Source organism: Cnephaeus nilssonii (assembly GCF_951640355.1).
Source record: "Cnephaeus nilssonii genome assembly, chromosome: 1".
Taxonomy (NCBI): Eukaryota; Metazoa; Chordata; class Mammalia; order Chiroptera; family Vespertilionidae; genus Cnephaeus; species Cnephaeus nilssonii.
In genome coordinates, this window is record NC_137072.1 from 84,750,732 (window position 1) to 84,860,220 (window position 109,489).

The 109,489-nt window shown below is 38.3% G+C and overlaps 2 protein-coding genes across 4 annotated transcripts; both read right to left on the reverse strand.

Annotated features, from left to right (window-relative positions):
* Positions 1-13,548: 13,548 nt before the first annotated feature.
* Positions 13,549-66,592, reverse strand: EXOC1 (exocyst complex component 1). 3 transcript variants are annotated; one of them, XM_079769358.1, is made up of 19 exons: positions 66,452-66,592; positions 61,669-61,802; positions 58,850-58,980; positions 55,156-55,315; positions 50,143-50,330; positions 47,974-48,201; positions 46,494-46,626; positions 45,709-45,818; positions 40,166-40,315; positions 33,300-33,405; positions 29,155-29,199; positions 27,478-27,641; positions 26,582-26,686; positions 25,350-25,426; positions 24,599-24,827; positions 21,390-21,573; positions 19,403-19,602; positions 16,074-16,268; positions 13,549-14,220 (listed from the first exon to the last, which is right to left on the reverse strand). In XM_079769358.1, exons 2-19 carry the CDS (start codon positions 61,790-61,792, stop codon positions 14,068-14,070), a joined length of 2,682 nt encoding a protein of 893 aa, XP_079625484.1. In that variant the 5' UTR covers positions 61,793-61,802; positions 66,452-66,592; the 3' UTR covers positions 13,549-14,067. The 3 variants fall into 3 exon arrangements, with proteins under 3 accessions (XP_079625484.1, XP_079625483.1, XP_079625485.1); XM_079769357.1 differs by having other exon boundaries at positions 13,550-14,220; positions 26,579-26,686; XM_079769359.1 differs by lacking the exon at positions 29,155-29,199 and having other exon boundaries at positions 13,550-14,220; positions 26,579-26,686.
* A 12,502-nt stretch (positions 66,593-79,094) lies between these two features.
* On the reverse strand, positions 79,095-94,874 carry EXOC1L (exocyst complex component 1 like). Its single transcript, XM_079772871.1, has 3 exons — positions 94,171-94,874; positions 84,452-84,582; positions 79,095-79,438 (listed from the first exon to the last, which is right to left on the reverse strand). Exons 1-3 carry the CDS (start codon positions 94,289-94,291, stop codon positions 79,172-79,174), a joined length of 519 nt encoding a protein of 172 aa, XP_079628997.1. The 5' UTR covers positions 94,292-94,874; the 3' UTR covers positions 79,095-79,171.
* Positions 94,875-109,489: the final 14,615 nt, after the last annotated feature.

Genomic DNA, 109,489 nt, shown 5'->3' on the forward strand with positions numbered 1-109,489 from the left:
ATCAATGATTCACTCTCATCATTCATGTTTCTATCTCTATCTCCCTCTCTGAAATCAATAAAAACGTATTTTAAAAAAGAATCTGAGAGTTTATATATGAAAAGGACAGCTCTTTCCCTTCTCCTCCTGAGAAAGTGAGAGAAATGAGGGTACACTCACTTTCTCAGGGAAGAGGAGGGACAGGTCCCGAGTTCCTACCTTTTGGAATGTAAGCTGGAGGACAAGAGAAGCCTGTCCTGGTTTGTAGCTCCTGGGATGTCACCTGGGTTCCAGGTTTGGCCCCGATTTTGAAATGTAAACACAATCCGAGGAGGTAAACCTCTCCACAGTTCTCTCACTGTCTATGCAGTCATAGTCAAAATTTAACTTCCAAGGCTTGTTCTTTAACCCAGATTCCAATAAAATTTGCTCAGAATGTCCTAACTGCAGAAACAGGGAAATACTCACTGTTGACTTGGGCTCGATCCAAATCTTTTCCAAAGGCCCAATCTCTCAATCTCTCTCTCTCTATCTCTATCTCAACAGGTTCTAGGGACTCAGCCTGAGTATCTGTCAGTATCAGAATGCCTGAGTAACAATTGGTTAAGTAATAAAAGCATTTTGTGGTCTCACTTGACAAAACAGCTGGTATGAGCAGGCCCTCGTTTGGTTTGCAGTTCAATGGCACCACCAAGGATCTGACCACTTTTCATCCTTTCACACTCTCCTCAGTGAGAGGCTTTTATCTTAGAACTTTAAAAAAAAATAAATTGTTTAAAGGTCTTTTTATTTTTTTAAAAAAAATTTTTAGAGAGAGAGGAAGGGAGAAGGAGAGAGAGCGAAACATTGATCAGCTGCCTCCTGCATGGCCCCTACCTGGGATTGAGTCCACAACCCAGGAATCTAACCAGCAACCCCTCAGTGCCTGCCTGGAGCAATGCCTAACCAACTGAGCCACATGGGCCTTTTGCTCCAGGGTGTCAGAATGGCTGTCACAACTCTAAGAAACATGTATGTAGTAGCACCCAAAACAAGAAGTGAGGGCAGGAGACAGGAATTTCGTGACAAGAAAAAAAAAATGGCTGTGCTTCATAGGCTTCCTTTTCATCCGGGAGAAAAATGTCTCCCAGAATTCATTAGTAGAGTTCCCTTTAGTGGCCAGAACTGGGTTCTGTGCTCACCGCTAGAGCAGTCACTGGCAAAGAAGGCTTGAATCAGGTAAGATTTATTTCCAGACCAAATTAGAGTTCCACAAGTGTAAAATTTTAAATTGATCCAGGCATATTTGGAGAGCTTCTCTCTTCACGTAACATCATGAAAAGACCACTTAATATGTTCCCTTTGAGTGAAGGAGAAAGTCCTGAGTTAATGCCATCTCAGAGTTTGTTGCCTCTTTTCCACAGCCAGGTATGAACTTCATGTGAGGGAAGATTATGGTTCCTGTACCAGATTCTGTGGGTTGGGTCTCCAGGCTCCTGTGTGCTTTCCTGTATGTGAAGCTGGAGAGCTAAGCTGAACTCATGTGTTCCCTTGAGCTGAAGTTCTGCTCTCGTTGGCACTCACAGGAGACTTGCGGTAGGAACTGGATGAAGGAGGGAGAGCGGCTGGGGTGGGGAGTGGCAGAGGTAGGCAGCATCAAGAGCTTCCTGCTGACCACAAAGGAGCGGAGACCCTGGGCGTGGGAGCTGTTTTTAACAGCGTTGCCTAGAGCCTGTTCTTCCAGCCCTTCTAAACAACTTGAAAGCCTCCTACAGCCCAGTTCAGGGTTTTCTGGGGTCTGCAACTAACACCTAACAGAAATGGGGCCTAGTTAGGAAGGCCTCCCGGGAAGATGGGATCTTCTGGAGAGAAGCTGGACACGGTGCCAGGTGCAGGGTGGAGGAAGTGGTAAGAGATCCCTGGAAATAGAAACTCATTTACTCTTGGCAAGTGAGTTGCTGGTGATAGACCCTCAGGGAAGGGAGGGAGGGGGGTCCCCACAGCACCCACAACAAAGAAGAGTCAGGTTTCAGCATCTAGCAGGGCCTGAGAGCAGAAGCTGGTTCACTGCAATGCTGTTCAACCAAGAACTTTCCTGCCCCCTCCCCTCCGCTCCCTCCATTGGTAACTTGGGTCGAGGAGGAATTGCAGTTGGGAACCGGGAGAGAGGAAAGCGGTGACCACTTCTCCTTTCCTCTTTGCTGCAGCAGGCCCGAGCTAGGGGAGGGTGAGAGCATGGACCATTAAGCCACATTTAAAGTTTTGGTGATGACAGTGAACTAGACATTTTAATTACTGGCCAAGGCCTTATTCTACTTCAGAAAGACCCCGAAAGGCATGGGTTCTGCCTAGTTATCATCCAGGGCAAGGAGAAGAACTGGGTGTAAGGAAATAAAATTTGTTTTGAGCCATTCTAAACCAACCATGCCATCTAATCCTGGAACATAAATATACCTTGGCCTTTTTGCCCCTGAAAGCGGGGGAGGGGACCATGTGAAGAGGAAGATTTTGATAAACAGGCAGGATCTGCCTCATCTCACTCTTCCTAACTCACCCACATCGGATGACAGCAAACAGAACTTTTAGGAATATCCTCTACAGAGACTTCAACCCTCCAAAAGATGGGGCAGATGTATAAAAATGTTCAAGAAGAGTTGCACAAATCAATGGATGCCAAACATGTCATGGGATATTATGAGAAACTGGTGATATTTCAATGAGTACCCTTAATTTTCCGGTTGACAAAATGAAAAGTCAAAATCAAACGTGCTCCCTCACGTCACCCCTCTGCAAATGTACGCAGGTTTCACTGGAAGACCAGATAGATGCTGGGCTGGATGCTCCATGGGTCTGATCCAATACAGCAATTACTTTTGCCGTGTAGAGCTCCCATAGCACCCTAGGCTTCTTTTCATAGCATTTAATGCTCTGTATTGTAATTGATTTTTACATTTATTTAGCAGGATCCTGAATTTAACTCACACCACATCTCCGAAGTATGGAGAAATCGTCGTCCCTTTGTTAACTCATCCAGCCTTCTTCCTCAGTGCCCACCTACTGGTAAGGAGGAAGAATGATTATTTAAATCCTTCCTTGTTTAAATTTAATCCGATCCAATAATTTCAACAGCCCCTTTAGGTGATGTTAGTCTTCTAAGAAAACAAAAGCTCTGTCTGTCAGATTTCTTACCCCTTCAGCTTCAAGGTGCTAATTGCGTGTATGCCTATGGGAAGGTGTGGGGTTGCTGACCGTGTGACCAATGGGAAGACTGCGGTCTTCGGGAACTTCTTCTACCCTTGTCCACTTGGTTGCTCTGTGTGTTGCTGGCATTGCCGCTGAAGCCTGTGGCTGGTGTGATACATGAATCTCTCTCTCTGTCTGTCTCTCTCTCTCTAATGGCCCTCTCTGACTCACTCTGCCTCCCCTGTGCTCCTTCAGTATTACATATTCCTTTGACTTCTGGCTGTGATTTCCATTTCATCCTGCCCGAACTTGTAATCCCTCACCCACCTCACCAGCACTGTGGATCCCCAGCCAGATTCTCACACATTCTCAGTCACAGGGGCCCCATGTGGTAAATACAGGTGACTCTAAAGTTAAACCTCACGACCTCCCATCACCTAGGCATGCTGTTCCCTCTAGGGTTGATAGGAGGCAGCCTGCAATGAGGCCTCTTCTCAGGGGAGTCAGGAGAAGAACCCTCTTCTGTCTCCCCCACTCACCTGATACACAGTCAGAGCATATCTGCTCTGCTCCTTTTTTGCTCTCTCCCGCCCACAATCCTGGAGCTGAAGAAGAATGGCTTCCTTCCCTGCTTCCGTGGTAACACACCTTCCTTATACAGTAGTGTAGTTAGACCCCCCTCTACGGTGTTTGTTCTCTACCCCAGGAGAGAACTCTCATCTAGGCTTGGTTTCTTTTTCTTTTTTAAAAAAAAATATATTTTTATTGATTTCAGAGAGAAAGGGAGAGGGAGAGATAGAAACATCAATAATGAGAGAGAATCATTGATTGGCTACATGTCCCACACTGGGCATCGAGCCCACAACCCAGGCATGTGGCCTGATGGGGAATCAAACTGTGACCTCCTGGTTCATAGGTGGATGCTCAACCACTGAGCCATGCCAGTTGGGCCAGGCTTGGTTTCTAATGGATGGGGGGGGGGGGGGGGGGGCGCTGGGGGGGTGAAAGTGAATGAAAAAATTTAGAAAATCTTCTCTCAATTCAATAACCTGGATTTTGAGAGTATTGTTTGGCTGCAATCTTATTTTGAAGGTCAGAAGCTGAATACTAATCCTCTCTCTCTCTGCATTACAAGTAAATATCTTAGAACAGTGCCTGGCAACCCAGTAAACAATCAGTGTTCTCTTTCTGTATCAAATCTCTTATTCTCCCTCTGAAACTGGTTGGTGTCTTGGGCCAGTTAGGAAAAATGTGTGCTAGGAAAAGCAAAAGAGAAAAATTATGTTAATAATTTCTAAGACATTAACTTTATTAACATTTACATTCTACCATACTTCAAAATTATCAACAAGTATATGCTTGTAGAGGAATTCAAACAATATAGTTATCATGATTACCAAGTGAATAAAGATTTACATAAAAAAAGGTTACTAAGTGAAAGTCCTCATTTAACTTCTAATATTTTCCCTGTGCTCGTCCCCCAATCTACTGTTCTCCCTAAAGATAATGACCGTAAGCACTTTGGTTGGGTCTCTTTACTTATTCATTTCCCCAAATACACCAGGAGCTCTCTGAGCTGGTCTCTGTAATCCCAGAGGGCATCAATAAATATTTGATGAACAAATAAATGATTGAATGATGAATAATCAAATAATACAGAGTAAATGAAATAGCTTTAAGAAAAAAAATTTATTGTTACATAAACTTGTTAAGACCTTACTTAGTTTTGAGTTTTCTTGATAGGATCACTTCAAATTAAAGTAGAATAGATTCAATTATGAGGCCTCATTTTTCTAGGCTCTGGAGATAAAGAAGTGGTTCAGGGGCAAGATGCCTGCTCTCAAAGAGCTTACCTTCTAGTGGGGAGTGTGGGTGGGAGATATAAAATAAATGAGTAAAAAGAAAAGAGAATAACTTGAGAGTATGCTAGGTGATGTGAAGAAATGAGATGGGGTAATGTGAGAAATAATGATGGGAGGAGGAAAACTGCTTTAGGTTGGGTGGTCAGGAGAGGCTTCTCTGAGGAGTGGCACCTGAGCTAAGATTTGAATAACAAGAAAGCAGACGTATAAAGACCTGGGGTCAGAGTATTTCATGGAAAAGAAATGAATTTAATTTAGCAGGTTCCTAGGATAAAAAAAAGGCAAGTGTGCCCTAGCTGGTTTGGCTCAGTGGATAGAGCGTTGGCCTGCGGACTGAAGGGTCCCGGGTTCAGTTCCTGTCAAGGTCACATGCTGGGGTTGCGGGCTTGGTCCCCAGGAGGGGCCATGCAGGAGGCAGCCAATCAATGATTCTCTCTCATCATTGATGTTTCGATCTCTCTCTCCCTCTTCCTCGCTAAAATCAATAAAATATATATATATTTTTAAAAAAGGCAAGTGTTACTGGAGTACAGCAAATGAAGGTGAGAGGTAGGAGGTGAGTTCAGAGAGGTAGGTGATGATATCCAGGCTACACAGGGCCGTATGGGCCATGATAAGGAGTTTGAATTTTTCTAAGAGCAACAAGGAGCCATTGAAAGATGTGGCAGATGGAATTTTCTAAAGATAGGTGCACCAATATGGATCCCATCCATGCTCTTCTTACAAAGTGACTGAAACTCTACCATTGAGAATGGGGTCTATGGTCCCTCAGTTTGAGTCTAGGCATGGGGCTGGTAAATTCTCTGACAAATAGAGTATGCAGAAGGGAAGCGATGTGACTTGTAGGCAGATCATCACAAGAATACAGCTTTCTCTTGTTTCTCTCTCTCAACACTTCTCAACGGAACCTAGATACCATGTTGTGACAAAGCCCAAAGTAGTCTTCACAGAGAGATGACCTGAGGGTCCCTTGTGGAGAGGTCCTGAAACTCCCAGCCAGCATCAACCACCAGTCACATGAGAGAATGAGTCTGGAGATCTTTATAGAATAAATTTATGGACAGTGGCTCATGGTATGACCATCAGAATAATTTAAGTCCAATGTCTTCGTCCCACCCAGTGCCACTCTGCTCGATTCAGATTTCTGGCAGAGGCAGAGAGTCTAATGGGTCCAGCTAGTACAGTCAGCTGCCTAATCCTAGAGAGCACAGGGACTGTGGTGGATAGTCCAGGATCTAGAATAAATCTACTGTGATATAGAATGAACAATAGTTCAATTACTTTCTGGAGTATTTTGATAAGTTTTATACCCACTGATGAACCATGTAATTTTTCAGACAGAAAAAAAAAAAAGAAACTATGGTCCAAAGAAAAGGCTAAGAGGCAGGAAATTATTTAAAAGACAAGGGACCCTGACAATCAACATAGCAATCACAATTCTTAGGAGGAAGCACATCACTTCGGGCTTCGTTAGTAAAAGTCAAAGTATTCGATCTATTACACTCTCAGTAAATGTCTCTACTCTTTCTTCCATTTAGAGAATTGTTCACTGTGATGATACATTTTATGGTTTGATCAGTCCTACAGCAGATTACACTTCTTGAATAAACAAATATGGAAATGAATTTTTATGACTACCAGTTAGAAGTAGTACATTATAGCTATAGATAAGGTAGTTTTGTAAATCCCACGTAAAGTTATAATAAGTAAATTTTAATACAAACCTAGTTCAAGGTTTTTTCCCCCCTCAAATTTTAGGGCCTACAAGTTTTCTTATGAAAGCATGTGGTCTTTTGGGTTAAATGTTGTATTCCACTACTCAGAAATCCTTTTAGGAAGTTCTCTTTCTCTAAGTGCTATAATATTGACTGGTCAATGCTGAGCTCAAAGTAGTTGCAGAGAATCATTATTGGCTTAGTTACAGCTTGGCAAAGCCAAGAGAGTAAACCAATAAGAGTTATTGGACCAGAAAAACCATCCAAAGATAAAAAGCTCTTTTTTAAAGTATAGAGATGCATGATATGTTAAATTCTAATAAAACAATATAAAATTTATTCCAAATAACCCTCAAACCTTTCTGCACATCTTATTTAAATCATCTACAAAAAAAAAAAAAAGATCATGATTGTGCTCCTCAAGACTCCAAAATGTTAAATCACATATTTAAAGTTACCCAGTAAATTTGTGTAAAAGTTTGGACAAATTTTTTTCCATCATATATTTAATCTACTATGCAATGAAAGTTAAATGTAAACCTCTAATGATTCATAGAAACATATAGATAACCATTAAAGAAATTAAACCCAAACCCCTAAAATTTTAAATAATTGCACCTACTGTTTACATGTTATTTTTTACATATTTGCTATTAACACACACTTATAACTCTATGATCTACATTTTTCTTTGATTCCTCAGCATAATCCTCCTACCTTTTGCCTCATATTGGACAAAAGGAAACCAATCTAATCCCTCTCACTTGAGAATGCTCACCAGGGCATACATATTTTAATACAATAAGATTTTTTAGTTCATTTTTCCTTCCTAAACAAGGTAATATCTTCTATTTTCAACTTAATCCTAAAGTACTAATGGGCACATGACTTTAAAACTAATTTGCTAGTTCATTAGCTAGTTGAAAATAATAACTTGATACTTCTCTTGAGTAGTAAAATGAACTTTATAAAACCATTGACAAGACAATATATTAATCTTCTAATCCATAATAGAGTGGCTGCTACTACACATAGCATATCTGAGGTCTGCAGGAGACATTGTTCCATGAATTTAATTAATCAAGAATTTGTTGAATTTATTAATAAAGAACATTATAACCTGATGAACAAAAATATAGATACAGAGGAAGTAAAGCACCAAACAGACTGTCAAATTACAATGGGAAGTCTGGGGAGTGTTGGGGAGGGGAGAAAAGAGATCAATCAAAGGATTTGTATGCATTCGTATAAGCACAACCAATGGACACAAGACACTGTGGGGGTGGGATGAGGGCATGCGACAGGGGGTAGAGGAGCCTGGGGGAAGGTCAATGGGGGAAAAAAAAAGGAGATATATGTACTACTATATGTATTACTTTAAACAATAAAAAAATAAATACTTCAAAAAAAAGAATTTATACTACTTAAATGTGCAAGATTTGCTATCTACACTAATAAAAGAGAAACATGCAAATTGACCGCACCTCCATTACGCCCACAAGCCACTCCCACCAGCCAATCAGGAGCAAGTATGCAAATTAACCCAACCAAGATGGCGGCCGGCCATGGAGCTGGAGCAAGCAGGAGGCTTGGGTTGCCTCCAGCGATGGAGGGAGCCAAGTTTTCCGCCCGCCCTGGCCGGCCCTGGCCTCCGCTCAAGGCTACAAAGTTTCAATTATAGAAGATAAATAAATCCCAACAAAATGGCGGCAGCAGGGATCAGGCCTAAACAAGCAGTTGGACATCCCTCGAGGGGTCCCAGATTGGAGAGGGTGCAGGCTGGGCTAAGGGACACACACTTCCGTGCACGAATTTTGTGCACCGGGCCTCTAGTATGTGTATAGCGTTAAAACTGGGAGCAGAGCACAATTTTCCTTTAGCTTATGGGTAATTTCCTTATAACAATCCCTCCATTCAGCACCTGGAGTATTAGTCCTTTAACATCTTAAAAGCAAGGTACTGGGCTTAGGCAGTGAGCAAAGCAGGCAGTGACCTCTGTCCTAGTGGAAGTTATGTTTAAGAGTATGGTCGTGCTCTCCCAATTCTCACCTTCCCCACTACCTTTTGAAAGCTTCCCCATCCTCTTGAAAATATGAATCACTCCTAAATGCACTTAGTACTATACTCACTCAGGAGTTTAGGTAAGTGAGCATTATATCACAGTGCCATGGAAGGGAATTGTAATGAAATATGAGTGACAGTTTTCTTCTCCCATTAATTAACAACTCAGGTTATATCTGTTCACTTTTTACTTTTTAAGTTCAATATTTATTAAGTACTTACCTGTGCTGGCTAGATCCTGGTAAACAGAATGGTCTTGATCCTAATCAGAAGCAGGAGAGGCAAGAATCATGGTAAGTGCCATGAAGAAAAAGAACAGGCTCTTATGAGAGAACTTGAGATTTGTGCACTGGGCGGGGGCATCCCTCAGCCCGGCCTGCGCCCTCTTGCAGTCCTGGACCTCTCGGGGATGTCCTCCTGCAGCAGTCAGACATCCCTCTCCCAGTCCAGGGCTCTTGCAGCCTGGGACCCCTTGCTTCTTACTGCCTGCCTGCAGCGTAGGCAGGAGAGGCTTCCGCCACCGCCACTGTGCTCGCCAGCTGTGAGCCCGGCTTCTGGCTGAGCGGCGCTCCCCCGTGGCAGTGCATTGACCACTAGGGGGCAGCTCCTGCATTGGGCGTCTGTCCCCTGGTGGTCAGTTTGCTTCATAGCGACCGGTTCTTCCACTGTTTGGTCAATTTGCATATTAGGCTTTTATTATATAGGATTACAGGGAAATGTACTGTAAATTAAAAATCAGGAAAGGCTGTTTAAAATTAAATGGAGGCAAGTATAAAATTCATATTAGAGCGCATCCTTTCAATTTCCTAATCTCTACTTTTAGTGCCCTCTCCTCTAGCCAACGAGGCAAAATATTTAACTTCTAGAAAGACCCATCATCTTGCATAGGTGATTGAAATGGCTTGAGATGCTGATCTCAGGGAAGCTGCTTTCTCAAGATTGTTGGGCAAGCAGTTTGCTTGTATTGCTCCAGATTGATGTTACTTCGTCTTGCTATATTCTCCATTGCTTCTTAGCACCTGCTTTCCCCACCTTTTTAATATATTTCTCTCCCAATTCTCACCTTCCCCACTACCTTTTGAAAGCTTCCCCATCCTCTTGAAAATATGAATCACTCCTAAATGCACTTAGTACTATACTCACTCAGGAGTTTAGGTAAGTGAGCATTATATCACAGTGCCACCAAATTTAACAACCTGACAACTTTTTAAACCACAAGCATTAATGTCACAATGTCCTAAGGCAGTGGTCGGCAAACCGCAGCTCGCGAGCCACATGCGGCTCTTTGGCCCCTTGAGTGTGGCTCTTCCACAAAATACCACGTGCGGGCGCTCACGTACAGTGCGATTGAAACTTCGTGGCCCATGCGCAGAAGTCGGTTTTTGGCTCTCAAAAGAAATTTCAATCGTTGCACTGTTGATATTTGGCTCTGTTGACTAATGAGTTTGCCGACCACTGTCCTAAGGGATTAAAAAACAAACAATCCTGATTTGTTTGGGGGTATGAGTGATATAACTCTACATTATAAAGCTTTGTATTTCAAACTATGGGCTATAGACATATACACTGAGTGGCCAGATTATTATGATCTCTGAACGCATAATAATCTGGCCACTTAGTGTATATCCTATATAATAAAAGGCTAATATGCAAATTGTCCCCTCGACCAGGAGTTTGACCAGCAGGCAGGCTGGCCAACCGTCTATGTCCCCTCCCCCTGGCCAGGCTGGCCAGACCCCACCCATGCATGAATTCATGCACTGGGCCTCTAATATATAAACTGAGTGGCCAGATTATTATGCGTTCAGAGATCATAATAATCTGGCCACTCAGTGTAGATGGCAGCATTGCTATTAGTTGGGATCTTGTTAGAAATGTAGTATCTTGGACCACACCAAAACCTGCTGAGTCAGAATTTGCATTTCAAAAAAAAAAACCCAAAAAACAAAATCCCTGATTATTTCATATATACACTAAGGTTTGAGAAGCATAGATGTAGAGGATCCCAAAGCAGACAGGAGAATTAGTAACCTTCTCTGACACCACTCTGATACTGCATGTTAAACTTTACTGACATAGCCATTTCTACTTTCCCAGCACTTTTTTATCTACAGTTATTCTCTAAATTATTATGTTTAATAGTTTGTTCTGTGTTCCTGTTTGCCTATCCCTTCTAGCAAACAATATCATAGATCTTTAAGGTTTAGAAAACTATAGCTGATGAAAGTCAGCCACTACCTTTTTGTTACTAAATAAGAGCTACACTTGCTCTTCAATCGGTGTTGTTTTGCCTTTAAGTATGTCTTGGAATTCTTTCTTGGTAGTCGGACATGATGCTGGGTAAAATGAACTGCTGTAAATAGGCCTTTAGTAATACAGTAATACAATGTAAATTGTGGCGAGAAGGGCAGTGTTCTACAGTCCTGTAAATAGGTCTGCCTTTTAGTGAGCCTGTACCTCTGGACTGTGAATGTCACCTGTGCTTTTCAGTTCCTTTTCCTCTTTTAGGGATGACTTGAGTGGGCTGAAGTTGGGTATTTCCCATCCTCCATGTATAAGTCCTCAGCCAGCTGGAGTTGGGTATTTCCTTTCTCCCAGTTAGGCTCTGGAATAGTTTCTTCTGAGGGCAGAATTTGTTAAAACTAGAATGCTCTGGCATATTTCAAAATGTTTTCTCTCCCCCTCCCCCTGCCAGAAGCACAGTTGTTTTTTTATTTTGATATTCACTGTGAGACCTGGTAGAACTACAGAAGGTAAAACTAAAGAAAGGGGTGGGTGGGGGTGGGGGGGGCTCCCAATGACTGGGTACCCGGGATTTTTTATTTTTCACACTTATCCACACACAGCCTCCAGCAATTAGTCAGTTTTACCTTCCTCAACACTGTTTCCTGTGGGTGTTTCAGCTTGTGTGTTTCTGCTCCATTAAGTTTTCTCTGTATTCTCCTGTCAGTCTCTCCAGTTGTGGCAGTGGTTTGCCTTGTGACCTCACTTCTCTTACAGATCTAAGAAGAGTTGATTTTTCAGTTTAGCTTTTTACTTGTTAGGATAGAGAGGTGACTCCAAGCTTAGGTGCTGGACTAAAATCTGGAAATTTGTACTGACTCTTTAAATTTGGCCTTCTTTAATATCTTTCAATAGTTTTATAATTTTCTCCATGAAGATCTTATACATCTTTTTTAGTCAGCTCAGGCTTCCATAACAAAATACCACGGACTGGGTGGCTTAAAAACCAGGAATTTATTTTCTCCATTTTGGAGGTTGGAAGTCTGAGACTATGGTGCCAGCATCCTGGGCTCTGGTAGGAACTCTCTTCCTGGCGTGCAGATGGCTGCTTCCTTGCTATCTCCTCAAATGTCAGAGATTCTGGTGTCTCTTCTCCTAAGGGCATCTCTTCTATTGGATCAGGGCTCTACTCTATGACCCCATTTAACCTTAGTCACCTCCTTAAAGGCTCTCTAATACAGTCACATGGGGGGAATTCCATATATGAATCTCAGGGAGGGACACAATTTAGTCCACAGCATGTTTTGTTAGCTTTAGTCCTAAATACTAAATATTTTTATGCTATTATAAATGATTTTATTTTTCTTATTATACTTTCAAGTGTTTTATAGTAAACTAGTGGCCTGGTGCACGGATTTGTGCATATTGAAAGTAAATTAATCAGAAGAAATATTTTAATATTGCTATTCACCCTTTCTCAATAATAGAAGTGTCAGAGATTAAAGAAAATTAGTAAAATTTATATGAAAATAATATACAAATTAATAAACAATAACATAACAGACATAAAATAAAAAAACATGATATAAAAACAAAAAGCATGACATAAAAACATTGATAAAAACAGACTGACAAATTGATTAAACTTATTTTAATATCTCCCTGTATACCACATTAAGAGTAAAAACACCTTCAGAGTGCTTGACTAATTTCCCTTGTAATGAAGTATTTACAACCTTAACTTTAATGTCACATGCTCTTCGAATTCAAGAGAAAGCAACATATAACTGACCATGTCTGAAAACGGGTTCAGGTAGGAATATTCCTACTCTGTCTAGAGTTTGTCCTTGTGATTTATTAATAGTCATTGCAAATGCTGGCATCACAGGAAACTGTCTTCGAATTAATTTAAATGGGAGGCCAGTGTCAGATGGGGACAAATCACTTCTTGGAATCAGAACCACCTCTCCTTCCGCAGATCCTGTGAATACTTTAGCTTCGATTATGTTAGGTCGCAATCTTTTGATAATAAATCTAGTACCATTACAAAGACACCATTTACTATTAAGATTTTCAGTAGCATGATGATTGTACCTACTTTCAATTTTAATTTATGACACGGCATTCCTGAAGGAGTAATACTATTAAGAAATTCGATGGGAAAATTTTCCTTTTTGGCATTATCTGTTGAATCGATGGAATCATCACTCAGATAGGTGTGAAAATCTCCATCAAGTATATCCAAAATTTCTTCATTTAATTTATGAAAGTGCTCATTTTAAGGACTAAGAAATCCATGATCAAGAATGACGGATTAAAACACACACGTGCTATTGGCATCAGTGAGAGCTTTACATGTATCGTGCATGCGCGAGTCAACTTTTTTTAAATTGCCAGTGCTCAGCATATGTACTGGCCAGTCCGTTAGTTGGATGGTTGGATGGACGTATAGTCGGTCACTTAGCTTTTTATATATATATAGATGGACATGTAAGAACTTTTTTGAGTAATGATCTCTTAAGCATGTAACAGATCTAATAATAGCAAACTTCAATTTTTTTGAAAATTTCTTTATTTCAGAGTCATTGCCACATGGTCACATAATTTTCAAAATCTGAGTTTATGATTGATCATTACAAGATCCCTTATCATATACATATTAGAAAGAGGGAAAAGTTCTGTACAATGTTTAGTAGTTACATGATTTATAAGCAATAGTGAATTAGTGGAAGCTGAAATATTCCCAATGCATTACTCAAAGGATAATCACTCACAAATACAAGAAGCTAGGCAATAAAGGAAAATTGTTGTCATAGAAAAAATGCTAAAGGCATTTTAAAAGATAAATGCTTTAAGTTAGTACACATCCTATTGATTAAATAAAACTGTTATATAAGTTGGTACTTTTTGCTCTTGAATATGTGTAGTATGGTTTTATCCATTTATTTGACATTTAAATACATAAAGTTTCAAGGCTGGGTTCTCAAAACAGTTGCTGATATTTTTGATAGTGTCTAGTATACTCAGAGTGCTTTCTTCATTTATCTTTTCTTCTTTCATAAAGTTTAGTGAGACTGTGCAATGCTGGAGCAATAATCCAGAATGTCCTGAATAGTGAATTCCATTGTAACACCAGATCCAGGATAACAGCGAGCTATCAAACCTTCAAAGTGCTTGTACTGGCGTATAAATTCATCCTGCATGGAGTGCCACACCACCTATTATAAAAACGAAAATAAAAGTCATACTCTGAGTGGAAAGAATACACAATCAAGCATGTAGAAATAATGTCAAGACATAGTCTAAAAATTAAGCAGAGTGTAATAGTGAAAAAACATGCATCCTAGCGTCTTCTACTTACAAGATATGTGTGTTACACCATCACTCTGTGCCCTAAGTTCTTCATCTGTAAACCGGGATAATAATAATGATAATAATAATAATAATAATAATAATAATAATAATACCTTTCTCCTAAGTTTCTTATGAAGATTAAATACTGAGTGAATGTAGTAAAGTGCTTACAACAGTGACACAGTAAGCACACATTACATTTTAGCTATTATTATATCTAAATATCCAACACAGATGTGGAGATGCACAATTATGTATGGAACTAAGACTAATGACTAAATGAAATGCAATAGTTAATGCTTCAATTTCATTTCAAGGGAAACTTTAAAATTCCTTTATCTAAAATTGATTATATAAAACACTGCTTGATAACATAGTGGACACACCAAGATGAGACAGAAGGATTATCTGCAATCCAAAGAATATATAATCTATAGACAATTATTGAGATAGAATCTGACATACACATTGACATATTAGTTAATACTAGGTTACATTTATTGATGCTTACTCTATCAGTACAGTATAAAGTACTTTATGTATATATATGTTAGCCTATTTAAGTCTCATGACAACCTGGTGGAGGAAGGTCTATGATCATCATCCCTGACAGTTGAGGGACTGTATACTTCCAGGAATTTTCCTCATAAACCCTAAATCTTGTAAATCCCAAATTCCTGCCAATTTAAGACTATTTACTAAACAGTATTACGCTTTTTGCTTTTCATCTTTTAGCTCACAGCATTTCTGTCACCTGAAGTACCACTCCTCCCACTTTATCTGTTAAATTACTATCTTACTTTCAGAGGCTAACACAAATGTAATACCCTACACCAGTGATGGGCAACCTTTTGAGCTTGGTGTGTCAAACTTCGTCAAAAAACAGCATAACTCGGGTAGTGTGTCACTTTGAGGAAAAAACATTATTTCGCAAACGTTTCATCCTCAGGAGCAGCAAATGTTTCATCCTCGGCATGCGGCCGCCTCAGCGGCCACGTGTCATCAGAAATGGCTACGCGTGTCAGTGCTGACATGCGTGTCATAGGTTCGCCATCACTGCCCTACACAAAGCCTTTGATGATGTTGAAATCACAATTAGTCATATCTCTGGGACTTTCAGTATGGTTTATAAAAAATAATGGCTTGATTTGGAGTTTCAATCTGGCTCTCCCATCCATATGCTATGGGATCTTGGTCATATTATGCCACCTTTATAAGCTTTGATTTTCTCATCTATAAAATGGCAGTGATAATAGTAACGTCTACCATATAAGGGAGGCATTATTTCCACTTATCAAATAAGAAAACTGAGGCCCAGAGAGGATAACTAACTTGCCCAAAGTCAAGTTAGTTTAATCTGGACCCAGATTATGAACCCATTTCTATCTCCAACCCAAGCTCAGAATCATTCCACTGCACTATACTATATCCTACTTACTCCTCTCAAATATGAAAAATCCCCCCAAGCCCAAACAAGAGAAACAACTTAATGCCTCAAACAATAAAACATAAATGTAAAATATAAAGGGAAAGCCATTAAACTTATATAAATCGAATTCCCTCTTTCCTCAGAATTCATTAATTTGGTCTATACTTTATGGAACTTTCCTCCTGCACTAAAATTAAAAAATCTGTAGCATTTCTAAATGAATATTTTGGAGAACAGCAATATATGTAAGCATGTGCAATCTAGGGTGGTTAAAAGAACTAAGCATACCTGAAGTAAATTCTCCTCTTCACATAAATGTTTATCAACCTTCTTGTAGAGGTTATCTAGACCTTTTTTCACTTCCTTTCCAGGATACTCTTTAATAACTTTACGAAGTTCTTGTTTGTTAAACGCAAGTTGATAGCTTACTTCTTCCTCTCTTATACCCTGTGCTACACGAGCTTCAACGCCTTCAAAGAAATGCTTTAAGGAAAGGAAAAGAAATAATGGCTAAAAAATATAAATGATAAAATAACAGTCACCTATTACGCTACCACTCAGAGATAACCACTGTTAACATTTTAGATTTCCATCTAGACTTCTTATGTGTGGGGTAAATAAATCTCTCTATATAAAAGCCTAAGTGACCAAATGACTGAATGACCGGCCGACCAGTAGCTATGACACGCACTGACCACCAGGGGGCAGACGGTCAACGCAGGAGCTGCCCCCTGGTGGTCAGTGCGCTCCCACAGTGGGAGTGTTGCTCAGCTGACTGACGGGCGCCTGACGCCGTCCTCATGGCTGGTGAGCGCAGCTGCGGTGGCCCAAGCCTCTCCCACCTCCACGGCAGCGCTACTGAGTGGCAGTGGTGGCAGGTGCCCTGGGTCTGGATTGAGTGGCACGGCACCTGGCCTGGGCTCAGGCTCCTCCTCGGCCACCTGCTGCTTTGTGCACTACTACATCCCTCGGGGGATGTTGGACTGCTGGTTTTGGCCTGATGCTGTGGGGATCGGGCCAAAATCGGCAGTATGACATCCCTCAAGGGGTCCCGGATTACGAGGGTGCAGGCCAGGCTGAGGGACCCCACCAGTGCACCGGGCCTCTAGTCCACATATATGAAAGCCTAAGCGACTAAATGACCATTCGACTGGTAGCTATGATGTGCCCTGACCACCAGGGGGCAGATGCTCAACGCACAGGCATGGAAACATGGAACAGACTAATGAATCTCAGAGTGTGGGAAGAGATTAACCAAAGATCTTATATGCATACTAGATATGCCTGGCCTGTGGGGATCGGGCCGAAACCGGCAGTCTGACACCCCCTGAGGGATCCCGGATTGTGAGAGGGCGCAGGCCAGGCCAAGAGACCCTACAGGTGCACAAATCCGTGCACTGGGCCTCTAGTGAGATTATAATTTTTGTGTGTTGTATTTTCCACTTAATATTTTATGATTCCTTCCCCTGAAGTATAAATTTTAATGTCTGCATTGTATTCCATCCGATGACTGAACTACAGTTTATTTATGCATTCCTCCAGTACTGGATATTTAATATTTTTTACTTTTTTCAGTGTTGGCAAAATCTACTCAGATTTAAAAAAAACAATCTATTATAAATACAGTTGTCATGAATATCTTTTGTACATCGGTATTTACTCACATTACTGATTACTTTCCGGCATAAATTTCTAGAACTATACTTCCTCAGTTGAGGAGTATACTTGTGAAAATATTCTGAAGATTCTTCATATATACAAATTTTTGTCAACTGTATCTGAGACTCACCATATAGCAGTCTTACCGTATTATCACAACTTAAAAAAATAGTTGTCATTTTGATGAGTGAAAAAAGTTTATTTGTTGCTTTATTTACAATTATTTGGCTATCAATGAAGTTAACTTGCTTTCATATGTTTAGTACTCTATTCAGAATTGTTGCTCATTTATATATGGGAGTCTCAGTGCTTATTTATTTTAAAAAGATCTTGTATATTAAATATACTCATTGTTGTATTGTTACACATATCCTTTGTAGGCTGTCTTTTAAGTATATATGTACATTTTTTGTTTTTTTAATCCACATCCGAGGATATGTTTATTGATTTTTGAGAGAAAGAGAGAGAGAGAGAGAGAGAGAGAGAGAGAGAGAGAGAGAGAAACATGATAGATGTAAGAGGGAAATATCAATTGGTTGCCGCCTGTATATGCCCTGATGGGATTGAACCTGAAATAATTTTGTGTATGGGGACAACAGTCCAACCCACTGAGCCACCTGGCCAGGGCTATTTGTATTTTTTAATATGTCATTTTATTGATTGGTGTGCCTTTATTTGAGCATTATACACTATGATTTAATACTGACAAACCAAATCCCCTCTCAATAATTTCCTCTAAAATTTTCTTAGCAATTATTATTTGTTTATTCTTCATTAAGTTAATTTTTGATAATAAATTTTTGATAAGTCTATTTCTGAGGTTTTTGAAAATTTATTTCTACATAAACTTTTAACTGGTCATTATGACATAAGAAAATAAATTGTTTTTTTTATATATTTATTTTGAATCCTACCACTTTACCAGAGACCAATCATTTTAGCATATTATAAACAGGTAATTATAATCTTGACTCTATCTTTTATTTATGTTTTAGGTATTATTGCATTGGCGAGAGCTTCCATAACAATGTTAAATTAATAAAGGCTCTAGCAATATTTCTGCTTTAATTTGATTTCAAAGGGAATGCTTCTAATATTATAGTTAAGTATCACATAGCTTTAGGTCTGAGATAGACCTTTTCCCCTAAAAGTCCTTAAGTTTTATAAGGTATTGATTCTGCATTTGATTAAAGGTCGCTTAAATATTTCTTTGAATTGTTGACAACAAATACATACTTTTTATTTTGCCTTTAATTTGAAGTTAAAAACTTATAAAAGATGACTAATCACATTGTGGACAAAGTTAGTTAGCAGGGTCCATTTCAGCTTATACAGTAATCTTAATGTCGTACATAGTATCTACGACTAAGTGAAATGATGCATAATGAAACCAATTTTACCATAGGCTAATTACTATAAATAAAACTTAAGTTCCTTGCATCTCATCAACCTTAGAAAGAAACAACATTGAATGAAATGACCTTATTCAAGGACCTGCTGTACTATGTTGCAAAGTTTTCTAAAACCATCATTTCTTAATTTTAATGACTGAACTTGCTGTAAGGAATGACTCAAGTCAGGAAAGGGAGGGAAAGGCAATGCACAAAACAATTTTTGGTCTTTCTTTTACCTTGATAAAATTTTGAATCTTCATCTGAAATAGGGATAAAGGTTAGTTAAAACTTCAAGCAAGTTTATTTACTTTCAGTGTCTTCATTTGTAAAATACAGATAATACTATCTTACCCCATGTCATTGTTTACAAGAATTAAAAGAAATGATGTATACAGAGCATCTAGCAGTGTTCTGGCAGCTTTAGTAACTGAGTCTCTCTTCTTTCTTTATCCTTCTACATTCATACATGTAGCAAATTTAAGATGTCTGTTGTGTTTTTCATAAGTAAACATATGTATATGTATTCAAAACCAGGAAAAAGATACTAAGTGAAAATATACTTACATTTAGTTTTTCAAGAGGTTGTCCTAAAGAATAAATGACATAAGACTGCAGGTGATCTGTGTATTTTTGTTTGGCTTCTTTTTTCTCAGCTTCTAGACATGAGATTTTCAAACGAGAAAGTGTTGCAAAAATATGGTGAAAGTTTTCCATCATAACTACATCCCTGGGGGTCTTCTGGCTTTCATTAGCTACTTTCTCCACTAAATAAAAACAGAAAAACAAACAAACAAAAAATATCCTGATATGAGTATTGACCATATTTAGCTATAAAAACATTTACGTGATGTTTTTCATCTGTAAGTTTAAGAAGTAAGCACATTTCTGGACTGAATAAAATATACTGCACTGAAGGATCTTCACATCCACCTAAACCTAATAAAAATATCATTCTAAAACAGTCCCATATATATTATTATGCAATAAATGTGGCTTTTCAAATCTGTGGGGAAATGATGAGTTATTCAAAATGTGTTAGGACAACCAGCTGAATACATTTGGGTTACTATTTTTACATCTTTCAGACAAATAAATTCTAAATTGCCCAAGTACTTAAAATGTAAAAATAAAAAAGTGAATATGATCATAAGAATTAAGAAGAAATAAAGCTAATTAAAAAAATAATTTTGTGATGGTATGACCTTCCTAAGAAGTCCCCAAAACTTACAAGTAATAATGGAAAAAGTGAATAAGTTTGACATAAAATTTGAAAGCTCTTACACTGTAAAAAATATCATAAGCAAAGTAAATGTATAGCCTGTTAATTTGACAAAGAATAAAAAAATTGCTAATACCTAGTAATCTTCATCATTGGTACAGATGTGACAGAAACTTTCACCAACTGCTCACTGTACTAAACTGGTATGACCTCTCTAAATGGCAATTTGGCAAAAGCTTTGAGATATATACAAACCTTTTGACCCTGCAATTCCATTTCTAGTAATTTACCCTAAGGAAATTATTGGACAAGCACACAAAAATATATGCAAATTGGAAAGAAACTAAATGCCTATTAATAGGTGATCTGGTGATAAATACTGATACATGGAATACTATGTAATCATTAGAAATGAGTATGATTATCTATGTTAACTAACAAGGAAAGACTTGGACTATAATCTAGCAGGCTCCAAAACAGTGAGTAAGGTATGATACAATTTTTTATATTAGAGAACATACCCATATAATATACGCACATTTATAAGAGGAAAAGAGACATACAGAAAAGTTTATATGAAGGATAAAAATTAAATGGTATTTCTGCATGAAGAGATTACATATCATCTGATTTTTAAAATCCGCCTTCTGATTTTGGCAGTTGTGCAATGAGCATATGCTACTTCAAAATCAGACAAAGCAAAGCTACTTTGAACTGTAAAAGAAATATCAACCATACAAACATTGAATCATGTAATTTATCTATCTTTCCCCTAGGCCTACTTCTGCTGAAAATATGTTAAGTGCAATTGGTGAAATGATCCTACCTCTTGTCAATTCCTGAATACATGCACTTAGATCATTTATTTCAAATTAAATGACACGTCACACTGTTTCTCTGTAATTTAATTGGGGGATCTGGCATAGGAAGACAGTGAATTATAGAAATTTAGCATTAATCTACTTCATATGACAGATATGAGAATTGAGGTCTACAGAAGTGAATTGATTTGCTTCAAGTCACACAGACATCATTGCCTATCATCTTCGGAAGACTTGCTAAAATGCATATGTAATCTGGGAGGTCATTTTTTGTGTTTAAAAAGTGAATTCAGTTTTGCATAGTGATAAGCCCATATGAATTCTAAAATCTAAGTGCTTCCTGATGAATATGAGTAAGTTTTATGTGCTGTTTGTTTTTCAAATTTCAGACATTTTTAATTTCAGAAAATTTAAAAAAGACTATAGAATATGAAAAACAATGAACATATTTGCATTCAGCTTACGAGTTACCAGAAATAATAAAAACCAACCAAACATAACAAAAGCTTACCGTTAACAAATACTCCTCTGATAAGTTTAGTATATGCTTTATCTAGATCTCCACGACGCTCAGCATTTTTGAAGATTGATTCTGCAAGCCCCGCAAATTCTTCAAATTCAGCAACAAATGGAAGAATTCCTACTTTACTCTTCTTTGAGATCTTTACTTCTTCCATTTGCCTTATTTGGTTACTCTAAAGTTAGGCAGAAAGCAAGGGAGAGAATTAGCTAAGCAACTTAAAACAAGGTAGTATAATCAAATGTACACATCATAGAAGAATATAATTTAGTACCTAGAACAATTTGAATGCTTACCAATTAAAGGTTAATACATAGGGATAAGTAAGAAAACTATTGCTATAGGTTAAAAAGTAAATATATTTAAGAAAATAAAGTCGCCCTGGGGTATGTTCAGTGGTTAGAGCATCGACCCACACACCGAAGGGTTGCAGGTTGGATTCCCAGTCAAGGGCACATACCTGTGTTGCATGTTAGATCCCTGTCTCTGGTCAGGGCACAGGCGGGAGGCAACCAATCAATGTGTCTCTCTCTCTGTCTCCCTTCCACTCTCTCTAAAAATCAATGGAAAAAATATCCCCGAGTGAAGATTAACAAAAGAAAATAAAGTCAAGGGGAAAAAAAATCCAGATTATTTAAAACAACATTTAATCAAGGCCTATGAACCTTCAGTTCTTTGTTCAAAGTAAAAACAACCAATAAACATTTTATCATTTATGAAAGATAGGTATAGGCAATTGTCCATTCGGGGGCACAGCTGATACCAGAACACATACAGAATCTCTCCAGGTTTCTTCTAGTTGGTGCCCAAGTGGCCAAGTTCCAGGACCATAGCCATTTCCAATTCTCATTAACCTAAAATTTCTGTTTGGACAAGTTCTGTATTTTTGGGGTGTGAAAACAGAGAGGGAGAACAGGCATTTCTACAATGGATTTAGATTACAAAGTTGGTTTTCCATGTATGTACTTGCTATGTATTTTAAATTAGTTCAGGAAAATGCTTATGTATGGATGGTGACAAAGTGCAAAAGGGATGTTTCATATAGACAGAATCTAGACATCTGGGTTCATAAAGATCCATGGAATTCAATTATGGTTCTGTGTACTTCTCAGAGGATCGAAATCTATTCACAGTAAGAATTACATTGCCAAATACTGTTGGAGCAGTTTCAACTTGCATGCGAAATTCCATTGTGTTGAGATGTTGGGGGTATAACTAGAAAACCATATGACATGTGGATTAGAAAAGTAATTATTGAGGCTACAGGCATTAGTATAAGAAAATACTGTGATTACGGTCAACCGTTTCATATTATCTTTACTACTAGTCTACTTCATTAGTATTGATAACTGTGAAGAATGAAAATGGATGTAGTAGAGTCCAGTGTAAGATTCTAGGTACTGAAACCAGACTGTGGGGTATGAATACCAACTCCATCACTTTTTAACTGTTGATTTGGGGAAAGTAACAACCTCTCGGAGCATCTACCTTATGTGTGAGAGAGGAGGTTGTGAGGATTAGATAAGATAATGTGTACGAAGTATTAGACCAGTGTCTGGTACATAGTAAGCACCAATTTGTGAATGTTGGTTTATTGTTGTTATTAAGCTTTATGAAGATTTTTGTTCTGTGTGACATTTAAGTGCACATAATATAATTATAGCCTGAATACACTTGAACATTAATAGACAATGTTCTAAATGACAGCTGTCTTTTCTGGCTTTGTAACAGGCAGGAGAGATATTCATGATACATACCCACTTGTACATACCAAGTAATTTAATAAAAAAAAACTTTCTTTAGAATCTGACTCAGTCCAATTCATACCTACAAGCTTACCAAAACAGAAAAAAAAAAAAAAATGAAGCTGTTAATGATTTTTCCTTTCCTATTAGAAGGAGGAAAATGATGATTTCTGAAAGTTATTATAAGAACAATTCTTAAAATAGTGATATGATTATTTATTAAAGCTATCTATCTATATAAAACCCTAATATGCAAATACACCGAACAGTGGAACAACTGAACCACCAGTCGCTATGACATGTGATGACCACGAGGGGGTGCATGCGGAACATTGTGGGTGTCAGCCACAGTGGGATGGTGGAGCAGGTGAGTGGGAGTGCCAGACCAAGGCGGGGTGCTGGTCGCTGTCATTGGGGCGAACCTCTAGTGGTTACTAAACATTCTTTGCCACAGTCCCACCTGGCGCTCGCACCTGCTGCCAGCGCCGGAGCTGCCACTCACACCCACTGCCTGCTCCAATCACCCCGCAGGGCTTCTCCACCTTCCCCTGCTCCTGAGGGGTGATTGGGGCTGGCCAGCTGCCGCTTGCACCCACTGCTGGTGATGGCCCTGCTTGCACCTGCAGCTGGTGCTGGAGCCACCACTTGCACCTGCTGCTGGTGCCCAGCCGCTCAGCACAGTCAGTGGGTGTGAGCAATGGCTGCCAGCTCCGATTACCCCTGAAGGCTTCTTCACCTCCCCCTGCTCCTGAGGGGTGATTGGGGCAGCAGCCGCTGCTTGCAACCACTGCTGGTGCTGGCCCTAATCGCTCAGCGCTGGCCACAATTGCTCCATGCCTTCAGCGGGTGCTAGTGGGGCTGGCACCATCAGCGTGTAGGAGTGGCGGGAGTGGGAGTGGGGCTGCTGGCAGACAGGGGACCGGGGGCCGTGGCAGGAGGGGCCAGGCAGGGGCACGGAGGATGGGCCGGGACCTGCTCCTGTGCGCACTGCAGCCTCAAGGCCCACAGTTCCTTTCAAGGTGCACGAATTTGTGCACTGCGCCCCAGGTTAAATATAAAATAAACAAAATAAATAATTTAAACGATTAAAATGATCCAATTATTAATTTCTCATTGGAATATGTTAGAAAAAAAACAATAAATTCAAATGATAGTTTCATGTTTCATTAACCTTTGGTCACTAACCAGTTAACTGAGAGTTCAGTTACCAAGTGGATCTCTTAAGCAGCTACAGTTTCTAGGCCACCTACTTGCCAAGATTCAGTGTAGAAGAGAAGCTGACTGGCATGATATCATCCAACTACCTCTGTTCATATATATTGCAGCCAATACCCTGCTTCAAGGCATTGGGCATTTTGAACAGTAGATCCCCAAATGGAGAACTGGAAATCTGTTAAATACATTTACCTATTTTTTGCAATGATTACAATTCTAAGTTATTAAAAAAGAACTTACAATGCATTTGTCAAAGTTCCTTTTGACAGTCACCAAAACATTTCCCAATGTAGTGCTCAGAAAAGAAGCAGGGTCCACATTTTGTGCAGTCCACACATGATGACTCATTTTCACTAGCATGTAAAGGGAGTTAAAGCTATCAATTTTGTCTCCTAATGCAATTAGGTTGTTCAGTTCTGGCTCAATGCAGCGAAATATTTTAGTCATCATTTGGCGGATCATATCTTTCCTGTTCAAAAAACATACAAAATGTAGCAAGTTGTTATAAGCTTCAGGTGTATTCATCTTTTACTTTAACCCACTGGGCATATACAAAATGACTAAAATATTATATTTTCATTAAAAATGTCTAAATATGATGAACTAAGTATTCTTCAGCAGTTTCCAATATAAAAATATTTTTTAAAGTTAAGTTTTATCACTCAAAAGAACTGTCATTTGTAAAGCTGGGATCTTGAAATGTGCTCTGTGATTTCCAAGAAATACATGGCAATTCAAATGCTGCTTCCTACCAGCAAACATCAAAATTGGTTATATTTTTTGTACTAGAGCAAAGAGCCATAGAGGCATACAACAGGACAGACTTTAATTCAGTAAGATGTTTAGGAAGACACTGGGCAGGCACACCTGTCAGTGCTGAGTGCTGTCAGGTTACTGAGCCATCTGGGCGCCTCATTGAGCAGCACTCCTCTATGTTAAATTTAAAGTTTATTTTTTCCCAAAATAACAATAGATAGTAACCAATACATACTCAGATGAAATGGGCAATGGTGTGCCAGAATTATGTTGCCTTGATGACGTTCCTCCATCTAGGTCATCTGCTTCAGTCTGCAAAAATTATTCAGGTACTTTATATAATAAAAGACCAACAATTTGACTAGTTTAGATAGCAAAAGCCTGCTCAGTCTTAAAATTCCTAGGAGAGAATACATTATGAAAAATAATGATTTTTAAAGATGGCATCACTGACAGAACTAGATAATTTAGTATGCTACTTAAGAATGATCATGAAGGGCTTTGTTCTTACATTTTTATCTGAGAATTATGGGGAAAGTTGTGTTTATGTGCACATGAGGGGAAAGTGGAAAGACAGAAGGTACAGGAGGTGCAGGGTGGAGGTTGGAATGAGTGGGCAGCTCAACGAAAAACAGAAAACATCCAGAAACAACTTCCAACGGAGAACTAAAAGTTAATCTCATAAACCATTCTAATAGAACTTTGGCATTTAAAAAAGCTATCAAAAATTTTTATAGAAGTTAAGAAGTAAGCAAATTTACTATTACTACCACCTACAACAACAAAATCCCACCCATTTGAAATAATTTCTCATTCATTTTATGACTGCTTTTAATATGTTGGTCCTTTAAGATGACCTTAATTTTAAAATCACTTTATTTGCATTTAATTTCCTCAAAATATTCTAGCAACTATCTCATTTCGTTTTCTTCTTAAATTTTTGCCACCTGAGAGGCATGCTGAATAGGCATTATAATATCCATTGAACAGATGAGAAATGAGGAAATTGGGGATTAAGTAATTGGTTGAAGGTCTCATAGCTAGTTAATAACAAAGCCATAGGAAAAAAATCAGATATGAAACCTCACCTTTTCTTTCCCCCTTCTTCTCCCTCCCCCACCGCCCCACATGGTATATATACTCAAACACCAAACATTTTATTTTTTCTTGATGACTGCTAAAATCGCTTTTCAAAATATGTTTTTTTGCAAAGTAAATTCAGATATTTTATTCCCTCAATAACTTAGATAATGTTTAGGCTTAAGATAGTCTGGAGTATTAAATTACATGCACAGACTATCACTGTTTTTATTGTCTTGTGGTATGACAAAAATTATTTTAGAAGTCCTTATATCATAAATCCCTTCTTTTTCTGTTCTAATATTGAAACTGTGACAACATATTAATTAAGCTAATTATATTACAGATCAGATGTACCAGCCAATAAACAAACATAAGCCGTACCACAGTTCCAGGCATACTTTGATGTTGCTGTAGTTTGAAAAATTTACTTATGAAGTCCTGTTCTGCTAGACACAGGGGCTCCAGTTCACTGAGTACCTGTTCAAAGATCTGAAGAAAACCAAAATGAAAGATCTGCACCAAATACTTAAAATAACATCCACATTTAATTTACTTTTCTGCAGGGACCATAAATGCTTTATCCATAATCTCAACAGTATCTCCAAAACAAACTGTTCCAAGACTGACAGGACAGTGCAGTATATCAAGGCATAGCAGAGCCAAAACATACCTAAAATGAAATTCACAATAATTATTCACTTGAAATTGGGAAAGAGGAATACAGAGACAGACTTTTAAAACTTATTTAATGCACTGCAGAGAACAGTTCTGCTCCATAAAAGCTGCTATTTCCTCTTTACCTTGTAGTTGCTTAAAGAACTTAGATTTAAGATGCAAGCATTTTATGATTTATAACAAAAAATTTTTTAAAAAATATATTTTATTGATTTTTTACAGAGAGGAAGGGAGAGGGATAGAGAGTTAGAAACATCGATCAGCTGCCTCCTGCACACCTCCCACTGGGGATGTGCCTGCAACCAAGGTACATGCCCTTGACCGGAATTGAACCTGGGACCCTTCAGTCCGCAGGCTAACGCTCTATCCATTGAGCCAAACCAGTTAGGGCGATTTATAACAAAATTTAATAAAACTATAATGTAATTTAATTGATGGTTCACAATTTAGTGGCCATTTGACTAGTATTTTTTTTTTTTTTTCAGATTCAGAACAGGAAAGTAAGACATGGTTAACCAAATCTTTGAACACATTTAAAGCAATAACAGACTGCTGTTAGAAAACTAATATTAGTAGTTAAGAAGTACCTGCTATTTTTATTTTACCTTATCAAATTTGGTTCTGTCCGCAACATCGAGATCAGAAGTAGACATGTTTCCCATATCCAATAAGGAAGATGACTGAGATCTGCGATTCCCTGAACTCTGAACACTGAGTTTGTTTAGACTAGAAGTAGATCCAGTTAATTTCCCAGAACTTCCATGAAGACCTAAGAAATAATAAAACTTTTAAAGTTGTGACCTTCATGAATAAAGATCCATAGCATAAATCAGGGCTATCTGGCCCTGTTTTGGTTTTCAAGGGCTCATATTAGAATACAAGACTACCACATGGGACAGGTTGTGGAGTGTCCTCTTTCATTAACATTTGTGACCTATTCCTGAGCATATTGTAAAGAGTAGTGAAACTACACAGATCTATAGAATAGGAGTAAAAGACCATAAAGATCCCCAAATCTATGTCCTTCTCAGTCTCATCATAAACATAAAGTTGTCTGATGATATCTCTAGACTAAAGTAGATGAGAATTTATTTCTTTCCCATTCAAAAGACATGAATATGATGGTCACTGACCCCTCCCCTGCAGTGTACTAGCTTAACATGATTGTTATATTTCTGAAGAAAACTGCCATTCCCGCCCAGCCAGTGTTGCTCAGTGGTTGAGCGCTGACCTATGAACCAGAAGGTCACAGTTCTATTCCTGGTCAGGGCACATGCCTGGGTTGCAGGCTGGATCCCCAGTATGGGGCGTGCAGGAGGCAGCCGATCAATGATTCTCTCTCATCACTGATTTTTCTATCTCCCACCCCTCCTCCTTCCTCTCTGAAGTAAAAATATATATATATATATTAAAAGAAAAAGAAAAAGAAAACTGCCATATCCCAATATTACCCTCCTCCAAGTTAAATCAACATATTAGGCTGTACCACATGAACTGATAATACTCGATCATTCTTGCTCTACAAAAAAGTCAATTATATAACAGAATTCAACTTAATACATTCCTGAACCCAGAAACTCAGCTTTTACATTAAATGAATTGATTAACTGCAGTTCTTTAAAAACAAGGAGAAAAAAACAACACAACCCTGAAAACCTGTTGTATTTAAAATACAACTAAAATATAATACATCATTAATGATATAAATATGGGACATCTGGGTTTAAGTATAAACATAGGTATCCATCATTGCCATGAAGAAAAATTATAACAATATGGCTGGACAATATCTTAAGTACATAAAAGAATTAAAGGATTCCATTTTTATAAGAAAATATGATACTGTCATTCAGAATTAAGTATAAATACATTTTTAAATTCTCCTTATCTCTCAGTGAACCTCTATTATTTACTGATGGTCAGATGAGACAAATGAAGATACAATAAGGACAATTAAAGACAAATTTTGGTTTCATTATGCAAAATCTGACCACATGTAAAATAATTTTTATAGTTTCTAACCACAGCCTGAAAACAGAAATATAATGGTTAAACCTTTTTATAAATTTCTGATTATACACCATTTATTTTCAACTCTATTAGATATTCCTTTGATGTAGCCACATCACTACCATCATGTTGGTTTTCTTTCACCAATGTCTGGCAATAACTCAGAGCAATCAATAGTTTAGGTGTAACTTTTTTTCAAGACAAATAACTAATTTCTAAACATTAAACAAACATGCATTGAGAATACCTACTAATACACTCAGCATACTCACTCTCTGTTTCCTGTTTGACAGCACTTTCTTTTCGAGGAAGTGTAGCTGTGATGGATTAGGTTGCAAGCATCAAAGACAAAGACAAGTTAATAAACTGCAATTTGCACAAACCATGCACAAGAGGAAGTTAAGCTTTAGTTTAAAAGACACATGCAGAGAACCATGAGCATCAAGTAACAAAAGGTGCACGTATGTTTAGTTGGTCAGCTACTGTTGGAAAAATTATATGAAAGAAAATACTTGTCTTTTCATGTATTATTTTTACTCTAATATTCAGATAAAACTATCTATATTTGTAAAATCACCCCATACTTTTAAATGATTGTTTTAAGTTTATAAAGCTGGTATACTTAAATTTAAAAGACTATATTTGCAAGTTTTGGTTTCTGAAGAAAAAATATGGTTTAAGTAAATAATTTAATACAGTGGAAATTTATTAAAATGAAGCTGTAGATTTAGACATTAAATGTACCAACAATTTCAGATTCCCTAGAAGCTCCTGAAAGGAATCTCCATTGTACTAAATAATTTTACATTACATCTGATAAAAAAATGATATGACTGGGGTTTAAAGACCATTTCAAAATATCAAGCTGCACTAATTAGTAACTGGCCTTGTGAACACCTAGAATGAAAGGTTTATATAAAAATACTATTTATCAGGAGAAGAGAGGATGGAAGGGTAAAGCTAAAGAAATTGGTTTAATATAGGAATTTTTAAACTTTTAAGGATCATTTGGTTTTATTCTAACACTTCTGTATATATAATATTAGATGAATTATAGAGATAATCTTGTGAAACATTCTAAACTCAAATTAGAAGTAGAAATGAAAAGCAAAGAAAGAAATTACAGAATGAAACAGAAAATTAAAGAACATAATCTAGAAATATTTAAAAAACAAAAAATATGTCAACTGTCACTGCCAAACTTCAAGGCAAAAGCCCAAGACCAAGTATAAGCTACTAACTTGTCACACTAGTGACATGTATATCTTCCCAGCCTTGGCTTCCTGAAGCTCAAAGGAGTATGAAACAGTAAGGCTGGACATCAAAGTGGCAAGCAAGGACTGGCCAACCTGAACAATACCCCTGGTGTCACTATACTAAGTCATCAGTTCCAAATCAAGGCCTAATACTTCATATACTTTATTTTTAAGTAGCCAATAAAGAATACAGAATTACTAGTAGTGCCTATTAACTATAATTTGGGGCTCATAAAAAGTTCATATTATTTATCAGAAACAAGCAAAAATCTTCAGGTAAACTTTTAAATATATTTAAATAATCCCCTCCAGACTATAAACATCATAGGGTAGGATCTTTGTTTATGCTGCTTTCTCAGAACGCAGCAGTGCTTATTATATAATAGGAAATCAATAAATACTTATTGAATTTCTAGCCATAGTGAATCCAGTCTTGTATTCAAGACTTCCTTTGCAATCCATAAGATTTCTTAGTTTAGTGGAGAAACACAGAACGAAAAAATGATTTCGGCATACCATTTTAAAGATCTGGGAATATTAAAATAAATATGAGAGAGGCAGTAATTATATAAATACATATGTTAATGAATTAAAATAATTCTGTGTCTTATCTTAGCTGTAGAAAGAAAAAACTGGTGATTTTAAAAAAGAAATACTAAATTTTATCTGCCTGCCAATTCATTAAGCACAGTTGTAGAATATACTAAAATATCAATCTTGGGAAGAAAATTCCACCCCTCTGAGGATGTCAAAGTAAACCTATTAATAAAAAAGGGTAATGACTTACATAAAGACCTTATCACATAGAAGAGATTCTTTACTGGCATTTTAACCTAATTTTGAATTATTTGAACTAAGTAGATGTTAAAGATCTGAGTCCAGGCTGGTTCATAAAGAGAATACTCCCCTGAATCTCTATGGCTATATTGACTACAGTTTACTTTTGTAAAGTATATTCAATCTGCCTTTCTATTCTTATTAGCATCTATGACCCAGCATTTTCAGAGCAAATAAGAAAGAACTCATTTAAATATTATTTATTACTACTAATTTTGGCTCATTAAAAAGTCATCATTCTAAAATTTCAGGTTTTTATCTTAATTATAATTACTATTAAAATTCATTTAAACATAATTTGAATAATTGAAAATATGTATTTAAAAATGTTACATTCTACTTTAGAACTTAAGTCATTTGTATTTAACTTGAAATTTATTTTTAAATGCTGAATAACATTAAAATAACAAGTTAGTTCTTCAAGATGGACCAAACTATTTTTGTCCTCTGAATTACGTTTGTTTAGTGTTTTCTTATTATAACTGATATCAAAATAACTGAAATTATAGAACTTTAGAGTACGATCAACCTCCAGAAAGTACTCCCCTATTCCTTATTATTTAATAGATTCATTGAAGAGTTGTAATTTTAAGTTTTAAAACTATAAAAGTGCCTTCTACATGTGTATTAAGTTATTATAAAAATATTTTCAACAAGTTAATTTAAGAACTTTTCAAGGGGTAAGAAATGAAAAAATTTAGGTCTCAGGTTAATGCACATGTGGGAGGCAATTGACAGATGTTTGTCTCTCACATCAATATTTCTCTCTCTCTCCCTCTCTCTCTTACACCTCTCCCCCTACCTCTCTCTTTAAAATCAATAAAAACATATCTTTGGGTAAAGATTTAAAAAATATTTATTATTGTACTTGATTTAAATTATATTTATATTATGTCATTTATTTTAGTGTGAATTTTAGGCTTGATAATCAATTTTGATACTGGGATTAATGGCCTCTTCAGGAGCTAATTTTAAAAAGATTTCCCTTTTAACTCCAGTTTTCATATACTGTAGAAGAGTACTCTCAAAATAAAATGATTCACTAACAAGTGGTGACAGATATACTAAATGAAAACATTAAACATGTAACTACATTAATATTGTGTTTACTTAAAAAAAAAGCATAACATATTCACAGTGAAACATTAACAAGAATATAAACACACTGCTGTTTAATAACAATTAACCTTTAGGATGAGTTAGCATTTCTGTTTCCAAAAGCCTATTGTCCCAAGATTCTCATCAGTTTCTTTACCTAAGTGTATTTGTACACAGATTCAAACCATTTCAAAAGCCTGGACTCCTAGATTCAATATATTAGTGTTGTATTAAAAACAAACAAACAAACCATCCAGTGAATTACAAAATAATTACCCATTAAAGACAGTCTTCTCTGTCCTAAAGAAAAGAATGGAAAGATGAGCTATCAATTTCAGTCCTGTTCCCCGATTACTGAAGTTGCTTAGGGCATAGGCTCCTTTCAACAAGCAAATGCTAAACTCATTTTTCTAAAGGGAGCTATGCAGACACACTGAGGAGTACACATTGCAGCCACTTAAGGCTAGGTTTTGACTTCATAGGCACAGAACTCCATCCAAAAGGAACCCCAGAGATGGGTACATGCAACAGCAGAATGTGGCCTCGGCAAATCACATTCCTCACAACTTAATACTTTCACTGGTTATCTTTTCAAATCATGTTTTGTTTTGTTTTTGTCCATTTAACATATTTAGAAGCAACAACAAAAAAATAGGCTTCAAAAATACATCTTGGAAAAATAAGGTATAACCACAGAAGAAATTTTGGTGACATATTTATAGCCCGTGGGCAGGAGATAAAACACTTACAAACTTTCTTTTTGATGCAAAATAGCCAGTGAGAAGTAAGAAGCCAGGAATCACTTTCATTCCTGTGGAGAACAATGACTTAAGAAAGAGAACAGTGATTTGCCCACAACTGTTAAATAAAAGTCTTTTAGGAACTCTCAACATGTGTCTCTTAGTCTAATACTTTCTCTACCAGACTAGACTGTACTTCATTTTCTGGTCAACTGCTTTTCCTATGAATATGTACTTTTAATTATAGCATACTGTAGAATTCTCACATAGTGCAGAATTTTAATTAGTAAAAAACCATTTGCAGATACAACTATTTCTTCTATGAAATACCTATAAGGCAAACCAAATGTATCAGACTTACTCTTTCATTAATTCCACTGTATCTTCTTTCTCCTTGCTTAAAAAGTCTTAGAATTAGACCATTTAAATAAAATAAAACCATTTTTAATAGAATAGAAATCAATGAACTGAAGTGCCTAAGCTTACCAAACTTCTTGCTTTCTTTAGTTGTGCCAGTCATCTTGATCTTTGCAACTTCAAAGAAATCTTTAATTTCTCTTTCATACAGTCGTGATAAATAATCCATGTAATTCTTAAATAAAAATAACATGTACTTCTTATTAATAAAACAAATAAAATAATTTCCATTTTTTAATCCCCCCAAATCCTTCATGATTATTTTAAATTTTGTGGTCTAAAACTTTGATGCAGTTCACAGGATAAAAAAAGTAGGCTATTTCCTGTCTTTAAAAAAATATTGAACATTAACAACTTATAAAAATATAAAGTGGAACATAATCACATTTTCATCTTTATATGTTATCTTTCACATTTTAATATGGTTGCAATCATATTGTATAGGATATTTGAGTCAGAACAGTCATGCTTCTCCAGTCTCACACCTTAATGACTGCAAAGTATTATAACAGTGGTAGGTTGATGTGCTACTACTTAGTAAAACAATCCTCTAACACAGGTCACTTAAGTGGTTTCAATGTTTTGCTATGACAGACAATGTTACAATAAGCTTTTCATCTCCAATGAGTTCTTTCCTTGGAATAACTTCCTAAGGGTGGAATTACAGGGCCAAACAGTATAGGAACCTTTATAATTCTTCCACCATGCTGCCATGTTGCTTTAAAAACGGATAGTGTCAATGGCAACGAAAGGAGTATATTCAGTTTCATTGTGCCCTGTCAGCTTGGGTTATTCTCAATAAGAATTTAATTAGTACATCTTACAGTTTTCATAACTAAATATTTTTATAGACAAATTGGATGTATGTAGCTCAAATGAAAACATTTATTACTTAGAACACATACTCATTTCTTCATCATATTTGCCTATCATCACATACCCTCATGAAGGATTCTTCAACAGTGGGAGGCCATGTATTTTTCCAACTCCTACGTTAAATGCCATACACAAAGTTTGACTAAATTTAAATAAATCCATAACAGAAAAATTGTACATATTCTTTTAAATTTATTGTGGAATTAAGCTTCAACTTCCTTTATTATTTCAAATTAATATATCCAGTTTTACAACAGGTGTACCTTGCTTTAAATATCAGGTGCACCTTTCAAAAGGTATATTATGTAAATATTTGTATACCAATTCATAGTTCACTACTGATTTTTTAGATATTTTATAGATATATCCTTATCAAAAAGTATTTGGATGAAACATAATATAAATACTGTGTTTTTTTTCCAATTCATAGATTATATTACTCTCATAAGAAAAGTTAAATAGGCAATTCTTTCCCATGATCTTTGCATAACTTTAAAAGCAAATATAAGTGAAAATATACCCCAAAATTAATTCCTATTGGGCTTTTTTAATGTGTCATTTTTCAAGTTTAAATTCTGATAAAAATGTTGATCACTGCAAATCAGTAAATGACTGACAAATGGAAAAGTAGCTTTGCATTATTTGTAAAATCTTCATTAGTGATTTTCTACTGAAATCAGTCAATATGAGAGACTACATTCTGATACTTAAATTGTTTAAAGTGCACATTACTATCCAAGCAATTTAAATGGTTTCAAATAGCTATTTGTAATCTAGAAAACAGTGACTTCAGTAGACTATTGCAAATCACCCCCTTTTTCAATGGGATGCAAATGACTGGATACCTTTTTCCCAGGTACTCAACAGAACTCACTGGTGGTCAAAGCCACAGACAAGTGTGACAATCAGTTAATTCATTCATTTACCAAATTCTGAAAGATGTATCTCACTGTGAGTATGTATTCCTTCTCTTAGCACCTTACAGCACCTAACTGAAATTTAACTATCATGAATTTAAATCTTATCTCAGACCATCTTTTCAATTTCATTTTGTGCTGACTGTAGAGTCTATGGAGACCTCCATGTTTTACTTTATCTTTAAACAAAAAGGCAAATTCCACAAAACTTCAAAAGGTCAAAGGAAGATGTCTGAGTAAGCTTCAAGACTGACTATCAACCTCAGGAAGTTAATTAGGAGAGGAAAGCTCATTTTCTTACCCAAGCATGGATGGACCGTCTCTATTTATTGCCCTACATGCAAAACCAGTCACAGAGAGGGGTCGTAGTCTTGGGAGGAAGAAATCTGGCAGTTGAGCTCATCACATGACCAAGACACCCCTATTTTATACAGGCACCAATTGTCTATAACAAAAGTCAGGGCTTTTCTTAGATTCAGCCAAAGCAGAGCTGAGGCAGTACCTCGTGATTCTTACCCCTAAAGAATATGAAACAGGCTTTTCCTGTTCCCACCAAAAATTGTGAGCTGTATATACCAAACCAAGTGCAAATAGTATCTGGGTTTATTTATTTTTCTTAGTAAAGAAACATTGGTTTGTATGTTTCCTTCCTTCTTTTCTTCTTCCATTCTTTCCTTCCTTCTTCCTTTTTAATAAAATACCTGTTTTTGACAACACTTCAGCAACCAAATTAGATTATGAGGTAAAATTCACAGTCTGTCAAAAGTTCAGACCACAGGATCAAGTAACATTCTTGGGAAATAAGTCAATTTCATTAAAAAAAAAACACACACCTCATTAATACTGTCAATCTAAAATATACTGTGAGCAGAGAGAAACATCCTATAAATTGTCACTAGGTTGGCTACAGTCTTGTTTCTTCACTTTAAATTACATTCATGAATACTGCATTATATATAAAGTTAGGGCAATAATACTCACTGAGAACACAATTAGGCAAAAAGCTTATTGATTACTTATTTGAATATTCACTAGGGGACAAAACACTTGTTGGCACAAAACTCTTAAGGAGATATAATAATGTTTAATTATTCAAAATATTAATCTTCCTAAAACTTCAAAAGGCAAAAAATTCCAGTAATGTAAATATTTTTCCTTAAGATAGCTCCAAATCAGAATTCTGTTGAATGAAAACAAAACAAAACAAAACAAATATATAACAAAACAGTAAAGTTGCGTAATACTTAAAAGATCTATTCTGAGGAATAATAACAATCTTAACTAAAATGGCAAGCCAGTGAAATACATGTAAACTAGGATATATACATATATATGTTCTTTTTTAAAAGCATTTTTAAATTTTAATTTAAAAATATTTTTACCAATGTTTATGTCCAATTTCTTATGATCAGTTTAGAAAAAGATGGAGCCAGATTTGGGGAGACATATATAATAATGTCCTATTACCAAATATGTTGATACCAATATGTTGACAGGAATGTACAATCTGTCTTTTTCTTAACATCACACTTCTCATAAATTTCTACCTAACCCTTGCCTTCTTATGAAACATGAACCAATGATATTGGATAAGAATTGCAATAATTATTTCAGTAAATATAAGGATAAAATGGGTCCATGCAGAAACATTAATTACCTGAGAGAGAATAATCTTTACTTATGAAATATTTTGAAAGAAAGCCAAGTAGGCAAAAAACTAGAAAAAAAAATTTGCTAGCAAAATTAGTAAAAAATAAGGTTAATTTGCTCTCTAAATTCTTTGTTAGAAAGTTTTTCTTCACAAGCACATGGGTAGAGGGGAAAACCTTTACATTAACAATTCCAATATTCTCACTCTACAGAGACACAAGATATCACTCATTCCAATTCATGAACATCTTTGAATGTCATATTGTCCACATAATTAAATTATTACTAGTCATTAAATTAACTTATGTGTTACTTGGATTTTTTATTTTTAAACTTCAAATTCGTAAAAACTTACACATAAAATATTCTAAACGTTTCTCAGAGTACTAGTTCAGAATTCTAACTGAACTATTCTGATATGAAATATAGAAATATAGATATTTAAATACTTGCATTAGATAACAATTATTTACCTCCTTAATGACAAGGTCAAATCCAATACTAAAGGTCACAGCATAAACGCCAAAAAAGTATTGTACCTATGGCCTCCTGCTACAATGGCTATTTATTAAATCTAAGTCAGATCATGTCGTTCCACTGCTCAAAGCCCACCAACACCCTCTTCCCAAAAAATCCCTCACAGTAAAAGCCAATCCTATCTAATAAGAGTAATATGCAAATTGACCGCACCTCTGCTACATCCACAAGTCACGCCCACAAGCCACGCCCAATCAGGAGCAAGTATACAAATAAACCCAACCAAGATAGCTGCGGCCACAGAGAGCAGGAGGGAGGCTTGGGTTTCCCCAGCAATGGAGGAAGCCAAGCTTTCCACCTGCCCTTGCTGGCCTTGGCTGGGGGCGGAGCCGGGCAATTGGAGCCAGCTGGGGGGTCCCCTGCCCAGGGCCAGAGGCTTTAGGCCTTGACAGGGGCAGAGCCGGCTATTGGAGAGAACTTGTGGGGGCCCTGCCCAGTCCCCGAGGCTTTAGGCCTTGGCAGGGGTGGAGCTGGAGATTGGAGGAGATAGGTGTGAACTACAGAGGAAACACCTTTTCTGATCGCTCATTGGCTAAGCTCCCTGTATGCCACTGGTAATATTCTTAGTAACTTGGGTATAAGAATCCAAAAAAGTGATCTAGGGCTTTTCCACCACACTCCTGGAGAAAAAAACGAAGGTCTGCTGTTGGAGGGCTAAGAAATGTCATATCCTGCCCTAGGCGGTTTGGCTCAGTGGATAATGCCTAGGTTTTCCAACTGCAGGGTTCGGGTTAGATTCTGATCAAGGGCATGTACCTAAGTTGCAGGCTCCTCCCTGGCTGGGGCCTAGGTCAGGGCTCATGCAGGAGGCAACCAATCAAAGTGTTCCTCTCACTTTGATGTTTCTCTCTGTCTTTCCCTCTCTCTTCCACGCTCTCTAAAAATCAATGGAAACATATCCTCAGATGAGAAGAAAGAAAGAAAGAAAGAAAAGAAAGGAAGGAAGGAAGGAAGGAAGGAAGGAAGGAAGGAAGGAAGGAAGGAAGGAAAGAGAAAGAAAGAAAGAAAGAAAGAAAGAAAGAAAGAAAGAAAGAAAGAAAGAAAGAAAGAAAAGAAAGAAAAGAGAGAAAAAGAAAGGAAGAAAGAAAGAAAAGAGAGAAAGAAAAGAAAGAAAAGAGAGAAAAGAAAGAAAGAAAAGAAAGAAAAGAAAGAAAAGAAAGGAAAGAAAAGAAAAGAAGGAAAGAAAGAAGGAAAGAAAGAAAGAAAGAAAGAGTCATATCCTATGAAAGACACATCTTGAAATTGCCTAAAGAAAGTTGTCATTTTTTCATGGTGAAGGGACTGGAGTCTGTGTTGATGAAAACACCTTGGTGGCTGTGGTGACTGGCAGTGGCTGCAGCAGTGGGGTGATGGGGCTGGTGCCTTTCCCTGATCAGCCCGGTTGTCTCCCACAAAGGGCAGCCAGACTGCAGCTTAGGCACATCCCCTGAGGGGTCCCAGCATGTGAGAGGAGCAAGATGGGCTGAGAGGACCCCCCCTCCCCCAGTGCATGAATTTTGTGCACCGGGCCCCTACTTTCTTATAATGGTGCATGGTCCCTTCCAATTTGCCCTGCCGCACCCTGCCTTACCTCTCCTACCTGCCCTTCTAAGCTCCTTTCCCCTGCTTGCTGTATTCCACCCACTGGCCTCCTTACTGATCCTCAAGTGCACGGGCAGGCTCCTTAGGGCACTCGCACTATGAGTGGAAAGCTTCCCCTAGTAACTCCCACTGCTCACCCCCGCTTACTTATCAATCTGCTCAAATGTCACCTTCTCATGACACCTTCTCTGACCATCGATTTGAAACTGTAACTTTCCCCCACTCCTGGCACTCTCTGCTTCATTTTTTCCCAGAGCACTCAGCAGCACCTTTTAACATGCTTTATAATTGACATTTCTGTCAGTCCTTCTCCATCAGAATGTGCACTCTCAAATGGCAAGCATTTGCCTGCTTCCTTCAGTGCTGCATTTCTAGTACTTAGAACAGTGTTAGTTTATATATAACAGGTACTCAATTCATTTGCTGAATGTACATGGGTAAATGACTCTCATCTTCCCCAAAGGCTGACCTTCAGTCAGTGAGATATACCATTGCCTTCTAATCACTAAGCCTAGCAATTTGGCATCATCCTGCCCCTCCTGTCTCTGGAGTCTCTCTTTTGGTTTATTTTCTCCCTCTATTCCTACCACCATCTTCCTGGTTCAAGATTTCATTTCAATTTCTGCTTCAGTCAGGCTTGCCTCCTCACTGTCCTGGGAAAGGGACATTTTCCTAGCTTTGTTCAGACATCTTGCTACTCACCCCTGGAATGCTCTCCTCTTATTTCTAGCTTACTTAATCCCACTCATTATTTAAAACTCAATTCAAGTCTAATGTCTTTCATAAAGTTTTCCCCCACAGTTTCATGTCATGGATTTCCCTTCTCTAAACTGTCATATATTCAAACGCATTTCCAGTTTTGAACTTAATTTTTTGCTGATTGTTTTCAGTGTAATTGCTTTTCCTAGTCAGACTTAAAGCTCTATAGAAGTAAACACCTGCTTGTTAGGCCTGGCATAGTGAAATGCTTGCTTAATAGAGAGGTACTCTGCACCTGTTTAATAGAACAGATTATAAATTCTTAAAGGGTGAATGACTCACTCACACATCTTCATGCTCTCTAGTTTTTATATTTCACATAAAAAAATCAGGAAATAATTATAGCATTTAACTAAACTGAATGATGCCTCAGACTACATATAGTATGGTCTAATACTATATTATATTGAAATTTAAAATTTAGCTCTTCTTTATCCAAGTAAATAAAATAAATGTTTTCCTTCATTAATGAGCACTCAGAAACTCAATTATTTTCTGCTTTGCTAAGAATGTACTGGAGTATTTCAAATGTCACTTGGGGAACTGAATACATAACCTCTAATTCTAAAAGATTATGCTCTATACTCAGTGATGTCAAACTGATCAAATCCATACCTTTGTCAGTCCCTCATATTTTCCGTAATCTGTACTCTTCAGCCACTCCATCAGCTTGGCATATCGGAGCAAGTCTCTATGAAATGGATGATGATTGGGTAAAGTCAGTTCAATAGAGTGTTGAGCAAGAGTTGAACTCTGATCATGACCCTAGAGTGAGTGGAGTAAATAAATAAATAATCATTGATAGTATAAAGAAACATTGTTGTAACTGAAAATTCTAAACAATGACCAAATGTGGATAAGCAAAGCCAACAGAACACAGAAAAATAAAAACTGAGTACTTACTTCCTCTTTTATCATCCTGTGCATACCAACCGAACATCACCACCATAAAATAATCATAAACACTCAAGAATGGCACTTTGATAAATCAACTACTCATTTCATCTTCTAAAGGAGTTGAAAATGAATGTGTTCATGAAGCTTATCTCTCCCATATCATTTTACAATTTACTAAGCAAATAAACATCATGATACAAACTGTATTAAGAAACATACCAAATAGGAAAGTAATTTAAAACAAATTATCTACATATGTGGTATTTCCATTAGAGCCTACAATGTTTAATGGAACAGATAAAAACATATGGGATATAGAATTTTAGAACTAAGAAAGACTATAGGTGACTATATCTCGGGCTTTCCAGGATAACCACTAATGATAATAGAATTTTAATTTTTCTATTAATTTGTTAAATAAGTAACTATACTATTTTATTTTTAAACGTTGATAAGACTTCTATATAAGTAAATTAATAAGTTATCAAACTGCCTTAGAAAGGTGGTGTATCCTGACTTTTGTTTTAGAAAATATAGACCTGGTAAAATATACAATCCAATAACCTTACTTCCTACCTAGAAGAGCAAATTGAAACTCAGTGGTAAGTCATTTGTTCAGGTTACATAGAAGGAAAGCTAGAACTGGAATCTCAGTCATGTGAGTTGCACTTCTACTTCCTTTTAAAAACATGTCTAACAAAATAATTTTAACTAGACTCAAAAATTGCAACTGCCTACTAGTATCTAAAAAATAAAACAATGAAAATCTTTCCAGTTCCCTTTTGAAACAATCGAGCTCTCCTTCTCTACTTGGTCAATGTTTGTCATGGAACTCCAAGTCACTTTGAGTTCATCAGAGGTTTGGATAAGGGAGCATAGACCTGTGTGAATGTTCTTTTCTGGATGGCTGAGTGAATATAAAACTATCACAACCTCCAAAGAATCACCCAGCACTAAGAGCTTAAGTGTTGAAAAATGAAACTATTCTATATATTTAGAATGCCTTGGCACCTACATCTTTTCTGTGAAGTAAAGACTAACAATACGAACACAATAAAAATTATTAAATAAAACATGAAGATATTGCCACTGGACTATATATTATACTTTTAATTATAGTTGCCAAAGGTCAGTACGAACATTACATTTCAGAAATATTTTCTCATGGCCACATGAGAAAGATGATTGGGATTCCATTAAATCACAAGAATTAGATACTAAACATAGGTAGATATTATAATATTAGGTCTAATGATGTCTCCAAATTGTGTGTCTTAATTAGTTACACTGATGAAAAGGGAAGAATATTTGTAACTTCTTATAGCTTATAAATGTTTTCCAAATAGTCTGCCTTTATTTATAACAATATTAGATCTCTTTTTATTATCCAAAACAATTCTCATTAATTTTTCTCAATGATTCAAGACTCAAAATTATTGTTTATTTTCTTCCACAACTACTTACTCAGACCACATTTTAAATTGCATTATTTAATTTAGTGTCAGGAAAGCTTTTCAATTAAAAATCTTCTCTTCTCCTAAAAATGGGAAAATTAGTTAACATTTGTAGAGGATTTTACAGTTTCCAAAGCTCTTTCACGTATTTTATTATTCAAAGCTTTCTCTTACAAACAACCTTCTAAGATCACTATCACCTGAAAACTTCACTTCTAATATGAAGATCATCATTACTATTCAGATAAATTAAATATTATTAGTATTAACAAAACTACTTAATTTTAGAGAAAATAGTTCCAAATAACTTCAGAAAATAGGAAAATTACTTAAATTGTTTAACTAATCAATAACATTGATAACTATCACATCTAGAACTCTAATGTACAAAGAATTCTATTCTTTATATATTTTTAAAATTAAAACATTGTTTAAAGTTTACTATAAATAAAAATAAAATAGTAACAGTGACAATTTATTGAATGCCTACTACCATGCTAAGTACTTTATATATAAAAATTACAATCTTCACAATAATCTTGCAAAGTATTTTTACTCATTTAAAAAAATAGTAAGCTCTATTAATATAATTTAAAAATAATATATTAGGTTTTGTCCAAATTAATCTAAGACCAATACATTTTCTAAAACTTAGTGAATTATAAATTTCTTTAGTGTACATATTAATAGAATTTATAAATAAATTAGCTAATATTGAACACTATGCTATATCAAAGCATATGCTGAACATATAACAACATTAATCCTCATTACTACCTCAGAGGTAGATATTTTTACTACCCGCCCCCCCCCCCCCCATTATTCAGATAAGGCAGCTAAGGTGACACAAAAAGGTTAATGAACTTGTCAAAGGTCACCCAGCTAGGATGTCACCGAGCAGAGTCAAGATTTTGAATCCAGGATGTTGGCTCTGGTGTACACTCAAATATTTTGCTATACTGACTAACAGAAATGATATGTCCATGTGAAATGTTAAAAATTTTTCAAGATTTTAAAACTCTATTTTATGTCATGTTTATTTTTCTTTTAAATTTTTTTAACTTACTGATTGATTTTAGAGAGAGAGGAAGGGAGGAGAGAGAAACATTGGTTTGTTGTTCCACTTATTTATGCATTCATTGGTTGCTTCCTGTATGTGCCCTGACTAGGGATCGAACCCACAATCTGGGCACACTGGGACTACACTACCTGGCCAGGGCTAGTTTTCTTTCCTTTCTTTTTAAAAATTGACTTTAGAGAGAGAGGAAGGGAGAGGGAGAGAGAGAAAAAGAAACATCGATCAGTTGCCTCCTGTATGCACCCTGACTGGGGATCAAACCCAAAACCCAGGCATGTGCCCTGACAGGGATGTGAACCTTTCAGTGTATGGGATAAACTCCACCCAACTGAGCCACACCAGCCAGGGCATATTTTTACTTTCTTAAAGAAAAAAGAAAATCTGAAAAAAGTTCCAACAAACATCATGAACATTGATTTTAAATAATCATATTTCTTTTCTAACAGATCATCAACCAATATGCTTAAGGAAACAACTTCTGTGACATGAACTAAATACTGGTGGTCTGTTACCCAGGTTTATTTTACTATATGATGTTTCTATAAATACACATCTGACTATCTAGATCCTCAGAAAATTCACTTTCAATTAAACCTCATTAGCACTTACATATATGTATACTATGCATATGTAGTTACACAATTAGCAATTTAATATACACATTGCTATAGAGCTTTAAGTACTTTAACCTCCTTGCAAGCATCTTGAGGCTGGGAGCTACTTCTTATTCTTACATATGGACTATATGTGTACCACTCAGGGGTTCTCAAACTTTTTAAACAGGGGGCCAGTTCACTGTTCCTCAGACCGTTGGAGGGCCGGACTATAGTTTAAAAAAAAACTATGAACAAATTCCTATGCACATTGCACATATCTTATTTTAAAGTAAAAAAACAAAATGGCAAAAACACCTGCATGTGGCTCGCGGGCAGTAGTTTGAGGACGCCTGGTGTACGTAATAGGCACACAATGAAAAATGGACAAATAAATGTACAATAATGAGGTAATCAAATTTTCCAACTAGTTTGTCCCACAACCAGGAATAGAAATATCCAGGTTTCCCAACTCTTTTGCTAGTTGACCTGAAGCACTGAATTCAACACATAGAAAATCTATTTTCTGTACTTGAGACATCCTCTTCCACCTTCTTCAGCATATCCGAGGGTTTGGCAACTCTGTGGTTTTTAACATGCATCATTCACATGTAACAATACATGTTAGATTTTCAGAACTGCGAAGCATTCATTTTAAACAAGCCATTAGTTTATAAGGCAAAGAAGCAAAAAATAAATGTTTGATTGTTACAACAAACAATTAAGGGTGCAGAAAGAACTATTGTTTATGAACTGGTACTTCCAATACCATTGACAAATGTGGATAACATCACTATCATTTTTAAAAACTAAGGAATTGTGTGGTTATATTACTGAAATCATCCTGTAAGAAAAATGTGAATTAGTATTTCCTATGTGACTTCTAGATTTACTTTTTTTCTCAACACTTTTTAAGTTAAGTGAAATGTTAAGAGAGTCTTTCCCGACTTCCCCCTCACATGCTTAGTTAGATCATCTTCTTTTGTGCTCTCATATAGTATTATCATAACATTTACCCTTCCTGAGTATCTATCTCCCTTCCCTAGACTGTCAGCTATTTGAGGGCAGGCTGAGCTGCTAATCTATCCCAAATAAATGTCTGGTATGAATTTCAATCACCTGGCAAATGACATCTAAATAAATGAAGGAGTGAGTGAGTAAAAGAATGACAAGAAGAAAGGCAAGCAGAATGAGATTAAATGCCTTTTGGCTGAAATAAATTTTCACTATGGGACATTAAAAAATGGCTATAAATATGGTTAACAGGTAGCTTAAATCAGCAAGTTATAATCTATAAAGATTCTGTGGCTGTTAAGTTTAGCAAACTTTATAGAAAAATAAAAAGAATCAGAGAAGCTTTAGCCAAATTTGATGTACTCACAGGCACCGAAAGAAAGGAGGACCTATTATAGAGTTGAAGGAGAGCCTGAGTAAACTAATCAGAAATAAAATATATAGTAAATACAATTGAAAACAAGATAAGAATCCAATGTTTCAGACAGCATTTCTTAATGAACAAAATTTCCCACAATTGCTTTTGCCCAATAACCTTAATAAAAGAGATAAAGAACATAAGAAACCTAGCTTACTATACCAGATATTAAAATGCCTTTTATCAAATCCCTCTAATGTACTCTAATATTATTAATATTATTGCCACAACTTTAATTATAATATTTTTTCTATGTAAAAATGTAGACAAATGACTTATGTGAGATTAAATCAACTGGGACTTATAATTGCACTATAGTCATTTTTCTCATGTATATAAATACACAGAGCCAATGAAACATTTCATACACTTAATCAAGTCCTGGTTCTTACTTCAAAATATTGAAAAATAAAACAGGTCAAACAGTAAACATGCAACAAGTTTGGACTTAGTATCTTAATGGTATATGCAGTAAGAAAGCATAGTTATTTATATGATTTCTAGAATCAGAGAAGTTTAGTTAAAGGAACCAACAGAGGCAGTTGAGGTGCTAAATATGCACATAATTAAAAATCTTAAAATCAAATAAATTGAAGAATATGCTGAGATCCCAATGAAATACAATTTTTTGTAGGGATTTAAATTTAAGGTAATAAATAAACAACTACAAGAATATACCAGTATTAACAATAAAATAAAACTACCTGTTGAACGAAAACATTGTTGAGGTGACTGGCCAATCTCCGGGCAAAATGCTCTCGCAAATCACTGAAGCGCTGCTGCTGTTGTTTGACTGCCAGGAGCTTGTCATGGCCTGAAATCAGATTATTTCTTGATTGTTTTAATGGGTAGAAAGATTTCCCTGATGTCTCACGGGTATATTTATAAAAGTATCCATATTTAAGTTTTGAAGAACCCAAAGTTTTACTGGTTTATTTGTTTGCTTAAAAAAAAAAAAAAAAAGGTAAGGGGGAATATCTTATAGCACAGTAGTTCTCAAGAGTGGTATTTCCTCAGCATTGTTAGAAATGTGGATTCTGAGGCTTCAGCCCAGTCATACTGAATCTGGGAGTGGGTGCTGGCATTCTGTATTTTAACCAGCCTTCTAGGTGATTCTGATGCAAAGTCAAGTTTTGCAGTCACCGGCCTAGCAAAACCTTATGTTCTCTGGTCTAACCAAAGCATCTACTTTGTGCCAGGTTCTGTGGACTGTACTGAAGAAAAATCATGGTGTTAACTTGGATCACTGATGGAAGTAACTGAAATGAAAAAGTTCTTAGTGCCAATAGAAATATGTTTGGAAATAAGTGAAACTTATTTGAATAGTTAATCACGTAACCCTAAACCAGTGGTCGGCAAACTCATTAGTCAACAGAGCGGCAAACTGCCCTAAACCACTTGCCCCATGTATTTCTTGTCAAAAGTATTTTGCTAAGTTACAAACTAATCACCGATCTTTGGTCACATTTACCATTTCCAATGAACATACCTGGTCGAAGAGCTACATTCATGCACTGCAGAAGGGCATCGGCGGCATTGGTGCAGGCCTCAATGCCTCTAGAAGAAGCAAGATCTCCTTCCTGAAGGGCCTTTATATGACCTTTGGCCAAGTCCATATGGTTCTGGAATATATGTAAATATAACATTTGCACTTGCAATTTTGGGAAATTCACAGGCTACTCATTCTTATCACTAGGATTTTTAATTATTTTAAACCTTGCTCTCATAAGAAAATTAGAAAAATGCTTACAAGTGGGTTTTACATATTATCCATTATATTTTTACTAGAGGCCTGGTGCACGAAATTCATGCACAGGGACAGGGGATGTCCCTCAGCCCAGCCTGCACCCTCTCCAATCTGGGACCCCTCGAGGGAGGTCCAACTGCCCGTTTAGGGCCTAAACGGGCAGTCGGACATCCCTCTCACAATCCAGGACTGCTGGCTCCCAACTGCTCACCTGCCTGCCTTCCTGACTGCCCCTAACCGCTTCTGCCTGCCAGCCTGATCACCCCCTAACCACTCCCCTGCCAGCCGGTTTGCCCCTAACTGCCCTCCCCTGCAGGCCTGGTCACCCCTAACTGCCCTCCCCTGCAGGCCTAGGTCCCCCCCAACTGCCCTTCCCTGCAGGCCCGGTCACCCCCAACTTCCCTCCTCTGCTGGCCTGGTCACCCCTAACTGCCCTCCCCTGCAGGCTTGATCGCCCCCAACTGCCCTCCCTTGCAGGCCTGCCTTGATCAGCTGCCTCCCAACTGCCCTCCTCTGCTGGCCTGATTGGCCATAACTTCCCTCCCTTGCAGGCCTGGTCCCTCCCAACTGCCCTCTCCTGCTGGCCATCTTGTGGTGGCCATCTTGTGTCCACATGGGGGCAGCCATCTTGTGTGTTGGAGTGATGGTCAATCTGCATATTACTCTTTTATTTGATAGGATAGAGGCCTGGTGCACGGGTGGGGGCCAGCTGGTTTGCCCTGAAGGGTGTCCCGGATCAGGGTGGGGGTTCCCTTGGGGCTTGGGGCGGCCTGGGTGAGGGACCTGTGGTGGTTTGCAGGCCGGCCATGCCCCCCAGCCACCCAAGCAGAGGCCCTGGGATCTGGGATTTATTTATCTTCTACAATTGAAACTTTGTAACCTGAAGTGGAGCCAAGCCTCCTGCTTGCTCCGTGGCTGCCGCCATTTTTGTTGGGATTTATTTATCTTCTATAATTAGAACTTTGTAGCCTTGAGTGGAGGCCTGGGCCCGCCAGGGTATGTGAAAAGCTTGGCTTCCTCCATAGGCGGGGAAACCCAAGCCTCCCTCCTGCTCGCTCCATGGCTGCAGCCATCTTGGCTGGGGTTAATTTGCATACTCCTCCTGATTGGCTGGTGGGCGTGGTTTGTGGGTGTAGTGGAGTGATGGTTAATTTGCATATTACTCTTTTATTAGATAGGATTTATTCATTTTTTGCTGTTGGTAATTTATAACCACACTTACCACAAGGAACTCTATCTCAGACAGGAGTTTTACATTATTAGTGTTACTAAGGTGAATTAGGTGGTTGCTTTCAGAGATCTGGTCCATTTGTTCTTTCACACTTTGGAGCATTTCCTCATAACTGCTGAGTTTAAATTCAATCTGATCTACCTCCTGTAGAGCCTCATCCAACAGTTTCATCAGGATGTTCACTTGTTTTTCAGAGGCCATGATTGACTGGATGTTAGCCTGCAAAATTAAAAACAAAAGTAACATTGTATAGTACTTAAATGTGTAAAAGAAGTATAAAGATGAAACAGTGACAAATCTCTTTGATAGTAGAGTAACAAAGACTGGTATGTACATCTACACATCTACTTTGGTTCATCATTATGTTTATATTCCACTTTTTTTTTTTTTTAATCCTCACTTGAGGAGTGAAGATATTTTTTCCATTGATTTTTAGAGAGTGGAAGGGAATGGGGGAGGAGAAAAACATCGATGTGAGAGAGACATATCGAAATGGCTGTCTCCTACACACGCCCTGACCCAGGGCGGGGATTGAACCTGCAACAAGGTATGTGCCCTTGACCTGGAATCGAACCCCTGACCCTCTGGTGCTCAGGCTGACACTCTAACCACTGAGCAATGCTGGCCAGGGCTATGTTGCACTTTTTACACAGCATTTCAAGAAGGTACACTTGCCTCTATGTCAAGGTTAGGGACCAGGTCTCAGTATTTTATATTTTCACAGACTGTACAAGTGCATTTCTGTCCCATTATATATCACTAGATGCCCGATGTACAAAATTCGTGCAAGAGTAGGCCTTTCTTCCCCTGACTACTGGCACTGTCTTCCCTCTGGCACCTGGGACCCAGGCTTCCCTTGCAGCCTTGCTTCATCTGGAAGGTCATCTGGTCTAATTAGCATATTATGGTTTTATTATTATAGATTAGTAATGGTATATTCTCATTTCTGTAAATTAAGGGGCCATAGACTATGTAACCTCCAACATTTCTTCCAATTCTACTAACTATAGGAATTTTCTATATTCCTTAACATTTATGTAAAACCTTAAACAAAAGCATAATCACCTATGTAACACCTTAGGCAAGAGGCTAGCAGTGGTATACCAATCTCTGAGGTTGCATGGAACTAATTTATAACTGCAGTACAATTTGTACTAATAGGATATGGAAGAGCATATAGCCATAAGAAAGTTTCTTCTATGGTCTTTTCTCTTTTTTTGTTTGTTTGCAACTACATATTTTTTCTAGGCAAAGCAGTAACAAACCACCATTCCCTTATCACTGTTTTCTAAATGTTTCTGATTACTGTTTTTAATTCCCTGAAATATAGAAGTTGCCAAATCCAAAATTAAACTGCAAAGCAATATAATGACTTGGAACATACGTATATGCAATATTAATTAGAAAATATAAACCATTAAGCCACATTAAGAAGGCAGGTAACATGTTAGGAGGAAAAAACTTGGACAAGGAATAAAAAGTTAAAATACCCAAATTCTTTAACTCTTAAAATATTCCTTATTCTCTGAATGTTTTTCTTAAATGTTTACCTTGTCTAAACAAAACAAAAAACTCCAAGTGTTCATATTAGATTTTTTTCACATCACCACTGCTCCTTTTAGCTCTCTACTTTCTAAAGGTGTGCATTTAGATACAGACTCAGAAACTGTGTATACAAGTTAAAGGATCTATTCCAAAACACTTCAGCAGAGGAGTCAAACATCCTTTCCACTGACTCTCCTGTTTTCACCACACTTATTCTGCTCCCTTTTGGTAAATGATTCCCTTATTTCAACCCAATTTCTCTCTAATTTGTACCTGCCCCCCCCCTCCCCCCAACACCAACCACAAAAATGCTATTCTTTTGCACTGAACTATTCTGAGGTGTTTCAGAGGCTGGGTAAGTCAACTCCTAAGTTGGTTTCTGGCTGGCTACTTCATTTCATATCAAGAACCTCTCAAAATCCATAACCTTAGCCAACTGCCTTCACTGGCCTAACTGGCAGGAATGGTTCTGACATTTGATCAAGAACAGTGAAAGACGGATGGCAGCAGGTAATAAAGACAGCAATAATCACACAGGAGGCAGTAAAATGGGATTATCACTAGTCTTCTCAATCCACTACAGATCACTAATGATAGATTACAAAATAGTCTTACCCCATCTAGCACCTGCAGCTCTCTGGACAACCTTTCAGCAAAGGCCTCAGCATTAGAAATTGCATATTCACAGCCTTCCATTATGATTTCAATATCCTGCTCTTCTCGCGCATTTAACTCTTGGTATTCATCTACTGCTTCTTCATCACCTCCTGTCACACTCTGGTTTTCTCCACTTGGAACAGATTCTTAAAGAAGGTAAAAATTAAAATAGTAAAAAAGTAGGAAGGACAGTAACATGGTACTTATAAGTAAGGTCAATTATAAACACAGGTCACATTTAGTGGCTGAAAAATAGGAAAGTGGTCACATTCAGTGGCTGAAAAATAGGAAAGTGATTCAAAATATATGAAAAACTTATTTTTATAAAAATTGGCACATGTTAATATGTTTATTATAAAAAAACAAACATGCAGTCTAATTCACTGACTTGTGTTAAAATAGGCTTTAGTCCCAATTTCCCCAAACCCAATTAAATTAAAAAACAAATACAAAAACAGAAACAAAACACATGAAACAAGCCTAGCCTTTTTTTATCCTGCCTGAGGTGCTTGTTGCTCTAACAAAACAATTAAAAATTTAGGACACAAGAAAACAACTTGCTTTCCTTCTTATCCAGGTAACATTTTTCTTCTGTTATTTTTACACAGCATTGTTCTTTTCGCCTTTGTAACAATGTTGTTTTCTTTTTTTTTTTCCGTAACTTTTAATTGAAATGAAAAAATGCATCTACAATTCACTATTTATTTTGGGCACTGAAAATATTAACTGATATTTCCATTTCTTTGTTTAAAAAAGTTTCACATGCATTGATAAAATTTCTAAAGATCAGCTATTGAAGCTTTCTCAACAACTCTATAGTGAAAAGAGCAACAACAACATGGCTGTTCAAAATTATAGAAATTTACATGGGTCCTTATGCTTCATAACAAAAGACCAAGAGATCAAATCTGAGGTGCTTTCTAGATAAATGTTTCAGTTCAATTTTTTTTAATACACTTAGCATGTGAGATTTTATATAAAACTTGAGGTTAAAAGAGGTAAAAAAAATAATTCTTATCCCCAAAGTAAATCTCTATTAAATAAAGTTACTGATTTTCATAAACTCAATGGGACACGATTTAAATCACAAACACTGGATGCTTTAAATATACATTATTTTCTATGAAAATATTTACATTCAGTATGACTTGACATGTTAATTCATCCTAGAACAAAACCCAGCTATTTCTAAGTAACAAAGAACTCTTAAGAATTGATAATTAGGCACATTTAGCTAACATCTGAGACCAAAAAAAAAAAAAAAAAATTGGAAACTAAAACTTTTGGTACATGCAATTGCAGATTACAGTATATAAATATAAGTTCTTTAGAGAGGCATCACCAAGCTCCTTGTCTTTTGAATGAGTCCATTTTAGCTCATTGTGGAAATGTTAAACTGTCCTGTGTGACAGCTTATTAGCCACCAGGGAGCAGGGACTGTCCCAAACATTCTGTACCGCTCTTTACACAGTAGATATGTAAGATAAACAAACACTAAAAAATAAAATAAACAAACACTTTAAAAGTTCATAACTGTTTCAGAAGTATTTTCTCTCCCATGGAACAGTTCTTTGGAAATTAATAGTTAATAGTATCATTAATTTTATGACCGTATGGATTTTGTAGTAATAAACGTGTCCCTGAACGCAATTTCATAAAATATGCAACCAATAGCACATAACAATGGCAAGTAATAAAAATATACAGAATAGAATAAGAAGAAAAGGTGTTACGCACCTTCTGTAACTTTAGGCAGTTCTGGAGAGTAAAAAGGTATGAAAAAAGCAGAGGAAAGTAAGCAAAGAATATTAGCTGGGTAGAAAAGTATACAGGCTTAAATATTTAAAATACTACCCATATTTCATTCATGCTAAATCAAGGTTTAAAAGACAATGTCAAAATTAATTACAAAGTGGAAAAATCCATAAGAAGCTACATTTCCAGAGTTTATTTTTCTTATTCATTTTCAGACAGTTACTAAAAATACATTTATCTTTCTATTTTTTCTTAGTTTTTTAAGAAATACTACTGACTAGTCCTTGTAGGAGAAAACTGGGAAACAGATCACTTCCTGGGGATTATTTCTAGGTCAGTTGTGACTCATGCATTTAGTCTAGTCATTTTCACTCCAAGACCAAACCTTTCTTTACCAGGACTGACACACCCTCACAATGGATTAGTCATAAGACACTGTTAGAAAGGACAAAATTGAAGCAATTAAAAAACACAGAAGATATCAGTTTGAGCTGGCATTTAAGGATTCAACTCAAAGATTTTAAAAAAAATCTGGTTACAAAAGTGAAAAAGAAAAGGCCAACTGAATACTTCACTCTACTTCAACTGCTAACAAAGTCCTCTTTTAAAAATTATATTCTGTTGAGAATAAAAACTACTAAATTACCACTGCTCACATTCACAATGAACAGTCTTACTTACTTGAATGATTATCTCTTAAAAGGAGATGGTGATCATTTGTTTGTTTTCTAACATCACTCAAAGATTGGACATCTAATTTTTTTTTTAAATGGGAATTAATGGCCATGATTTTAAAGTCCAGTAAAACATTAAAACAGGTTTGTAAACTGACCTCCACTAAGCCAACACAATGCTTATTTGATTTATAGAATGTGATTTTCAAAATGAGATCCTTAAAGATCTTCTCTCAGTATTCTTAAGATTGATCTCAATTTGGGTTAATATTTATAAAAATGAAAACGTCTACATCTTTGTTTTAGGCCCTGAAAAATTAAACTTTTTTTTAAGATAGACACTTCATTCTCAATAACAGTAATCTTCTTCTCATTATTAATTTTGGTAATATTTCTTAATGAGGTAAATATAGGCAGGGTATATATTTTCCCATATTGTTGACTTCATAAAATGTATTGGTTTAAAATACATATTAGGCAAGAAATAACATCTGAGGATAAGTAATATTTGAAAAGAGGACAGAAAGCTTTGAAATCCACTTAACAGAATGTTCAACCTTGAAATTTAAAAATAAATAAACAAATAAGTAAATAAATGCCAGTTAAAATTAAACCACTATTTAAGGCATGAAAAACTACCATACAGTTTTTGAAGGTCAACACACTCTATCACCAAGACACTGGAGTCTGATGGTGAGAGGGCAACCCCGAGGGTTCCTACACAAGGCCAGCTTTACTGGGGGGAGGAGCACGAGGCCTAACAGATGTGACCTGACTCTGCAAGTTCTAAGCATTAAGCCTGAAACCAATAATCAGCTCACTAATTTATAACTGATGAGAAAGAATACTACATTTAAGGAGAGCAAGACCCATGGCCAAACAAAAAGAGTAAGTAAAACAACATAGAAAAAAGACAGACATAAGTGACTAAGAAAAGGAATCGTTTGAGGCATCTGAAACTGCTGTTTTTATAGGTCAGATTGGATGAATATTGGCAATTTCAGATGTTGACAAAATAGAAGATTCTATTTTTAAATGTTAATACACAACTTAGGACAAATCTAATTTTTTCCTCAATCAAGAGGAGCAACACTCTGTTCTTTCAACTGCTTTTTTTGAGATAAAGAATATAACACAAATTGTATCTACAAGGCATACAGAACCATTTTCTTACAATGTTATATCTTTAAGAAAGTTTAAAAGAATAAATCTCATATATTTTCAATAATTAACAGTAGAGTTTTTGTCCTGCATCACAAAACAATCTGTAGTAACATTCCTGAAGATATACTGATCAAAATTATCCTAATTAACTTCATGTCTAAGGATTTTATCCTGATAACATAATAACTAATATTTATTGAGTACTTACTATATATTTGGCATTGCTCTAATCATGTTCATATATTAAGTAATTTAATCCTCACAACAGTACTATGGGGGAGATACTTTTATTACCTCTATTTCTGAGATAAGGGAAACTGAAACACAGAATAATCCAAGTCACACAGCTAGTAAGTGTCAAAGCCAGGATTTGAACCCAGGCAATCTCCCTCCAGAGTTGTATTCTTAACCATTACAACTATACACCTATACTCGGCACAAAAATACAGCTACAAAGATATCCATCTTAGAGTTTTTCAAAATAAGCAAAGATTGGTCCAGCCGGTGTGGCTCAGTGGTTGAGCGCCGATCTATGAACCGGGAGGGCAGGTTTGATTCCAGGCTGGGGAATGTGCCCAGGTTGTGGGCTCTATCCCCAGTGTGGGGCATGCAGAAGGCAGCCAATCAGTGATTCTCTCTCATCACTGATGTTTCTCTCTCTCTCCTTCTCCCTTCCTCTCTGAAATCAATAAAAACATATATTAAAAAAAAGCAAATATTGAAAAATTAAAAGTAAATGGCTAAATAAATTATAGCATACCCATATAATGGATTACTATGGTGCCATTAAAAATAAGGTTGGGCCGAAACCTGTTTGGCTCAGTGGATAGAGCGTCGGTCTGCGGACTGAAAAGTCCCGGGTTCGATTCCGGTCAAGGGCATGTACATTGGTTGCGGGCACATCCCCGGTAGGGGGTGTGCAGGAGGCAGCTGGTCGATGTTTCTCTCTCATCGATGTTTCTAGCTCTCTATCCCTCTCCCTTCCTCTCTGTGAAAAGTCAATAAAATATATTTAAAAAAAAAAATAAGGTTGGGTATTTAATAACATGGAAAATGTTCATGATATGTTATATGAAAAAGCAAGTTACAAAACAATGCAAATTTCTTCATTTGAAAAATTATATATGCATAGACTAGAAGAATTCTAACAAAATGTTATCTCTGAGGATTAAGTTTATGTGATTTTTATTTATTTAATTTAATGTATCAATTATCTATAATGGTCCTATAATGAACAATTACTTCTGCAATAAAAATTGTCTTTAAATTCTTTTAAAAAAAAGGTAACTCAGTGTTCTAATTACTTTGAATAATATCAAATTATATATTCAGTTATAGATACAACTGATTTCACATGGACATTTTTATTTAACTTTACCTTCCAAAAGCTGTGAACTGACATTGACAAAATCAATTTTCTTCCGGAGATAGCGTTGATTCAATTTCCAAATGCATGAAATAAATGCATTCTTTTCAGCAGTGCTGCTGGCAACCCATTTATATATTTTTTCAAAATGTAAATCAAATTCAGGATTTTCCTGAAATAAAAATATACAAGATATTGTTTTTGATCATATCCCATTTTCATTACTGTAAAATGTACATTTCAATAAAACAAAAAGAAGTTGAAGCTGTTCTTGGGAAAAAAAATCACCATTAAAAATCGCTAAGTGACTTGTAGAGAATGGCTCAGAGAATTCAATTTAGAGCAAAAACATTGTTTACCTCTGAAAAGAAGCTAGACTAAAAACAACATAGTGCTTTGGTAATTTTCTTCCTATCTCCCTGAAGTCTATGAGTAAAAGTATAGGATGTCTATTTAATGGCTTTGTGTCTCAGCTTCCTAATCTGCAAAATTACAATCGTCTCTTGCTTTGATGCAGACCTAATTTTTCTTTTTAAATTGCCTATGGGGTTTTAGAGTTTTACCTCTTCTTTGATAATGTACTTTATTCAAAACTATGATTTGACACTAATCCCTTGATAAAGAATATATCACTAATTATAACATACTAGAGGCCTGGTGCATGAAATTCGTGCACAGGGGGGGGGAGAGAAGGGGAGAAGTGTGTCCCTCAGCCCAGCCTGCACCCTCTCCAATCTGGGACCCCTCGAGGGATGTCCGACTGCCCACTGGGATCGGGCCTAAACGGGCAGTCAGACATCCCTCCCACAATTCAGGACTGCTGGCTCCCAACCGCTCGCCTGCCTGCCTGCCTGCCTGCCTGAGTGCCCCTAACCGCTCTGCCTGCCAGCCTGATCACCCCCTAACCACTCCCCTGCCAGCCTGATCGACACCTAACTGCTCCCCTGCCAGCCCGATTACCCCTAACTGCCCACCCCTGCTGGCCTGGTCACCCCTAACTGTCCTCCCCTGCCAGCCTGGTCACCCCCAACTGCCCTCTCTTGCCAGCATGGTTGCCCCCAACTGCCTTCCCCTGCCGGCATGGTCGCTCCCAACTGCCCTCCCCTGCCAGCATGGTCGCTCCCAACTGCCCTCCCCTGCAGGCCTGGTCCCCCCCAACTGCCCTCCCTTTCAGGCCTGGTCCCTCCAAACTGCCCTCCCCTGATTGCTTGATTGCCCACAACTACCCTCCCCTGCCAGCCATCTTGTGGCAGCCATCTTGTGTCCACATGGGGGCAGCCATCTTGTATATTGGAGTGATGGTCAATTTGCATATCACCTCTTTATTATATAGGATAAGAAAAAATACAATCTATATCCTTGTGTGGTTTTCTCCAGAACAGGTCAGGTAAAAAGCAGAGACTGCCCCTGTTTTCAATTCTGAAAATAGAGAATGATTAAAGGTATCTCAAAAGTCAAAAAGAAGCTCATCTGATGTGAAGAAATTGCACTATGCTACATGTCTCTTGAGCCACATTACAGCAATAATTTCATGCCAGCCTAATTCTCCCTTGAATGTAAAACTACTTTACTACAATATAAAAATGAAAACATATGGACATATACTTTTCTTCATATCCAAAGAATTAAAAAAAATAGGCTCAAATGTTCTCAATAGTTTACAGAAGGCGAATAATATATTCAATTAATTTAAAGTGTTATTTAGGGGAAACAAAATGTAAATAAAGACCTTAAAGGCAAGGGAAGTTATATCAGACTTATATTGTGAAGACTTGGGATAATTTAGGGATCAGAATTTGACCGTGTGTGGTACAATCATATTATAGTAGTATGGAACTACTAATTTTGTTTATATCTCAATAAACAGAATTGAATGTCAAAAGATTAAAAACCTACATTTACAATGAATAGGTAGTTGCATTATTACTTACAAAAAAAATCTAAGAGTATTGGCAACTAATATGAAACTTGATGGGAAATGGTCTCTTCTCTGGGAATATTTCCCATAATGCCATAAAACAAGCTGAGTGCTCCAGTGGCAACACTCACACAAATCAATGTGTGATACTAAATGCCTAATGTTAGGCTATGTATAAAAATTTTATGTTTTATATCCATATATAGCATATACACATCAAAGTGCCTACGTAAAATAAAAAAATCCATTAAGCAAGTCAGCAATGAGGCGTCATCTGTGAGAAGGCATTCCAATAAGCATTCAGCCAAGTTAGCGAATTATGCAGTCAATGGGGTTATGAAGTGGAAATCTATTGAAGGAAAAAAGGCTTTTCAATAAAGGTATGTTTCTAAAAAGCCCTTAAAGTATTTTCTCTTAAACAGAAATCTACCAAAAGAGTCTCTACTCTTGATCCCTCCCCAGAGTAACAGAAATTATTTATTAAATAATTTATTAAAGTATTTTTAAAATCCCATTTTGATTTTCTTTCCAAACATACACATACACTCAAAACATCCGCAAAACCCTGTTTCTACAGTTTTCTAAAAACAGGGTGCTCCTTAGGAATAAAAGCAAAGGCCCCGTTTGTACTGAAGAAAAGGCATTCTCTGTATTTGAAAGAAATCTGAATTCTACAGATATGCAGGGCTCTCCTAAAGTTGTTTTAGCTTAATTAAAAAATTATTTTTCACCTGACTCAACTGCCTGTCATTTTGTCCAGTTTTCAATTCCTCACAGGTTGGTACCAGGGTAAGAGTAAAACAAGAATTTTATGTTATCAGATTACTCTACAAAGGTAGTTTTTACTTCTTTGTGTCTGTTTAATAAATGTATGAGACTTAAAGAGTTAAATCAAAGGGCGCCTGTAATGACATTAATGCCAGCCTTGCTGTTAGCCCCATCAACAGTGCAAGGGGATGTGGTACCAAGCATTCTCTGGAGCTCTGGAGTTGCCTTTGGACTGCAGAGGAAGATGAGGAGTGGGAAGCACCTAAGTTAATCAGAGGAGTTCTACTTGATTTCTTTGAATAAGGTATTGCTGTGGAAATCCATGAATTGTCAGTAATAAAGGTGGCCCTTTAACATGATTACCATCTTTCTCAGCTTTCTTGGGAGTTTAAATATGACTTAAATGAAAGGTGTAATATTTATATCCTTATATCTTATTCTTTAAATTCCTTAAAATAAGGTGTGTAACTCACTATCATTTCCTTTAATTGAGCCATAAACATCAGACAATGGCCTCAAAAGGTGCTTCAGTTGGTGATTCCATATTAATTCGTGAGGACCAAGAAAGACGTACTTTGCTTGTATTACATGTCTTTTTGAACTAAGTTTTCCTGGAACAATGATTTTTTTTTAAAACAACAATACACTGTTTTAAATCTGTACTATTTTATGGATTTTATACTAAGTATACTTGACTTATATACAGAAATGCACAAAGTTATTTTGCTCTAGTTTATGTCTTGTACACAAACATAACTGTAGCTCAAAGAAAGCAAAAACAATGAAACAAACATACATATGTACTTATTTTCAGTAGCCTAAGAGTGGGGAATGGGAGAATGGAAAGTTGAAAGATACAGTTTAGACTAATTCTTATTTAGCTGATGGACTAGTAGATCACAAAACAGCAAGATTAGACCCTTTTAAAAGATATAATACTATGCCATAAAATGAAAGACACCTTTTGAACACAGGTAAAAAAAAAAAAAAAAAAAAGAAAGCACCTAAAAAAACCCATACTTTAATAGCATCTTTGGCATCTACCACAGCAAGGTCTCGAAGGGCCCAAGCAATTTGCCTTTTGTAGAAATCTCCTTTATCAGATTTCTTGACTTTGACCACCTTCACCTGCACAGGGCGTTCAGTTGTCACTGTTGAATGAAACACACACTTATATTAGAAATATTATTCACTTACTCATTTGTCATTCATCCATTCATTCATTCATTGCAAATATAGCTGTCAGTTGCCTATACACTATACTAAAAAAAGGAGCAACTTTTCATAACAAATGCTATGACTGAAGAATACTCAGAATACTAATGAAAAATTCTAAATCATACTAGAGGGCCAGAGGCAGATTGCTTGAGAAATGAAGCTCTTAAAACTCAACAAGAGCTGAAACCGGTTTGGCTCAGTGGATAGAGCGTCGGTCTGTGGACTGAAAGGTCCCAGGTTCGATTCCGGTCAAGGGCATGTACATTGGTTGCGGGCACATCCCCGGTGGGGGGTGTGCAGGAGGCAGCTGGTTGATGTTTCTCTCTCATCGATGTTTCTAGCTCTCTATCCCTCTCCCTTCCTCTCTGTAAAAGAACAATAAAAATATTAAAAAAAACAAACAACTCAACAAGGAAAAAAAAACTGATTAAAAAATGGGCCAAAAACCTTGACACCTCACCAAGAGGAGACACAGATCACAAAGAAGCATATGAAAACATGCTCCACAAATTAAAACAACAATAAGCTAACACTACACACCTATTAATGTGGCCAAAATCTGAAACACTAACAATACAAAATGCTGGTGAGGATGGGAAGCAACAGGAATTCTCATACATTGCTGGTGGAAATGCAAATAGTACAGTCACTCTGGAAAATAGTTTCTCGGTTTCTTACAAAACTAAACATACTCCTACCATACAATCCAGCCATTGTACTCTTTGTCATCCACCCAAAGGAGCTGAAAACAAATGTCTTCACAAAAACCTACACACTGATGTTTATAGCTGCTTTATTCATAATTGCAAAATTTGAAAGCAACCAAGATGTCCTTCAGTAGGTGAATAAATTGTGGTATATCCAGACAATGGAATGTTATTCAGAACTAAAAAGAAATGAACTATCAAGCCAGGAAAAGACATGGGGGAACTCTAAATGTATATTATTAAGTGAAAGAAACCAATCTGAGAAGGCTACATATTGTGTGATTCCAACACTATGACATTCTGGAAAAGGCAACAATATGGAGAGTAAAAAGATCAGTGGTTGCCAGGAGTGAGGGAGAGATGAACAGACAGAATGCAAAGGAGATTTTTAGGGCAGGGAAAATACTCTGTATGATACTTTAATGATGGATATAAATCATTATACATTGGTCCACAACCACAGAAAGTACAATACCAAGAGGGAATCCTAAGGTAAACTATGGACTTTGGGTGATGGTGATGTGTCAGTGTAGGTTCATTTTTTTGTAGCAAATATACCACTATTGTGAGTGGTATTAATAAAGGGAGAGCTATGTATGTGTGGGGGCAAGGAAGGAGTATATGGAAAATTTCTATCTCCCTCTCGATTTTGTTGTAAACTTAAAGTGCTCTAAAAAATAAAGTCTTAAAAAGTATATTAATGCTATGATAGGTTTAAAAATCTAGGAATAAAGCCTTTACAACCATAAACCTTATTGAAAGGCATTACAAAAAGACCCAGATAAATGGAGAACTACACGATGTTCCTGGACACGACTCAATTTAAAAATGCAAGATCTCTCCAAAGTGAACTACAGATTCAAAACAATTCCAATAAAAATACCAACAAAATCTGGAACTTGACAAGTTGATTCTAAAATTTAGGTGAAAGAATAAAGTAGCAAACAAGATAAAATAAAAACCAAATATAAGAACCCAGAAACAGATACATTCACACTCATCACTACAAACATGAACACAACAAATTAAAGACTATAATGTAAAAGGTAAAATTATAAAACTTTTAGAAGATAATATAGGTGAAAACTTTCATTACTCCAGGATAGGGAAGGATATTTTAAGTAAAACACCAAAAGGGGAAATAAAAAAAATCAGATTGATTAATTTGAATTCATTAAAATAATAAATTTCATTAAAAGATATTATAAAAAGTAAGCCACAAACTGGGATGCATATATACAATAAAGGATTAGTATCCAGATTATATAAAGAACTCAAAACAGCAAAAGAACAAGCAATACAACAGAAAAATGAGAAAAAGGTCTTAATAGGCAAATTTCTTTTTTTAAATTGATTTTTAGAGATAGAATCAGAGAGAGAGAGAGAGAGAGAGAGAGAGAGAGAGAGAGAGAGAGAGATCGATTTGTTGTTTCACTTATTTATGCATTTATTGGTTGATTCCTGTATGTACCCTGACTGGGAATTGAACCCGAAACTTGGCTTATCCAGACAACACTCTAAATGAGCTACCTGGCCAGGGCCAACAGGCACATTTCTTAGACAAGGAAACTAAACAGATAATACATTTGTGAAAAGAGGCTCAATCTCATTATTGATTAAGGAGATCCAATTTAAAACCACAATGAAATACTATTTCACAACCACCAGATTGAAAGTATTAATAGTCTGTAAAAACCCAAGTATCACGGTATGGTTAGTTTTCATTTTATATATATAAAATAGAAATTCTTTAGTATCTACTCAATTCCCAATTTAAAAAAAAAATTAAGAATAAATTTGCTGGTCCAACAGTTTTTCAGCCTGAGAAATAATAAGAATATATTAAAAAGGAGAAAAAGTCCTCTAGAAAATAAAAGAATGCCAAACAAGAACTTTTTCTTACTAAATACCCACCTGTGGCACACAAAAAACAGTTCTTTTTCTTTTTTCCTGCTTTGCAGACATTGACAATACTCAGCAGGCGTTCATCATTTGGTGTAAAAATGTCTCTTTGTAACGCATGCTTGATTGCTGTCATCTTTACTCAGCTGAAAAAAATTGGAATATATATATATTAAGCTCATTCTCAAAATCATTCTATCTTACATTGTTCCATTTATGATAAAAATGATCTTATTTATGGCTAATAAGCATAGGAAGAATGATTTAATACATTAATATACCTACATCATAAAAATAAAAAGCTGAAAAAGAAATTAGAGAACCAATGTTATCAAACTCTAGTCTTTGGAAGTGCTCACCAAATATTATAATATAAAATAAAAAGTTAAGAAAAAAAAATTAAAAACTCATGCTAAATCTTTAAATATAAATTTCTTATATAAAGACCCCTTACCACTCAATTACAACTCAACAGTAAAAAGACCAATAGCCCAATTAAGAACTGAGCAAAGGATTTAAAAAAATATGTTTTTATTGATTTCAGAGAGAAGGAAGAGGGAGATAGAAACCAATTAGACCTAGATCAGCGCCTCCTACATGCCCCTCCCAGGGACTGAGCCTGGAACCCAGGCATGTGCCCTGACCCGGAATGAACTAGAGACCTCTTGGGTGCCTGGGTCGACACTCAACCACTGGGCCACAACGGCCAGGCAAGCAAAGGATTTTAAGCACATGAAAAGATGCTCCACATCATTAACATTAGAAAAATGTAAATCAAAACCACAATGAGGTACCTATCACTTTACACCCACTAGGGTGGGTCAAAGTGAAAAGACAAGTGTTGGTAAAGATGTGGGAAAAAAGGAACTCTCATACTGGCTATTATAAAATGGTGCAGCCACTTTGGAAAACAGTTTGGCGATTCCTCAAAAAGTTAAATGTGGAGTTAACATATGATCCAGCAATTCCACTCCTAGGTCTACACTCAAGAGAACTGAACATTTATGTCCACACAAAAACTTGTACATGAATGGTCATAGCAGCATTATTCACAATAGCCAAAAGGTAGAAACAACTCTAATATCCATCAACTGAGGAACTGATACAACAAACTGACATGTAATCCATACAGTGGAATATTATTCAGCCATAAAAAGGAGCAAAAGTACTGATAGATGCTAAAACATTGATGAATCATGAAAACATGCTAAGTGAAAGAAGCAAGATACCAAGAACCACATAGTTTATGATTCCACTTATATAAAATGTCCAGAGTAGACAAACTCATAGAGACAGAATGATGTGTGGTTGCGAGGGGCTGGGGTGAAAGTGGAATGAGAGGATGACTGCTAATGGCTATGGGGTTTCTTTTTTGTGTGATGAAAATGTCCTTGAATTATAGTAGTCACAGTTGTATAACCGTGTGAATATACTAAAAAACACTGAATTATACACTTGAAAAGGGTGAATTGTATGGTATATGAATTCTATCTCAATAAAACTGCTATAAAAAATAGTTTTCTGCCCTAATCACTGCTCAGTGGTTAGAGCACCAGCCCGTGCAGTGAAGGGTCACAGCTTGATTCCCAGAAGGGAACATACCTTGGTTGCAGGTTCCTCAACCCCATAGGAGTGCATGTGGGAGGTAACTGATCCATGTTTTTCTCCCCACACCCATCCACTCTCTAGAAATTTATGAAAAAAAAATATCCTCGGGTAATGATTAAAAAAAAAAAAGTTTTCATTTATCTCCTTTTTCTCATGTTATTCAATATCTTTTAAAAAATATCAGATTAAGTTAAATATTTTAAAAAATCTTTTTAATCTTATTTTTGAAATGTATCTTTATACATATATACAGTGTGTGTGTGAATATATAGTACTATTTTCCAATGCAAATGTAGTATTTCATATATGTGAGCTTGCTTTGGAAATTAACTTCCACTTCTGATACCATTTCTATGGAAAATGAAGACAGCATGTTTTAAGTAAATGACATAGAATGAATTTTTATAACACAAGGAGACTTTTGTAAACAAGGTATCCTTTATTTTACTGTGAAAATTTTATCTTTGCTCCAACTCAAAAAATTGCTTTTCTTACAAAAATCAGATATTCCCTCTCTCACCTCATCTCAGCCTCTAGTCTTCGGACCTCCATCTCTTTCCTCTTTTGTCTCTCTGACTTCTCCCAAGCTTCTTTTCAAACCTAGCCTGGGAAGTGTCCATTTCTCTACACTCACACTACCCCTTCAAGGATCTTACTCTGTTTGTAGACGAGTTCACCCTGTTTATAAATCTCCATAAACAGTATGTATTTCCCCACTTCTCTTGTTCTACCATATACCACTTAAAAAGGCCACATGTCCTTGTTCACTGTATTCATTATAAATATCTAAATCCAAACAAAGCTAGACTTTCAATGTTGCTTAGCAATTCTTTAACATTCCTTCAATGATTCCTCTTCCTACTCCCCATCAGTGTTGTTGCAAATCCTTATTTCTTTCTTCCAACCCCCAACTCCAGTACCAGCCTCCTCTCTCTCTGCAAATGACTTCATCTACTCTGCAGAGAATAAAGAAGCCATGAAGTACAATTTTCACCAATTGCTTTCTTTTCCACCTTTCTACATCTTCACCCATCTTAACCTCCGATCCACTGATTACAAAATGCCCTTGTTACCAATCCCTTAATATGTTATAGGGCCTACACCTGTGTTAAAAGTTCTATTTCACCCCGTTCCCAAGCCACATTGGATACTGGCCAGTTTACTTTTTTTCCATCTCTAGGTTTTATTAATGCAATTTCATTTTTCTGGAATTCTTTTCTCTCTGGGCAAGTCCAACTCATCCCTCAAAATCTGTGAAGCAGTCACACATACACAACGAATAATTCCCTTTCCACTTCTCTAACACTTCCTCTATACTCTGCTAACATAGCACTTAAAACTATATTTTCTAGCTAGTTGTATTCTCTCCCCCCATGAAAAGTAGCTCCTTGTAGACAAGGACCATGTCTTACTCATCTTTGTATTCCTTCGTCAAGGACATAGTAGTCACCTAACAAATTAACAAAAATGAAAACCAAGTAACATGACAATGATAACTTCTCTAAGCTTAGTTCCACCTTCCCAACTCTCACATCTGTAAACAAATGTCCAGGTTCAAAATCTGCCATATTTGATTCTCCTCCTCCCTTGTCAACATGAAATCTGCTACCACATTCTGTTGATTTCCCCTCATCGACACATAATATCCTTCCATTTTGTTCCCACTGTCCACGCACTAATCCAGGTTCACACCAATTATATTTATTTAACAGTACAATATCTGGTTATCTCTTTGCAAGCGTCCACAACCCAAAACACTCAACAAACTAGGAATATTAAAACACAGCTTTCATTAAAACATGCTCTTGCTCAACCCTTGTTAGTGTTCCCCCAAACAAACCTTCCACTCCAAGCCCTGTTGTTCATTCTAGTCTTTACATCTTTGCTTAGATGCTTTTCCGTGTGGGGAATATCATCTATCCAAACCCTAATTATATTTCACTGTTGACGTAAAGTTGATTCAATAAAGATCTTATTCCAAATTGATCTCTCCTCTCAATTGCTATGGCACTTACTGTACTTCCTAAGCAGTCAAGCACTTGCTGCAAACTGCTTCATGAGGGTGTAAGCTTGTGCATCTCAAAAACTCTTAAGAGACACAGAGGGAGGAGGGGGAGAAGGGGAGGGAGTGGGGGAGAGAAAGATACGCTTTGGCACAGTTCTGTGGTCTTTCTTAGTAGGTCTTCAACAAACACCTCCTGCGGTAACCTGAAGTGGTAAAAACCGGTCAAATGAATGACTATTAGTGGCCAATGTTTACAACACGGCTCCTCTCCAGTGAGAAGCAACAACTGAATCTATGGTTCGTGGTAGAAAAAGAGGACTGGCCATATAGCTCATAAAGGAGTGAGGCATAATGAAAGGCACTATGTGACCCTCATTCATTCAGCAAATACTGATGTCATACTACGTGTGCAAGGCACTGTTCTAGGTTACAGCGATGAACACGACAGACGAGTTCATGCAGAGACCACCCACCACCCGGGCCTCCAGGGCATTTGCATCCTAGGGGTCAAGTGATGAACTCTACAGTCTTCACAAAGTACTTTTCTGTAAAGACAGTGGATATATCGCTAGAGGTTGTTTTCCAGATTTAAGAATCCACGTTTGACGGCGTTCCAGAGGCAGCCATACACTCTGCGTTGGTTCTTGTTTCCTTAAATTCAGTTTGGTCAAGGCATTGCCTGGCAAACAGCCTGTCAATGTGGGCGTCCGGGTGGGTTGGGCCCCGTATGCCACCAAGACATCTCAGCCCCGTGGAGCATTGTCATCCAGCGGAGAAAACCGTGCACGGACACAGGGAAATGTCCGTAAGAGATTTAGAAGAAAATGTGTATTTGGACAAAGAAGGGGGAGGTCCTGTCACGCCCTCCTGCCCTGGTCCAAGCCAAAGAGCAAATGATCGGGCTCGTTCGCCCAATGGACACCTGGTTCCTACGGGCGGGTCCACAGCGGGATGCGTGGGGATGGCTCTCCCAGCCCCCAGGGCAGCGAGGAGCTGGGGAGGCTCCGAACGGACCCTGCGCCGGACCCAGAGGCGGGGAGAGGAAGGGCGGCCAGAGCGGAGGGAGGGATACCGACCCGGGCGCCGAGCCAGCAGGGGACTGAGGAGCGGCCCCAGACCCCGGCGCCCGCGGTCCGCTCGTCCGTCCGCCGGGACTACTGGGCAGCGCGGCCCGAGGCTTACCGCGAGGCCGGGCCGACCCGGCGGCGCCCAGGCGGGTCCTCCCAAACCGAAACGCGACGGGGCGGGAGCGGCCGCCGCTCCTAAGACGCGCCCCCTCAATTGAGCAGGGAACGGGAAGCGGTGCGGCCACCACTTCCCACATCCGGGCACGTGATCAACGACGCCGGAAGTGGGCCCGGCGGAGAAGGGAAGGGGCGGCGGTGGGCGTGGAGAGGCGGGGCAAGGCCTCGGGGAAGGGGCGTGTGGACGGTAGGCCAGGGCGCGGACTCTGTCGCTCAGGGACTGCCTGGGGTACCTGAGGATTTGGCGCGGGTGATTTACTTAAGTTTACTTAAGAAGAGTTATTTACTTAAGTTTATTTAAGGAGTTATTTACTTAAGTTTACTTAAGGAGTTATTTATTTAAAGTTTACTTAAGAAGAGATCCGATCTGTGAACTAGAAGGTGGAGGTTCCATTCCGGTCAGATCACATGCCGGGGTTGTGGGCTCGATTCCCAGTAGGGGGCGTGCAGGGGGCGTGCAGGAGGCAGCCCATCAACTATTCTCTCTCATCATTGATGTTTCTATCACTCCCTCTCCCTTCCTCTCTGAAATTAATAAAAATATAATTTTTTTTAAAAAAAGAAGAGCTCCGATTAAGTGTTAACGAGATGACGCCTATGCAGAGTTAAGTTTGAGAAGTATAGATGATACAAATGTTGGTTGCAAAGCACATGATTAATTTATTCCATATTCTTGGCATCTGTTTTATGCCAGGCCCTTTGATGGAGGAAGGGTGGCCAGAGCGGAGGAGAGATGATTCAGACATGAATCTACCCTGAAGAAGTTCACAGTATGGTAGGGCTAAACAAGATACACACACAAATACATCTATAATAATCTATAATAATAAAAAGGTAATATGCAAATTGCATCACTCTGCTACGCCCACGATTGGGCCGGCTGGAGGCGCGGGACTCAGGGTGGCCAATTGGCTGGCGGTAGGAGGGGAGGGCGGGGACTCGCGAGATGTCCGCTGCGGGACGCCTTGGCGGAACTCGGGGGTGGCCGATTGCATGGCTGCAGGCACCAGTTTTCCACCAGCACCAGTTTTCCTCTGGCCACCCCCAGATCGGAGCGCCTCCCGAGTCCTGCCCTCAGCCTTCGGGAGGCACTCCGATCAATCAGTGGGTGCCCAGACGAAAACTGGTGCTGGCGGAAAACTGGTGCTGGCAGCCAGGTGAAGGAAAGTCTATTGCACGAAACTTCGTGCAACGGGCTTCTAGTCTATAATAATCTATAATAATAAAAGCATAATATGCTAATTAGACTGGACAGCTGAACGACTTTCTGGTGGAAGCCTCGCTGGCAAGGACTGAGGCAGAGGCAGTTAGAGGCGGGCAGGCAGGCAGAGTGGTTAGGGGTGATCAGGCAGGCAGGCAGAGTGGTTAGGAGCCAGCGGTCCTGGATTGAGAGAGGGATGTCCGACTGCCAGTTTAGGCCCTCTCCTGCAGGGATGATCAGGCCTAAACCGGCAGTGGGACATCCCCTGAGGGGTCCAGGATTTTAAGAGGGTGCAGGCCGGGCTGAGGAACCCCCCCCCCCCCCACACACACACACACAGCCCCCGCACGAATTTTGTGCACCGGGCCTCAAGTATAGAATAAAACAAAGTAAGTGACCAAAGTGAGGTGTTGGGAATTCAAAGGAATGATTTCTTTGCTCCAGTGCAAAAGCAGTGCTTTGCAAGGGTTCTGCAGGGATCCATTCATGCATGGATTCATTTATTTGACAAACAGTGCCACCTCTATGCCAGGCACTGTGTAGGTGCGGGAGATACAAAGACAGAGATTCCACTAAGAAGAGGGCACACTATCATTGGGGAGACAGAATTAAATAGGTAGATAAATTGCAGTATAGTGTGGTAAACCCAACAACAGAGGTAGATAAGTTCCATGGGAATGCAAAAGAGGTAATAACTCACTCTGTCAGGGATCTATTCTCTGAGAAAGAGACAGATGAGCTGTGCAATGTCTTTCAGCGTTTATCTAAAGATATAATTTGGTGGAAAAATCGGCAGAACTAGGGACATGTTTGCCACTGATATCAATATGCTCTAGTCAGTGCTACTTGGAATGCTTTTTAATTTCATTGAATAGCTTCCCTTTTAAGAGCAGAATCTGTGTCTAGTCCTATCTTTATGAGTACCCCTGAGGTCCTTCCTGCTTGGTTCCAAAACACTTACTGTGGAAACTCTTTATGTGACAATTGCATGTGCTATTGTCCCCCCCTTTTTACTAGCAAACCTTTATGTTTACATCCCTTTTCAAAGTTGGAAAATGAATTGCATTTCAGAAGCCTGGACTTCTTCCCTGAACTCCAGATTGTGTATCTATTGCCTCCCCAACATTTCCATTTGGATGTCTGTTAAATATCTCAAACTTATATGTCCAAAAATTAAATTCTCCATTTTCCCCTCCCCTCATGGATTCCCCAAAAAGTAGAGACTGAAACAAAGGCTATGTGCAGTAGTTTATTTAGGAAAACATTCTAATGGTGGCTCTTTAGTCTCACATAAACTCACCATTCTAACATTCTGGCTTCCCTGAATATTTTAATTTCTTTTTCAGTGTTCATTCAGAATTGTTCTAACATCTCATTTAGCACAGACTTTCATCATATACAAACTTAAGGAGATACCAAGGCTGTATATTAGGACTGACCCCAGATGTTCTTACCAAAACATTAAACCTAAAATCACAGGTAAATGGCCCATGTCATAAGTTCACCCCTGTCCAGCCTTATAACCTGATTCCTCTGGTTTAACATTCTAAATAGTCACTCTCACACAGTCCCATGATTCCTCTTGGTACATATTAGCCAGTTCTGTAATTCCTTTTGAGTTAGTCTCATTCAGTGATTCTCAACTTGGGGTGATTTTGATCCTCAGGGGACACTTGGTAATGTCTGGAGACATTTTTGATTCTCATTAGTGGGAGGGTTCTACAAGCATGTAGATGATAGGAATGCTGCTAAACAAACTATAATACACAGGACAACCCTTCACAACAAAGAATTATTCGGCCCAAACTATCACGGGTGCTGAGATTGAGGAACCCTGGTCTAGATTAAGGAACCCTGGGCTAGTTCTTTCTAGAGCAGGGATTGCAATCCCCAACATAGGCTGTGCTGAGATCTGACCCTGCTTATAGGCTCAAGTCAGTGATGGGGTGGACATTGAGAAAAATAAGGTCATTTAGGAGGCACTTTCCTCAGATAAATACTTTGCAGCATTTCCAGACAAAGAAAGGCTGCTTTCCTTTGTTGGGACTAAGGGAACAACAACAACAACAACAAAAACTAAGGGGACTGTTGGCACAGTGGGTGACTAAAACGATAAGCCATGTCCACACAAATGTCCACATTCTAGATTTCAAGGTCCTATCACTTTCATAGTAGGGTCCTGGCTTTGACAATGGGTGATGTTTCAAGGCTGTGCATTAAGACTCCTTTGCAGATCTGCCACCCTTATGATTATATATTGGGGCTGATTTTTAGCACAGGCTTCTCAGTGGCTATCCTGCTTTCACAGTGTGCCATGATTTGATTGTTGGTTGAACGGAGACTGTCATTTTCCTTTGTTAAGATCGCCAAAGCAGTTAACAGAAGTCAGCATCCCTTATGATTATCATTGCTTTCGTAATGCTCAATATAATCCAATAAATCATCTTCTGTCTGCACCTAATTCCAATCTGCTACCATTGAGTAATTGTGATGCTACTGTACTAGTTTGTTAGGGATAATCACCACTTTCAATTTTCAAACACCAAACACTTAAAACCATCAGGGGGGTCCTTATTGTCTTGTGATCAGTTTGTAGGCTCAGCTTCCAAAATCCCAGACTGACGGTTTGCTTTCTAGAGCCACTTTTGGTGCCCCCAGTTCCATTGAAAGCAGAGCTTTAGACAAAGGTAGTTTACTTGAGAATATGAGTTCAGGGAATTGAATAAGGGGCTCAGGGTAAACAAAATAGACAAGAAGGAAAAGCCAGTACAAGGATGCGTTGTTCAGTTGACATATGCCATGGGCAATTGATGGTTTGATCCTGTGGTATCTTCTGAGAAGCCTCACGATTCTGTACTGGAGTGAAGAAGAAGGAAGAGGAAAGTCTTTATCCATCAGGTTTTTTCTATCATTGGTCAAGGTTGTACCACATGCTTCTAGTTGCACATGAGTGTGGAGAGCTGGTTTCTGTAGGTATCCCATGTAGTAGGCAGGGAGTGAGAGAGGCAAGGTGATGTTGTGTTGCTCCTGAGAGAAGCTAGTTGAGGCCTGCACAAAGTTGATCATTGCACAACACGTGGAAAAAGAAGTGAGGCTGGAAGGATACAGCAGGATGCACAAAAGATTTCTAAACACTGCTTCTCCCTGAGTCTGAGTTAATGGTATCTCTCTCTTCAGCTGCTCAGGCCAGTCCTGGACTCATCTCTTTCTCTCACATTCCACATCTAATCTTTCCAGAAATCTTATTGATTCTACCTTCAAAGTATGTCCAGAATCTGCCCACTCACCATCTCCATTGCTATTCTTTGATTATTGCCAACATGTCTTTCCGGAATTACTGCATCCAACTAACTCTGTTTTGCTACCCTTTCTAAGGTCTATTCTTAACAAAGCTGCCAGAAAGATAATTTTTAAAACACAAGGGCAATCATGTTGCACTTTGCTAAAAACTATCCAATAGTTTCAGAGTAAAAACCAAAGTTCTTACAATGACCTATAAAACACTGTACAATCAGCCCCTTTCTCCATCCACCATGACTACCCCCTCCGTCCCCACCTTGATCACTCTACTTTAGTTCCTTAGAGCTTTGTTGTTCCTTGAAAAGTCTGGGCAAACTAGATCTTTGTGCTTCCCTTTCCCTCTGCTTAGAATGGTTTTTAAAAAATTAAATATCTTCATGGCGCATGACTGCATCCCTTTTAAGTCTTTGTTCAAGTGTTACCTGAATGAGCTCTTCCATGATTGCCTTACTTAACATAGTGCCCCAACATAGCATTCTTGCCTTCCTGTTTTGCTTTGTTTTTCTTCATGATACTTATTACATCCTGACATATTATGATATTACATCCTGACATATATTTGTTTGTTGGTTTGTTTATTTGCTCTTTCCTTTTCTTTAGAATGAAGCTTTATGAAGGAAAGGACATTTTATCTCTTTTGTTCATTGATGTATTCCCAGTTCTTAGAACTCAAACCAATTCACTGATTATGTTCTATGTACTATTCTAAGTACTTTCCATGTATTAACTATTTAGTTCTCACAACAGCCCTATGAGGCAAGAATTTTTTATTATCCTAATTTAAAAGACTAGAAAACAGAGACAAATTAATTATTTAGTTCAAGGACACATAGTAGGCACATAGTGTTTCAATGAATCTCTCTCTCTGTTACCAGAGTCATTTGCATAAATTAGACTTGGGAAGCAACATAAAATAGTGGGAAGTACATGGTCACTGGGGTCATGCAGACCTGGGTTCAAATCTGGTCTTTATGGATTCAAAGACCACAGGGCAAGTGACTTAACTCTTCTGAGCTTCTGTAAATTCAAAATAATAATCCCCATCTTTTGGGACCTTGTACAATTTGCTGTTCCCTGTAAAGCACTTGGCACACTGTTTGGCACATAGAAAGCAGTCAATAGATGGTAGCCATTATTACGTGCAGGTTACTTCAGAAGATTAAATTAGGTAGATTTATGTTCTTAAACAATGTACAATTCAGACCCTGAGGTCCTGTTTCCCTTTCATAGACAGAAGGCTGCATATACTAGTCTTAACATACATCATGTATGAGGCAATCTCATATTTGGATAGCCTGAAATAATTTTTCTATTGTTAATAGGCTCCAAGGGAAAAAATCTCTTCTAAATGATCAAAAGTAGTGAATATCGATGATTTAACAATATTGGCAGGGTTACTGAAGTTAATTGTTTCCTCAGAGTAATCACTCAGTACTGTGCACCGATAGAGCAGAGGTGTGAAGCTTGTGGAGACCTGATCCTAGAGCTCTCAGAGTAACCTGCACTCAGTTCATTCCTGTGGGAGGATGGAAGGGAGCTCCTTCTCCTCAGCTTGAAAGCCCTGAGAAAGGAAGGACAGAGTGTTCTACTCTCTCCAGGACTCTGCCTGATGAAGCACCAAAGGGTGGGTGGTGCAACTCACTTCGTGGACTTTGTTTAGTGAGAAACTCCATGGATCTCACAGAAGAGGCCTTTTTTAAAAATGTTTTTATTGATTTCAGAGAGAAAGAAAGGGACAGAAACATCAATAATGAGAGAGAATCGTTGATCGGCTGCCTCCTGCACACCCCCTCCTGGGGACCAAGCCCGCAACCTGAGCATGTGCCCTGATCCAGAATAGAACCTTGACCTCCTGGTTCACAGGTTGATTCTCAACCACTGAGCCATACCAGCTGGGCAGAAGAGGACTTTTGTATAGCCCACTTTACCGCAGTCCAACTGCCTCCTAATTTAAGTCTGACTGATTTAATTTTATGTTTGAGTACATTATATAGGTTTATATGATTTTATTTTTTTCTTATTCCCTATTTAGGGGACTTTTATTATGCCAGTTTGATTTTTCTCCTTTCTATTTCTTAGCATTGTTCTCTTGTTATTCAGTTATGCACCTTCCTATCTAAGGAATGAACAATGTTTCAGACATGTCAGACCATTAGCATCGACACAAAGAACACCAAGTAATATTTTTGGAACAGAAAGTATCACAGTGCTCCACTTTCCAGAATCTTTCTTTGTAAATGGCTTTAACAGTGACAGGATGAGAGAAGAGCCTCTACTGTTATGCACACAGAGCAATTGGTATGTGTTTTAGGCTTTATTAGAAATAGATGTAAATATCTTCACATAATACCCTCCATTTATTTTTAGCTTTATAGAAGGAAGTCAGGGAGCCACTAAATGAGGATGGTAATTACCAGTGTCACTATTAATTAAATAAATATTAAAAACTAGTGGCCCAGTGCATGAAATTTGTGCACGGGGGGGGGTGTCCCTCAGCCTGGCCTGCACCCTCTCCAATCTGGGACCTCTTGGGAGATGTCCGACTGCCGGTTTAGGCCTGATAAACTGGCAGTTGGACATCCCTCTCGCAATCTGGGACCACTGGCTCCTCACTGCTCACCTGCCTGCCTGCCTGATTGCCCCTAACCACTCTGCCTGTCAGCCTGCTCGCCCCCAACTGCCCCCCCCCCCCCCCGCTGGCCTGCTTGCCCCCAACTGCACCCCCCGCCAGCCTGCTCGCCCCAACTGCCCCCACCCCCTGCTGGCCTGATCACCCCCAACTGCCCTCCCCTCCTGGCCTGATAGCCCCTAACTGCCTCTGCCTCAGCCCCGCCACCATGACTTTGTCCAGAAGAATGTCGGGAAGGTCTCCCAGAAGGTCTCCTGGTCTAATTAGCATATTACACTTTTATTAGTATAGATAAGTATTAGGTAGATAATAGGTGCACATCTGACATAGAGAAGTAATGCAGTAAGATGTACAGAGACAAGGAAGGCAAAGTTTGGCTTGCAAAATCACATTGCATCTCAAAGCTTTTTTTATGCAGCTCTCTTATTCAATGTACATATTGTGGGGTGCTATTACAATAACAGATACAGTGCTACACTCCCCATTAACATTTGGAGAGATTCTCTTCTAAGTACACAGATCATCTCTCACCTAATTCTAAATCTTTTCTGGGAATTGGCCATAATGGACAGAAGTCTACATGTTTTGGCTTGAAATAGAGGTTAATGATTCTCAGAGTGACTTTGTTCATACACTCAGATCAAGCACTGGCCATAGGATTTGCTACTCTCTGAGCTCGGGGAATTCAGGAGCAATGCCACCAGCAAGCCTAGACCTGCATCCTAGAAGTGTAAACACATCAAGATAAACATGAATGACTATACAGGCTTGACCATATTCATTTTTGCTGAAAATTAGATTTAATGTTGAATGCTCTGCTTTAAACGTGTATTTTTCCTTTTCCCCAAAGAGTTATAAAGTTTTTACCATTTGTATGGATAAAATTTGGTGGGAAGATATATTTTCACATAAACTAATAATAAGTGTTTAAATAACAATAACTTTCTGACAAGTAGCACTTAAGCTGTACAAAGATAAGGATGTTGTTATTGCTATCATTACTTAGTGACAGTGAGCGTAGATGATTTATTTTTACCATTAATGAAGGCCCTTAAGGATCAGGAACTTCCTAGGAGAGGCATGGGATGAGTCCCCATGACTGTTGTTCCCTTAGAAATGTATATAAAATCTGGTACTTCCATAATAACTTGTTACCTATCTTTTCACAGAATCTTCAGTCTTTCAGGCAAAATATTTAAAGTCAGTAGAAATCAAAACAGGGATAGCCAAACCATGACATAGAAAAGCAACATTGTTAGGAGAAATCCAGTAAAAAGTGGTCTGCTAAGTTGTCCAGCCTGGGATGGTTTATATTAGAACAATGTACAAAAACTTGATATTAGGCCCAGCAATAAAAAGTTAGTTTACCTGGAGCAAATTTCCATCAATATGGTTTAAATAAAAGATTTGTTACTGAAATCTGTGGATGTCTACAAAATTCACCTTATTCTCTTGACAGTGAAACATAATGGGGTTTGTCAATATCCACAAGTATTTTTACATGGCTTAATATTCTTATTAGAGAAGGCGAAGGGGAGAGAGAAGAAACATAAAATAAGGCAAATGTGATCTGGTTTTCAGTAAGTACGTAAAAAGTCAGATTTCCTTTATAAGAATTGCATGTCAAGAAAATAAATACACATATCTCGTATGCCTGTTGTGTATAATTCAAAGGTTATTAAGATATTGTCTTTATTCTCTCTATAAAAACATTACTCCAATATAGAAAGTGGTCCCTTTTGTTAACCACAATCTGAACTTTTTACCTGAGAAGCAAACACAGAGCTAGATGGATAGGTTTTTATTAGTTGAAGAGGCCAATGGAAGACTTGGCATAAGATTTATGAGGTTTGCCTAGCCTACTATCATTTGAACTATCTGCTTTGACAAAAAGCTGTTTTTACTTGTTGTCCTTAACTAGATGGCAGTTTCATTTTGAACTCAGCTAGATAACCAAGTGACTTGCTTTCAGGGAGTGAGATGCAACTAATTTCCCCACATTTTGATGTTATATGTATATGATAGCCTTCTCATTTTTTAGCTGCTTCATATAAATCATTCAAATAGGTATTTTAAAATGTTTATTTTGAAAATTAGTCTTACAGAGCAATTGTATAGATAGCACAGAGAGCTCCCACACATTCCTTGCCCAGCTTCCCCCAATGCTAACACCTTACATAACCATGGTACAATGATTTTAAAACTAAAAAATTAACCTTAGTATAATATCATTAACTAACTTACAGATCTTACTCAGATTTTTCCAGTTATTGCACCAATATCTGTTTCAGGATCCAATCCAGGATCCCACATTGAATTTAGTTGTCACGTCCCCTTAAGCCCTCTCCAACTCATTCCTCATTGTTATGGGTTGAATTGTGTTCTCCAAATATCTATACGTTGAAGTCCTAGCCCCTACTGTTTCATAATGTGACTTTGGAGTTAGGGTCTTTATAGAGGTAATCAAGTTAAGGCTCGTAGAGTGTGCTCTACTTCACTATGACTGTTGACCTCACAAAAACAGGACATTTGGACACAGATGCATGCACAGAGAGAAGATGATGGGAAGATGCAGGAGAGATGCCTGGAATACATTCTTCCCTCACAGCCCTCACACAACCAATATTGCTGACACCTTGATCTGGGACTTCCAGCCTCCAGAATCATGAGGCAATCAATTTCTGTTGTTTAAGCCACTCAATTTATGGTACTTGATTGGCAGCCCTATCAAACTAATGTACTCAATCTTTCTTTATCTTTCAATGCATTGACACTCTTTTTAAAAAATGACTCAATGGATGTCCTAGTTAGTGACATAATTAAACTGCTATTATATCTACTAATTTTAAGAACATATATTGTGTGCTTACTGAGGTCACTTTCTTGGAGCTGCTATTGCCTGTGTCACTGTTAATATATTCTAAACAGGACTTACTATGTGCCCAGCATTAGTTCTGGCTTTACAATTTAATTCTCTCCATATCCTTTTGAGGTAGGTACAGGAGAAATTGTCTTATCTAGAATAGATATCTAGTCATATAATTGAAAAAGTCAATGAAGGCAGGAAATCACACAAAATATATACACCTTAAACATTTTTCTTCTTTGTTTCCCTTCCCTTTGCCTGGCTCAGAAAGCTGATCTCATTTTATTTTATTATTCATTTTGATTACTTTTTCTTTTTACCTCCATCACCCTCTGGTAACAACCAACTTGTTCTCTGTGGTTGTGTGTGTGTGTGTGTGTGTGTGTGTTCAGATTCCACATATAAGAGATCATATTTATCTTTCAAGGTCCATCTATGTTATTTCAAATTAAAAGATTTCATTAATTTTTATGGCTGAACAATATTTCATTATACATATACTAGAGGCCTGGTGCATGAAATTCACTGTGGGGGGGGGGGGAGTGTCCCTCAGCCCAGCATGCACCCTCTCCAATCTGGGATCCCTCTCACAATCTGGGACTGCTGGCTCCTAACCACTCACCTGCCTGGCTGCCTGATTGCCCCTAACAACTCAGCCTGCCAGCCTGATAGCCCCCTAACTGCTCCCCTGCTGCCCCGATCACCCCCAGCTGCCCTCCCCTGCAGGCCTGGTCGCCCCCAACTGCCCTCCCCTGCCAGCCATCTTGTGATGACGTGGGGGCGGCCATCTTGTGGTGGCCATCTTGTGGCGGCCATCTTGTGATGATGTGGGGCGGCCATCTTGTGACAACGTGGGGGTGGCCATCTTGTGACGCGAAGATGTGAGAGTCAATTTTCATATTACCTCTTTATTATATAGGATAATTGGATTGTTTGTTTTTCAATATATGTTGAGTTGCATATAAAAAGGAATATTATATACATTGTCATTTATTTTTAAAAATGTACATTTTTTTTATTTCAGAGAGGAAGGGACAGGGAGAGAGATATAGAAACATCAATAATGAGAGAGAATCATTGATCGGCTACCTCCTGAATGCCCCCAACTGGGGATCAAGCATGCCCCCTGGGCATGTGCCCTGACTGGGAATCGAACCATAATATCCTGGTTCATAGGTCAATGCTCAACCACTGAGCCACAGTGGCTAGGCTACACTGTAATTTCTTTATCCATTTATGCATTGATAGACACTTAAGTTCTTTCCATATCTTGGCTATTCTAAATAATGCAGCAAAGAACATGGGGTGCATGCAACTTTTCAAATTAGTGTTTATGTTTTCTTCAGATAAATACTCAGAAGTGGAATTTCTGGGTCATATGGTAGTTCTATGTTTAATTTTTTGAGGACCCTCCATGTTTTCCATACTGGCTGCACCAATTTACATACATTCCCACCACTAGTGCACAAGAGTCTTCTTTTCTCCATATCCTTTCCAACAATTGTTATCTTTTGTCATTTTGGTAATAGCCATTCTAACAGGTGTGAAATAATATTTGTGGCTTTGATTTTCATTTCCCTCATGATTAGTGGTGTCGAGGATCTTTTCACGTACCTGTTGGCTACCTGTATGTCTTCTTTAGAAAGATATCTATTCGGATCATCTGCCCATTTTTAATTGGATTGGTTCATTATTTTGTTTGGGTTTTTTTTGCTATTGATTTGCATAAATTCTTTATGTATTTTGGTTATTAGCCCCTTATCAGATATATGATGTTTTCACAAATAATAAAAATAGAAAATTTATTTAGGTTAATAGAAAATCACCATTACAATATCAAAGTAATAATTGCTGCAGACATAATCTAGGAGTTTTATAGTTTCAGATCTTATATTCAAGTCTTTAATCCACTTTAGTTGATTTTTGTGTATAGAGTAAGAGAGGGGTTCAGTTTCATTCTTTTTTACATGGATTTTAGTTGTATCAGAACCATTGTGGGATGGATTATTCTTTCCTCTTTGATTGAGGTTGGCACCCTTATCAAAAATTAGTTGACCATAGATGATGGGTTTATTTCTAAACTCTCAACTCTATTCCATTGGTCTATATGTCTATCCTTAAGCCAGTACCACACTGTTTTGATTACTGTAGCTTTGCAGTAAGTTTTAAAAATGGAGATTTATTTTCAAGATTGTTTGGCCATTTGGGGCCCCTTGGAATTCATATGAATTTGAAGATTGGCTTTTCCATTTCTGCACACACACACACAAAGCCATTGGAATTTTGATAGGGATTGCAATGAACCTGTGGATGACTTTGGGTAGTGCTGACAACTTGACAACATCAAATCTTCCTATCCATGAATATGGGATGTCTTTTCATATATTTAGGCCTTTTAAGATACTTCTTGATACTCTTTAGTAGAATACTAATTTAGGCAGAGCTATCTGACCCCTTCTAAAGTTTCCAAGGAATACATGGGAAAAAATTCCAAATGTTGAAAGATTGCATTGAAACACATTTCCCTGCAATTCACAAAGCATCACTTTATTTCTGTATAAATAACAGTCACTGATGAAGGGAAAAACAAAATCATGACTGCCAATATTTACTTAGGAAACCATTTTCATAGAATACGGATGGAAGAAAATGGAATGCATCTTCAGAGTGGCAGGGGACAGAGGGACAGGCACAGCAGGTTGAAAGCATAAAAGCATATTCTCATAAGAACCAGGCAATCCTTGTTGTTGGAGGACCAAATAGAATCATCATTAATGTAAGTAGAATCAAAGTTCACGATCTGTAAGTCCTTCTTAAGATATGCATGATTCAGCTTATTTACAGTTCGAGCAAAGGCATATTTAGAAGCACAACTATATGCTTCCAAACTGTACACTTTCTTGAAGTGCAGATCAAAAAATGGATTGTCCTAGAAAAGAAAGAGAGACATGATTTTGTTTGTAGTCAAGAAAATAACTAGATTTCCTAGATTCTCTCATATTCTTTTGTATATGCTTCTTGATGATAAAGAATTAGTACCAAACATATTTCTAAAATCTACACATGAGCTTTCCCAAAACTACCTAACCTGCTTCAACCATATTGCTTCTAAGACAATCATAATGATTATTTATGAAGCATCTGTAACTTTTTCAGTTATACAAATAGACTATGTCTCAGAATGTGTAGTTATCTATCAACTCTCGCCAGGGTAGTGAGTTTGAGAAGATGGATAGGGATGAAAAAAGAATAAACTCACTTATAGACTTCTGGAGGGGAGAAAATGTTTCTCCTTTTCTCTACTAGGAGGTGGGTTCCTTGTGCTATTTCAAAGGTGAAATACAGGATGGCTAATTAGCTTGTGGCATACCACAGATGACCAACTTGCTGACTTTGAAGTCAATAGCAAAGAACTACCTTTGAAGTTAGTAACAAGGATCATTAAATCATTGGACTGAAACAGAAAAAAATTACTAAAGGCTGCCTCTAGGCTTTTTGGATTTCTCTAGGCTTTTGTTATATTTCTAGTGGAGGTGTTTTGAGAAAAAGCAGGCATCAAATCTAATCTAAGTCCTGTAGGTTAAAATAATACTTGCTACTGTTACTAATAACAGTAAAAACAATGCCTTGCATTTATAAAGTGCTTTTCAGTTTACCAAATGCTTTCACATTCATTATCTGCCTAACTCCTAATTCTCCTTGAGAGCGGAAGGTTTGAATTATTTATCTTTGTGTTCATGGCAACTACTAGGTTCTCAACAAGTATGTGTTGAACTGATCTGAAGTAGTTCCATAAAAAAGAAGTTGCCCTTTAACTGACAAGGAGGCAGAGAGAGACCAAACAAGAGTCTGAATAATTTGTTAGTATGTAAACATTATATGAGACTTAGGTGTTTGCAATTTCTTTTTGTTAAAATTTATTTTTATTGATTTCAGAGAGGAAGGGAGAGGGAGAGTGATAGAAACCTCAATGATTAGAGAGAATCATTAATTGGTTGCCTCCTGCATGCCTCACACTGGGGATTGAGTCCACGACCCGGGCAGTGCTCTGAATCAAACCTTGACATCCAGGTTCATACATAGGTCGACGTTCAACCTCTGAGCCATGCCAGCCGGGCTGCAATTTCTTTTTTAAATAGGAACATTCTTGCATGAGGCAGGAAAAACAAGATGGGTTTTGAAGTTAAACTACCATTTTGAATCGCCTATGTAACCACGGACAGAGTGCTTATGTGATGTGACCCTCACTTTTCTTCTCCTTTTTGAGAGGTTTGCTATGAAATTTACATGCATAGCATGGAGCTTAATAAATGATAGTTCCCTTTCCCAAATCTGTCCCCAGTAAGATTGTGGTGCTGGTGTTAATACCACCTTGCTTCATACCATTAACAGAATTTAAAAACAACATTTAAAAAAAGAATGTACATGGGTGGTGTTAAGTGTAGTGTTCCCCTAGTCACATCTTGTAAAATTTTTCCCAAGTGTCATAGTTATAGTAGAGAATCTCATTAAAAGGAAATCATATCCATTTTATTACCCAAAACTAATCACACACCTTATATAGTTTATTCATTGAAACAGTTGAGTCTTATCATGGAGAAAATATACTTAATGCTTTTGAGATATTTGGAGAGGATTTTTTCCTTTAGCCTAAAAATTGAAGCCTGAGCAGGCATGCACATAGAATACAAGTCCCTCCCCAACCCCTCCCACCTGCCCTCTCCTCCTTCCTTCCTTGGGTAATGAATTTGAGAGAATGGGTAGTGATGAAAGAAGATAAACCTACTTACAGACTTCTGGAGGGGAGAAAAGGTTTCTCCTTTACTCCTTGGTGCCAAATACACCAATTTTTAAAAATAGGATTCCTCCCTCCCTCCCTCCCACCCTCCCTTCTTTTTACCCTTTCTCCTTCTCTCCTTTCTACACATTCTCCCTCCCTCCCTCCTACCCTTCCTCCCTCCTTCTCTCCCTCCCTCCTTCTCTCCCTCCTTCCCTCCCTCCTCTCCCTCACACCCTCCTGACAGAATCCTAGAACTAAAAGGGACCTCACATATCACTCAGTAATCTCTTGTTTGTAGCTTGGATAGTAGTTTCCAGAGAAGTGAAGCCCAGGTCACACATGAAGTTATTGGTAGAGCCAGGACAAGAACCAAGATCTTAGTTAACCCAATCCCATTTTTTGCTACATCATTCTCTCTCCTGTTGCACCATGTCAGTCTCCAAATCCCCAGACATTTTGATGTCTGCATTATAAATTGACTTCCATTTTAATTCCATTCCTTTTTAAAGCTGACAACTCTCTGGCTCAAATTGCTCTATTTTAAAACTGTATCACTGATATTGAAAAAAATATATAAATGCTGACTCTAAAGTCTTCAATTTTAAGAGGAAGGAGAGTGGAAATTCCCAGAGCAACTGGGATATTTTTATTTCATCCACAGAAGATAAATCTTTAAAAGAACTACTCTTTGGATTTAATAGGTTTTCTTCCAGCAATTTAATATTTTAGGTCCTAAAGTTAAGAGAAAAATAGAAATAGTCAACTTTTAAAAATATATTTATTTCACTATCAAATATAATGATCTTCAAAGGGGAAAGAGAAGGATCAACATTGTCTGTATGGAATTAAAGGCCAGAAAGGTGTGTAAAATATTCCAGCATATTGATTGATATGCAATAATATATATTTAACTATTTCCTAAGTATTTCTTAACATTTATGTAGAATGTATTATCAGAAAAATGCTATATGGGTATTTAGGAAAGAAACAATGAAATCCTGCATGCTTTTACCAAGAAGTCATGCTAAACATGCCAAATTTTAAAAATAAGATTCCTAGGTGATAAGTCAAGATAATAGCAGATAGTATACAGTATATTGATTTCAGAAAGGTCTTAAGGATACAATTTAGGCATTCAGACTAAATAAGTAAGTAAGGCAGAATTAAAGGCTTATATGTGTCTAATTCTCCATGTGTAGCCTCAGAGCCTGGCAGGGCCTAATATATACCATAAATTCTCAATGAATGAGTGAATGTATCCGAATTTGTAGAGATGTTAAACAAGCAATCAAAACAAGGCAAATTAACAGATTTCTGGGTAAAATCTAGCTCTACTAATTAATAGCTATGTGACCTTGGCAAGTCAATTAATCTCTTTAAGTCTCATTTTTCTCCTCTGTAAATCAGGAGTAATAATAGAATGTAGCTCATGTGGGTTTTGTGATGATTATGTGGCACTTGATAAGAGTTTACTAAGTGTGAATGGTAGCAGGTAGCAGTACTACTCATAGTAATAGTAGTAGTAATGATAACTTATCAATTATCTAAAAGTATGCACTTAGCCCTGCCTGCTTCATCATTTTTATTACTGACTTGAATGAACTCCTAAGTGTTGTGCTCATTACATCTGCATCATATTACAATGAATATTTTAAAAATTATAATATTAGAAGATTTGATAGGTGGGAAGAATAAGCCAGACTAAGAATATGGCATTTAGTAGGATTAGGAATAGATGAGCTTAAATTCTAATTCATCCAACAATAATACAGATAGTTACTGAGTGCCTAATATGTCAGGTTGAAGGATACAGTAAAAGATGAAAAGTCATGGTCCCAATTTTTTAGAAGCTTTCCATCCAGAGAAGAGACAGAAAAAGCAGTTTGTTGGATTATGGCTATAACACACTTATATCCACAATTCAATGGGGGAGACATGAGTAGGACTTTACCCAATGAATCTGGGAATGGGGTGAGAGATAGAGGCGACTGGGCATTCTAAGCCTCGAGAGGCAGTAGTGAAGCACAGTGGATTATAAAGTTTAAGATAGAATGACCAGAGAGAAAGAAGTCAGATCACCAAGGACCTTCATTAGATTTTATTCTATGTCAGTAGAGGGTATGGCAGGCCAGATTAAATGGCAATTCATGCACAAAAGACCCGAGGTTTCAAATAAGTATTTAATAGAAATAAGGAATCCATGTCAAAAGAAATATAAACTAGTCACCCTAAGTCTAAAGTATTGCATTTAATTCTGGAAAAACAGAAGCATTTCAAAAGGGAGAGAACAGTGTAGTGAAGGGTGTTGAAGCAATGCCATGGAAACAAGTAACACTGATGTTATTACTTCTGAGTGTTTACATTGTCCTGTCATATTAGCTTATGTGATCTTCATGTGAAAGTGATTTAAAGAATGAAATGGGTACATTTAACCCAGAAAAGAGAAAACTTGAGGGAACATTATAATCAGCCTCAAGTATTGGAAAGGCTGCTATATGAAAGGAGGATTGGATTTGTTCTGAATTGCTCCAAATGGCAAAACCAGAACTGACGGGTAGAGATTAAATATAAATAGGAAATTTAAAAATAAAGCATGGCAATGCAGAAATAGAATGGACTCCCTCATGTGGTAATGAGTTCTCCACCAGCAAAAGAGTACAAAGGAGACTAGGAAAACCAGTTGTTGCAGGGTCAAGTGAAGAGATTGTAGTATATAGACTTTCCCCCGTCTTTCAATTTGAAGGTAGTAGGATTTCCAAGAATTACTGATCCTTCTGGAAGATCAAGTGGCTAACTGACGGAGAGTTTGAAGAAGATGAGGGAAGGAATCCCCCAAACGTATGGTGGAAGTTGAGGGAGAGAGAGTGTGGTAGTGGAAGCACCACATATTTAAAGTTTCTGAATTGATTGATTGTGTTTAACCTGTTAAGAAGCCCTTGGGAAAGATGCTTTTAAATTTAATAGGCAAAATTCAAGTTTAAACTCATAAAAGCAAAACAAAAAGCCCCCCTACATCATCCCCGTAGATTACACTTTACGACTTAAGAACAATATGCCATCTTAACACTTAATTACATGCCAAGAATATGTGAAGTAGGATATTGAACATAAAGATCTCCAGCTTATCGATCCCACATCTCCCTTATAAAGTGTAACACTTACAGTATCTGCTTCTTTTCCATCAATCATCTGCAGATCATTCAAAGACCACTTTTTTGTTACTTCATATTTTTCATCTAAACCTATTCTGTAGTGTTTCACTATAATTATTTTCACTTCTTCATTTTTGGTCACTGTAGGACAGAAAAACACTTAGTTTACATAAACTCTTAGAAGGTAAGTTATTCGTCATCATACTTTTCAATATTTATATATTCCTTTTTCTTACAATGAGCTTGAACCTACATTGTATCTGCACCCCACTTACGAACCCTGATGTATCTGAACCTTCACAAGTATGCCCCCAAATTTGCTCTATGTGTTAACTTTATCTTTGCTACAATTGTGGTTACACACTGCACAATAATATCTGTCAGATAGAACACTGAGCTATGTGCTTTCAACTATGAGTTTTGTGGTGGGGAATGGGGTTCAACTCAGGGCAGGAAATAAGAGGCTTAGCGTTAGCATATAGTCAGTGCCAAAGTGTTTACCAGAACAAGTTGGAATTTTAATTTACGGCAATATAAGTAAGTGAAGTCAGGAAAGTAAACAGTTCTGCTCACATAGCAACACAGTGTTAAACAGTGACCATGCAAATACTACTGTGTATGCTTTCTTTTAGAGTCACTGTGAGATTTTTTTAAATTTATTAATTTTAGAGAGAGAGAAGGAGAGAGAGAGAGAGAGAGAGAGAGAAAGTCATTGATTTGCTACTCTACTTATTTATGCATTCATTGGTTGATTCTTGTATGTGCCCTGACTGGGGATGGAACCCGCAACTTCGGCATATGGGGACCACACTGTAACTAACTGAGCTACCTAGCCAGGGCCAAAAGTTGCTGTGAAATATTTTATATAGAAGTGCTTGCATCACAGCTACTGTAGACCTATTTGAGATTTTTAATCCTCTGTAGTGCATCCCTAAAATTCTAGTATTCAAAATGTGTCACTGAGACCAAAAGTTTCAGTACTGTGCTTTGAAAAGTGTGGCAAAACCACTGCTTATTTTATGTGAACAAAATTAGGAAATAATTTCCTGGCCTTAAAATCATTGTCTTTGGTCTCACATGAACACATCAGAAGAATCCACTTTTAATGTTAGCAATACTGAATTGAAAATTATTGATGAGTTAATAAAGGAGTATTTATCTGTTACAACTATTATAGATGCCACAGCGGGTAAATATGAGACATGGCCTCTGTCCTCTAGAAATTTATGGTTTTGTTGGGGAGGCAAAACTAACAAACATGAGTTACATTAAATATATATTACAAAGGTGTATAGGTATATAGAGCTGGCAAAGTCAAATATCTTAAACTTTCTTTCAAGATGGATGATGTCACTTAGAACATTGTAAGCTGGTTTTGTCTTCTAATCGTGAAACCGGAATCTGTCTTTAGGGAAGACTCTTTTGGTTCTAGAAAGTACTACTTTGACCTGCGCTCCTACTTGAGAATGTCTGAGGCATTATATTATAATATAATCATAGGGATAGATAAGTGACGTGGAGCAGACAGGAGTTCTGAGAAGGGAGAGACGTGGAATAGTTAAGGTAGGAATTATGAAATAAATACCATTTGAATTAGAGCTTTAAAATTAGTTCAGTTTGGAAAGGTGGGGATGATACTGAAGGCATTTCTAGGTGAAGGTAGCAGGAGGAAATGAATGGAAAACAGAAACGGAACTGCACCAGGCAGAATTAGAGAAAGTGAACAATATGGCTGATGTTAGGATGTGGTGGGCAATCAGATTAACTAGGTTAAGAAGGTTGTGAAAATGTTTTGAAAGACTCTGGATCTGAAAAGTGACAGGAACCACTATAGACTTGTGGTGTCTGACTCCTGTTCTGGGAGGAGGGATGGGTGGCTGGCCTGGACAGTGAGGGCTCCAGAACTGGGGCTGGCGAAGGAGTACTTGTCCTCTGAAGGTGCAGGTTACTGCTGCTAAGGCAACCATTTGAGCTTAAAGTTGATGACTGAGCTCAGTTCAGTCCCCCAGAGGGATGAGTCTGAGAAGGTTGACACATCTAAGAAGAGGGAGCTATGTCAGGTGTTCAGTGAAAGTTGAGCAGGAGACTAATACAATGGTGTCCTGTTAAAGGAGCAGTTTTCTGGAAGCAGTGATACACAGGATACACTGAAGAAGAAAAGAGATAGGAACTAGAGAACCCTGGGAGAGGCAGTGCGATTTAACGGACTCTGGCATTAGACAGTCTGGATGCAGATCATGACATCACTTCTTACAGTGTGGTCTGAGTAAATTACTTAATCTCTAGAAAGATTAAAACTCAGTTTTCTTAGGTAGAAAGTAGACTTTAGAAACCCATAGGGTATAAAGATAAAAGATCAAGCATGTAAATGATTTAGGGTAGTACCTGGTTTATAGTAATTGTTCAAGTGTTTCATTTTGTTTATTTTAAGAGACTGTTGTAACATAGGCATAGGATGTGGGCTGTGGAAATAGAAATGGTAAATCCAGGTAAGATTTCAAATGAGGCATTGATGACAATTCATGGAAATCAAAACAGGAAGGTATGGAGGTGAACTGGTTGAGTGGAATAGTGATCTACTTCAGAAGAGAAGGAGATGGAAGTTTATAATTTAAGAATGGGGATATGGACTTGAGATTTTTTCTGTGTGGAAAGGTTTGCAAGACTAGGTGTGTAGGAAAAATAGCAGAGGAAAGAGGCAAGACAGAGTGGAGAAGAAAAACAGCCAGCAGAGCCGTCTAAGAAGGAGCCAGCAGAAAAGAGACAAGCCTAACAGCGCAATGCTATGGAAATTGAGAGATTGGGAATTTCAAAGACTTGGAGATAATCCTGTGAAGTCACTTTGTTGGGTAAAGCCAGAATTCAGTCCAGGGACTGTATCTGACTTGGGGAGCATCATTGATTTCCTCCCTAAGGGCAGTTTCTCTAGAACAGTGAAGGTAGAAGACAGCTAGAGTCAAAAAAGAAATAAGAAGAGACTAAAGGTTATGATTTACCATGTTCCATGGTAGATCACATGGTAGATAACATGTTCCAAGAGTTTGGAAGAGGAGGTATTGCATATTCAAGAGACAAAGGGACTGATTGAGGGCCATGTCCTAGAGGGGACCTAGAGGAGAAGATCTTAACCAGGAGTTAAGAAACAGCTCAGAATTCTAAAACTGTGTGCCAAAGATGGTAGATTCCTGCCCATGTACATGTCTCCAGCCCTAAAAAAGGTCCGTTTGTAGACAAACAAGGGATTTGTATCTGTTCAGACAAAGGCTCTATCTCAGAACCAAAGGACAATGTTCTTGTTCAGCTTGCTGTCTCACTCACTACTTAGGGGGTGGGAGAGGGTGGGGATGGAGGGACATAACAGGACACTGTATGAAAATGTAATTTGAAGCAAGTTCCACTGCCTCATCTACAAGTTATGATAATCAGCTAATTGATAATAGACCCACTGATTCATTAATTTGATAAATGTTTCAGTGCCCTTGTGAATAAAGCCATGAGCTAAACACTAAAATAATGAATTCCCATAAGGCACCATTCCTGAGATTACAGGGAGTGGGGCTTCATGAAAAAAATACATGATCTCATAACTTTGTAAATGATATAAATGTCTAACCACGACGTTATACACCTGAAACTAATATAAAATTTTTTAAAACTTGAATCGGGCCAGTGGATTAGTTGATAGTAATGGGTCAATGTTAATTTCCTGATTGTGATGGTTGTATTGTGATTGTGTAGGACAGCGATTTTCAACTGGTGTGCCATAGGAATTTTTTAAACATACAGTACCTGACTATTTAATCAGGGACATTGACCTCTTTTCCCTTAGATTGTCAAATTAAAAAAGGACAACAGCCATCACAACAATAGCCATTCAATGTGAATGAATCAAAATGATACCTATTATTTTTGTGTGCAGGATCAAAAAAATATAATTTGCTCTTTGGTGTGCCACTGAATTTTAGGAATTAGTTTATGTGTGCCATGAGAAGAAAATGGTTGGGAATTGCTGATGTAGGAGAGTGCCCTTGCCTGTTATTGCAATAATATACTAAAGTTTTAGTGTGGGCACTGGGTCATCATGTTGGCAATTTACTCTCAACTGTTTGAATAAGGAAGTTATTTGTACAACTATTATCGTTGCAACTCTTTAGTAAGTTTGGGATTATTTCAAAATAAAAAGAAAAATTACGTTTAAAAAAATAAAACACATGATCACAGTGCTGGAAGTGAGGCAAGGACAGGAGAAGGGTCATCTTCATCCATCTGGTGATCAGGGAGAGCTTCTTGAAGGAGGTCATCTGAGTTGTAAAGGGCAGGGGGAATTACAACAAAGAAAGGGTAAAGGAAGTTCTGGAACAACGTATACAAAAGCATGAAATACTTGACACTTTTTAGTAATTACAGTAATTATTTGGTATTGTTGGATTGAAGTGTGAGGGTGACTAGGTGGTATAAAGGAGGACAGAAAGGAGCAAGTTAGTCTAGAATGCTGGGTGAAGGAGTTCAGATGTTATCCTGAAAGCTACGTGTTTGTGGGGATTTAGGAGGAGGGTTGTCACTAAAGGATTTTAAGTGAATAGATAGGAAGAACTTTAAATTTTAGAAAGTTTTTTGTTTTTTTTTGGCAATTCTATAAAGGATTGGTTGGAGGGAGAGAATGGAGAAAGAGATGTTAAGAAGGTAGAATCTACCAGTTAACAAGTTTTCTTATAGTTAATGGTCACTGTCCCACTAATACCAAACTAAGAAAATGAGAAGATGCTTTAAGTGTTAAGCTTTTGGTACAATGATGCAGCACAGAGACAAATTATGCCTCCTTAATTTGGCAAAATATCCTCCTCTGGAGCCAACGAAGCTCCAAGATTGTCCTTAGCCAAGAGTCAAAGAAGTCTACTCATGCTGGACTGGACCCAATCCCTAATTCCCACACTTGAGCTGTGCTGCCAGCCAAAATTAAATGGCCATATCCACATTAATGGAGTGGGAAAGTGGAAACTCATCGCATTGTCTTAAAACAGAAATGTGTTTATATAGTCAAAATGCTAGAGAGTTGGTTTCAGGAACATCAGAGGTGACACTGAATAATTATTACTTAGTGAGTAATATCTATAGACTTAGGGAAATTCAGAATGAACCTGCTCCAGTTTTAATATTTTAGTTAGCATTTTCAGAATTACACTTTTAAATTAGGTCCACCATATATTTTCACTTTTGATTTCAAAATAAACATTGTCATTAATAACTGCCTCTATTATCATGTTAAAGTAGTCACTGTTATTTATGAAGCTAAATGGAAAGAAGATAGGCCAACTGAACAAATGGAATTTGTCAGAATAGAGGAAAAAGTAGCTCACGAGGAAGCTGCACAGCAACACTTTAAATAAACAAATGACTGATTTTACAACCCTAGTGTTATATAATGGTTTCCACCATTAAAATTAAATAATAGGGGAAAACTGCCATGAGTTATCAAAGACAAGCAGCTTCATTGAAAATGTTTCAATGTATTGATGATGTCTTAGGGTCATTGAGGATGCTATTATTGATTTCATCAAATATGGTAAGTAATTTTCATGTAATATTTTTTCTAGAAATATTTTAAAAAATCAATTTTGGGACTAAACTGGGTACTACAGATTGAATGTGTGTGTCCCCCGTCACCAAATTCATATGCTGACATCCCAAACCCCACGGTGATAGTCTTAGGAGGTGAGGCCTTTGGAAGGTGATTAAGTCATGAGGGCAAAGCCCTCTTAAATGGCATTAGTGCACCTATAAGAAGATGTGAGACCATGCAAGCCTACAGGAAGAGGATGGCTGTCTATAGGAAGTGAGTCCTCACCAGATAGGGAATCTGCCAATGCCATGATCTTGGGCTTTCCAGCCTGCAGACTGGGAGAAATAACTGTTGTCTAAATACCCAGCCTCTAGTATTTTGTTTCTTTTTCTTCTTAACTTATTCTTTAAAAAATACCCTTATTGTACTATTCTTATTGTAAACTAGAGGCCTGATGCATGAAATTTGTACAAGAGTAGGCCTTCCTTCCCCCAACTGCCAGCACCGGCTTCCCTCTGGCACCCAGGACCCAGGCTTCGCTCACAGCCCTAGCTTTCATCCGGAAGGTTGTCCGGAAGGACGTCCAGTCTAATTAGCATATTACACTTTTATTATTATATATGATCTGACAAAATTGTTAGATTCTCTGGTTCCCAGAGAAGTAGTCCTGTTCTGGCATCAAAATGTAATAAATGTGGGGAATTTATGCATACTATTTTCATAATTCTAGCAAATGCCATTTATTTTCAAGTTAATGTATACAAATGAAAAATGTCTTTCTAAATATATAAAAATACTTAAAAATAGTCTATCATGTTTGTTTTTCCCACTTCATATGGGTATAATTTTTACTTATAAAATATATAATTTAATATATAAATTTTTTCTTTTTAAAAAATATATTTTATTAATTTTTTACAGAGAGGAAGGGAGAAGGATAGAGAGTTAGAAACATTGATGAGAGAGAAACATCAATCAGCTGCCTCTTGCACACCCCCTACTGGGGATGTGCCCGCAACCAAGGTACAAGCCCTTGATCGGAATCGAACCTGGGACCCTTGAGTCCACAGGCCGATGCTCTATCCACTGAGCCAAACCTGTTAGGGCTATAATTTCTTTATTATATGTTAAACATATGCATTTATTTTATATATGGTTACAGTATATTTTATTTTTATTATAAATATTTATCTACAGTATATTTATATATTTCAGCATGTATTTTCACAGTAAATAGATTTTTTCTATATATTTAAAAAATATAATCCAACCTTTTATTTTATTTATTTGGAAAATAATTTATCATGTTTGTTTTTTCCTACTTAGGACTTAACAGGAGAGCACTATGTGTGATGTGTTATTATTTCCATTTCAGAGATGTCTGAGGCCAGAGAGGTTAATTATTTTGCCCCAAATTTCACAGCTGGCAGATAGGCAAATCAGAGTCCGCTTTCACACCAGTTCTGTCTGATTCCAAGCCTTCCTAGGTTCATTGCACCATGCCCTGCTGCTTTCCTTTTAATTATGGTTAATGTTTTATATGCCATTTCAAGTCCTCCAGAATTTCTTTGATTCATTTGTACTCTCAGCATTGCATAAGTGACTTATCCCTTCTAAGTGCCCACACATAATAGAACTCCTACCTCCTTCATAAGGTGCTGCTTTTAACTGCTAGGGAAAATGATGTTCTAAACTGGGGGAAGCTAATCTCGAGGATAAATAACCATGCAAACCCTGAGGTGGGAGGGTACTAAGATGCCAAGAAATCCGCAATGTAAATCCTAGCAAAGTACAGACAGGGTGATTGAACACATGATATCTGCTTTTTTACATTAACCAGGTAATGTATCAAAATAACAGCCAATCACACTCATCTGGTTGCGAGACCCCTACAAGTGACAGACTCCGATCAGCTAAACAAAAAATTTAACTTATTTAAACATATCTTCTTTAAATTTTGAAAATTACATGATAGGATTTGACTAGTCCAGACGTGCAATTCTTAAAAATTTAGAACTGCTGGATTGTAGGGTATAAAAGGAAATCACAAGTATGCATCTCTCTACTCCCTGGAGGTGACCAGCATTCAATATCTGGAGTTACTTGCCTCAACAATTGTGATCTGACCTGTTTGATTCACATCAATGGAAATTTTCTGAGTAAAGCATGGTCAAAGATTTAGGACTGTCAAGCATCGCATTGATTTTGCCTTAAATTACTGTTCTGTCTAAATGTATTTGAAATGGTCATAAAGAGATGTTGATGTTACATTTGGGGAAAGTGCTTTCAAATTGATGGATGTGATGTAGACCAGAGTTGTGAAAAGTTAGTGAACTAATATGATTTATAATCTTAACTTTTCTCTGGAATATCACAATATTGTCTTCTTTTCCTCATATCTGAGAGAACCTTGTTTTTCCTTGCTTCTTACATGACAGAATCATTGAATTTTACTAAAGACAGTGATCACCTACTTCATTTGGTCATTTTCCAGATGAGAACATTGACCCTTAAAGGGGTTGCCTTCACACATGTTAATAATACCAACTCCTTAACCTTCCAATTCTACTTAAAGGATTCATATCATTTATGAAAAAAGGCAGCAGGTGACCCCAGCCCATAGTGTCTTTCTCAGAACTCAAGGATGCTGGGAGGGGCGGGGGAAATCACAACCATATCAAAAAATTTAATTTGAGGAGACTTTTTTCTCTTAGATAGAAGAAGTTTAGTTAATTATATAGTTGGAAAGAGGCATTAAGATATGTTTGATAAGTTAGATATATACATTATTGCAATTATTTTTTAAAGTTTTTCTTTAAAAATACTTGTATACTAATGTTACATGATGGGTAATTAGCTTTATAAAGTAGGATCTCAATAGGTATAAAATTATTAAATGTTAATGTTGGAATAAGCACATTCTCTAACATATTAAGTCAAAATAATTTACCATTTGATGGTTAGTATACAATACAGTTTCTAAAATTGCACCATTTCTTTCTGTACTTTGAATTCTTTTCCTGGGCCTGTTAAGCTTTTTACCATGCTAAAATGCAAAAATCCCCACATTTTGTACTTATATATAGCAAAATATGCTAGGTAAAGTGTTAGATGTATATACATATCATGCTTTTTATTATTGAGTGAATATTATACTTACTAGGATTAATAGAATTCTTAACACTTTAAAAAAAGATGTTTTACTCCCCTTAGAGTACTCTCTCTTGATACCATTAGAAAGTTCTTCTAAGCCAATTACCTGGAAGGGAATGATAAGTTGTTTTCTGAAAATGCTGAGGTGTGTGCCTTACAAAGGGAAGTTTGCAGTGAACACTTAGAGTTTCTAAGCTCTTTCCTCCTAAGCCCCTGGAAAGTATTAAAAGGCATGGGCTGGGAAAAGGGAATGCTGTACATTACATTCAATAATGGCTCGAGTATTTCTGTCTAAACTCAGCACAGAAATTACCGGTTAGACAAATCATACTTACGTGCAAAGGCCTAGTTCTACCTTTGGACAATTTTCATGAATTTTAAAACCACAGAGAAAATATTTTAGTTAAATAGTTTAGAGGAACTAAACGTTCCATCTTCATGAGCTAATTTCTACCATTAAAGTATTATTTCTGTGAGCATACTTCCTAGAAAACATTTTAGAGATAATTCTCTATTAAAAATGAGCCCTCAGAAGAAAACCCAAGATCTTTTTTCTTTCCTAGCATGCAAAGAGAGAGCCCTAGTTGTCCAGACTCGTTGGAAATGGATTTGTATAACACAATTCTCCAACGTATTTGAAATATACAGAGAGCTCTCCTTTGCACTTTTAAAAGTGAGCTCTTCCTTTGCATTTTTAAAAACAGCATGCCGTGCAAGTGAATTACATAAAAGACTGGAAACAAAGTAAGAAAATCAGGAAAAGGACATACCCACTTTCATTCCTGAACAATTGGCCAACATATTCTTAATACAGTATTCTTTTCTGCCTTCCATTTTAGCACTTACAAAATTCTTCAGAATCCAGATTTTTAAACTGAGCATAGTTAAGTTCTATCACGAAAAGATACACACGTGCTGTGATTGTATAGGAAAATAAATACAAAATATGTTCCCCTATCACCCAAGCATCGTGGGGTTCGTGACGTATAAAAATGGTAACAGAAAGAACATATTACCTGACACACAGAGGTAATACCTGTCCTGGACCGAGAGCTCTATTTGGATAAACTCGTACAGATTCTGCGAGAGTGGCTTAAACAGTTTCTTCTCCAAGTCCTCCTTCACCAGTGATGACATTTCCTCCAGTTCCACTTGGCCTGATCTCTTGGCTCAAACTCACCCCTTCTCTCCTTTTGCTGCCTGGATTCCTTGTTTTGGTTTGCAGCTCCTCAGTGAGCCCTGCCCACCTCCCAGCTCTCACTCTCTGAACATCTCCTTCCCAGCCAGACCCAGGCTCCCAGAGCACTCAGCGCGGTCAGACCCCTGGCTGCGCTGCGGTATCTGCTCAGTGGCAGCAGCGGCAGCAGCACCAGTGGCAGCAGCCAAAATACAGCAGCAGCACTAGCCCCACCGTCACTCCTCAGCATCCAGGCTCAAGCAGGCTGCTCTCTGGAGCTCTCCTGTGGTTTGTTGACGGGGAACACATTTATGAGCACCAGCAGAGAGACTTGTGGAGTCCCTGCTTATTCTTGCGTAGCAGCCTTTGCCCCTTTCCCATGCCTTTGCAGGGGAAGCCCACTACCTCAGCTTGATTCTGTTATATACATCAGCTGTCTGGCTCTATCGATTGGGATCATCTTCCATTGAGAACTTGGTTATTGTCGGCAAGAGAAAGAGCGCCCGTGTTTGCTCCTGACACTTCCAACAAGTCTCTTTTCCTCCTTTCTTTCCCCTCCTGCAATTCATTTAGACCTTTGTGCTCTTTTTTTTTTTTTTTTGAGGGAGTCAGCGTCAATTCCTCAGTTCAAATGATTTTTAAAATGGGCTCACTTTAATGTTGTTTATTTCCCTACTCACAAAGGAAAATTTACTAGGTACTTCCTGGGGAAAAGCATTATATTTGCTTCTTGGGAGTGTGGTTTCCTCTCCTCAAGGAGAGCGTATAATCTAATAGAGAGGAGTACACAATGATCACAAATGCTTAAAAGTGACAAATGGCACAAAGGAGAAGAGAACATAGAAAAGATGTTTGCACCTGGAAAGCACCAGAGGAATGTTCTCTGGGAGAAGAGCTGGAGCTTGAAGAATGCAAGAAAGTATGGAGGTGGGGGAGCGGGCATATTCTGTGGAAGGAACATTGTGAGCCAAAGCCCGGCACCGGCAGAGCGCAGGGAGTGTTTGGGAGGACAGGAAATAGCCCAGTTTTCCTAAATTGTAGCATGTGTGAAGGCAGATAAGGCCAGAAAGATGAATTGGGGCCAGATCGTGAGGGGCCTGGAATGCCAGATCAATCCTTTGACTTTATTCTGTAGAAGTAGAGAGCCAGTGATGATTTTGGGGGCATTCAGTTATTCAACAAATACTTTTCAAGGGTTGACTCTAGGAACTGGGAATATGGGGGGAAAAATAGAACAATTAGTTGCTCTTGTGGAGCTTAGTGAGGTGGAAGGAAGGTAAAGAAATAAACAAGGCACTAGTCCATTCAAGGGGCGCTCAGTTGCAGATAACAGAATACATGACATAAAGTTGTGAATAGGAAAGACTTTAAACAATCTCTCCTGATAAAAGGTCTGCAAGAAGGCGGCCCAGGGTTAGCTCAGAGATGAGGGCCTCAAGTGCTTTCCATTCTCCTGAGCCTCCATTCTCAGATGTTGGCTTTCCGTCCTCTGACTGCTGTTGTTCAGCTCCAAAGACAGGAAGAAGGGGCTGGGGGTGAGGAGTGGCTCTACTTGATTTCCCTTTTTGTCAGAAGCAAAATGTTTCCCAGAAACCAGGGAGCAGACTTGCCTTTACATCTCGGTGCCCAGGAAAGCAAGTGTTTGTCAATTTTGACTCCTCTCATGGGAAAGGGGGTTTTCTCACTCGGAAAAAGGGGGATGGGAATGACTGTAAGGAGGAAGCCAATGGCGTCTTCCATGGCTGCTCTAAGGAGAGACAAATGGTATGTCTGTGGCCAGGCTGAGTTGTGGAGTCCTGGGTGAGACATGTGCTTTCTGAGCCTCGGATCATCTGAAGAATGATTTCCAGAGCCTTTTGCCACGTCAGTATTCTCCTGTTCTGTCTGTGATTCTGGAAATCTATTAAAATAATTTGGGCAAGAGGACCATAGAACTAGTACTATGCTTTTGGATATGAAAATGGGAAAGAGTAGATGGATCAGAACCACAACCTAGGCATGTGCCCTGACTGGGAATGAAACTCATGACCTTCTGGTGCACAAAATGATGCTCCAACCAACTGGGCCACACTGGCCGGAGCACAAGGAAGGAATTTTTAATATCTACCGTTTCACTAGTGAGGCCCAGCTAAATCTACCATCCTGGGTAAAATATTGAAGCATGTGTCTATGTAGATATAGCCCAGCTGGTGTACATACAGGGAGACAAAGTACTCAGAAGAAAAGACTTCCCTGCATATAAGACTCATAGATTAATTAACCTTTGCATTATCTGAGGACTGAAGCCTGAATTCTAACAGACCCACAACTAGAGGAGTGGACTATAATTTCTGAGTCTAAAAAGTAGTCCAGATCCATTTTATTTTTACTGATTTTTATGCCAGAGACTGAGGAACAATTTTTCTTTTAATTTTCAGTTTTGGGATCTTGCTTTAATCCCTTCCCAACCTAGTCTTTAAAAGTTTAACATTCTCATGCTACCACAGGATTATTTATTTGCTTAAAAAAATCTGGGAGTAAGTGTCCTCTAAGCAACAGGATAATAATGTGTGCATTTCATTCTCTCTTTTGCATATTCCCAAATCCTAGGAGTGGTGGGTTTACACAGAGCTCGAGGCTAAGGCACTTAATTGGTCCTCTGGAATTACAGAGTTGGCCTACTTGAGAGTTCGTTGAAGCAAAGTTCTATTCTTCTTCTTCTTCTTCTTCTTTTTAAATATATTCCATTGATTTTTTACAGAGAGGAAGGGAGAGGGATAGAGAGTTAGAAACATCGATGAGAGAGAAACATCGATCAGCTGCCTCCTGCACACCTCCCACTGGGGATGTGCCCACAACCAAGGTACATGCCCTTGACCGGAATCGAACCTGGGATCTTCAGTCCGCAGGCCGACGCTCTATCCACCGAGCCAAACCGGTTTCGGCAAAGTTCTGTTCTTTTCAGGGCTGCTCTGTGGGTGCACGAGTAGGTAGTGGTAAATACTGTGAAAATTTGTGAAAAGAGGCTGGGCCCTAACTTCTTTGTGTTCTTTCAGATCCACATTCCAAAGCGCTTTTGCTTAAGCAAAGGGCGGTGGTTGTGTATGCCCTCACATCACTATGTCCTGGAGTGGTCTCCAGGAGACAGGGAAAATACTATTTATCAGTGCTTACCAATGCTGGGCTCTGTGGCTGGCCTCTGAAATAGACATTGTTTAATTTAATCTTCCAACAGAGCTAAGAGGTAGATCTATGATTGTCCCCATTTTCTCTCTGAGGAAACACAATTCTGTGGAAACAGGGGAGCCTATCTTAAACCTCCACAATGTTCACATCTGTTCCACATTTATTGCTTTTACCTTTGGTAATATGTCTTTAGTAGGAAAATATTATTGTAACTAAATGTTTTTTATTAATAAAGTCCCGAACTTGATCCCATTTTATATGGGATTATATAACAGATGGAAAAAAGGTAATACTATGTTGTATTTCTTAAAATTTTATTATAGGAATCAGGACAGTATTGGCATAAAAATATTTAATTTCTACTGCACACATACATTCTGTTACTGTATCATGTTGTTGTTTATTTAATCCAAGAAATATTTGTTCTTTAATCAAAGTGCTTCCTTGGTAATTCTAGTTCAGGAACATTGTGTGTGTGTGTGTGTGTGTGTGTGTGTGTGAATATGTACAATGAACTGAAGGTTTGTGTACTCCCAAATTCATATGTTGAAATTCTACCCACCGATGTAGTGCATTAGAATATGGGGCCTTTGAGAGGTGACTAGGTCATGAGAGTGGAGCCCTCGTGAAAGGGATTAGTGCCCTTATAAAAGAGCCCCCAGAGAGGGTCCTCCATGTGAGGACACAGTGAAGGAACCAGGAAGTAGGTTTTCACCAGACACTGAGTCTGCTGGTGCCTGGGTCTTGGACTTCGCAGCTTCCAGAAGTGTGAGAAATAAATATTTCTTGTTTAAGCCACCCGGTCCCTGGTATACTGTTATAGCATCCCAAACCGACTAAGACAGTGTGTGCAAATGTGTGTGTGGGTGATGATGTAGGATAAATTACAAATGGATGTACTTTGTGAGGTGTTTTCTCGTGTTGCCATTTGTTTTCTTCTGGCTTTAGACACTCCAGATAGTCCCATAAGTCTGACTGTTGTAAGAGTTGTTAGAGAATACAGCCCTACCCCTTCTTTTTGTGGCCACTCCTCCCTGACATTGCAGCACTCAACGAGGAGGACTTGCTGAGATACTTGGTATCGCAGGCTTCAATGTATCACCAACAGCGCAGACCGTGTCATGGTCAGGCTTCAGTGGCTCACGGCCGGTGCCAGAGTCCTCATTAGGAAAGCGTTGCTCTGAGTCAGCCAGGGAGGGGGTGCAGCTCTCCTTCGGAATGTGCTAGCACCATTTAAAAACTCTGGATTTACAGAGGCAGTTTCCTTTCAAAAGCAAAAATGGAAAAGAAATTCAAAAAAGGACTCTATGAAAATGTAATTCTTTTGACAAAATATATATACCAATCAGTTTTCAGGGAAGATTTTTTCTTTTTATACAATTTTATAAACATTTAAAGTCAGGTTATAAAGAAAAAGTTTGTATTTTCTCCTGTATGCTACAGAAGAACACTGAGAACACGTTTTTGTTTTTCTCTATTTGGTCCATGGAATACACGATGTATGTTCATTAAGAGGCTACTTTAATGTGATAAGATAAAAAAATTTATTTCTATCAAGTGGCCACTTTGGTCCATGCTAAAATATATATAGCAGCTAGGCAGATATTTTCAAGCAAACCTTTTTCTTATTTTGGAGATAAGTGGATTGCAAATTAGTTATTGTTGAGAAACTCATAACTTGATATCTAACTGATAGTAGCCAATTCACAATAAATGCTAATAGTCGTATGTACTTACTATGAGCCAGGCAGATGTTAGTTCATTTAATCTTCCCAACAATCCTATGAGGTAGGTATTACGTTTTGCAAATTGCACATCTGAGTAAACTTGTGCCCAATGTCACATTGTGGTGGAGCTGATCTGAATGCAGGCAGTCTTGCTCTGTAATCTGTGCTCTGAACCACTGGGCCATCCTGCCTTGCTCCCATTTGACTGAGTAGTATTTCAAAACTTTGCTGCAAAGTCATAAGCATATTTCTTAGGACATTGTGATCTGTACATAGAGGTACCATATTCTTCTCTCAACCTTTTTTCCAGTTATATCTTCATTTTTAGACCTTTCAATTCTGATGGGTCCACAAAGTTACCAGTAGTTGACGATTAGGAAGGATGAGGTCCTCTCGTAATAGGTGCTTAATAAATGTCTCTCAAATGGATGAAAATAGAGTTATTAGTGTTAAAGAAAGGCCTTAATTTTTCCTTTCCTATACTAACACCCACAAATGAAATGGGACATTTCAAAGTCAATATAAAACATGCAAATGCTATCTATTACTTTTCTTTGCCAGGCACTCTTTCCTTTCTTCTGGTAGAAGAATCCATCTTTTCTATGCAAAAGCCATTCCAAGTGTAGGAGTGGGGCTGCTTCCCCTGCAGTTTACTTGACCACAGCACAGGCATGAGCACAAGATCCTGTCCTGGCTTAGCTAAGCAGATCCTCCTTCCCCTGGTCACAGTGATTGGTTCAGGACTCGGCATGTGAGCCAAGCAGGATGGAACCTACCCTAGTGTCCCTCAGTCCCAAATCCCACCCTTCCTTGCCTTGCTTTGTGATCTTGGAGCTGGGCCTCCATAAACATTTCTCTTTTTCCTGCCAGTGGGATGTTAAACTTCATCAATAGAGGGTAATGGTGTGCCCCTGCAAGGCAATAGCAGCAGGAAGATATTTCCCTTCCAGGTTCTGGTTCTTCATTATTATTACTAGAGGCCCAGTGCATGGAAATTTGTGCACTCGGGGGGTGGGTGGGGGGTCCCCACAGCCCAGCCTGCGCCCTCTCGCAATCTGGGACCTCTCAGGGGATGTCCACCTGCCAGCTTAGGCCTGCTCCCTGGGGGATTGGGTTTAAGCTGGCAGTCAGACATCCCTCTGGCAGCCCAGGAGACCTTGGAGGATGTCTGACTGACGACTTAGGCCCGCTCCCCTAAGCCGCAGTCGGACATCCTTAATGCTGCCGAGGAGGCGGAAGAGGCTCCTGCCAGGGGCCTCTGTGCTCACAGCCATCAGCCCAGCTTGTGGCTGAGCAGAGCTCCCTCTGTGGTATCACACTGACCACCAGGGGGCAGCTTCTGTGTTGAGCATCTGCCCCTGTTGGTCAGTGTGCTTCATAGTGACCGGTCGTTCCACTGTTAGGGTCAATTTGCATATTACCCTTTTATTATATAGGATTACTTAGTGTGGTAACCTCAAAGCTGCACAGGGGGATTCCAGGTCTGCCCTCAGGCCATGCTCTCCCTGCCATCAGCACACACCCACGACCTCTGGCGACAGTTGACTGCTTCTACAGACCAGCAGCCTCTCCACACCCTCCCACAATGGCAAGTTGTTTCTATAGACTGGCCCTGGACAGTGCCCCATGCCCAGTTAGTTGACTACCAGCAGGCTTTTGGTTCCTGTGCAAGCCATATCCCTTTCTAAGAGGCCTGACTGTCATCTTGAGGGAGTGGGGGCTCCTTTCATCTTTAGTCCTTTGTTGTTCACTCATCCTTTCAAGTGAGTAGCTGCTGTTTTAGACCTGCTATTTCTGGACCCCTTATAGTCCCTTTTTTGTTTTGTTTTGCTTTGTTTTGTTTAGTAACTTCTATTTTTAAAAAGGGGGGTTAACTTTAAATAAACTATCTCCTACTGTTCTAGTTAAAAATTCTTTATGTTAAATTTTCCCTGTTTAAATAGCCAGCATGGTTTCTGTCTTGTGACTGGATCCTGAATGATCTCTCTGAAATTTTAGAGCTTTTTTTTGGAAAAAAGTTTTCTCTCTCCTTACTGGGTCAAGAGCTGTCAGGCTGATTTGTTTCAACCTTTCATTGCACACTCTACTTCTTGTTCTAGTTACATGTGCCCTTGTTTTATCTCTCAATCAGATTATACACTCCTAAAAGGAAATAATTGTATTTTAGATACCTCTGTATTCTTATCTCCTGGCACACTACCTGAGAGGAGTATTGGTTGAATGGATAGAAAAATGCTGGATTACAACTCCTTGAGGGCAGGGAACATGTTTTACATCTCTTTGTATATCCTGGGATACCTACCACAACATCTTACCTATAGATGATCTACACATTTTTAGTGAATTGAGTGAGCCTGTAAGGTAGGTAGAACAAGTACCATTAATATTCCCATTTGAGAGATAAAGAAACTGAGGCGGAGAGAAGTTAATGTTTTTCCCAAGGCCACCAAGTTAGTATGAAGTACTATAGCTAGATTAGCACCCAAGCCCTTTACCATCTACTCCAGGGTATTTCCCACTACCGTCATCACAATAATAGCTGGTGTAACCGAGTGATTCTTATGACTTGAAGATAAGGATGTCATTGAGTAGTCTCTCACATGGCAAGAGTTTCTTCTCTCTCTCTTTTTTTTTTTTTTAGTTTCTTCTCTCTTGCATATGTTGTTTTGGACTGAATGTTTATGTCCTTTCAAAATTCACATGTTAAATCCTAACCCCTAGTGTGATGATATTAGGAGGTGTGGACTTTGGGAGGTGATTAAGTCATGAGGATAGGGCCCTCATAATGAGATCTGTGTCCTTAAAAGGGCTAGCTCACTCTCTTTCCTTCATGTCAGGATACAGGAGAAGTCAGCATCTGCAACCCAGGAGAGGGCTCTCACCAGAACCCCACCACGCTGGTGCCCTGACATCAGACTTCTAGCCTCCAGAGCTTTGAGAAATAAGACACCCAGTTTATGGTATTTTGTTATAAAGGCCCAAACTGACAATGACATATGTTTTGAAACCCTCTTGATTTTCATAAGATTAGGTATGTATCATGACCTTTATTGACGACAGATACCTGGATATGTCTCCAGTATTAATTTAATAAGAGGTGAAGATTAAGACTATTGTTGCTGCATAAGATGAGGAATTGGAAGGTATGAGGAATTTTGCATTATTTTCTTGAGAATGACACATTGTAAGTTGATCTGAATCTCTTTGGTTTCCCAGAATTTTTACTGGCTGGGTTTATTCCACACACACCTCCCCCCTCCACCTTGGCAATATCTCATGAGCTATTGATAAATTATTAAGCTCTGATGCAAACCCAAGTGCCAGGATTAACCATAAAATGGTGTATGCATCTGGCTCTAGTCAAGAGGCAGAAAACACAACAATTATAGTGACAGAGAAAATTTAAGGTAAAGAATTGTTGACTAGGTATAAAGAATCTTTACCTGAAAAAAGCAAAAGAAGAACTCTGGATGAAGCAACTACCATCCCCTTGGACTGACAAAACAAAGAGGTTGAAATAATTAAAACTTCAAAGCTGAGAGGAGAGGCCCTGGGGAGATGAAAGTCAGGTTTCTGAGGGAAGGGTGCTGCTCAGCAGCTATCTTGAAAAATGTACCTGGGATTGTTTTTAATCAGGTATGGTAAAACATGCAGATATAGAAATGTTCATGAAGGAAGAAGTTTATACCCACAGGTCTCTAAAAACAGGAGGCACAGTATTCTATGCAAGGCCACCTGTAGAAGCACCAGGGTGGGTCAGGAGGCAGAAGAAGGAGGAGGAAGTGTGGGCACAAGCCTGTGTTGTGGTCTCTTTAGGAAAGGTAAGGTAGGGCATGTCAAAGAGTTTAGAACTGGCTAGTTGAATAATTTATGCAGGCTCTGGACTATAGGGGTGACTAAGGGCAATGGGGATATTGGTTCCGTGTATGAGAGTTTGATAAAGCAGGTGGTTGTGGGCATAGGCTCTGGACTGGTTGATTTGCACATAAAGGCGTACTCATGGGCAAGTTGTTTGCTATCTTAGGAATTAGCTACCTTTGGGAGGTGCAGTCCTCCTGAGTCTTCAGGGCCCCCAAGATGTCAAGGCATTGTAATGTATAGAAAGTAAAAAATATGGTTAGTACATTGGCCTGGTATTTCTGAGTTACAAGGGCTGCAAGCTGCTTTCCTGATAAATTAAACCTCAGCAGTGTTAGGAAGAGAGGCAATGTTGGCAGTGGCCAGAGCTTTCCAATGAGCAAGTTGCAAGTGGCAACTAGTTAATGTGAGGTTATACTAATACATAAATTGGGTCTGATATAGTAATGGGTAAGAAATAAATAAATCAGAGATGGGGAATAATTGTAAATACCAGTGAAAGTAATTAGAGAAATAGAAAGTTCCAGAAGGGCATGTCTGGAATATGGGTTTATAGAGCATGGGAGACAGAGGCCTCTTTCAACACAAAGAACCAGGAGTGTTGGGGGGAGGGGGAGGGAGGGAGGTGGCCCTGTCCCAGGAGGCAGGAGACTGGTCCCAGTTCCCTGTTTTTCCTTAGCTGTGCAATAGTTTGGCATTAGTTTCTTCATCTCTCTGAGCTTCTGTTGTTTTATTTAAGAAATGGGAGATATTCAAAGCTTACTTTCTATAAATTCTGAAGATAAATGTTTCAGAGAGACACTTTTGTAGAAGTAATTTACATGTACAGTCTTTTCAAATTTTACCATATGAAAATGTGGAATTACTGTCAAGAGCATCACCAGTCAGAAATTCATTTTTAAACTTCAGATATGCACTAATGGGCCTGACAATGAACTACTGCACTGGAAAGTCAGCCAATCTGAATTGAGCCTGACTTTCAGCAGCCCGCCATATCATCACATGTAAATCAGTTAACATCAATCTCTGGGCTTCCTCAAAGTACAAGCTCTGATCTCCAATCACGTTGTTTGGAATCCCAATGTTAACACTGGCCAGCTGTGTAACCTTGGGCACATTCCTTGACCTCCTTGATTCTTGTTTCTTATCTGTCTAATGGGACTGCTGTGAGCAAATGCACTGACATAGTGTACATGTGAATGTCTGACATAGTGTACATGTAAATGTTCTTTAGTATTTTCTTAACTGTAAAAAGAGGTAGGTAGACTCATCAATCCCTAGGATCCATTTTAGCTTTAACATTCTATGATTCCATATTCTGATTCATTACATATTACAAATGCTTAATGAGCATTTATTATGTGTAGTCCTGTGCTACCTTGACCTCAGGAAGCACACAAACTGGTTGAGACAGTAACATAGGATTAGAAACCATGCATCATAACCTATACTATCGTGATAATAAAAGTATAATAAATCATATTTAGAGTTCTGAGATTGATGATTCATCAAGCACATTATTCTGGGAAAAGGCACTTTGTCAGTGTTGGGAGGATATGCTTACGGCAGGTCCTTACAGTTCTTTACAAAATTATTTTATAGATGCCCATTAGTATGTGTTCAACTGACACCTAATGGAGTATTGTTGGAAGCAGTGTCCACATAGGGTTTTATTTTAAAGTCTAAAGCATGGTAAATTATATATCATTGCTTAGTCTAGCTGCTCTTTATAATGATATCATATTTCTAATGGGAAAATTAACATTAAAATTAATATTAAACTTGTGACTTGAGTTGAACTGAAATAAAAATGCTTAAATGGAAATGCTTTCTGTTGCCATAAAGGTTACCATGATTTTTAGACTCAGTGCAAAATAGTCCACATGAGAAATAAAGGACAGTGTCTTATTCATCAACCAGAGGCCCAGTGCATGAATTAGTGCACGGGTGGGGTCCCTCAGCCTGGCCAGCGATCGAGGCCTATTGGGGGGCTGGCCGGCTGGGGGGAGGGACTGCAGGAGGTTGGTTGGCCGGGGGGAGGGGCCGTGGGAGGTTGACTGTGGGAGCTGTGGTCAGTGTGCATCATAGTGACTGGTTGACCGGTTGTTCCAGTCATTCCAGTCATTCAGTCGTAATGGTCACTTAGGCTTTTATATATATATAGACTAGAGGCCCAGTGCATGAAATTCATGCACTGGGGGGGGGGGGGGTTCCCTCAGCCCAGCCTGTGCCCTCTCACAGTCCAGGAGCCCCGCAATGGATCGGCCCAAAGAGGTAGGACCTGCCCACCCAGCTGGGGCTCCACAATGGATTGCCTCTGCAGAGGGAGGCCCTGCCCACCCGCCGCAGCCCACCAGTCGGTGGCCTGGGCCTCCCTCTGAAGGGTGATCATGGGGTGATGGCCAGGCCTCTGACCAATCGCATTGCACCCGCCTTGGCTGGCCTGGTGCCAGTGGGTGTCATAGCGTGGTCATCTGGACGGCTGTCCCACTGTTCGGCCATTTGGTTGATTTGCATATTATGCTTTTATTATTATAGATGAGGCCATGAGTGTTCACTAAACTCATGGTGATCACTTTGCAATAGACACAGTTATCAACTCACTAGAGGCCTGGTGCATGAGCATCAGTGGGGTCCCTCAGCCTGGCCTGCACCCTCACACAATCCGGGACCCCTCGGGGAATGTCAGAGAGCCGGTTTCAGTCTGATCCCTGCAGGCCAGGCCATGGGACCCCACCAGTGGCCTCTAGTATACATATAAGATCTTTGGTTAATCTCTTCCCACCCTTCCTCATTTCCCCTTCCCTCTGAGATTCATCAGTCTGTTCCATGTTTCCATGCCAGTGTGTTGAGTGCCTGTCCCCTGGTGGTCAGTGCACATCATAGCTACTGGTCAAACAGTTGCTTAGGCTTTTGTATAGATAGATAGGAAAGACTCAACCATTTAGGAAGCAATATTATATGCAGGACTCAAAAATTCTGTTTAATTTGAATTATGAAGATACAGAAGAAAAGCCAGTTACTTCAAAAGTGTATTTGGATTAGAATAATTTCATTTTTAACAAGCAATGCTAGGCAAAGTGGAAAAGTCTGTATTATTATTAGGCATTTAATAAAACATGAAGAAAGGTAATTTAAGAAGGCTTAAGGCAGGACTCCCAGAAGTTTATTTTAGGATATTCAGGAAGATGCTACTAGAGGCTTCAATGTGTTGATGCTGAACTTTGATTTAAACATTCTGGTTCAACTCCTAACCTGCCACTTACTGTTTTGGGTTATCTTGGACGAGAATTCTACCCTCTTCATGATTTGGTTATCTATAAAATTTCAGAACTTAAAATTATTTCGAATTTATTATGATTGTAATTTGTTCATAGTATTTTCAGAATTTTACATGCACATATTTAAAGAGATAATTTTACAAAGCTTTTTCAAAAACAGCATTCCTCCCCCAATTATGCCCCTCCCCCCCCAATTTTGTATTTGCTTCTGTATCTCTATGTTATACTAGAGGCCTGGTGCATGAATTTGTGCACAGGTGGTGTCCCTAGGCCTGGCTGGCACTCAGGGCCGATCAGGGCCAGGCCATTGGGGCCTGCCAGCTTGGGAAGGGACAGGGTATGGGAGGTTGGCTGTCGGACCCAAGGAGGGAGCCGGCCCTCGGCCCCCCTGAGAAAGGAGCCGCAACAGCCGCCACCCACCCCTGGCTCCCTGTCCCAGCCCAGGGCCAAAGGCCCCAGCGGGGTCAGGAGAGGAGGTGATGGTCACCGGGCCGGGCATGGAAGGAACAGCCACCGGCCGCCAACATCACTGGCCAGCCATGGGAGGTTGGCTGTGGGAGCACACTAACCACCAGGGGGCAGCTCCTGTGTTGGGTGTCTGTCCCCTGGTGGTCAGTGCATGTCATAGTCACTGGTTGACCAGTTGCTCTGGTCATTCCAGTCGTTCAGTCGTAATGGTTGCTTAGGCTTTTATATATATAGACTAGAGGCCTGGTGCATGAAATTCGTGCACAGGGGTGGTGGGGTTGGTGTCCCTCAGCCCAGCCTGTGCCCTCTCACACCCCTCGCTCCTTACCGCCTGCCTGCTCGCTGCTTCTTACTGCTCGGCTTGCTGTTCCTTAGTGCTGCTGCGGAGGTGGGAGAGGCTCCCGCCACTGCCACTGTGTTCGCCAGCTGTGAGCCTAGTTTCTGGCTGAATGGTGCCCCCGCTGTGGGAGCGCATTGATCACCAGGGGGCAGCTCCTGCATTGAACATCTGCCCCTTGGTGGTCAGTGCGCATCATAGCAACCGGTCATTCTACCGGTAGTTCTGCCATTCAGTCAATTTGCATATTAGGGTTTTATTATATAGGATGCTTAAATTGCTAGTTTTTAAAATTATGGGAAAATATATAAACATAACAGAAGATTTACCATTCTTTAAACCATTTTAAGTGTACAGTTAGTGGAATTAAGTGTATTCACATTGTTGTGCAATCATCAACACGCGTCACCTCCAGAACTTTGTCATCATCCCAAACTGAAACTCTGTACCCATTAAACAATAGTCCCTATTCCCCCTCCCTCCAGGCCTTGGTAACCTCCATTCTGCTTTCTGTCTCTATGAGTTTGACTACTCTAGGTACTCGATATAAGTGGAATTGTCCAGTATTTATTCTTTTGTGTCTGACTTATTTTACTTAGCATCATGTCGTCAAGGTTAATCCATGTTGTAGCATGTGTCAGAATTTCCTTTCTTTTTAAGGCTGAATAATATTCCCCTGCATGTATACTAGTATTCAGCATTTTGTTTGTTCATTCATCCAACAATAAACATTTGGATTTGCTTCCACCTTTTGGCTATTGTGAACAAAGCTGCTATGAATACGGATGCAAAAATATCTGCTTGAATCCCTGCTTTCAATTCTTTTCTTTTTAAAAATTTTATCTTTATTGTTGAAAGTATTACAGATGTTCTTCCCCCTTTTTCCCCATTGACCCCCTCCAACCCACCTTGCTCCTCTCAGGCCTTTATCATACAATTGTCTATGTCCATGGGTTATGCATATATATGTTCCCCGGTTAATCTCTCCCCACCCACTCCCTGACCCCCGCCTTCCCTCTGAGATTTGTCACCCTGTTCCATGCTTTTATGTCTCTGGATCTATTTTGTTCATTGTTTATTTTGTTAATTAGATTCCACATATGAATGAGATTATGTGGTACTTGTCTTTCTCTGACTGGTTTATTTCGCTTAGCATAATATTCTTCAGATAACTCCATGCTGTCTCAAAGGGTAAAAGATCCTTCTTCTCCTTCTTCTTCTTCTCCTCCTCCTCCTCCTCCTCCTCCTCCTCCTCCTCCTCCTCCTCCTCCTCCTCCTCCTCCTCCTTCTTCTTCTTCTTTTACTGCTGCATAGTATTCTATAGTATAAATGTACCACAGCTTTTTAATCCACTCATCTACTGATGGGCACTCGGGCTGTTTCCAGATCTTAGCTCTTGTAAATTGTGCTGCTGTTAACATAGGGGTGCATATATTCTTTCTGATTGGTGCTTCAGGTTTCTTAGGATATATTCCTAGAAGTGGGATAACTGGGTCAAAGGCAGTCCCAAATTTAATTTTTTGAGGAAACTCCATACTGTTTTCCACAGAGGCGGCACCAGCCTGCATTCCCACCAGCAGTGCACGAGGGTTCCCTTTTCTCCACATCTTCGTGAGCACTTGTCGTTTGTTGATGTTAGCCATTCTGACAGGTATAAGGTGATACTTCACTGTCGTTTTCATTTGCATCAGGAAGGTGCTGGAGTAGGGGAGGAGTCACGAATGATTCTCAGATCTCTGTCTTGGACAAGTGAACAAAGTGGTGCCAATCACTGAGATAGGGAACAGCCTCAGAAAAAAAGTCTATTACACAATCTAGGAGAGTGCTCTGATTAATTAGAGCTGATTGTGCACAGGAAAGTGAGTGTATGTTTAGAATAAACTGGATAGATCTCATGTTCATGATCATTATCTATATCAGGTTCAGACTCAACTTAAATCTTAAGAAATTTGAGTATCCTTGTACTCATCACTGTACTCTTCCCTAGTTAAAAAACAGCAACTTGATTGTGTACATGACTCTTTAAAAAAATTAAATTGAATTATGCAAGCAACAGTGGCTTTCATAGATTTACTATTTTAGATGAGTTGCCCCATGGTATTTTAAAAATATGTATTTATCAGATTTGCAATTTTCTAGGTATTGATAATTACTAGCACTGTACAAAACTGAAGGATTAGTGAAATTATACAATTCAAAATGAATGTGGCTGTATGATAAAGATAATATTGCCTGATGTAATATATTTATTCATTGATTCCTTCCTCTAATATTTATGATTTTTAGAAAATGTTACTGCTGGTTGTTCTGGGCATTCTATAT

Bases quoted from the DNA above. Each gene is read 5' to 3' on its own strand.
- EXOC1 (XM_079769357.1), bottom strand. From the start codon at position 61,792: ATGACAGCAATCAAGCATGCGTTACAAAGAGACATTTTTACACCAAAT. The intron at 45,819-46,493 runs GTATGTTCATTG...ATCTGATTTCAG, and splicing joins GAATGTAGCTCTTCGACCAG to GCCATGACAAGCTCCTGGCA. The intron at 33,406-40,165 runs GTATGGATTTGA...TTTTTATTTAAG, and splicing joins AATATGAGGGACTGACAAAG to AATTACATGGATTATTTATC.
- EXOC1L (XM_079772871.1), bottom strand. From the start codon at position 94,291: ATGTCATCACTGGTGAAGGAGGACTTGGAGAAGAAACTGTTTAAGCCA. The intron at 84,583-94,170 runs GTAATATGTTCT...TCTGTCCTACAG, and splicing joins GTATTACCTCTGTGTGTCAG to TGACCAAAAATGAAGAAGTG. The intron at 79,439-84,451 runs GTAAGTGTTACA...TTTCTTTTCTAG, and splicing joins ATGGAAAAGAAGCAGATACT to GACAATCCATTTTTTGATCT.